Source organism: Halichoerus grypus, chromosome 8, assembly GCF_964656455.1.
Source record: "Halichoerus grypus chromosome 8, mHalGry1.hap1.1, whole genome shotgun sequence".
NCBI lineage: Eukaryota > Metazoa > Chordata > Mammalia > Carnivora > Phocidae > Halichoerus > Halichoerus grypus.
Genome location: NC_135719.1, coordinates 147494494 through 147636942, shown reverse-complemented (window position 1 = coordinate 147636942; position 142449 = coordinate 147494494). Strand labels below are relative to the sequence as shown.

At 40.3% G+C, this 142449-nt stretch overlaps 2 long non-coding RNA genes, 47 other non-coding genes and 6 pseudogenes across 57 annotated transcripts; all 55 read right to left on the bottom strand.

Annotated features, from left to right (window-relative positions):
* Window positions 1-29148: 29148 nt before the first annotated feature.
* On the bottom strand, window positions 29149-35607 carry LOC144382804 (uncharacterized). The gene is made up of 3 exons (XR_013450212.1): window positions 35542-35607; window positions 32109-32181; window positions 29149-29240 (listed from the first exon to the last, which is right to left on the bottom strand). It is a non-coding gene; the product is annotated as an uncharacterized LOC144382804 (long non-coding RNA).
* A 4649-nt stretch (window positions 35608-40256) lies between these two features.
* On the bottom strand, window positions 40257-40330 carry LOC118537276 (small nucleolar RNA SNORD113/SNORD114 family). Its single transcript, XR_004918036.1, has one exon. It is a non-coding gene; the product is annotated as a small nucleolar RNA SNORD113/SNORD114 family (small nucleolar RNA).
* A 1344-nt stretch (window positions 40331-41674) lies between these two features.
* On the bottom strand, window positions 41675-41750 carry LOC118537280 (small nucleolar RNA SNORD113/SNORD114 family; annotated as a pseudogene).
* A 914-nt stretch (window positions 41751-42664) lies between these two features.
* LOC118537326 (small nucleolar RNA SNORD113/SNORD114 family) lies at window positions 42665-42739 on the bottom strand. The gene has a single exon (XR_004918080.1). It is a non-coding gene; the product is annotated as a small nucleolar RNA SNORD113/SNORD114 family (small nucleolar RNA).
* A 901-nt stretch (window positions 42740-43640) lies between these two features.
* On the bottom strand, window positions 43641-43712 carry LOC118537275 (small nucleolar RNA SNORD113/SNORD114 family). Its single transcript, XR_004918035.1, has one exon. It is a non-coding gene; the product is annotated as a small nucleolar RNA SNORD113/SNORD114 family (small nucleolar RNA).
* A 3222-nt stretch (window positions 43713-46934) lies between these two features.
* On the bottom strand, window positions 46935-47009 carry LOC118537307 (small nucleolar RNA SNORD113/SNORD114 family). The gene has a single exon (XR_004918062.1). It is a non-coding gene; the product is annotated as a small nucleolar RNA SNORD113/SNORD114 family (small nucleolar RNA).
* A 2106-nt stretch (window positions 47010-49115) lies between these two features.
* LOC118537304 (small nucleolar RNA SNORD113/SNORD114 family) lies at window positions 49116-49184 on the bottom strand. Its single transcript, XR_004918059.1, has one exon. It is a non-coding gene; the product is annotated as a small nucleolar RNA SNORD113/SNORD114 family (small nucleolar RNA).
* An 890-nt stretch (window positions 49185-50074) lies between these two features.
* LOC118537331 (small nucleolar RNA SNORD113/SNORD114 family) lies at window positions 50075-50148 on the bottom strand. Its single transcript, XR_004918084.1, has one exon. It is a non-coding gene; the product is annotated as a small nucleolar RNA SNORD113/SNORD114 family (small nucleolar RNA).
* A 476-nt stretch (window positions 50149-50624) lies between these two features.
* On the bottom strand, window positions 50625-50696 carry LOC118537315 (small nucleolar RNA SNORD113/SNORD114 family). Its single transcript, XR_004918072.1, has one exon. It is a non-coding gene; the product is annotated as a small nucleolar RNA SNORD113/SNORD114 family (small nucleolar RNA).
* An 892-nt stretch (window positions 50697-51588) lies between these two features.
* On the bottom strand, window positions 51589-51660 carry LOC118537291 (small nucleolar RNA SNORD113/SNORD114 family). The gene has a single exon (XR_004918048.1). It is a non-coding gene; the product is annotated as a small nucleolar RNA SNORD113/SNORD114 family (small nucleolar RNA).
* A 1828-nt stretch (window positions 51661-53488) lies between these two features.
* Window positions 53489-53560, bottom strand: LOC118537300 (small nucleolar RNA SNORD113/SNORD114 family). The gene has a single exon (XR_004918055.1). It is a non-coding gene; the product is annotated as a small nucleolar RNA SNORD113/SNORD114 family (small nucleolar RNA).
* Window positions 53561-55627: 2067 nt separating this feature from the next.
* Window positions 55628-55698, bottom strand: LOC118537295 (small nucleolar RNA SNORD113/SNORD114 family). Its single transcript, XR_004918051.1, has one exon. It is a non-coding gene; the product is annotated as a small nucleolar RNA SNORD113/SNORD114 family (small nucleolar RNA).
* Window positions 55699-56911: 1213 nt separating this feature from the next.
* LOC118537313 (small nucleolar RNA SNORD113/SNORD114 family) lies at window positions 56912-56986 on the bottom strand. Its single transcript, XR_004918070.1, has one exon. It is a non-coding gene; the product is annotated as a small nucleolar RNA SNORD113/SNORD114 family (small nucleolar RNA).
* Window positions 56987-57804: 818 nt separating this feature from the next.
* Window positions 57805-140917, bottom strand: LOC144378889 (uncharacterized). 9 transcript variants are annotated; one of them, XR_013440834.1, is made up of 44 exons: window positions 140771-140917; window positions 138415-138572; window positions 137159-137255; window positions 129975-130040; window positions 129136-129207; window positions 126228-126299; window positions 123004-123104; window positions 118512-118589; window positions 110913-111019; window positions 106471-106557; window positions 104379-104461; window positions 102688-103589; window positions 100653-100739; window positions 98249-98289; window positions 96010-96073; window positions 93870-93911; window positions 92731-92805; window positions 91799-91860; window positions 90827-90897; window positions 90033-90113; window positions 89176-89254; window positions 88015-88103; window positions 87042-87126; window positions 84559-84650; window positions 84039-84107; window positions 83096-83181; window positions 82112-82203; window positions 81141-81224; window positions 78729-78814; window positions 74038-74123; window positions 73235-73319; window positions 72280-72353; window positions 69212-69301; window positions 68280-68351; window positions 67313-67397; window positions 66332-66414; window positions 65704-65786; window positions 64482-64567; window positions 63463-63548; window positions 62567-62645; window positions 61365-61436; window positions 60369-60461; window positions 59409-59486; window positions 57805-58342 (listed from the first exon to the last, which is right to left on the bottom strand). It is a non-coding gene; the product is annotated as an uncharacterized LOC144378889 (long non-coding RNA). The 9 variants fall into 9 exon arrangements; XR_013440832.1 differs by having other exon boundaries at window positions 123014-123104; XR_013440836.1 differs by lacking the exon at window positions 110913-111019 and having other exon boundaries at window positions 102688-102764; window positions 103442-103589; window positions 123014-123104.
* LOC118537309 (small nucleolar RNA SNORD113/SNORD114 family) lies at window positions 57870-57942 on the bottom strand. The gene has a single exon (XR_004918065.1). It is a non-coding gene; the product is annotated as a small nucleolar RNA SNORD113/SNORD114 family (small nucleolar RNA).
* Window positions 58991-59065, bottom strand: LOC118537294 (small nucleolar RNA SNORD113/SNORD114 family). The gene has a single exon (XR_004918050.1). It is a non-coding gene; the product is annotated as a small nucleolar RNA SNORD113/SNORD114 family (small nucleolar RNA).
* On the bottom strand, window positions 59982-60053 carry LOC118537308 (small nucleolar RNA SNORD113/SNORD114 family). Its single transcript, XR_004918064.1, has one exon. It is a non-coding gene; the product is annotated as a small nucleolar RNA SNORD113/SNORD114 family (small nucleolar RNA).
* LOC118537292 (small nucleolar RNA SNORD113/SNORD114 family) lies at window positions 60951-61022 on the bottom strand. The gene has a single exon (XR_004918049.1). It is a non-coding gene; the product is annotated as a small nucleolar RNA SNORD113/SNORD114 family (small nucleolar RNA).
* On the bottom strand, window positions 61945-62019 carry LOC118537311 (small nucleolar RNA SNORD113/SNORD114 family). The gene has a single exon (XR_004918067.1). It is a non-coding gene; the product is annotated as a small nucleolar RNA SNORD113/SNORD114 family (small nucleolar RNA).
* Window positions 63053-63127, bottom strand: LOC118537297 (small nucleolar RNA SNORD113/SNORD114 family). Its single transcript, XR_004918053.1, has one exon. It is a non-coding gene; the product is annotated as a small nucleolar RNA SNORD113/SNORD114 family (small nucleolar RNA).
* Window positions 64087-64154, bottom strand: LOC118537302 (small nucleolar RNA SNORD113/SNORD114 family; annotated as a pseudogene).
* On the bottom strand, window positions 65299-65374 carry LOC118537327 (small nucleolar RNA SNORD113/SNORD114 family; annotated as a pseudogene).
* LOC118537301 (small nucleolar RNA SNORD113/SNORD114 family) lies at window positions 65929-66003 on the bottom strand. The gene has a single exon (XR_004918056.1). It is a non-coding gene; the product is annotated as a small nucleolar RNA SNORD113/SNORD114 family (small nucleolar RNA).
* Window positions 66920-66991, bottom strand: LOC118537279 (small nucleolar RNA SNORD113/SNORD114 family). Its single transcript, XR_004918039.1, has one exon. It is a non-coding gene; the product is annotated as a small nucleolar RNA SNORD113/SNORD114 family (small nucleolar RNA).
* Window positions 67883-67956, bottom strand: LOC118537310 (small nucleolar RNA SNORD113/SNORD114 family). Its single transcript, XR_004918066.1, has one exon. It is a non-coding gene; the product is annotated as a small nucleolar RNA SNORD113/SNORD114 family (small nucleolar RNA).
* LOC118537328 (small nucleolar RNA SNORD113/SNORD114 family) lies at window positions 68801-68872 on the bottom strand. Its single transcript, XR_004918081.1, has one exon. It is a non-coding gene; the product is annotated as a small nucleolar RNA SNORD113/SNORD114 family (small nucleolar RNA).
* Window positions 69815-69886, bottom strand: LOC118537286 (small nucleolar RNA SNORD113/SNORD114 family). Its single transcript, XR_004918043.1, has one exon. It is a non-coding gene; the product is annotated as a small nucleolar RNA SNORD113/SNORD114 family (small nucleolar RNA).
* LOC118537325 (small nucleolar RNA SNORD113/SNORD114 family) lies at window positions 70773-70847 on the bottom strand. Its single transcript, XR_004918079.1, has one exon. It is a non-coding gene; the product is annotated as a small nucleolar RNA SNORD113/SNORD114 family (small nucleolar RNA).
* LOC118537306 (small nucleolar RNA SNORD113/SNORD114 family) lies at window positions 72848-72922 on the bottom strand. The gene has a single exon (XR_004918061.1). It is a non-coding gene; the product is annotated as a small nucleolar RNA SNORD113/SNORD114 family (small nucleolar RNA).
* Window positions 73841-73918, bottom strand: LOC118537293 (small nucleolar RNA SNORD113/SNORD114 family; annotated as a pseudogene).
* On the bottom strand, window positions 79319-79390 carry LOC118537285 (small nucleolar RNA SNORD113/SNORD114 family). The gene has a single exon (XR_004918042.1). It is a non-coding gene; the product is annotated as a small nucleolar RNA SNORD113/SNORD114 family (small nucleolar RNA).
* Window positions 80519-80593, bottom strand: LOC118537299 (small nucleolar RNA SNORD113/SNORD114 family). The gene has a single exon (XR_004918054.1). It is a non-coding gene; the product is annotated as a small nucleolar RNA SNORD113/SNORD114 family (small nucleolar RNA).
* LOC118537287 (small nucleolar RNA SNORD113/SNORD114 family) lies at window positions 81710-81784 on the bottom strand. The gene has a single exon (XR_004918044.1). It is a non-coding gene; the product is annotated as a small nucleolar RNA SNORD113/SNORD114 family (small nucleolar RNA).
* LOC118537289 (small nucleolar RNA SNORD113/SNORD114 family) lies at window positions 82684-82758 on the bottom strand. The gene has a single exon (XR_004918046.1). It is a non-coding gene; the product is annotated as a small nucleolar RNA SNORD113/SNORD114 family (small nucleolar RNA).
* LOC118537322 (small nucleolar RNA SNORD113/SNORD114 family) lies at window positions 83667-83740 on the bottom strand. The gene has a single exon (XR_004918077.1). It is a non-coding gene; the product is annotated as a small nucleolar RNA SNORD113/SNORD114 family (small nucleolar RNA).
* On the bottom strand, window positions 86635-86709 carry LOC118537284 (small nucleolar RNA SNORD113/SNORD114 family). Its single transcript, XR_004918041.1, has one exon. It is a non-coding gene; the product is annotated as a small nucleolar RNA SNORD113/SNORD114 family (small nucleolar RNA).
* LOC118537303 (small nucleolar RNA SNORD113/SNORD114 family) lies at window positions 87602-87676 on the bottom strand. Its single transcript, XR_004918058.1, has one exon. It is a non-coding gene; the product is annotated as a small nucleolar RNA SNORD113/SNORD114 family (small nucleolar RNA).
* LOC118537314 (small nucleolar RNA SNORD113/SNORD114 family) lies at window positions 88753-88827 on the bottom strand. The gene has a single exon (XR_004918071.1). It is a non-coding gene; the product is annotated as a small nucleolar RNA SNORD113/SNORD114 family (small nucleolar RNA).
* Window positions 89649-89718, bottom strand: LOC118537305 (small nucleolar RNA SNORD113/SNORD114 family). Its single transcript, XR_004918060.1, has one exon. It is a non-coding gene; the product is annotated as a small nucleolar RNA SNORD113/SNORD114 family (small nucleolar RNA).
* LOC118537296 (small nucleolar RNA SNORD113/SNORD114 family) lies at window positions 90411-90485 on the bottom strand. Its single transcript, XR_004918052.1, has one exon. It is a non-coding gene; the product is annotated as a small nucleolar RNA SNORD113/SNORD114 family (small nucleolar RNA).
* On the bottom strand, window positions 91400-91474 carry LOC118537290 (small nucleolar RNA SNORD113/SNORD114 family). The gene has a single exon (XR_004918047.1). It is a non-coding gene; the product is annotated as a small nucleolar RNA SNORD113/SNORD114 family (small nucleolar RNA).
* On the bottom strand, window positions 92356-92430 carry LOC118537283 (small nucleolar RNA SNORD113/SNORD114 family). Its single transcript, XR_004918040.1, has one exon. It is a non-coding gene; the product is annotated as a small nucleolar RNA SNORD113/SNORD114 family (small nucleolar RNA).
* Window positions 93277-93351, bottom strand: LOC118537288 (small nucleolar RNA SNORD113/SNORD114 family). Its single transcript, XR_004918045.1, has one exon. It is a non-coding gene; the product is annotated as a small nucleolar RNA SNORD113/SNORD114 family (small nucleolar RNA).
* LOC118537316 (small nucleolar RNA SNORD113/SNORD114 family) lies at window positions 95174-95246 on the bottom strand. The gene has a single exon (XR_004918073.1). It is a non-coding gene; the product is annotated as a small nucleolar RNA SNORD113/SNORD114 family (small nucleolar RNA).
* Window positions 97557-97630, bottom strand: LOC118537312 (small nucleolar RNA SNORD113/SNORD114 family). Its single transcript, XR_004918068.1, has one exon. It is a non-coding gene; the product is annotated as a small nucleolar RNA SNORD113/SNORD114 family (small nucleolar RNA).
* On the bottom strand, window positions 99907-99982 carry LOC118537320 (small nucleolar RNA SNORD113/SNORD114 family; annotated as a pseudogene).
* LOC118537329 (small nucleolar RNA SNORD113/SNORD114 family) lies at window positions 102007-102079 on the bottom strand. The gene has a single exon (XR_004918082.1). It is a non-coding gene; the product is annotated as a small nucleolar RNA SNORD113/SNORD114 family (small nucleolar RNA).
* LOC118537324 (small nucleolar RNA SNORD113/SNORD114 family) lies at window positions 103390-103468 on the bottom strand (annotated as a pseudogene).
* Window positions 105715-105789, bottom strand: LOC118537317 (small nucleolar RNA SNORD113/SNORD114 family). The gene has a single exon (XR_004918074.1). It is a non-coding gene; the product is annotated as a small nucleolar RNA SNORD113/SNORD114 family (small nucleolar RNA).
* Window positions 108490-108561, bottom strand: LOC118537321 (small nucleolar RNA SNORD113/SNORD114 family). The gene has a single exon (XR_004918076.1). It is a non-coding gene; the product is annotated as a small nucleolar RNA SNORD113/SNORD114 family (small nucleolar RNA).
* LOC118537330 (small nucleolar RNA SNORD113/SNORD114 family) lies at window positions 110198-110269 on the bottom strand. The gene has a single exon (XR_004918083.1). It is a non-coding gene; the product is annotated as a small nucleolar RNA SNORD113/SNORD114 family (small nucleolar RNA).
* Window positions 115139-115210, bottom strand: LOC118537277 (small nucleolar RNA SNORD113/SNORD114 family). Its single transcript, XR_004918037.1, has one exon. It is a non-coding gene; the product is annotated as a small nucleolar RNA SNORD113/SNORD114 family (small nucleolar RNA).
* Window positions 117728-117799, bottom strand: LOC118537318 (small nucleolar RNA SNORD113/SNORD114 family). The gene has a single exon (XR_004918075.1). It is a non-coding gene; the product is annotated as a small nucleolar RNA SNORD113/SNORD114 family (small nucleolar RNA).
* Window positions 120085-120156, bottom strand: LOC118537323 (small nucleolar RNA SNORD113/SNORD114 family). Its single transcript, XR_004918078.1, has one exon. It is a non-coding gene; the product is annotated as a small nucleolar RNA SNORD113/SNORD114 family (small nucleolar RNA).
* Window positions 138240-138316, bottom strand: LOC118537278 (small nucleolar RNA SNORD112). The gene has a single exon (XR_004918038.1). It is a non-coding gene; the product is annotated as a small nucleolar RNA SNORD112 (small nucleolar RNA).
* Window positions 140918-142449: the final 1532 nt, after the last annotated feature.

The following is a 142449-nucleotide window of genomic DNA, read 5'->3' as shown; positions in this document are numbered from 1 at the left end:
CCCCTTCCCGAAACCGACAGCCCGAAACCGACAGTACTCTCTAAAGTTCCTGCAGAAGAGGTTGATTCCAGAAAACTTATCATAAACATGGGAAACACACAGAGAACAAAGTTCATTCAAGGTCAGTGAGGCGGTACTGAGAACAGTCTGGAAACAGCACATTAGACGCCGAGGGCGTATCCCATACAAAGCGTGGGGCTACCCTGTGGTCGGCTCCCGTACCCGGCAGGGGTACCCACACCATCTCTTCTTGGATGGCGACTTCTCGTCGTTGGAGATTTCCCAGCAGCATTTGATACTGAAAACGTGGATTTTCCTCTATGATTAATCATAAATAATGTACTCATAGAAGGAGAATCTACCTTTTAAATACCAAAGAAGGATTCTGTCCAGGAGAACGTGAACCTGTGTTTGAGTCATCAAAAATGAAAGTCACGTAGGGTGGACGAGTTTCCACGCAGAACCCGGACAGCAGACCCGCCACATAATAACCTCCCCAAGTTGGCCTCCCAGTGAGAAATGGCTTCTAAGCCTGTAGGATCCTTGGCGTTTGTCCGTAATTACCATACGATGTGCAGCCCACCACGTTTTCACCTGCCCAGGCCCCGGGGGGCTAGGGGTCGGGTCCCGGGGAGGGGCTCTCATCCTACAGTCTCCTCCAGAAATACTCCCAAAGCAGCATTTGATACTGAAAACATGGATTTTCCTCTATGATTATCTATGAATCACGTAAACATAGAAGGAATATCCACCTTTTAAATACCAAAGAAAAACTGAGTTCTGGAACGGACAAACATGTGCACAGTTCATCAAAAGTAGAAGCGAGACAGCAAAGCAAGTCGCCTTCGGTCGCGTGGCCCAGCTGTGACGACACGCCACGGTCTCTCTGCCCAGAGGACTCCTCCGCGAGCGGGGGCTTCTAAAGGTGATGGTCGGCAGACATATGGCTCGAACGAAGCACATGTTCCGCGGTCCACCAGCTTTTCACTTACCCTGGCGGGGGGCGCGGCCCTATCTTGCTCCCCTGACCGCGGCTTCAGGCCAGCCATTTTCCCAAAGCAGCATTTGATACTGAAAACGTGGATTTTCCTCTATGATTAACCATCAAACACGTAATCATAGAAGGAAAATCTACCTTTTAAATACCAAAGAAGATTAATCCTGGAAAGCGTGAACCTACGCACAATCCATCAAAAGTGAGAGGCGCGTTGGCTGCCGCGGAGAAACCGTGACCACAGACCCCAGCCTCTTCCCCGAGGTGGCAGCTCGGCAGAGGGGTCGCGAGACAGGGTGGGGGGGTAGGGGTGGGGCGGGGGGCGCGGGGGGTGGTCCGCAGGCATATGGCGCGAAGAAAGCGCATGGGCTGGGGTCCACCATCTTTCCACTTACCCTGGAGGGGCTCACCCCCCCGGCTCCCCTGACGGTGACATCAGTTCAGCCATGCTTCCCAGCAGCATTTGATACTGAAAACGTGGAATTTCCTCTATGTTTAACCATAAATAACATAAACATAGAAGGAATATCCACCTTTTAAATACCAAAGAAGGATTTAGTCCTGTAAAGCCTGAACCTGAGCACAATCCGTCAGAAACAGAGGTAACGCGGGGCGGGCGCGCTCGGCTTCGGCCTGCTGGGGTGGCAGGGTGGTAGTCAGCTCTGAGGACAGCACCTAACCAGAACCTAAGTTTTGGGCTCTGTCTTCCGTTCACTCCCTCTGTTGGCGGGAGGGGTGGGGGGGCGGTACACATTAACCTTCCTCTGTTTCCCCTGGTGGGGGGGTGGGTTTCGTGTTCAGAAACGTTTTAAAAGCAACTTCAAATATCAAACATGTGGATTTTCCTCTATGATTAACTATAAATCCTGTAAACATAGAAGGAACATCCACCTTCTGAATATCAAACCTGGAAAGCCCTAACCTGAACATAATTCATCACGAATAAAAGCATCCCAGGGCAGTCAAGGACCTTTGACACTCTGTGAAGGAACTGTAACACCAGGCCCTGGCCTTGTCGTGTCCAGATAACAGACCTGGTTACCAGGCACACGATTAGGGGCGGGCCCTGCTCTCCCTCACCCTGGGGAGGATCACCCTAGCATCTCATGGGCATTTCACGGCCATGACTATATCCAAAGCAGGGTCTGGTTCTGAAAAAGGGGACGTACTTCAAAAATTCACCATAAATAAAGCAAGCACAGGAGGGATGACCATTCTTTAAGTTCCAGAAATATCACAGACAAAAGAAAGAAACTCCACAAAGTCCTTAAAGTCAGCCCCAACTCTGAAGCCTGCCTAAGGAACCCAAAGGCAAAGGCCACACAGAAGTGTATGCTGATCGTCGAGCGTCCTTTCACATACCTTAGAGGGATGAGGACACCAAAGAACCTTCCAGAAAAGGAGACTTGTATCCAAAAGGTCCCAGTAGCCAGGATTTGAGAAGTCAATGGGATGGGCTGTTAGGAGTGTATTAGAGAAAGAGATTTCAAATCGCATCTCTTCAAATACAACCAAGGGGCAGCAAAGCATGGTTATTCACCAACCGCTGCCGCCACCCCCTGAAAAACATGGCACAACTTCCAGAAAAATCATCCTTCAGGTGGACTGAACACAGAGACTTACCGAAGTAGGTGCCATCGATCCTCGGTAAAGCACGCATCCAACAGCACCAATGACCCCAGACTCAGTTGTCATCACCGCCAGGAAGTCCTCCTGAAAACAGATTCCAGACTTGGAGACAAGCGGGCCAGGTGGCCTTCTTCGTAAACACAGCACACGCTCTGTGGCCAACCCTCCATTCACAGTCCACAGAGGGGCACCCACACTGATGCTGTTTTCCTAAGGCCGGACTTGTTTCCAGAAATGTCTTGCACGTGAAAACCACTGCCTGTCACAAAGGGTGGGGTTGGGCGTTCCTCCTAAGGACAAATAGATACTGAGGATAACGTGGACCAAGGAACAGCCCTCATTTACAAAGAGCCGGAGTCCCCCCCGTCCAGATGCGGCTTGTTGAAGAAGCCACCCTGATCCCCCCGTCCCAGAGCCCCCAAGCACGATCTGTCATAAATAAAGCAAACACACGGGGCCAGGTGTTCTTCACATACCATCAGAGCAAGGCCACGCTCCCTAGGTGGGTGCTGCCTCCAGGAAGCCCGGCAAGAATAATGAGACACGGCTAGTTAGGGGCTCAGAGGGTCTAAGTCATAAATAAAGTACATACCCTCTGTGGCCAACATCAGGTGTGTACCCAGGGCTGGTTCCTGCAAGCACGGCCATGAACGAGGAAGGCATGCTCTCGAGGAGGAATAACCAACTGGCTGGACAATTTTTTTTTTCACTGAAATGCAGGCAGCCAGACAGGATCTGGGATAGATGTAGCGACCAGCCACCGAGCTCCTCCTCAGGTATCCCACGATGGCATAGCCAACCCACCTGTTGTCGCTTCCAAGAGGTCCGGCATCACTCCCCAGGTGTCCTGATAGGGCTAAAATGTTGGTTAGGGTACCAAATGTCAGGGAGCTGAGAGTCCTGTCTGCTCATGGCATGGCTACCTCCCCTCCCCTGCCACCCTCATTCCCTCCTGGAATGCCCTTCCCTAAAGTGCTTCTTGAATAAACCACTTGCCCCCAAATCCTGAGGAGCCCTCGCCAGGTGTAAGGAAAAAGTATGTGTTAATCATAGCAGTGTGGCCTCCAGGAGGTTGGAAGAAAGATAAGTCAGAGCGTATGTCCAGGGGAGCTGGGGAAACCCCTGACCACTAGCTGAGACCGGAGACAGGGGCATTTGAAGAGTCAAAGACCCCACAGTCTCTCTCTCTCTCACCCATTTGGAAACCTCCCCCGAACAACCTGGTATTTCACACCTCTAAAAAACAGTTATTGTTAAAATAAAATTACATTAAACTAAGTTACATACTAAAACATCAGTACACCTGCCACATATTTGTAAAAATTCCCACGATCATCTCGTATTTGTCATTTCAATTTTTGCAGCCTATGTCTGTCTTATCGCTTCCCCGTAGAGGTTAAGCTTTGGAAACCAAGGGGCTGGAAAGTGTATATTTGGGATTCTTCTCAAACTCTGAAAACCATATTAAACATTTTTTTGTTCACATTTCTTTGTCAATTTTTCAAAGCAACTGGTGTCACAGAACCTAACTTTCCACATTTATAGATTTACCTTCGGCAACAGGATTATATGGTGATTCATTCAATAAATTCTCAGATCTCAAAATAAGTAAATGAAGGAAAACACTTGCCATCTGGTCAACCATCTGTTCTCATACCCTCCGAGTGGGGGAGAGGATCTCACACTCACACCCATTCCTGAACCTGACACCACGTGCCGCGGGTCCTTCAAGAAGGCATTTGATGAGGAAAAGAGATCAACCGTGCAATATCTGCCATAAACAAAGCAAATACATCACGGACAACCTCCTTTCGAACATCTCAGACCAGCTTCTGTGACCTTGCTTCTCCTCCAGCTGCCAGGGAATCCTCCTGCAAAGGAGACAGAGGGTGAGGGCTCGCGCACAGGGAGCACGCACCAGCCAAGATGTGCTGCTCCCTCGGGGCCTCTCTCCGGCCTACCTGGGGTGCTGCAGGGAACAGCGGCCCTCCCTGACATTAGCAGCAGGATTCAGAAGCCCGCCAAGATGGAAAATGAGGATCAATGGAAAGAGTACTGTACCTTTCACGTTTCTCGGACATAAAACAAAGGCATCATGGGACAGCAGTTCTTCCCATTCAACAGGTGCCTCAGAACCAGAATCCCCTCCAGGAGCATCTCCTCTGGGCTGCAGAGACGCTGCAGAGACTCCTCTGGGCTGCAGAGGGTCCACAGGCCAGGTGGTACAAGGCATGCACAGGACGCACACGCAGCCCGCCCGCTACGCTGAGCTCAGAAACCCGGGGGGACGTGCTCCCATGGCTGGCCGTCCCTGAGGCTGGCCCCCCATCATCTAGGATGGGCCTAGAAGATTCAGCAGGTTAACTACGTGTGCCCCATCTTGGAAGGCCTTTCTTCACAGGCTACCGACGAGCCTGACGCAAAGACTGCTGCTTCTCTTCCCAAGGTGTTTTTGCCTCCAGGAGGATCTCTGAAGGGAGGACCGGCCCTGGAGGACGGATGGACCAGGGGCTACGGCCGCGCAGGTATCTGCTTGGGCCGGCGCTGGGGGCTGCCGGCAAGCTCCCTTCCCGGAAATCGGTCGGTGCCGGGCTTCGGTGATGGGATATGATACTCAAACAGAAGTGCACCCGTATTTTTCGTCATAAATAAAGCGAAGAAACACGGATAACCTCTTTTCTAGTACCAAAATGTAGCCCCAAGAGTGACCCCGTGTGGCATCCTGTCCCAGCTGACAGAGCTCCAGGGACTCCTCCTAGGGAAGACAGAAACGGAGGGTGAGCGGCCGACGCGACCATGACCGCCATGCGCACACTCTGGACCATGACCCATTACTTACCCCAGGGAGGTCCTGACACCACCGAGACGCTCTGCTCAAACATCCTTTCCTCCCAGTCAGATCTGGCACTGAAAAGAGGCTGGCCAAGAATGACTCGTCACGAGTACAGTGAATTCATTTGGGGAAACCTCTCTTCAAGTACCACAGAACAGAGCCGTCCGTGGAGCCCCGGGGCCCCCTCCTCCAGGAAGACGGCCTAAGGATGGATTAGCGTGGAGGCTGAGAGACCCGGACAGCAGGATCACTCACGAGGCACATGTCCTGCAGTCACATCCATTCTGTGGTCCTGCCTGGGGGCCGACAGCGACGTCTCTTCTCTGCTGACAGCACCGAGGTGCCCGGGGCTGGGAACCTGGAAAGAGTCAGGCTGGGGGGTGGTTAGTCCTAACATAACGACCACCCTGGGGAACCCCTCTCCCAGAACCACAGGGACAGCCGCCTTCCACCACAGTTGGTGTCCCCAATCAATTCCACTATGCAAGTGTGGGTGACCGTCCGCCAGGTGACACATCACAGTTGAACTACATCCACCTGGCAGCCGTCTGCTCACGTCTCTGGAGGGAGCTGGTGGATGGTTTTCACTGGCTACTTGTCTGTAGGGCTGTAGCAGTGTTTTGGCTGTTGTCACCTGAGCTCCTTTCAAATGTTAGGGGGATTCTTCAGGAGCGAGCCTGGAAGTAGGTCTCCCCAGCCCCCCTGCACTGGGGAGCTGGCATGGGACCGAGGCCTCCCCAGCTGCACCTGTCCTTCGAGGTGGACATTGCCCGTGGTTGGGCTGCAGGTGGCCCGACGCCGCACGTCCCTGACCCTGCCAACACGCGGGCCAAGGGGCAGACCCTCCACGTACATACAGAGATGGGCGGTGACACCACGGTCCCTTCTCCACAGTTCCGCTGGGCCCAGGGAGCTCTTCAAGGTGAGATTTGATACCGAGAAAGAAGTGCACCATGTTTGTTTCGACACATATCAAGCGAAAATAACACGGGCAACTTCTTCCCAGGCACCAGAGGCGGGCGCGTGCACACTCACTCCCTCTGGCCGTCCACCTGCGGGAGAAAGGACACCGAGGGTCAGAGCCGGGTCAGCGCCATCCATCCCACGCGTGCGCGAAAGCAGGGGGGCGCCAGCTCACCTGGGCAGGGGCAGCACATCCGGGACACCCTCGCAGGCGAAGCTGACACCGAGTCAGGTGGGGCGTGCGGTCGTCCCTGTGGATGAAGCAGACCGGTCCCTCGGCTCCACGACCCCAGTTCGTCCTCCCGGGGGGGAATCAACCATCACGGCAGACGGGTTCCAGAGTATTTACTGTGAACTCCACAGATGCTCCTGGAGAGCGGCACTCCGGAGAAAACAGGACAGTCTGCACCCCGAAAGAGAGTTTCTCCCAAGAGTCGGTGGTTCTGGGACGGCCTCCTCTTAAGGGACAGGAGACCGAGGATATTGAATTAGGCAAAACATGCCACCAGCCCAGCATCAGCTCTCCTGTGTGTCCCGTGGTTCTGATGGCATCCCCTCCTCAAAGCAGCTTCTGGTTCCTTCGAGGCACGGCTGGGCCCTAAAACACCAGCAGTCTAGAGTTTAGTATGACTTGTGGTGAATACAGCAAACCCGTCAAGAGAGGGCCAAAGGGCACCAGGTGCGAGGAAAAACGTCTTCCCCAAAGTGCACAGCATGTCCAGGAAAGTCCTCCGAGGAGAGAGGGAGTCTGAGGGTGAATGGGTCAAGGGAGATGCTTTGGGGTCTGCCATCCTTCAGCTGCCCCGGAGAGGGGCCCATGCCAGTGGCCCTGCCCTGGATACAAAACACATTAATCAGGAATTGTCATTCATAAATTAATACATTTAAAGTACAAACATGGTAAGTTCATAAGAAAAAGTCACTTTTTACTAAGAATCTGCCTTAGATAGGATAACAAGGATAGCTGAACCAAGAGACACACATCACTGAAAAAAAAAAATGCACGAGGCTCTCATCTGCTTTTAGCCCAAGTAAGATAAAACCCAACTCAAACTGGCTTAAACAATAAAGAGATTTTTAGGTTCTATATAACTCAAAGGCTTATATAACCCACAAGTGAAGAGGCAGGGCAAGCTTCAGGCAGGGTTTGATCCAGGGGCTCAAATAATGTCACCCAGGTCCTGGTTCCTCTCTAACTCCTCAATCTATGCCTTTTATGGTACACATTTCCCTCTCTGGGGCTGCACAGCTCTGCCATGCCCAGACCCAGGCCCTCTCCTCTTGGTCATTAAATGGCCGTGGGAGCATCAAGGTTCACACTACCATGTCACATGGTGGAAGGGTCCATACAGGGTCTACTCTGGAAGCTCTCACAGGAAATGGAGAAACACTTCCTTTCCCAGAAGCCTCAGGAAACACCTGGCATCTCATTAGCTCAGTGTAAAGAGTTAGGGGCCCATCTTTGGATCAATTGCAACAGCGAACAGAGAGGGATAAAGCAACTCACTTAATCCTGGGGTGGTGTGTGTATGGTGTGAGGAGATGGGGGTGGGAAGGGGGTTCAGTCCAACCCAGGCCACACGGCAGGAAGAGGGGCACTTGCAGGACCAAAATCAGGGGAAACCGAGGAAGGGGGAAAACATGCAGGGTAGCAAAAATCTTGACCCAAGTCCACAACAACAGCCCACGTGCCTTCCCTGAAGTTGGCGCCCAAACCAAGCAGTCCTCGAGGCAGATTTGGATACTGAAAAAGAAGTGCACCGCGAATGTTTCGTCACAAATAAAGCGAAAAAAACACGGGCAACTTCTCATTAAGTACCGCACATCGTGTCAGAGCGGCTGGGCGGCACGGCTTCCGGGCAGGCGGCACGCCGTCATGGGATGCGTGCCACGGAGGTCTAATGTTGGTCAAAAACACACAAAATGGCTCATGGGCAACATGGCCTCGAATGAAATGGAAAGACCCTGGGCCCTGACCGCTATCGCCTCTGCTGATCAGCCCTAGCTCGAGGTGGTGCTCGCGCTGCAAAGAGGACATGGAGGTTACTGAGTTATGAATGAGTAATAAAGGAAACCCAAGTTCTCAGTGGCCCGTGAGGACCACCGGCCCATTGGCTCCATGCACTCACCGTCCCCGCATCTGCACCTCGCCACGACGGCCTCGTAGCTGGTGTGTACGCCCACCCCTTGTCTTTGGGCTTGGCCAAATGATCGGCTTCGGCCAAATACACATGGGCAGAAATGGACCAGTTGTAAGTATCAGTGTTAAGGAGCCACTTACTTTCTTGTGCACCTGCCATCGGTGTGGGAACAACGAGTTGGCCAGCCCCAGGGGACGGGGAGAGATGTCCCCTCCTACCTTCACTGCACAGAGTAGGCCTGTCTCCACAAGTTGTCCTGAGGCGTGGGGGGAAGGGATGCCTTGGATTACAGGGCCAGGAGACATGTGCTAAACAGAACACGTGCTCTCGGGGGAAAACATCCACAGCCATACCTCCGGTGATGAGGTCCCCTCCCTCAAGCTGGTGTCACAGCCAGAATGCCTCTCCGATTGAAGCCAACACTGAAAAGCATCCAGTCCGTTTGGGTCCTCACAAGTCAAGAAAAGCTGGACAACACACACAGAGCTGAGTGATGACAACAAAGCCTCTTTCCCCGAGTTAATGAGCATGGACTTGAAACCCGCCCAGAGAAGGGCTTAATTCGAAGAGGTAATGACCCAGGAGGGGCTCATCAAAACCACACTTGGAGCTCCTCAGGCACCCATCCGCTCACTCACCAGTCATGGTGTGGACACCAATGGCCCTGCCTGGAATCTGGCTTCACATCCAGGAAATCCTCTGGGGTAAAGTTTCCCGCTGAAAAAGAGACGGGCCGTGGAACATTCATCATCGACACAACAGACTTGCTCTGTTCGGATACCACAGAATAGAGCTGACTTCACAGCCACAGACACTCCCCGCCTTAGCACTACGGTGCACACATGCCCTCCCACCGACCATCCCGAGGACAGACTGGACCCATGCGCCAGGTGATACACACATCCGGCCTTCAACGCGCGCGGTGGGGTGGGCCCCCCGCTGGTGGGGGCCCTGATAGCAAGGCCTCTTCCTTGACCTTGTCTGTAGTCAGGTAGACAGTCCTGGGCAGGATCTGAGCCTGAAAGAGAAGATTATTGACTAATGATTGCTGTATTTATTTTAAAAAGATGAGACGGGGATCCCGCTGGACCAAAACGGTGACCCCTGTGTAAACACTGCATTCATATTGGCCCCAAACCCTCCTACATCTTCACCAAAGTCTCCACGTGCACCAAGATGTCATCCCACAGATGAACTGGGTGCTGATGGATAGTCAAACGGGTGACCTACAGCATAAATGAAGTGCACGTCACCGGTCTACCACCCTCTCAGCTACCCTGGAAAGCGGCTGCCATTACAGTCCCTTCAATGACGCGGCTGGTGTGTCCAGAAAGCCATCCGAGCGAGACCCCCCCCCCCGAAGAGCCACCACCCACCGTGAGTCATCAAACAGACGAAAACCACAGGGCGCCACCTCCCTCCACTGCAAACACATGGGCCCTTTCCCAAACATGGCCTCCTTTCCAAGGAGCTGTCCACGGGAGGGCGGGGTCCCGAGGGCCACACGCCGCACCGCCCTCCACCCCGCGACCCATGTCACCCGGTCCGCCTTCCTTGTGCCTACTCAGAGTGAAGCTGGCACTTTCCCTTCCCTGAAGGCCGCATCGGGAACAGGAAGTGCCTCCAGGGTGGGGTTTGATACTAAAAAAGAGGTTTCCCGTGTATGTTTCATCATAAATAAAGAGAAGACAACACGGACGACCTCTCCTTCGAGTATCGAAGATTAGCACTGATAAAAAACAAAAACAGAACAAAAAACAACCACAAAAACGGAAAACACAAAAACAAAACTGCTGAATCTTCACCGACGCTGGTGTGACCTCTGGGGACTTTTCCTGAGTCTACGCTGCAGGAGCCCCGAAGTCACGTGCCCTATTCAAGTGTCCTGCAGTGGTTTCTGGACATCAGCCAAGAAACCCTTTAAAACTGATACTGGAAAGAGGTCACCCATGAAATATTTTCCAGCAATACAGAGAACGTTTAGTGTACAACCTCCCTCCAGTTATTGGAGCTTTCCTGCTGATGGCGCCACGGTCTCCTGGAAGTCCACAGGCCTCCAAGAGTTGGCATCCCAAGTGAGGTCGGTGCATCAGGAGAGAGTTCAGCGATCGAGCCCGCATTTTGTGGTCCCAGGGCAGCGCCGTGGTCTGCAGTGGGCTGACAGCCAGGGCCCTGCGCTGAACGGGCCACGCAGTCTTCCAGGCTAAGGTGTGGTTGTAAAACCAGATGTACAGGACGGGGTTAGTCGTAAGTCAAGTGAGTGCCCACTACAACCTCCCATGGGGTAGGGGAGAGGAGTGGGGAACAGGGCCAGGCCCCTGCCCTCCAGGTGAAACCCCGTTCAGTGCCCTCCACTGCTTTCCACTTAAGTTGGTACCAATGAGGAATGAAAACAAATCGCCTTTCCTGAAGTCAGTTACCCAAATGTTGGCACCAACTCTGGGCTGGCTTTTCTGGTTTGCTGCCAAACACATTTCACCCTAATTTTTTCATCACAGGGGGAATATTGAGATCTCCAGACTCTCTGCGGCCCCAGCAGGGAGGGAGGCCAGCCGAGACCCTGAGAGGCCTGGAGAGAGGAGTCACACCCCCAGGGAAAGCAAGCCTCAGGCCTCCTCTTACGAAGCTGTAGGACTGTGCCCTCTCTTCTCTCCCAGGCCGGCCTGGTGAGCCTCTGCCACATCTCACCTTTCTCTCTCGTGCGTCGGGCTCTTTCCGGGTGGGTGGGATGGCGCGGGTGCATCAGCGGATGTGAAAGATTGGGTTGTGCCTGTCACCGTCACCACCGCATGTGCTCTGGCTCTCAAAAAACAAAGTGGGGTTGAGTGGAAATGACCTGGGCCTTCTTAAGGACCCCATGCCCTCCCCCAAATGCCGCAGAAGAGTCCAGAACCGGGAGTCCTGGCATACTGCCATCAACACCAACACACTGCCGACAGTCTACCTCTGTGCCTTAGTTCTAGGGCCGGCCAAGAGCCACCTCCCCTCCCAAAGGCTGACGTCGCCTCCACAGAGTCCTCCTGGGAAGGACTGGCAAGGAGCACCAGCGTCAGACACGACGTGCAGAGCGAGGGAAGCCTAGGTGTTAGCTCGCTCACCCGGGACTGGGGCCCACCACTTCCATCTTGTGCAGGAAGTCTCGCAAACTGGCATCTGATACTGAAGAGTAGTCAGGCGAATGACTTGTCCTAGAAGAAACAAACACACCAAAGGGAGCCTCTCCTCGAGTACCATGGAGAAGAACCATCCACAGAAACCCAGCTTCTTCCCTGACATCAGCATCGCCTCCTAAGGGTTGATCAGATTCAATGGCCAGTGGACCAGGTGTGTCCTTGGTAAATCCCACGGCCTGTAGTTAACTAGCGGCTCACTTCTCCCAGATCAGGGATGAGGACAAAGCCTTTCCCCTAAACTGGCATAACAGCTGGAATTTCTCCAGATTTAAACTAAATCAACACCAGAATTCTTGTTAGAAATAAACAGGTCCCATCCCAGACCAATGTCAGGGACCCAGTCCCCACTCCCTGACACAAAGGTCTCAGCTTGATCTCAGAATAATCTTTTTTTTCCCCAGAGATGTCATTATGTCCAGAACATCTTTTCAGAATGAACTGGAAGCTGGGGGACAGTGGTCCAGGCCACCTACATGGTCTCTCCAGGGCATGCTCTCTGTGCAGTGGGCATCTACCTAACGTGGGCTGGGCTAACTCCAAGCCCATCACCAAAGGGGACAAAAGCCAGCCAGCCTTCATAGTGGGACTGGATACTGAACGAGGCTGGCTGTGTAGGACTCCTCAAAGCAAGATAAATGCAAGCCCTGATAACCTACCTTCATGTTCTGGGGCATGGAGCTGTCACGGGGACCACTGTCTTCCTCCAGGTTGGCATCACCTTGGGAAGTCCTCCTAAGAATGGATAAGATATTGAAGGTTAGTAGAATAGGGGACAAAAGTCAGAAATCTGGGATAGGCTTTGTGGTCAAGCACGTATTCGTGTCCACAGTGCCCATTCCCTAAAGCTGGGATCTGGACCAGAAGGCCTCCAAGGTGAGACTGATGCTGGAAAAGAGGTTAACCGGGTGTGTTTCGTTCTCATTAAAGAAACAGAAACCCAGAAAACCTCTCTTAAGGGTACCACTGATTATCACTGTCAAGAACACCACTGATCCTTCCCCAGACTTGACATTCAGTTCTGGAAGTCCTGTTGATATGGATTGGACACCACTGGTTAGTGTAACAGGTGACATTAGTCATAAATATAAGGCACAGGCTTTGTGGTCAACCACTTATTTCCGCCCACTGGATGGGAGCTGACAGTAACGCCCTTCCTGAAGCTGGGATCTGGACCAGAAGGCCTCCAAGATGGGATCTGATACTGGAAAAGAGGTTAACCAGGTGTGTTTCATCCTCATTAAAGAAACAGAAACCCAGAAAACCTCTCTTCAGGTACCACTGATTAACACTGACAAGAACACCACTGATCCTTCCCCAGACTTGACATTCAGTTCTGGAAGTCCCGTTAATAGGGAGTTGGACACTGCGCATGAGTCAGTTTGCTGATGTAAGCCATTCGTTCAATGTATGCTGTCCGTCAACCATCTATCCAAGTACCCCAGTGGAGCGGACCCCAATAGCATCCTGAACTTCCTGAAGTTGGCACGCCTCTACAGAGAGGCTGGTCACAAGAGCTGACACATGTATGGTTAACCCCCCAGGGCCAGAGAGAGACACAGATGCCTCAAGCCAAGGCTGGCTCCCCAAAAGGTCTTCCCAAGCCTCCCTGGATCCTGAGGTGGCATGGGCCAAGTGACTTTGGTCGTAAATAAAGTACACATACTCTGGTCAGCGGCTCACTCGAGTACTTTGGGGTGGTGCAGACAGCATGCTCCTTTGCCTGCATTTGGACGGCCTCACATTTAGGAAGCCCTCCAAGGAGAGGCCCTCCTACTAAAAAATAAGTCCAAGTTTTGCCATATCTGGCCCACTGTGTGGTGGACGCCTTGCAGACGCTCTATCTTCCATGTCTAGAGGAGCCCGGCTGGCCCTGGTTTATTGTCTCTTTCCCCAAAGTCGGCACTTCTTCCGGAAGTTCTCCAAGAGGAGATCAGATACTGAGGGTTAGTGGACCAGGTCACAAACGGCACAAATAAAGCGTGTGCTCTCTGGTCAACCATCTCATGTACCCAGACACGTGTCGATGCCACTCTCCTTGTCCGCAAAGTTATCCCTGCCCTTGAAGCCGCCAAGCCAGAGGGGTTTGCTGAGAAAAAGGCTGCCACACATGAGTTATCATCACACACAAGACAAAGGAACGCATCACAAACCCCGCGGAGTTGCAGTGAGCGCAGAACTAGTGTCCCCACCCCACAGTTGATGTTAGCTCCAGGAAAGCTTGCAAGGCGGGATTAGATACTGCAAAGAGGTCGACCGTGTAATGTGCGCCATAAATAAAGCGAACGCGCCACGGACCACCTCTCTCCAAGTACCAAGCAGCAGCAGGACTGACACCAGGACAGTGGCTCTTCCTCAAAGCTGATATCCCCCTCCTGGAAGTCTTCCAAGGCGAGATGTGATATTGAGAAGAAGTAGACCATGTGTCCTACGTCATAAATAAAGCGTACACACCATGGTCAACCGCATCTTCAAATACCATGAAGGGACGCGGAACCCGCCTCTCTTCCCTTAATTTGGTATCACCTCCAGGAACCCCTTGGCAATCAATGAGCGTCATGAGCTATCACCAATCAGCAAATGTGGCATGACCACAAACCCGTGTCCAATGCCACTACCACCTCCAAGACGCCCTGTAAGGCTGGGAATGGGTGCTGAGTATTGGTTAGGGTTAGCACGTGGTCTGCAGCCAACCGCCTGGTGATCTATGCTGGATGGTGCCTACCACACAGGCCCTGCTTTCAAGTCAGCATGGCCCCCGGGAAGGCCCTAAGGCCGACTGATGCTGAGAATTAGCGGACCACATTACATATGCCATAAACAACGCGTAGGCTTTCTGGTCTACCATCTCTCCACGCACTGTGGAATGGTGCTGAAGCCAGACCAGTGTGTCTCCCACGAAGTTGGCTTTGCCTCTGGGAAGCCCTCTGCGACTGAATTTGATATTGAGAAGACGTGGACCATATTACATACGACATAGAGCTAGCGCATGTTCTATGGTCAACCATCTTTTCAGGTACCGTGGAAAGGGCTGCTGTCAGAACCGGCGTCTCTTTCCTCTCGTTAGCACCACCTCCAGGAAGCCCTCTGAGGCTAGATGCAGTATTGAGAAGAAGCCACCATGCAATGTGTGCCACAGATGCAGTGGACGCAGCACAGAGAGACCCCTCAAGGACCCAGAGTGGAAATGACGCCGGAAGGAGCCCGATGCCTGATGCTTAGTTATCACCTACAGGAAGCCCCCCAAGGTGCATTTGCTGTTATGAAAAGGTGGACCAAGTGACATGCGTTGTTAAGTAAAACATATGAAGCATGGTCAACTTCTACTAAGTATCCCAAAGCGGTGCTGGTACCACCACTGGCACCTCACCTCCAGAGCTTGGCGTGTGACCTCCCTGGAGACCTCCAAGGCTGAAGCTGATACTGAAAAGAAGTAGACCATGTTCCATACGCTGTTAATAAAATACATGCAGTGCGGTCGAACCCTTTCCAGGTACCGTGAGGTCGGTGTTGACATCAGAACCAGTGCTCCAACTCGACTCTGAAGCTGGATGGCAGATAGGGAGGAAGTGGGCCGTGGAACGTGCCTCGTCTGTAAGCAGACACAGCAGGGCCAACCAGATCTTCGTGGAGGAGCCGTGTTGAGTCCAGAGCCAGGGCATCTTCCCCAAGACGACTACACTTGATATGGGAAAAAGATAGACTGTACACGTATCGTCAATGACAAAAATGAGTCAGTGTGTCTTCAAGTACCTGGAGTGGCATCATCTCGTGAGCACCCGCACCTGCACTGGGTCTTGAAGCCATCTGAGGACAGCTTGGAGGATGACAAGAGGCAGAACGTGTAATATCCCTCCTTCACGAACATTTGAGGCACTGACCACCATTTCTTCAAGTACTATGGGGGGACGTGCCAACGTGGAAGCAGGACACCTTCCTAGAGGGTATCATTGTCCTAGGGAAGCCCTTGGAGGCTGCGTTTGACACTGAGGAGAAGACTGTGTTGCAAGCATTAACAGATTAAGTACACATCTAACAGTCTACCGTGCCGCCAAGTACCACGGAGCAGACAGGGTGCTGAGGGAGACCAGTGTCGCTTCTCTAACTTCAGGCTCTCTCCAGGATGGTTTGGATGGCTGGGCTAGATACCAAGAAGCGGTTTACCGTCCCACATACATATTCAAAATGTATGTGGGACGGTAAACCATTTCTTCAAGTACCGCACGAGGGCAGTGATGACCGGAGGAAGGCTCACGTCCACAAAGTTGCCTCTGGGGACCTCTTCGGGGCTGCATTTGATGCTGAGAAGCAGCGGGTCATGGTGTACACTAAACAAGAGTTGCGTGGTCAACCATGTCACTGAATGCCAGAGAGCAGCACCGATCCCAGAAAGAATCAAGATCTCCTCCCCAGAGATGGCGAGATTTCCCGAGGCAGAACTTGATATAAGAAGAGCGAGAGTATGTCATTTTGCATCATGCAGAAAAGAACATGCCATACAGAAAACCATGTCTTCGAGCATCACGAAGAGGCCTGGTGTTGGGTCCAGTGGCGCCTCCCCGAAGACAGCGTCGTTTCCAGGAGCCTCGAGGATGGATTTGATACTGAGGGTTAGTGGACCGTGTTACATACGTCACAGATAAAGCGTACGCTATACGGTCTACTATCTCTCCAAGTACCACACAGGGACGCCGAGGACAGAGGTTGAGGACGCGTCCAGAAAGCCTTCCAGAGCTGGGGGAATCAGAGGGCAGGTCGAGCACAACACATGCATCATGCGACAAGCACACACAGGCTAGGAGTCTTGTCTCCACTGTCAGGAGCTGGTGCGGACGCTGGAACTGGTGGCTTATCCCCAAAGCTGGCAACTCCTCCGGGAATCCCTCCAAGGCTGCAAGTCCCACTGAGCAGAAGTGGACGATGTTATGGATTTCATGATTCCAGAAATACTGGTTAAGTGCCTACTATGTGCTAGGCACCGTGCTGGATCTGAGGGAATGGGTACGTGGGCACAGTGGGAGGGTGGCCATGGCATGTGGCTAACGGGACTGGGTGGGGGGAGGGGAACGGGTGACCAAAACGACAACTCTAGGATGGCCTGTGTGCAACCAGAAAGAACACCTGTCTAGTTCTACTGAGCAGGCCAAGCAAGTAGACTCAGGGCATGTGAAGCCCAGGCTGTAAACCCGAGTATTGGGCATTAAAAAAAAAAAAAAAAAAAAAAATATATATATATATATATATATATATATATATATATATGTTATATAAACTTACATATATAACATATATATATATATATTTATATATATGCCACAAGCAAAAGACTAACGGCCATCTCTGCCTGAAAGTCAGGGGCATGTCCCAGAGGTCCTCTTAGGCCGACTGGATCTGAGCAGTAACCACCATGCCATCTTCATAAGCAAAGCAGATGTTTGTTTTGGTCAACTGACTCCCTAAGGTCAGAACCTCCGGTTCATCCCCAATCTTGGCACGGCCTCCAGAAAACCCTCTGCGATTGAATGTAATATCGATCAGAGGGGGACATTAGTACAAACACAGGAACTTCAACATAGGGCAATCTCTCTTCCATGCCACACAGAGTGCTGGAGGCTGGACTGCTGGGTCCCCCTGAAGGCAGGATTGGCTCCATGAAGCCCTCCCCAAGCTGGCTGGGCTTCCGGGGAGTGGTGGGCCATGCCACACAAACGCTTCCTCGCGCATATGCCACAGGGCAAACCATCTCTTCAAGCACCACGGCTGAGGCTGGAACCGGCGTCTTTCCCCCCGAGTTGCATCACCTCCAGAAACCCCCCAGAGGGTGCATTGAATAGGCCTTGCCGCACAATTCGGACATCAAACACAGGCACCGGGAATTACCATGGAGCAGTGCCGGAGCTAAACCCAGTGTTCTCTTCCCTCACGTTGGCAACACCTCCGGGGTGCCCTCCGAGGATGGATTGGATACTGAGAGTTAGTGGACCATGTTACATAGGTCAAAAATCATAAAGCCTACGTTCCATAGTCTACCATCTCTTCAGGAACCATGGAGTGGTGCTGACCCCAGACCAGGGCTTGTCCCTGAAGTTGGTGTCACTTCCAGAAAACTCTCTGAGGCCTGATTTGGCACTGGGAAGCAGACACGTGATGAGCGTAAATGAGCCCCCCTCAAGTGTGCGGGAGCGGTGCAGATGGGGATGAGGCACCTCTACCCTCTCCCAGGAAGTCCGTGCCAACACGGAAAGATTGAGAAGAGGCCAACCATGCAACGTTGGCCATGCTTTGGCCAGGACATGGTCAACTATCTCTTTATCGAGGCAAAGGGCAGTGGTTTGCTCTGTGTGGCAGAATGGGAAGCTCTAAGGGCAGAGCTCAGACGTGAAAGGGGGTCCCTCAACTCCTGGGTAACAACCTCCCCGAGCTATGGCAGTCCTTGCCACACACTACACCACCCTGGTATACTCAAGTCACAGACCTGAGTGAGCAGTGGGTTCTTCTAGCTCCTTCCCAACATCTACACCTCCCCCAAGAGGCTTTCCTTGGGTCTCTCGATCCCTTCTCGTAGTCCAACTGTCAATACCACCACCCCGTAGAAATGGAATGCACAGCCATGACAGTTGGTCTCCAAGGACAGGGCAAGGGCAGGCTCCTGGGCAGCAGGGTGGGAAGACATAGCTATCCTCCAAAGTCTTGGAACCCAGCGCAGAGCATGTCATCCCCCAGCTCACAATCCAGTTGTTGAAGACCAAACTCCTTAGAATGGCATTCAAGGCTTCAGCCTACACCCCCCTCAGCCAACTCAGGCCTTTGCATCCCCTGACCCTCCCAGCACCCTGCCTGTGCCCCTCCTCCACCAGCCCAACCCCACCTCCCATGTGGTCAGGCACAGAAATAAGCTCATGTTTATGAAACACCCATGAGATGCTGGATCTGTGAATAAAACAGGGTCTCTGCCCTCCTGCAGCCTCTAGCTTAGCAGGGGAGCCCCACGTGGAAATAATTACTGCAGAGCATTGACTTCAAAATTAAAAGAGACCAAAGTGTTGTGAAGGAGCGAGGAATGTTTAGTAAGAAGATCTAACCGGCTGGGGGGAGCTTCTCAGAAGAAGTTTATAGTAAAAGATGAAGGATGAGGAGAATAAGCCAGGAAGAGAGGGGACAAGAGTGGACAATGCAGGGTGGAAGTAGAAGACTGGGTAGAGCACAGACTAGGTGGTACACAATCCAGGTGGAGAATGGACCAGGTGGAGCACAATCCAGATGGAGAATGGACCAGGTGGACACAGACCAGGTGGACACGGACCAGGTGGAGCAGGGACCAGGTGGAACACGGACCAGATGGATGGCCCGTGGACCAGACAGGTGAAGCATGGTCTGGGTGGAGCATGGTAAACAAGAGAGCAGACCTGTGAATGGTGCATGGAGAGCCAGAAACATGCCAGAACTAAGGTGCGAGATGGAGACTAGATCATTCAGAGCCTTATAGCAAAATTTAAAGATTCCAGATTTTATCCTCAAGCCACAGGAAAGCCCTTATTAGCTGGTAAAGGACACGAGCTTCGTATTTTTCTAAGACAGGTCTTGCTGATGTGAAAAGACAGTGCTTCTGGGGGCAAGAGTGGGACAGGGAGAGAGTACAAGAGTTCAAAAAAAGAGTGCAGTAGCCCGGGCAGAGGAGGACTCACAGAAGTGGGGAAAGCACAGTTAGGAAGAAGAGCATGAGAGATTTAGTGATGCCCTGAATGCAGGTAAAAAATGGTGAGCACCAAGAGAAGGTCAAGAATCCGTGCAGGTATCTGGCATGGAAAGTAGGAGAGAAGGGCCCCACTTTCTGAGCTGGGGAGCCCCGGAGGAGAAGCAAGTGTTGGTGGGGGAAGAGGAGTTTAGTTTTGAGTTGCACCAAGTGTGAAGCGCCAGCGAGAGGCCCTAGCAATCAGATGGAGGCCACTGGTCATCTTCATGAAAGTTCCTCCAGTGGAGCAGTAGGGTTGGAAGCCAAATAAAAGTGAAATGCAGAGAAAGCACCAAGAAGGTGTTGGCTAGAGGGAGAAGGTGGTTTCCTGGGATTTTTCAGACTAAAGGCACTACAGCATGCTAAGAGCCAACGGGAAGCCTCCGGGAAAGGGGAGAAGCCAGCCATGGCAGTAGAAAGCTCCAGAGGAGCTGGGGGGGATGGAGCCCATGCTCCATGGCAGGTGGCATGTGGTGGCAGTGTGCCATGCACCAGGGGCAGGTGGCTTCCTCCACTGGTCATCAGGGAAAGAGAAGCGAGGGGGCAAGGCTAATGGAGAGAAGCTGGGGAGTGCCTTTGGATGGCTTTTGTTTTCTCTGTATCCATGATGGAGAGGACGCCACTCATGTCTCCTCCTGGAATGGGGACTCCTCTGTGCAGGAAGGGGTCACACTGGCCTCTGTTTTGAATCGCCAGTGGCCAGAACCAGACATTCTGTAAATGAATAGCAAGAATATCAAGGAATGAAAGGACGGACAACTGCGAACTGCTGCGATGAACCCTGAAAATATCTTTGCCCTCCTGGATCTCTAGAGAAGCAGGCAAACTCACCCTCCCCACCCAAATCCCCAACACACGGACACCAGCCTGGATGAGCATCCCCTCAGCTCAGACGGCTGGTGGCCGATGGCCCTTCCCACTCTTCCAGACCCTTGTCGACACCCCACTCACCCCATGTCCATTGGCTCTCTCAATGGTGCATGGATCTTCCCACTCGCATGTGCCCCCCTTGCTCTCCCTCATAGATGCATTTGTCTGCTCCTCAGCGGCTCCCCTTTGCACTGACTGGTCCACACATCCCCTCAGGCTCTCAGCTATGAGCACACCCTTGCTAGCACCACCCTGTGTGGGGGCCGAGGCCACCCTGACTTATTGTTCCTGCATCTCCATAGCTCACAGGCTCGAGGGGATAGAGACAGACACTCGACCCACATGTTGTTAAGAGATCAGGTGAGTGCACAAAATGCTAGGATTTTGGGCTTACAACACCCATAGTCCAGAAACGGCAAGGAGCCTCAGCTCCCACAGAAGAGGCCAGGCCCAGAGAAAGCAAAGAGAGGCAGTTCTCTCCTCCTAAAGACTAGGGCACAGGGTGGGAAGGCCAACAGGAGACAGCAATGAGACGCACCCCCCCCCTTAGACCTCATCATCTGGAAGCTCATAAATAGGAGGAACGGGAAAAAAACAGATACACACTCATCTTAATAATGACGCAAAGTCAGAGAACACGATTTCATTTTTTTTTTTTACCATAGCCAAATACAGATATAAGTATGGTTTTAAAAAAAACCCTGAAATGTAAACACTAAGACACTTAGAAACTGGTTGTATGCTCTCTGAATTACCAGAGAAAATTTTTAAAAAGAAAAATGTGGTCTATATGATAAAAGATATCAGGAAAGAAAGGATGAGACAAATAAAGCAAACGTTAGTACAATTGTTTTAAGTCCAAACAAGACAATCAAAAAACAAAAACGTAAATGGGTTACACACCCTTAAAAAGGAGAGTTTTCAAGTCAAGGTAAAAGCCTCAAATACAAAGTATCTGACGTCTACTTGAGGCACACTTTAAATAATTAACTCAAGAAAAGAATCAAATCCAAGGAATGGGCACAGATAAATAGGAAGGCCTCAATTTTCATGCATCTGGCTTTCAGACAACCCACACTATCATGCAATGACATCTCAAAAACCACAAAATTTATACAACAGCTGACTGCCAGCAATCAACTCCCTATCAACAGCACCCCCAGTTTTGCATATACAGCAATTTGTTCAATTTGTGCAGTTGCCTAAATATCTCCTTGCAGAGGCTTCCAAAGGGTATTCCAAGGGGCACCTGGGGTCCCCCATGCCTCTGATGGGATGATGCCCACAGCTTGAGTTCACCGCCCACCTCCAAATAGGGCAGCACTGATTTGATCTATTTTACTTATTGGGCTTCTGGGTAATATTTGGTCTGAATAAAGAGGTTGGCTGCATTTGAGAACCAGTATTTAATTACAGTTTGCTCTTATTGTTTTGTAAAATAACTGAAAAATGGAAAAATAAAATTGCTGATACCTGTGGTTAAGAGCATAGATCTCATATATACTTAAGAAATTAAGATGAAGATGGAAATTGTTAGGCAGACCCAATGTGGCCAATCTCTAGCCTCAATAATTGAATTTAAGGCAGTCAACTATTTGCTTGAAAAGAATAAAATTAAAGAACATCCGTGGAATGCTAGAAATTGCCTAGAAATGTGCAGAATATTGAGCTCTCAAGGAGCAGAACACTCGGGAACATGCAAGTCTCTCGTTCAACTTCCAAACAACATTTTGCCTTGAATTCAGACTTCCAGAAACAATTACATGGGAGGGTAGGGCTACCTAACTCAGGAACTCAAAAGAAAATAAAACAGAAGTGTCTCTGCAATTTCAAGCACCCAAGAGCAAAATCATTAAACAGGTTGATAAAAACCACCTCTCAGAGGTGGAAGGTAAAATCCACAACAATGATATAACATTCACAAACATTTACATTAGGAATAAAATAGCATCCAAAGGAGATGGAGAAACAGATAGAAACAATTTCCAGGGTCCTCTCAGTCCTCAAGACATCAAATAGTCAAAAAAGTAATGATAAACAAATTCAGAGGCAAGCAACATCATAGTTAACAGAAAATGAGAAATAAAGAAAAGAAGCTTACTTCATCAATATTAAGTTACACTGTCCAAAAATCTCTGACTCATGTAACAAAACAAACAGATAAATGTTATAAACTCTTAGAATGAGATTGTTAAATTTTTAGATTACTTCATTCTTTACGAAGAAAACCCAAAAGAATAGACTGAAAGCCTAGTAAAACAAAATGTCTTTAATCAAAATCTATACCCTATAAATGAGATGTACACCTTACTTTTAAAGGTCCATGGAATGTTTACAGAATTGATTATATAAAGCACAAAGAAGACATCCATAAATTCCCCAAAGTAGAATCTATATATCCACATTCTCTAGCCACAGTGAAATATAACCACAATTGAATAAAACAAGATAAGGAACACACAACCCAAATCAATTAGAAATCAATTTTTAAATAAGCTCTACTTTTTCACATTAAATTCAGATAATCATTTCTTCTAAGAATAAGAAGAAATGAAAAGCATAATTACAAATATTTTAAAATATTTTAAAAACTACATATTAAAACTTATGCAGTCAACATTGCAAGCAGAGGCAAATTCATACCATGAAATGTTTTCATTATTTAAGAAGAATAACATAAGGAATATATGGACAGATCCACAAAACAAGCTTCAGGAAAAGCAGAAGGAAGGAATCAATAAAGATAAAGGCAGATATTGTTGAATTTGAACACACACACACACACACACACACACAAACAGTTGAATTGATAAATTATTCCAAAAACTGATTCTTTGAAAAACCTCTAATAGAGACACTCCTCTAGCTCATCTAATAAAAAAGAGATAAAGTACACATACACAAAATTAAGAATGACAGAGGTGATACAATCATAGAAACAGATTAGAATGTTATAAAAATACTATTTATAACTCTATGCTAACCAGATTTTAAATCTCAGAAAAATCTATTATTTTCTAGGATTAATAATAGGTTTTTAAAAAAATCACTGAGCACTCACTATGTGCCAGACAAGGTGCAAGGTACTTTATCTCTTCAATCCTCACAGTGGCACTCTTAGCTACAGGCTCTCATTTTAATCATTTAACAACTGAGGAAACTAAGAAATAGGAAGGAGACATAGTTTTCCCAAGGTCACATGGGAAATGACAGAACAAGAATTTGAACCCAAGTTGTCTGATTCCAGTACCTGCACATTTAAATGCTGGGCTATATTAGAAAAAGAAGCATATATTCTACAGATGCAAAAAATAGGAAGAATCCAATAAATACAGAAGAAACAGGAAAAGTTGTCAAAGAATTATCCCAGGAGAGTTATATGGGTGAGTTCTTTCAAGCTTTCATTGAATAGATCATTCAATTGATGTATATATGGTACAGAATACAGAAAAAGATGGTATGTTCCCTAATTCATTTTACAAAGCCAGCATAACTTTGATACCAAAACCAACAAAAAATAAATTTGAAAAGTCCAAAGCGAAATCCTAACAAAACAAATCATGTGGTATATTAGAAGAACAATACTCCATAACCAGGTAGAATTTGATCCAAAAAAAATGTTTCAAAGTTATGAAACATTATTATAATTCATGCATCAACAAGTCAACAACACAAATATCACTACATATTAATCAAAAAAGCATTTCAAAAGTTCTAAATCCATTCCTGATTTTTAAAGTCATATATGAACTAAAAATAAATACTTCATTAGCATTATGAAAAACATATACCTAAAAAATTATTTGTTATTGTACTTAACAGTGAACCAGAAACAAGATGAAGATTTCTATTTTCAACAATTTAATGTTTTGGAAGATCTAGCCAATGCTATAAGACAAGAAAGAGAAATAGAAGAGATAAAATATTGAAAAAGAGGCAAAATTAGTATTATATAGAAGTGAATGACTTTTACCTAGAAGTTCCAAAACATTCAACTAAGAACTTGTAGAAAAATGAAAGAATTCAATGAGACAGCCAATAACAATAAAAATGCAATCTCTTCCCTACATGCTACTAGTAACCAGTTAGAAAATATAAGAGAACAAATTCACAATAGAAACGTGTAAACAATATTTAATTCCTTGAAATAAACTTAATGATGAATTGTGAATTTGTCAAATTTGACAAATTGTGAAAATATATATATATATATATATACTATATATATTACTATGAAAGATTATACAAAGCCCAAGTATCAAAAAATATAAATTCTCTTTAATTCACAATTTTATAAAATTCCACAGAAAATCTATAAAGAATGTCTTTAACTTCCTAATATTATTAAAATTCATCTAGAAAAACAAACAAGTGAGACTAATGAAGAAAATATTGATATGAGAATGAAAGACTATTGCTACCAAATAATAACATGTATTATAACAATACTGTATTAAAACAAACCAATACAAGTGTAAGAATAAACAGATTAATTGAATAATAGAAAGCCACAACAAGAAATAAAAACTATTGGGGCGCCTGGGTGGCTCAGTTGGTTGAGCGACTGCCTTCGGCTCAGGTCATGATCCTGGAGTCCCGGGATCGAGTCCCGCATCGGGCTCCCCGCTCAGCGGGGAGTCTGCTTCTCCCTCTGACCCTCCTCCCTCTCATGCTCTCTGTCTCTCATTCTCTCTCAAATAAATAAATAAATAAATCTTTAAAAAAAAAAAAAAGAAAGAAATAAAAACTATTGAAGTATCTAGCATGTGGTACATACGGAAATAGAACATACAGTTATTTCTTACAATAAATAAATGATTAAAGATTCAAATATAAAAGATGAAATCATGAAAGAACTAGAAAAATTGTAAGTGCCTATATAAGCTCAGGGTGGGAAAGGCTTTTCTAAGAAAAAAAGAAAGTATAAGGAAAAATTAGTGATAGATTTTTAGAAAATAAAAATGTTTTAAAGAAAAAAGAAAAAAATGAAAAACCCCATGAGTAAAATGGAATGGCAGATGAAAATGGCAGGGGGTGGTGGGAGTGGGATGAGCATTGGTACTATGGGATAGAAAAAGTTACTATTCTTATTTAAAAAGTCTTATAAGATAAAAATAAAAGAGGAACATGCCAATAGAGAAAAATAGGTAAATGACTTTCAGTTCAATATGGTGAATTAAATACAGATGTTCACCTGCCTTCCCCCTTAAAACTGTGCTAAATGGGGGTGAAGAGATTTTCATTTTGAGATAAGCACACAGGGACAAAGACAAGAAGACAGGAGTGGAAACTGATTCAGAACTGGGAAAACCAAATTTAAACTGGCTGTGAAGAAGGTTGAAATAAAGCCTGGTGTATCCCAAGGAATCCACAGAAGTCTCAGGAATTGACAGCACCAGACGCCTCGATGTCGCAGGAAAATCTGAGCCTAAATAGGATGAAGTGGCTGAAAGTCTGTTTAAGAAGAAGGCAGGTCCCCAAATCCTCAACCCCCCGTGCAGTCTCCCTGATCCTGAGAGAAGACTGAAAATGTACACAGAAAGTAATAGAGAGGTGACTAACACAGAAACAGCAAGCACAACTGAGGGTAAGAGTTCTAAATTAAAAAGAGGAAGAAGGCAAAATTATCAAGCTGGATGTTGAGACCCCCTGTCTTCCTCCTCATACCTCCCAGGGCACTGGCAGCCAGATATACTCTAGGCCAGAAACTAAAAAACCTTTGGAGCATCTGAGCAGTCCAAAAGAAAAATATTTTAACACTAAACATGGGATGCACTAGCTAGCTCATTCTAGAACCCACACCTCACAAGTCCCAACTAGATCATCAGTTTGAATGCTGAGAGCTACCAAAGAGCTCATTAGTGTATTTGTGTGTGTGTATGTATGTGTGTATCTATATCTATACATTGATCTCTATCACCAGAGAGTTGAGGAAAGAATGTTAACATGGAAGTCAGAGACACATATACTTGGAAGGAAAAAAAAAAAAAAAAGCTTGGAGACTCCATGAAGAAGAAAATTTCAGAAAAACTATCATTAATATTATCAGAGATATCAAATATTATCAGGAATATCAAAACAATCACATCCATGAAACAAAATGTTATAAAATAATACTTGGAGTATAATTTAAAAATCTTACAAATAAGAGATTGATTTCTTAGAGAAATCTCTCAGAAAGAGAACAAAGAAATTGAGGGTTGAAAATCAGAGGAAAAAAACATGGGAATATTAAAGAACCAGTCAAAGAGATCCAACATACAAAAAATAAAAGTTCTAGAAAAACGGTTGGAAGGAAATTATCCAAGGATTGTTCAAAAAAAATGTCCACACCAAGTTTCAGATCAAAAGGGCCTAGCAAAATGGATGAACATAGATCCACATCAAGATGCATATGCATGAAACTTAAAACCCTAGAAGACAAGAAGAAAATCTTGCACATTCCAGAAAGGGAGGAAAAAAAGATCACATACAAGGGATGATGAATCACAAAGGTTTCAGACTTCTCATCACGAGCACTGGAAGTTAGAAGACAATTATGTCTGCTTTCAAAATCTGAGGGGAAGAAAGATGACCAACCAGAATTCTATACCCAGCCAAACTATCCATGTCATTGTGAAGTAGACATTCTCCTTTTCAGATGTCAAAAGTCTTCGAAAATTTACCTCCCCTGAACCCTTTCTGAGATAACTGCTAGAGGATGCACTCCAGCAAAACAGGGGAGTAAACAAAGAAAGATAACCCAAGATTTATGAAATCAGGGATCCAACCAAGGAGAGAGGATCAGGGGACTCCCTGGGGAGAGAATGAGGGCAGGAACCCCAAAGATCAAGCAATCTGGCACAGAAGAGGCAAGAAGCCTCCAGGAAGAGATTTCTTTGAAAAGATAAAACACATTTAGAAAACTTGTTTGAATGTATTGAGAGGCTTGAAATAAATCTGATAGGTTCACTTAAAACTAACCAAAAGAAACAAGCAAACAAACACCCAGATAATTATTAATTCCAAAGAAAACAAAAAGTTTTGATGGACAGGTAAATAATCATAATGTTGCTGCTCAGCTGTCAAGAGTGTTTCCATGGTTATAATAATGTAAACACTGAATACTGACCAAACCAAAACTATAAACCAAACATATTAAAAGGATGGGGCATAGAGGTATGCTCATGGATGGTGAGTCCAAGGACATATGCTCTGGGGTTGAAAAATCAAGCTTAAAAAAAAAAAAAGGCAGAAAAATAAGAATGTTACTTAGAAAAATGGATGTAAATGTCAAAAGGATGAGTTAAAAGAATCAAAAGCAGGAGCAGGATTTGGGGTGGGGTTGGGAGAGGAGGGACTGGTGCCTCCACAACAGGCTTATAGGACTATTTGACTCTTAAAATGATGCATATGCCAGACTTCAACAAAAATAAAACTAAGGGAAAGATGAAAAATGCAAGGAACTGGAACTGGCAGGTCAGATACTAAGACCCAGTAAAGACATGTGGGAAATGCTGTGATCACAGGTAATGAAAGAACTGACAATGATGTGTGTTAACAAATTTGCAAATGTTAAAAACTTGATAATTCCCATGGAAACTGGCACTTCTTAAACTAATTCTGAGATTGCAAGTTGGTGCCAAGTTTAGGGAGGGCAAGTTGGCCATAAAATGTTCACACGTCTGACATGGCCATCCCACTTTGAGAATGAACTTCAGGAAACAAATCGGACACATATGTCAGATGAACAAAGATGCTCACCCCAACTTACACAATCCAGCTTTGAAAATTATCTAAAAATCTGATAAGAGAGGAACCTATTAAATCAGTTAGGAGGTAGTAATTTGCTAGCATACTCCATAACCACTAAAACATCACAAGCTAGAAAATTACCTACTGGCATGGGAAGATATTCAGGATATATAGTTAGATGATAAAATAGGATGACAATAATGAGCCCAATTAAAAATATACATACATAATATATGTGTATAAACACGCACATATGTGCCCCCACACACACACACACACACGTACGTACGTGTGCACACACGCACGCACCCACTTATGTAATTTACAGCAGAAAACAAAAGACCAGAGAATGGTCATCAAAATACAGGCAGTGTTCATCTTTGAGTGACTGGGATGAGGGTAATTCCTATTTTTCATTTTGTTCTTTTTAGTATTTTACAAGCTTTTATAATAAACATGTATTTCATTTTTAATGAGAAAAAATACTATTTTTTGGAATTATTATGTGCGATAAGTTTTAGTTATTAGCTTAGTGTCTTTTATGGGGAAAACTCACATGGCTCTATTGTTTATTGCATTTTCCATTATAGTAATGAGTTAACAAAATGCAATTTTATGCATAATTTTTAAAAGAAGACTCATTTCTGCCAGGAGCATGAAGGTAAACCTGAGTCCCAACTCCAGCTGCCAAAAAGGACCCTAGTGTCCAGTCAGCTGTGAAGTGAACATGGTCCCTACCACTTGGATGGGACCAGGAACAAGGGACAGCTCTCTGGGAGCCATGCGCCTACTGACCTCCCCTCTTTGCCTGCACTCCCTCTAGTGCGGCCCTGGGCAACTTCTAACTGGCTTATCTGGCAGACCTGCCCTCTACACAGAGAAGCAGCTTCCAGAAGCGGCCCAGCCTCTGCCTGCCAATGCTCTGGGTGGGCAGTGCAAGCATTCGGGTCCATCTGAGGCCTCCACACATGCTCTAGGCCATCTTGGATCACCTAGAGTCTTTATATTGTCTAGACCGTGTGTGGCCCTTCACCATGGACACATACGCTTTTTAGAGTGCAACCAGGAAAAGCAGAACTCACCCAGTGAAGCAGGTGCTCCCCCCATCAAAGGTGTCCTCGGGGAAAACTCAGGCTCAAGAAATCACTCCTCCGCTGCTCTCCCTGAGGACGACCTTCCAAGACAAGAGGGCCAAGTCACAAGACCAAATCCAACCTGCAGGAGCGTGTCTGACTCACAGGGTCTGGGGAACTGGGAAACACTCCATGGGGGGTACTTTGGGAATGGCGAGGCCAGCGCCAGGGACTTGGAGCTGGATCAGAGCTGGCTGCTGCCTTCCAGATCCTCAGAAGTACATGGGAAATGGACAGCTATGGAATCAAACGTGGGAGTTCCACGCAGGGCCGATCCTGAGCACCTCCAGGTAGGGAGACCCTCCCAGAGTGACAGAGCTGAAAGGAGCGGTGAATGGGCATCACAAGAAACTCAGGATGGAGCAAGGTGGAGGAGGGGAAGGAGAGGGGACGAGATACAGGGAGCCTTCAGATTCCCACCTGTTGCGTTACCACTGTTGTTAGTATTACTACTATTGTCTGTCCCCCAAGGAGTAAATTGATTACAGTCTTAATCCCATGGCACCAGTCACTGATGGTCCATGAATGGTTCTTTTATGATCTCTATTCAGCTTGTGAAGGATTTGGTGCCCATCCATATGCCCTGCATAGCTCCGACCTAGAGCCAGACCTTAACCAACGTGCATCCCCCTGTGCTGGGTGGATGTTCCTATAGCCCCGTGGTCCGGCCGCTTGCCACCAGCCCTGACCTCACAGGCTGAGACCCGCCCCTGCCTATGCCCCGATCCTGGGTTCGGAGCTGTGCTTGGGCTGTTTACCCCCTGGCCCATTTTTGTATGGTGCTAACCACACCATTCCTGGACGCTCTCCCTGCTGGGACAGAAATGGGCTGGTCTCAACGACAGATGGACACCCTCCCAATTGAGGCTCTCCTTGAGGCCACGGCAGGGGGAGTTTTGGGGTAAGCGGGCACCCAGTGGGCTCTGGGGTAGGGAGCAAGCCCAGGTGGGCTGAGGGCGGCCCTGGCCCCGCTCCCCTGATGGGCCAGGCCGGGAGTGAGCTAGCTCCACAGCCTGTGTATTTTGAAACATGCTGTTTGGGGCAACTCTAGAGAGCAGGAAGGGAGTTTTCTAGATGCTTCCCTGCAGGATTTTTTTACAAAAGGTCCTGTAATTGGTAGACTTTGCCATGAAAGTTTGTTAAATTCTTTCGTCCTGATGAGCAAACCATAAACGTGTGATGCCACGCTCTTAGGACCCAAGCCCCTGGCACAAAGGAGGACGGTGCCACCAGTCTCCCGGGGGGGAGCAACAGACTTCTGCGCTCTGTGTTCAGGGCACCCCTCTGCTGCCCCTCTCAGCCCTGTGCATTCGGGGGAGGCAACTAGGATGGGGACTGCTGTGCTAGATTTGGGGACACAGCTGAGCTCACTGCACTCATCTGAGCCTCAGTTTCCTTCTCTGCAATGGGGGGGGCGATGAGGTACCCTCCGCAGCAGCAGGGGTGTGAGTGAAGAGCAAGAAGCACCTACCGACTGGAGCCAGCTCTGCGAGGGGAGGGGCGAGGGTAAGGGAGGGGCACACCCCCTGGGAGCTACACCCTGAAGAGCCTCTCCCTCCCTTCTTTCACCAATACCTGCCCAGTGCTTTCTAGCTCCCCAACCCCTTTCCTTTGTGCCCCACTGCACCCCAGGGAACAGCCATCATGCTGCGAGGCCTCATCTTCCAGCCCGTCCCAGCCCCCATTCTGCCCCTTCCTCCTCCGGGTAGGAACCCGAGGCTGCACACAGCGTAGTCCCTGGGAAGGGGTGGCTGACGAGAAAGAGCCCTGGGAGAAGCAGCCAGGAGACCCACAAAGCGAAGGACTCAAACCAGAGGGTCCCGGGCCACCCCCACCATCTTCTGTGGCTCGAAGGGAATCTTCCATCTTTGGTGACCTCCCCCACATTCCAAGTACGGCCTTCCGGAGGCCGATGAGTGCCCACCAGCGGCACAAACAGCCAAACCAAGGAATGTGGGCGCATGGCTCACCAGGGGACTAAATATTTGGATAGGTGACCTGTGGAGCAGTGGGGTTTTGGCAGGTCGGGGGGGGGGCGAGAGGAGGGTCAATGCCAAGGGTATGCATAGGCACGAGGGGCAGGGGCCCAGAGTTGCAGGGAAGCAGCAGGGGCCCCAGGGGCACAGGGGGTTGGACAAATGCCCCTTTAAAAATGTCTGAACTCTGGCCCGGGGGTTCTGCAGAGAACCCCATGGGGGGCTATTAGTAAATGAGGCCAGAATCCCAGTGGCGGCCGGGGCAGCGGAGGGGAGGGGACAGCTTAGGAAAGAGAGGCCACGGGAGGGACACATGTGCCCAGGCCTGCCCTTGTTCCCTCTGGACAGTCGCCAGCAGCCCCGGATGGCGGGGGCCACCGGTTCCTGCTGATCCCGGCAACATCTGCCGGGGACAGGGTCCAGCCCCTGCCAAGCGAGCAGGACTGTCTCTTATTTGATCACGTTGATCCGAGGGAAAAGAAAATATAACAAACCGGCCCCAAAGTGACCAGTGAAGATCAAGGGCCTGGAGGACAGCGAGGAGGAGGGCTGGGACCAGAGTCCAAGGGAGAGCCATCTTTTTCCCCACCCCACCCCCCAACCGGACAGGCAAAATGGTGATGGCAGAGACTCTTGCCATCATCCTTCTCCTGTGTTTACAGATGGGGACACTGAGGCTGGGCGGCCGTTGGCTCCAACCCAAGTCTCACACAGAGGGAAGAGGGAAACGTCACCCTTTGTGAAGGTCCCAAGTGACGGCTGAGGCCCAGCGAGCATGGCAGGCTGGTGGGGGGGGGGGGAATGGGCAGCACCCTCGGGCTCGGGGGGTACAGCGGGGGCTGGGGGCACCCACTGTGAGGCCCAGCTCAGGTGGGAGCTCCACGGGGCACAGCACACAGCAAGATTTCTGCAGGATAAATGAAGGAAACTTACTTCTCTCTCACACAGCGCAGGAGCACAGAACGTGGAGCGCTCTGGTGACTTCGAGGACACAGACTGCTCTTTCCTGGCAGAAAAAGAAAAAAATGTCAAAAGAGAATGAGAGGCCACGAATCGCCCTGTCCTAGAGGCCAGTCCCCGGCCTGGCTGCACTCACAGCTCAGCAGGGACAGTGGGACAGCCAGTCACAAGGGCTCGAACACCGAGAACCGTCCTCCGGGCCTGTCTATGTGTCCCTGCATCCCTCCGCCTCCACCCGGGGCCTGCCGCACCTATGACCCTGGGGCACCGGCCTCAGCCTCCACTCTGGGAGGCAGGAGTGCACTGGGAGGAGCCCTAGCATGGAGTCATGGAGTCATGCCTGCCCTCCCCATCCCCAATTGATGTCACCTGTCTCTGGAGGAAACGGGGAAACTTTTGGCATACTATAATGCTATTACTCTTTCTCCTCAGTGTCAGGACCCGCAGGCTCTGGTCCTCAGCCCCACCTGGGCCCGCCCCCCAGGGGAAGGGCAAGCCCTAAGCTGAGCCTGCCCCTGAGCATCCCAGTCCCAGCTAGTGCCACATACTTGTCCCATCCATTTCAGGACCAACTCCGTCTCCGCTCCGGCCCCGGGAGGGTTTGAGACCTCCGCCAGAGGCTTGGAGGAAGAGCTGATGGAGCTGAGTGAGCTCACTCCAGTTTCATTAGAGAAGCAAAACCGAACCGCGGAATTCTGTCTTGCAGACCATCAGCCTACTCAGTGACAGCTGAAGGTTTGTTTTCAATCTTCGCTTCCCTTCTTTGCAAGGAGGCCCCAGCGACCCCCGCAAACCAGACTCGGCTCTGGCCAGTGGCCACAGGGTTTCAAATTTTGAAATGAGCCTTTTGCAAAATGTTCAGTTTCAAGCCCTGGTCCAATGGCCCACATCCTGTCCAAACTTCCTGGGGGAGTGAGATTTATTTAAGAAGGAATAAAATCTCCACGTTCACATCCTTGAGTGAAAACACGCCCCATCCCAGGCAATTTCAAGGATTAAGGTTACATATCTCTTAATGAGTCGCAGGCGGAAGGCAAAGTAGAGTTGGCTGGAGAAAAGGACAGGCCTCAGTAATGAGGTGCTATTCCCCAGTGCCAAGGATCCCAGTTCTCTGCCAGGGATAGACTCTGCCTCCAGAACGGCCTCACAATCGTTCTTGTGTGCGTCCATTCACTGTCTCATTCAACCAGCTTCTGATGGATGGACCCACCAGGTTCTGTCCTAGACAGAGGGGGATCCAAAATACCCAAGACCCAGCACCCACCACCGGGCTGGGAAGGCAGACACCGAGCACAGGAGAGGTTTCTGAATGGAGGTCAAATTCATGGCCGTGCAACAGTCCAAATGTGAGGTGACCCAACCGACCAGGGGGAGGCAGGACAAGCCGTCCTGCTATTGCTCCATGGGAGGACAGGGTCAGAGCAGGAACGTGTGCAAAGGCACAGAGACGCAAATGCACAGACTCAGGGAGGGTCTGCAGGGCAACACACAGGGCCAGGAGTGTGTGGTAGGAGCCAGGGCGAGAGGCCAAGTCACAAAGAACCTGAGCGGGAAGGCAAGGAGCTTGGGCTTCCCCATGGGGCTTCTGGAACTCACAAGAGGGCTCTAGGGAGCATGGGACTCTTTCTCATGCATTCTAGAAAATTCTAGATAGACTGTACAGACCACAGTGAGGAGAACAAACTGGAGGAGGGGCAAAAAGACCAATCCAGAGGCTGACGCCAGCCCAAGATGAGGGAAGTCTGGACTGGTGTGGGGGAGGGGATGACAGAGGTAGCCTCGGCATTCCCTGAAGACATGCTGATGGGGCGGGACCGAAGTCGGAGGCAGAGGGAGGGAGGCGTGGGCCAGGGTGGCTGAAACAGGCCACACCAGGTGTGCTCTAGAACATCACAGGGAAGCTAGCGACACAAGGGCCATTTTAAGAAACTCAGAATGAAATGTGGTGGAGGGAGAAGAGGTCAACACATATTCCACCGGACCCTCAGTCTGTCATCTGGCAGCACATGTAAGAGAAAACCTTGAAAATTGACGGGCAGATCAAACCCTGACCCTCAGCAGAGCCGTCCTTAACAAGCACAGGGCTTGCGTGAGACGCGGTGTTTGGCTGGTGGCCACTGCCCAGGTGATAACCACACAGCCGCTACACAAACCCCACAACCCACTCACTCCTCTGTCCTCCAAGGACGTCCAAGGACCCCCACGCCTATGGCCTTGTCCTTTGAGACTGCACCCCCAAACAGAGAAGAGAAGCAGAGAGAGCTTATCGAGAGGGCCAGGCCAGCCCAGCCCAGCCCAGGTGGCAGGTCAACCATGCCCCCAGCACCTCGGCTTCATAAAATTCATCACGAGTGTAATTAAGTAATTTTGCTGTGAGAGTTTGTTTAAAATCTAGCTCCCAAGCCTTGGAGCTCCACAAGGGCAGACAGAGGATATGGCTGGTTTCTTGCTATTTATACGCAGCCTCCGGAGCCACAGAAAGAGCCTAATATTTTTTGAACAAAGGAAAGAATGGATGATTAAGTCACCATTTTTTTCAAGTCTCGACCTTCTAGTGGACTACATAACACAAAGAGAAGACTCTGTCCTCAAGGAGTACATTCCCTTCAGAAGAAACCAGCAGGTCCTAACGAACACTGTAACACAGGTTCTGTCACGGGTGTGAGGATGCACCAGTGAGGAGGACAGGACGAATCTAGACGAAGGGATGTGGGGAGCCAGGAAGGAAGACAAGGGGCTACGCGAGTGTGAGACAGGTTGGGTTGGCGGCGGGGCAGTGAGGCTTAGCACAAAGCTGAGCAACTGGTGGAAGCACAGACAAGAATCTACTGGAAGTTGCTGACCACTGTGAGATCCAGACAGCTGGTTTACCCAGCAATCCTGGGGAATGGGAGCACGTAAGTCCTGTCTCCTACGTCCACACACATGTGCCAGTCACACCTTTGATTCTAGCCAAAAGCCACCAATGTTGATCCTGCTGCCCACCCTCAGAATTCAGGGGGTCCGGAGTGCTCACTGCCCAGAAGACTCAAAATTAGGGTCCCACATGTCCACAACTGAGAATGGTTGGGGGGGGGCCTCTACCTGATTCACTCTGAAGTAGAAAGGCCAGTGATTTGAGCTGAAATCAAATCGTCAGGAAGGAGGAAGCCATATTCCAAGCCAAATGACCAAGTTCCATCACCCAGTCCAAAGGACACAAAATCAGGAGTGAGAGATGGAATCCAGGGTCAGGAGCCAGCAAGACAGGAGAGGAAGAGGAGTGGTCAGTGTCAGCCATAAAGTGGGTATAAAATTACAACATATAATTGCAAGAGGGAGGGAGGATGTAATATTGGGGGCAGAGGGGACGGAGGGTGGGTCTTGGGCAAATACCCCACATAGGGCAAAGGTGTTGCCAACTTACTTTTCTTGTCATCTGTCCCTGGCAGAATGGCATGTTCTGCTGCCTTAAAGGTGCATGGTCTGGGCCAGCCGGTCCCATCCAAACTGGCATTCTTCCAGAACTTCGTTGGACTCGCCATTCTTCTGGGACAGGGAATCTGGGTATTAGTTGGGTATCATTTGGGAGTTTTCAAATAAGTACAGTTGAAACCATTCAATTACAGCTACTTTAGGTGATTTCTGAGGCTTCTATTCCCTCCCAAGTACCATAGTGTGGACATTCTAATAAGCTCCTGCTAGACAAGGTTAATTCCCATAACAACTGTTACCCTTATCGAGCAGATGATGCTGAGACTGGAGGTCCAGAGGCACCTTAAGTCTAACCCAAAGTCCTACAACGACAACCAGAGGAACTCGGCTTGCTTGCACAGGCAAGGAGCTGGCCCACTTGCTGGAGGCATAAAAACAAGACCAGGTTATTTTCGACCTCCAGTCTTGGCAGACGCAAGGGCAGCTTTCGGGAAGACCCAGGACTTTGATTCCCCAATGGCAAGCCAACGTTGCCCAAGGATGGGCCAAGGTCCAGGGTAGTCAGAACTGCCAGTATCCTGTCTCACTGTCTGGCACTGAACCCTAGAAGCCAGACCCAAGGGAGAATCTGGACTTGCGTAGGAGGATGCCACAGACCATCTGACACACAGCACACTTCCCCACAGCACAGTTCCCAGACCATTCTGAGAAGGGCCATCCCGGTTCCACAAAAGCACATGTATTTTTAGTTATTCATTAATTCATTCAGCAATAATTTACTGGGCACCTCCTAGGCTCCAGAGAAGAATGTGACCCGGTTCCTGGCTCTCAGGGCACATCCATCTAGTGATGACATGTACACCAATGCCCATGATGGAGTAGCATGGGTGCTCCCGTGAAGCCGTTTACAACGTGCCGGCATTCCCAGCATGCCGTGAGGTTGGGGTGTGGCGAGCTCTCTCTGGAGCGGTCGGGGAAGGGATCCCAGTGTGAGCTCACTCATGCACTGCCTCACACATGGATCACTGACTCACTCACTCCTTTCTGGACTCCCCCCTTTACTCATTCATTCAGTGAAGTTGTTCTTGGATTACATTCCCATCCACTGACTCATTGACTCACTCACTAATTCATTATTTTATTCACTCACTCTAATATCCACTCCATTCCTCCATCCACTTGCTAATGCATCCACTCATTAATTTCTCTCATTTGTGGACTTATTTATTTACACATTAGTTAAATTATTCAACTTTTTCCTTCTCTCATTGATTAATTAATTTCTTCACCCACTCAGTTTTTGGCTTATTACTAAATTCATTTGGTTACTTATTCACTCATTGATGCATACATTGACCCACGCTTCATTCATTCCCTCATTACTAGTTAATTTTCAATTCTCTAGTAATTCAGGAGCTCATTCGGGGATTCACTTACTCATTCTCGCATCCATTTGTGCACTCATCCTTCACTTACTGGTCCTCCTTGAGCAACTAGTCTTTCACTCATTCACTCACGGACTCATTCATTCATCACTCACTCATTATCCTTTTGACACTTTTACTTACACATGGTCTCATCCACGCATTAATTCATTAATTAATTCATCATGCATTTATGCACATATCCATTTACTCAACTCATTGTCAATTTATTAACACATTTGCATACTCCTTCACATTTTCATCAATAGATTTCCTTTTGTTTCCACAAAAACTCAGTCATTCATTACCTCACTGTGTCATTCAATCATTCTCTATTTCATTCATCATTTATTCCATTTCTCACTCAACAAAGATCTATAATCTTCTTAATCTGAGAGAGAGAGTAGTCTAAATCTATTTTTTGAATGGAGATCTGTTTTGTTTTTTTTTTTCAGTTTTGAAAAATGAATTAAGCACGATCTTGTCAGGATAAATTCTTATCATTTGTCCATGAATGGTCTTCATTGATTTCATTTTATGATTGCATGAAGCCATTTATTCTTTTTAAACAATACAGTCATCATCCATGAATAAAAGGATGAAACCAAGAATAAAAACTTAATCTACTACTTACCCCAATCTATACTGTCCTTGGCTACATCGGTCACAGTCAGGATCTTCATCGTTAAATATAATGACTGAAATGGCCAATGTGTGGCCATTCAGGGGCACAAAGCAGATGTAAAAAAGAATAAAATATACTCATCACTGGTTCATACTTGGCACTTACTCATTTAGTTAACCATTTGTTCAATTTTAATTTTTTCTTTCTTCATAGATCAAACATCTAGGAACCCACTGCAAACAAAGAGCAGAACACTGACCATTAAATACCTATGTCTAGTTGCTTCTTATGCTAAGTGGTAACAACCTTAATCTATATATTTTTTTTCTTAATGGACCAAAATATATCAGAACTGAATTAGTAGTATTTCCTGTTTTGTAACATATCCTTTAAATTGGTCTTTTGCTTTCTTTTTTTAAAGATTTTATTTATTTACTTGAGAGAGAGTGAGTGAGAGAGAGCACACAAGCAGGGGGAGGGGCAGAGGGAGAAGCAGACTCCCCCCACTAAGCAGGGAAACGATGCGGGGTTCAATCCCAGGGCCCTGGGATCATGACCTAAGCTGAAGGCAGACACTTAACTGACTGAGCCACCCAGGTGCCCCTAAATTGGTCTTTTTCTATTTCTATTTCTATTTTTCTTTACCTTTGAATATATTTGTTTATTGATCAATTCCTTTATTCACTAATAATATAAAATCAATATCCATGAACCCTTCTCAACTAGATTCTTAAACTTTCCTGAGATCATCGCCGCAAAGTCATAGAGTAGTTCTCTGTGCAATGGACCTCAGTGGTTCAAAAAAATGATTGATCATAATTTTCATTCAGATGCATTCCATTCACATCATCGGTCCAGGCCTGGCCCTTCTGCATTTAACTTTTAGATGTTACATTGAACCATTTTTTGGTGTTACAGTGACTAACAATGAACCCACCATCCTTTTCAACAACTAGAATACTGACCCCTGAAATGAGTAACAGCTTAGATCTTCATGAAGAGAGGAATGTTTAATCAGCGGGACTAAATAAATAATAAATGGGACAAACATAAAATGAGACTTGAAGTTTTGAAATGAATGAAAAAAGCTAGGTTTTTTACTTGTACTTCATTTGTACCACATTGGATTAATTATAAACTGTGGTTTGTAATATATTTACATTATTGGTCTATGCATGACATTTTAAAAGTTATTTATATTTGTTTTATTTTCTTCCATTTTTTTGTTTACATTTTCCATATATTTTTTTTTATTTGAGTATAGCCAACACACCATGTTACATTAGTTTCAAGTGCATAACACAGTGATTGAACAACTCTTAGAGGGTACGATGCTAAGTAAAACAAGTCTAAGAAAGGCAAATAGCGTATGATTTCACTTATATGTGGAATCTAAAAAGCAAACCAAAAGAATAAACAAAAATCAGAGTCAGACCTATACATAGAGAGAAGATACTGATGGTCACCTAAAGTGCGGGGGTGGGATGGGTATAATGGGTGGAGGGGTGGGAGATACAGACCCCCAGTTATGGAATGAACAAGTCAAAGGAATAAAAGGCAGAGCATTGGGAATATGGTCAGTAGTATTGTAATAGTGTTGCATGGTAACAGATGGGAGCCTTTTTTTTTTAACTGATACAATGAAAACCCACAAACTAACCACCAAACCAAGAACTTGGTTACTTACGTAGCATGATATGCTCCTTCCCACAGGGATAAGGCAAAGATCTTCATGATTGGAGAGTAATTTAATTAGCTACGGTGCATCCATCCTGCTGAATGTAAAGAGGATGTTGACAAACTAGATTTGGGGTTTAAATATTGAACATGAGGGAATCATGACAGAAATTTCTCATAAACAGTGATATATGCCATATTCTTACATCTGGCTCATGAATGGACCTCCATTTTATTAATTAATATATTAAGTTATCCATCCATTTTAATAATATAATGAGCACCATTAAATAAACTACCCAACATAAGAACGAGGACTGCTGCAGACAATTGACTCTGGGTCCCATACCCTCAGAGCTAAAAGGATAGAATTTCTTTTATAAAAGGGTGTGTGTTGTGCTAAATCAGATTTATCATGAACCTTGGTTTGTGACACAATCTCATCATTGGTCCTTATGTGGACTTCTTTGATTATATTCCATACTTTTTAATCATACAGACAACCGTGAATGCCCTCAACAAATAGCCCCAACAAAGGCAAGAATTGGGACTAGTACTCACACTGAACCATAAAGGTCTTGATCATTACAGAATCAGCTCAAGTGTGTCCACTCTGCAGAGTAGAAAGTAGATGGGAAAATAAAGGAGGGGGAATGAATATGAATTCTTTTTTCAAATTTAATTTTTTTAAGTTTTTATTTAAATTCCAATTGGTTAGGGGCACCTGGGTGGCTCAGTTGATTAAGCATCTGCCTTCAGCTCAGGTCATGGGATCGAGCCCCATGTCGGGCTCCCTGCCCAACGGGAAGTCTTCTTCTCCCTCACCCTCTGCCTACCACACCCCCTGCTTGTGCGCTTTCTCTTGCTCACTCTCTCTCTCTCTCAAATAAATGAAATCTTTTAAAAATTAATTAATTAAATTCCAATTGGTTCCATATGGTGTAATATTAGTTTCAGGTGTACAATATAGTGATTTAACACTTGCATACAGATGTCCAGACACATATTATTCATCATTCTTGATTCATACACTACCAGTCACTGTCAATGGTCCAAGTTTGTGAATTCTTTTCATTTAGATTTTGCCTATTGATTTATTCATTAATTTGCTACTTACTCATGAAGAAATATACATAAATCCAAAAAAACCCAGAATAAGCCTCAACATCCCTAATATTTATCTATAAAATCATTTCTCACAGACATTAGATCTGTTTCTTAAATTGGCCTCAGTGTTTCATGTATGGACATAGCAACATAATGTTTCATGTCAGTCCCATGTTTATTACTGGATCATGTTTGGCTCTTTTTGATTATATTTCCTATTTCTTTTTTTTTTATTAAATAAAGATTTATTTATTTATTTTAGAGAGAGAGCATTTGCAGGTGAAGGGAGAGAGGGAGAGAATCTCAAGCAGATTCCCAGCTGAGCACAGAGACCAGTTCGGGGCTCAATCTCATGACCCAGAGATCATGACCTGAGCCAAAACCAAGAGTTGGACGCTTAACCAACTGAGCCCCTCAGGTGCCCCTATTTCCTACTTCTTTTTTAAACTTCTTTTTCTTAAAGATTTTTTATTTATTTGTCAGAGAGAGAGAGCAAGAGAGTGCAAGCACAAGCAGGAGGAATGGCAGGCAGAGGGAGAAGCAGGCTCCCGACTGAGCAAGGAGCCTGATGCAGGACTCGATCCCAGGACCCTGGGATCACGACCTAAGCCTAAGGCAGGCGCTTAACCGACTGAGCCACCCAGGCGTCCCCCTATTTCCTACTTCTTAATAATGCATTCACCGCTCTTAAATTGCCCAAACCAAGATAAGAACTTTGACTATTACTCACACACTCTGGTCTCCATGCTAAGACAGCCATTGAGGCCATGACAGAATGCCAGAATTGGTGAGCCAGTGCCCATTCTGAGGAGTATAAGAGAAAGCAGAAAATAAAGTTTGAGATCTTCTATCCATTGGTCCTTTGTATTCCACCTTCCATTTACTCAGCCATTTAATATTTATTAATTGACTGTGGTATTTGCTTACTTTTCTCTTACTAAAACAAATGTTGAACTTCTAATTCATTGATTCAGAACAAAACACTGATTATTACTTACCAATGGCTATGTAATCCAAGGTAATACCTTTGGTCTACTTACTATGCATTCCAGATTATATTAATAGTATTGTTCTCCTTATCACATCTTTTCACAATTTGGAATATGCCTCACTCCATTCATCTTTAATCATTTAAATATTTTTATTGATCCTTCCATTGATTCTTTGATATTAATATAATCATAATCTATGAGCCATAAAATTAGAAGCAAAAGATTCTTACATATCTCTAACATTTATCTATAGGATTTTGTTTCAACAGAGGAATAGACTAGATTTCTATTGTATTAGTGTTGGACCTCAGAGTTCCAGACATGTAGTAGTCATCATCCATGACTCATACCGCCACCAGTGGTCATCATTGATCCAGACTTGGCCCTCATTTTAATTTGTGTCTACATGAATTTTATTAATTCATCAATAATAATAAAAGAACTACCTGAAGTCCTAAAACATGAGAGTAAGATCCTTAAATATCTCTAACATCTGTCTATAGAACTATTACTCATGGTAATACACCTTTTTCATTACTTTATTTCAATGTTGCATGTAAGGATTAATCAAAACAATGCTTCACATCAACCCCATACTTATGCCGGGGCCACGGTTAACCTTCAAAATTATATTTCATATTTTTAAAATAATACAGTGAATGCCTTTAAAAAAAAAAAAAAAAAAAACAAGCAAACACTGAAACCAAGACAACAACCTTGACTATTACTCACATTGATCTCCATGCTCCTAAAGCAGAGATGTAACCATGGAGCTCACGACCCTGGAGGATCTTACATCAGCTCAAGGGTGTCCGTTCTAAGGCTTACAGAACAGAGGAGGAGATAAAGAAAGGTTGAGACATTATCAGCGTCAGCCCTTGTATTCCACTTTTTATTTAGTCAGTCATCTAGGTAGTTATTTGGGATAACATTTTTACCTTCTCTTAAATAAACAGTGTAGGTCTTGCCACTGACACAGAATCTGAGCACTGACTATTGGTAATGCTGTCTGTAACATCCTTAATCAAAGAATATTCACTTCTTAGTGAATATCAGAGTTTTCAATATATATCAACAGCATTTTTTGTCTTACCATATATTTTTATAATTGGACAATGCTTAACCTTATTCATCTTTACCTATACATTTTCAATGTTCTTTCATTGATCCAATTGTAATAATAGTTTGAATATACATGAACACAAAGACCAAAATGAAATCCTTGTATGTTTCTGACATCTGTTTATAGAATCATTTCAAAAAGAGAAAATGGACTAGAATTTTTTTGGGTTGGACCTCAGAGTTCCAGACACGTAGCATTCATCGTATATGACTCATACGCCACCAGCCGTCATCATTGATCCAAGATTAGTCCACTTTCTCTTCATTCATTTCTATGATATTTATTGATTAATTCATTAATTCACTAATTATACTTTCAAACTCTATGACTCACAAAAACTGAGAAAGAGCCCTAATATCTCTAATCTGTATATAGAACAATTGTCATATCAATATATCTCGTTCATTAATATCTTCAGGTTTTTATATATGCACCCATTGATATAATGCTTCATATCTACCCTGTATTTACTAGTAGGCTACATGTGGCCTTATTTGATTATATTTCAAACCTTGTTACACATTGAATCCTCTAAAAGAACACAAACCAAGATGAGAACGTTATTACTCACTTTGCTCTCCATGCCTCTAACAAATACATGGAACCAGGAGCTCAAGACCATGAAAGATGCTGACATCAGCTCAAGTGTGCCCATTCTGAGGAGTACAGAGCAGAACAGATGATAAAAAAAATTATGCCATCTCTCCATTGATCCTTGCCTTTCATCTTTAATTTAGACAGTCATTTGTGCAATTGTTAATTTCAAGTGTATTTATTTCATTTTCTCTTAAGAAAACAATTTTGAATTTGCCACTGACCCAAAACATAAACACTGTCTATAATTTATACTGTCTATACTCTCCCTAATCTAAGAGGTAACAGTCATATGCTGTTGAACTTCAGTGTTTTGAAAATATATCCACAGCATTTCTTGCCTGATCACGTATTTTTATAATTGGACAATGGTTCACTCCACTTACCTTTCTCTCTTTCTTTTTCTCTTTCTTTCTTTCAATTCACTTATCCAGTTATAATAATGGAATGAAAAACCATGAGCACAAGGCCAAAAAGATCTTTGTGTATTCCTGACCTCTGTATGTAGAATCGCTTTAAAAAAAGGAAATGGACTAGATTTCTCTTCTGTTGGACCTCAGAGTTCCAGACACGTATTCATCATACATAACTCATACGCCACCAGTGGTCATCATTGATCCAGTATTGTCCCTCTTTTTCGTCATTCAATTCCATTTGTTTATTGATCATTAATTCATTAATAATAATCTGTAATCACTATAATTCACAAAAACCCAAGAAGAGTTTTTATGTCCCGAATCTGTATAGTGGACTTTCATTAATTAACCTCAGCTTTACATATATGTAATAATCAATGTAATGCACCATCTCATTCTCACATTTAGAGTGCCTGGGTGGCTCTGTTGGTTAAGCTACTGCCTTCGGCTCAGGTCATAATCCTGGAGTCCCAGGATCAAGTCCCGCATCGGGCTTCCTGCTCTGCAGGGAGTCTGCTTCTCCCTTGGACCCTCTCCCCTTTGTGCTCTCTCTCTCTCTCTCAAATAAATAAAATATTTTAAAAAAATCAATCTCACATTTATCACAACTGTACAATTGGCCATCTTTTTAATAATACATTGAATACTCTTTAAAAAACCACCTAAACCAAGACAAACACTTTGACTACTACTCACATTGGTCTCCATGCTCCTAGCACACATATGCAACCATAGAGCTCGTGACCATGGAAAGTGTTAAATCAGCTCAAGTGGGTCTGCTCTGAAGAATACAGAGCAGAACAAGTGATTACTAAAAAAACAAACAAACAAAAAAATGCAGATCTTATCTCCATTGATCCTTGATTTCTGCATTTCAGTTACTCATTGATATATTTATTAATTTTCCATAAATGTTTTTTTCTCTTAACAAAAGGAATAATCTCAAACTTGGATCTGATATAGAACAGTAAAATTGACTCTTACTAAACAGTGTCTACATGATCGTAAACCAAAGAGATAATATTCTTAATCCATTTATTTCTTAATAAGCATCAGTGTTTTCAATTTTTAGTAATATTTTTTGCCTGATCATCACATAGGTTTATAATTGAAAAACACTTCATCCTCTTCTTTATCTATTTATATTTGTTTAATGGTTCTATCATCGATTCATTAGTAATAGTGAATCTAAATGTATGAATCTAAAATGAGAACATGATATCTATATATTCCTAACATGTGACTACTGGATCATTTTAAACAGGAAATAGACTAGGTATTGTGTTGAACCCCACACGTATTGCTCATCCACAACTCGTACACCACCAATCATCATTACCTGTCCATGCTAGACCCTCACTTTCTTCATGCGTTTTACATTTGTCCTCAATTAAATCATTAGTTCTTAGATACTAATAAAAGACACATTTATTCAAGAAAACATGAGCACAAAATCGCTGAATGTGTTTAATGCTGTTCTATAGAATTCATTCCCATATACTATATATGATGTATTTTCCTTTTTTTTTTTTTTTTGATTCATCAACACAATGTTTCCTATTATATCTATTTTTGTGCCATGGATAACTTTTTTGTTCTGTTTAATACATTTTATCAATGCTGAGAATACTCTTAAACAAATGATTAATAAAGAACGTCTCAAACTCAACACCCAAAAAATAATCCAGTCAAAAAATGGGCAGAAGACATGAACAGACACTTCTCTGAAGAAGACATACAAATGGCTAACAGACACATGAAAAAATGTTCATCATCATTAGCCATCAGGGAAATTCAAATCAAAACCACAGTCAGATACCACCTTATACCAGTTAGAACAGCAAAAATTGACAGGGCAAGAAACAACAAATGTTGTAGAGGTTGTGAAGAAAGGGGAACACTCTTACCCTGTTGGTGGGAAGTGGTACAAGTTGGTACAGCCACTTTGGAAAACAGTGTGGAGGTACCTCAAAAAATTAAAAATAGAGCTACCCTATGACCCAGTAATTGCACTCCTGTGTATTTACCCCAAAAACACAGATGTAGTGAAAAGAAGGGCCATGTGCACCCCAATGTTCATAGCAGCAATGTCCGCAATAGCCAAACTGTGGAAAGAGCCTAGATGTCTTTCAACAGATGAATGGATAAAGAATATATGGTCCATATATACAAAGGAATATTACTCAGCCATCAGAAAGGATGAATACCCAACTTTTACATCAACATGGATGGGACTGGAGGAGATTATGCTAAGTGAAATAAGTCAAGCAGAGAAAGTCAATTATCATACGGTTTCACTTATTTGTGGAACATAAGGAATAGCATGGAGGACATTAGGAGAAGGAAGGGAAAAATGAAGGGGGGGAAATCAGAGAGGGAGACAAACCATGAGAGACTATGGACTCCAGGAAACAAACTGAGGGTTTTAGAGGGGAATGGGGTGGGGGATGGGTTAGATCGGTGATGGGTATTAAGGAGGGCACGTACTGCATGGAACACTGGGTGTTATATGAAAACAATGAATCGCGGATCACCACATCAAAAACTAATGATGTATTGTATGGTGACTAACATAACATAATAAAATAAAATTTAAAAAAAACAAAAACAAAAACAAACAAATGATTAAAGCCAAGCTAAGATCTTTGGCTATTACTCACTTTGTTCTCTTTCCTGACACAGAGACAACATAACCTTAATTATGGCAAAAGCTAAATTCAGCTCAGTGCATCCATTCTGAAGAGTACCAAGAAGACACAATGATAAAAAAAAAAAAAAGAGAGACATTCTCCCCATTGACCCACAGTTTAAATCGTTCACGTACATAGTCATTTAAGTGTTTATTAATGTACAGTGATATTTATTTTCCTCTCAGTACAATAAACATCAAACTCACAACTGACTCAGGGTGATACTGACTACTACCTGTCACCATCCATGTCACCCTTACTCAAAGATGTAATACACTTGGTCCATTTATTATCCATTCCAGTGAATATTTTTTTTTTAAAGATTTTATTTATTTATTTGACAGAGAGAGACACAGCGAGAGAGGGAACACAAGCAAGGGGGAGTGGGAGAGGGAGAAGCAGGCTTCCCGCAGAGCAGAGAGCCCGATATGGGACTCGATCCCAGGACCCTGGGACCATGACCCGAGCCGAAGGCAGTTGCTTAACAACTGAGCCACTCAGGCGCCCTCCAGTGAATATTAATATTCATTTTCCTGGCTATATATTTTAGTAATGAACAATGTTTCACCCTCTTCATCTTTATTCATTTATACATTTGCAAATTTATTCTTGCCATTGATTCTTTTATAATCATATTTTTAAAATTTATGAACACAAAGACCAAGGAAAAGATCATTGTAGAATGCTGAAATCTATCTACAGTCTTAATATATGGTGAATGGATTAGTCTTTCTGTGTTGGACCTCAGGGTTCTAGATATGAGGTATTCATTGCATATGACTCAAAAGCCACCAGTTATCATCATTGGACCATAATTGCCCATCTTCATCCTCATCTACATTTATTTATTAACTAATTAATAAGGAAATGCACGTAAATCACAAAAACACAAGAATAAGGTCCTTGATTATCCCATAACATCCACCTATAGAATCATTCACATAAAGACTAAATCTCTTTCATTTAACTGAACTCAATGTTTCATTTATGGACTAAACATGTAATGCTTCATATCAATCTGATATTAAATATCACTATGGTTGGCCTTCTTTGATTATATTCAATACTGTTTAATAATGCAGTGAATAATTTTCTTAAAAAAACCAATCAAACTAAGTCAAGAACTTTGACTATTACTCACATTGTTCTCCATGCTCCCCACACAAAGATGCAACCATACAGTTCGTGACCTTGGAAGAATCCTTAAATCAGGTCAGGAGTGACCATTCTAAGAAGTATAGAGCATCACAGCAGATGATATCAAGATTGAGAAATTGTCTCCATTCTCCCTTGCTTTTTACCTTCATTTGGTTGGTCATTTATTATCCATTCCAGTGGATAGTAATATTCATTTTCCTGACTATATATTTTAGTAATGAAAAATGCTTCACCCTCTTCATCTTTATTCATTTATACCTGTGCTAACTTATTCTGCTATTGATTCTTTCATAATTATATTTTTATAATTCATGAACACAAAGACCAAGAAAAAAATCACTGTATAATCCTGAAATATGCCTAAAGTATGACTTGAAATATGGGGAATACACTAGATTCCTTTTGTATTGGCCCTCAGAGTCCCACACTCATATTATTCATTCAACTTTGACCATTACTTACTTTGGTCTCTCTCCATACAGTGGCACCATGACTATTTAATGAGGCAGAAGCTGAAATCAGTTCCAGCATCCATTCTGAAGAGTACTAAGCAGAAAATGTAACTAAAATGGTTGAGACTTTTTCTCCATTGATTCATAGTTTCCATTATTCGTTTGCATAGTCATCTGGACATTTAATAGTGGTAATATTTGTTTTTCTCTTAAATTAAATGTCAAAGTTTTAATAGACTCAATCAATACCTATTACTTACCACTATCATTCTCACTCAAGACATATATACTTGATCATTTTATTTTCCATTCCAATTATATTTCCTTATTATATATCTTAACAATAAAGTGTTTTACCCTCTTCAGATTTATCAGTTTACATTCTATTTATCCTACCATTGATTTTGTTTGTTTGTTTGTTTGTTTTTCTTTTTTCTTTTTTTTTTAATTTTTTTATTGTTATGTTAATCCCCATACATTACATCATTAGTTTTAGATATAGTGTTCCATGATTCATTGTTTGTGCATAACACCCAGTGCTCCATGCAGAACGTGCCCTCCTCAATACCCATCACCAGGCTAACCCATCCTCCCACCCCTACCATTGATTTTTTTTTATTGAAGTACAGTTGACAAAAAAATTTCCTACAAAGATTAGTTAACTAATGCTTCATATTAACATCGTATTTTTTTAAGCATGTTTGGCCGATCACTGATGATATTTCACACTTTTTAATAATGCAGAGAAAACCTTTTTGTAAAACCACAAAACCAAGAAAAGAATTTTGACTATTACTCACATTGTGCTCCATGCTCTTCACACATAGATGCAACCACAAAACTCATGGCTATGGTGGATTGCTTCAATCAGCTGAGGGTGACCATTCAAAGGAGTATAGACCGAGCAGATATAAAATGATTGAGATCTTATGTTCATTCATCCCTGTATTCCACCTTTCAATCAGTGAATGAACAATAATGACATCGTCCTTGACAGAAAACATGAATATTGACTATTACTTATGAATAACTATATCATCTTTAGTCAAAGAATAGATGCATATGTATCTTTCAAAATAGGTATTTGTTTTTAATATACAGTAATAGTATTCCTTGCCTAACCACATATTTTAATAATTGGACAAAGTTTCACTACCTTCATCTTTCTCTATATATTTATTATTTCATTGAACTAATTATAATAACAGAAATGCCTGAACGTAAAGGCCAAAAGAAGATCCTTATATATTCCTGACACATGTCTAAAAGATCACTTAAATGGGGGCAATGGACCAGAATCCATCTGTGTTGGACCTCAGAGTTCCAGACACATATTCATCGTGCACAACTCATACGCCACCAGTGGTCATCGATCCAATATTGTACCTGTTTTCCTCATTTCTACAGTGGTTATTGACTAATTTATTGATTCACTAATTATTCTAAAACCCAATCATCAAAAAAAAATAGCAACCCTGAAATCCCTATTCTGTATATAGAATTATTTTCACATCAATATATCTCTCTCTTTAAATATCCTACATTTTTATGTTTCATGTCATTTCAATATTTGTCACTGGGCTACAGGTGACCATCTTTATTAAATATGGCACTTTTAAAAAAATACATTGAATATCATGAAAAAGAAATCATTAAAACCCAGACGAGAACTTTGACTCTTATTACTCACACTGGTCTCTATGCCACCAGGTTGTACTGCTTGAATCAGCTCAAGTGTGTCCATTCTGAGAAGGACAAAGCACAGGTGATGATTTAAAAAAAAAAAAAGTTAAATTCTTATTCGCATTGATCCTTGACTTCCACATTTTTGCCCACTCATTTAGGAATTTATAAATTATTCCTCATGTAAATACTTTTATCTTAACAAAATCAACAGCAGGAGACTTGAAACAGACATTCAACAACAACAACAACAAACTGACTCTTAATTATCTGGGCTAATACGATCCTTAGTCAAACAGATGACACTCTTCTTTTTTTTTTCAAATGACACTCTTGTTCCCTTTATTCCTTAATGAGTTTCAGTGTTTTCAATTGAACTAATAATATCTCATACCTGTCCACAAATGTTCAGAGTTAAACAATGCCTTGCCCTTTCTTCTTCATTATTTGTATTTCTTTAATGGTCCTATAATTAGTCTATTAACAATAATAATCTAAATCTATAAACCCAATACCTACATTGGGTATATTCCTGACACCTTCTATAGGATTAAATAAACAGAATACACTATGTTGGTATTATGTTGCACCTCGTTATCCAGACACATAATATTCATTGTCCATGATTCATCCACCACCATTCATCACCACTGACTCATGATTAGGCCTCTTTCTTTTCACCCTCATAAACAATTGTTTATGGCTTAACAAAATTAATAAATACACAAAATTAAAAATAAATAAATAGAAGATCCCTTAATATCCTTAATATCTCTTCCTACAATCTTTTCCAGAGACTAACTCTGTTTCAAAAACTGACCTCAAGGTTTACATTTATGGATTCATCAACTTAATGTTTCATATCAGTATGATATTTAACACTGGCATATTTTGCCTTCTTTGATTATATTTAATATTTGGAATAATACACTGAATGCCCTTAAACAAACCACCTAAGCTCAAACACTGACATTACTCACACTGGTCTTTCCAATGTTCCTAACAACATAGATGCAACTGGACAGCACATGACCTTGAAAGATGCTTTAATCATCTCAAGTGGGTTCATTCTGAGGAGTATAGATCAGAGCAGATGACAATTAAAAAAAAAACAAACCTCACATTTCCTCTGTGTTGGACCTCAGCGGTCCAGACACATATCATTCATCATGAGTGACTCCTACACCAACAGTTATCATTGATCCAAAGAAGACCACTTTCTCTTCATTCATTTCTGTATTGTTTATCGATTAACTCATTAATTCACTAATTATAATTCTAAACTCTACTATTAAAAATAAAACAAGGGCTTGAGCTCCCTAGTGTGTGACCAGAATCATTTCACAATATCTCTGCCATTAACTATCCTCAGTTTTTCATATATGTATTAATCAAAATAATACTTCATATTAATCCCATAATTGTTACTAGGATACAGTTCACATTCTTTGATTATAGTTCATACTTTTTACTAATACAGTGAATATCCTTAAGCAAAATACCAGAATGAAGGTAAGAACTCTGATTATTACTCACACTGGCCTCCAAACTCCTGCAACAGAACTGCAGCCTTAGAGTTCATGATCAGGTCCAGTGTGTCTCTTCTGAGGAGTGCAAGGCAGAGCAGATGATAAAAAAGTGAGATATTCTCTCCAGTGATTGTTGCTTTTCACTTTTCATTTAGTAAAGCACTTAGGTAATCACTAACTTGGTACAAATATTGTTTTTCTCTTAAGAAAACAAATAACTTTGAAATTTACTACTAACCCAGAATCCGAACATTGTCCATGACTTATCCTATCTATGGCATTCTTAGCCAAACATGCAAGAATCATGTACCATCTACTTCCAATGGAAGCCCAGTGTTGTCACAGGATCTGAACAGTATTTCTTGCATAATCACATATTTTTATAATTGGACAATACTTCACTCATTCATATCAATTTATATATTTATGTATAGATTCTCTCATTGATCCAATTATAATAATAGCATGAAAGTGCATGAACTATAAGACCAAAAACAAGATCTTTGTATATTCCTGGTATGTGTCTAGAGGATACCTTCAAAAAATGGGAATAGACTAGATTTCTTCTGTTGGACCTCAGAGTTCCAGACACGTATTCATCATACATGACTCATACGCCACCAGTGGTCATCATCGATCCAATACCCTCTCTCTTTTCCTTCATTCATTTCTCTTTAATGATTAAATTAATTCACTACTAATAATTTCTAAACACTATGATTCACCAAAACCCAAGAAGAGTTATTGCATTCCTAATCTGTTACATAGATTAATCCCATATCAATGTGTCTCTTTCATTAATTATCCTCAGTTTTCCAAACATGGATTAATTAATGTAATTTTCATATATCCTATATTTATCACTGAGATACATTGCCTTCTTTAAGTACATTTTGTACTTTTAAATACTACAGTGAATTACCTCTAAAAAACACTTAACCTAGAATAGAACATCAACTGTTACTCACCTTAATCTGCATCTTCCAATTACATAGAGGGAACCACAGAGCTCACGCCCATGAAGGTATGAAATCAGACCAAGTGCATCCATTCTGAGGAGGACAGAGCAGAGCAAGTGATTTTAAAAAATGAGATTTAATTGCCATAGAGCCTTGCTTTTTATTTCATAGGCTCAGGATTTAGATATTTATTTTTTATCTTTATTTGTATAATATATATTTTATATATAAATAAAAATGTTATATATTATACATATATAAAATGTATATAAGTATATAATAGAATGTATAACTAAATACATAAAATATGTAAATAAAATATTAAATATTTTAAAATATAGTTACAATATAATACAAATTTATAAAATATAATATAAATAGATAAATATGTAAATAAAATGAAATATATAAATATAAAATAAATAAAATGGATAAATAATGCTTCATATCAACCTAATAAATAACATTGGCAGATTTTATCTTCTTTGATAATATTTTTAATAGTATTTTTGAATACTTTTGAATAATACAGTAAATAGCCTTAAACAAACCACTCAAGCCAAGACAAGAACTTTGACTATTACTTACGTGGTCGTCATGCTCCTAAAACATAGATGCAACCAGAGGGCTTGTGAAGTTGGAAGAATATTACAGTCAGCTGCAGTGTGTCCATTCTGAGGCATACAGAGCAGAGCAGATGATAAAAGAGGAGACATTAGGGGGCGCCTGGGTGGCTCAGTTGGTTAAGCGACTGCCTTCGGCTCAGGTCATGATCCTGGAGTCCCGGGATCGAGTCCCGGGATCGAGTCCCACATCGGGCTCCCTGCTCAGCGGGGAGTCTGCTTCTCCCTCTGACCCTCCCCCCTCTCATGTGCTCTCTCTCTCTCTCAAATAAATAAATAAAATCTTTAAAAAAAAAAAAAAAAGAGGAGACATTATTCCATTTATCCTTGATTTACGTCTTTCATTTAGTCAGGCATTTAGGCAATCATTATTTGAAGTCTATTTCATTTTTCTTTTTTTTTTTTTAGATTTTATTTATTTATTTGACAGAGAGACACAGTGAGAGAACACAAGCAGGGGGAGTGGGAGAGGAAGAAGCAGGCTTCCTGCGGAGCAGGGAGCCCAACGTGGGGCTCGATCCCAGGACCTTGGGATCATGACCTCAGCCGAAGGCAGACACTTAACGACTAAGCCACCCAGGCACCCCTATATCATTTTTGTCTTAAGAAAATGAACCTACTTTGAACTTTGCACTGACCCAGATCATAAACATTGTCTATAATTTGTCCTCCAAAGAGGTTACATTCAGGTACCATTTATTTCTCTTTGGACTTCAGTGTTTTCAAAATATATTAATAGTATTTCTTGTCTCCCACATATTTTTTAAACTGGACATGGCTTCTACAATTCAGCTTTTTGAAAAACTTATTTCCACGGTGATATTTCAATGATCCAATTTTAACAAAGAATATAAATGTATGACGAGAAAGATCACATTTCTTTTGTGTTGGGCCTCAGATTTCCAGACACGTATTCATCACATACGACTCATATGCCACCAGTGGTCATCATCGATCCAATACTGTCCTTTTATTTCATCATTCATTTCTATTTATTGATTAAAACATTAATTCATTAATAATAACTTTCTGAATGCTATGATAAACAAAACCCTAGAAGAGCCTTTGTATCCCTAACCTACACATAGATTATTCTTATATCAATGCATCTCTTTTATTAATTATCCTCAGTTTTCTACACATGGATTAATCAATGTTTCATATATTCCATATTTATCACTGAGATACAGTTGCCTTTTTAAATTATATTTCACACTTTTTAATAATACACTGAACTACCTTTAAAAAAACACATGGAGTGGTGCCTGAGCAGCTCAGTTGGTTAAGCATCTGACTCTTGATCTTGGCTCAGGTCTTGACCTCAGGGTTGTGAGTTCAAGCCCCATGTTGGGCTCCACATTGGGCGTGGAGCCCACTTAAAAAAAAAACACAAAACACATGGAAACCAAGAAAGGAATTTTAACTATTTCTCACATTAACCTCTGTCCTCTTCTTATATAGAGGTAACCAGGAGCTCACGACCATAGAAGATGCTTTAATCAGCTCAAGTGCATCCATCCTGAGGGTGACAGAGCAGAGCAAGTGATAGAAAAAAACTGAGACTTAATTGCCATTGATCCTTGCTCCCCATATTTCATATAGTCAGTATTTATTTTTTTAATATGTATATATTTTTATCTTACAAAAGGAAAAACTCAATTTCACTACCAAAATGGATAAAATTCACTCTTCCTTATCAGAGTATATGTGACCTCAAAGAAGTGAGAACTTTGTCCATTTATCTCTTAATGGGTATCACTGTTTTCAGTGGTTATTACTAATATCTCTTGCTTCACCACAAACTTTAATAGTTAGACAATATTCCGCCCTCTTATTCTTTACATGTTTATTTGTATTTGTTTAATAGTTCCATCATTATTCTATTAATAACAACAAATCTATGTCCATAAAATCACTATGAGGATATGATCATTTTACATTCCAGACATTTCTTCACTGAAACAATTCCAAAAGAGGGAACAGACTAATTAATTTCCATGTTTGCCTCAGAGTTCCAGATTCATACATGAGCAGTCACATTTGGGCCTCATTATAGTCATTAATGTCTACATGATTTTATTGACTAATTCATCAATTAACTAATAACAATAAAATAAATGCTTAGAGACCACAAAAACTTGAAATAAGAGCTTTAAATATCTCCAACATTTGTCTTTAGAATGACTTCCTACTGACATATCTTTCATTAATTAACCAAAATGCTTCCTATATAGATTAATTAATATAACGCTTCATATTAGCCTCAAATTTACTATCTGGCTATGGTTTTGATCCTTAACTTTATATCACATTATTAATCATGCAGCTAAAATCTTTTTTTAAAAGACCGCAAAATCAAGGAAAGAATTTTGACTATTACGCACATTGTTCTCCATGCTCTTAGTACATAGATGCAACCACAGAGCTCGTGACTATGGTGGAATGTCTACCTCAGCCAAGGGTGATCATTCTAAGGAGTACAACACAGAGCAGATGATAAAAAAAAATTGAGACCTTATGATCATTGGTCCCTGCATTCCACCTTTCATCCAGTCCATCCTTAATAAGCAATGAATTGGGATAATGTGTATTTTATTTTTCTTAATAAAATAAACAGTATCAATCTTGTAGCTGAGAAACAGCATGAACACTGACGGTTACTTAAAGAATAACACCATTATATCGTATATTTCCTAATAGATATTTGTTTTCAAAATATACTAACAGTATTTCTTGTCTAACCACATATTTTTGTAACTGGACAATATTTCACCCACTTCGTACTTCTTTCTTTCTTTCTTTCTTTTCTTATTTCATTGATCCAATTAAAAAAAATAGAATGTATCAACATAAAAGACCAAAAACAAGATTATAGATTATAGATTTATTTATAAATCATTTATCCAAATATAATAATAGAATAAAAATGCATGAACACAACACTAAAAACAAGATCCTCACATATTCCTGACATCTATATATAAGATCTCATCAAACGATGGGAATAGGCTACATTTTTTTGTGTGTTGGACCTCAGAGTTGCAGACAGTATTCATCATATACGATTCATACGCCACCAGCGGTCATCACTGATCCAATATTGTCTCTCTTTTCCTTCATTCAGTTCTACATTGTTTATTGACTAACTCATTAATTCACTAACAATAAGTTAAAACCCTATTATTCAGAAAAATGCAAGAGTCATGATACCCCTAAGCTGTGTATAGAATCATTCTTATATCAATATATCTCTTTCATTAATTATCTTAAATTTCATCTGTGATATAATAAGAGTCTCATGCTCTACTGGCTGCTAGCTAGGCTGTGATATAATAAAAAATATAAATAAAATAAAAAATAAAATGTGGAAAAAATTATCTTAAATTTCATGCATGTAATAATCAATATAATGTTTCATAGGAATTCAATAGTTGTCACCAGGCCACAGTTAGCTACATTTGCCTCTATATAGCACTTTTAAAAATATACCAAATATCCTTAAAAAAAAACATAGCTGAAACCAAGACAAGAACTTGACTACTACTCACATCGGTCTCTGTTTCTTTTTTTTTTTTTTTTTTTAAAGATTTTATTTATTTATTTGAGAGAGAGAGAATGAGAGACAGAGAGCATGAGAGGGAGGAGGGTCAGAGGGAGAAGCAGACTCCCCGCCGAGCAGGGAGCCCGATGCGGGACTCGATCCTGGGACTCCAGGATCATGACCTGAGCCGAAGGCAGTCGCTTAACCAACTGAGCCACCCAGGCGCCCCCGGTCTCTGTTTCTAACATACAGACACAATCATGGAGCGCACCACCAAAAACAATGCTTAGTCAGCTTAGTGTGTCTGTTCAGAGAAGTACAGTCAATGAAAAAAAAAAGAAAGTTAAGACCTTATCTCCACTGATCCTTGCTTTTCATATTTCATTTACTCACTAATTTCATGATATTAATATATTTTTCTCTTAACAAAAGGAACAACCTCAAACTTGACACTGAGTCAGAAAGACTAGACTCGCTTACCTGTATAAACTCTTAGCTAAGGAGGTAACACCCTTTCTCCACTTATTTCTTAATGAACATAAATATTTTCAATTATATTATTTGTTGCCTCACCATATGTTCATAGTTGGATAATTCTTCTCCCTCTATTTTTTAACTATTACGTATATTTCTTTAATGGTTCTATCATTGATCCACTAATAATAACAAACCCAAATTTAAAAATTCAAAATAAGAATCTGATCTTTTTATGTTCCTAACATCCATGTACAGGATCAAATAGAACAGAAGGAATAGACTATTTATTATGTTGGACCTCAGATATCCAGACACATATTGCTCATGACCCAAGACTCATCCATCACCTGTCATCATCACTGGTCCATGAGACCCACTTTTTCTTAATTCCTTTCTATACTTGTATTGATTAAATCATTAATTCATTGAAAATATTAAAATGAGTATAATTCACAAAAGCTGAAGAATAAGATGCTTGAATGCCCTTAACTTCTAACTTAGAATCATTGCCAACATAGGTTATATTTCTTTCATTAATCAATCTCAATGCTATGTAATAAATTAATGAATATAATGTTTTATATTTATCAGTTAGCCATAGTGAACCTTTTTATTATACTCTTACTTTTTAATAATTCCATGAACACAAACAAATGACCCAAACCAAAACAAAATTTTTGACCATTACTCTCCTTGTTCCATTTTCCTAACACAAAAGGAATGTCACGTGACAATCCCGATCCCACAGAAGACGAAATCGGCTCAAGCACCTGTTCTGAAGAGGACAAAACAGAGAAGGGGATGGAAAGGCTGAGCCTTTCCGCTGATCCATGGAGCCCACCATTCATTTATATAATCATTTAAGCTTTTATTAACTTAATGTATATATTTATTTTTACCATAAAAATAAACTTCAAACTTGGACCTAAATCAGAAAATAAATGACTACAGAATTTCATTGTTTATATCAACCTTATCAAAGATATAATACACTTGGTCCCTTTATATCCATTCTAATGTATATTAATACTTTTACCTTGGTATACATTTACCAAAAAATAATACTTCCACCTCCTCAACTTTATTCATTTATACATTTTTTATCCTACCATTAATAGTTTTATAAATTAATTACTAAAATTCATTCACCGTAAAGAAACACAAAGATCAACAACAAAATCCTTGTTTATTACTGACATCTTTACATAGGATCCCTAAACACAGGAGAAACAGACTAGATTATCTTTGTATCAGATCTGAGTTCCAGACACATAGCATTCATCATATATGACTCATTCGCCACCAGTTGTCATCATTGGTCCAAGACTGGCCCTCTTTCTTTCCATTCTCATAAACTTTTATTTATTAATTCATTAATCAAAAAATACACATAAATTAAAATATAAGAATAAGATCCTTCAACATTCCTAACATATGTCTCTATAATATTACAGAGACTAAATCTCTTTCATTAACTGACCTCAGTGTTATATTTATGGATAAGTAAACATAATGCTTCATATCAATCCGGTATTAAACACTTATATTTTGCCTTCTTTGATTATATTTAATACTTTTGAATAAATACACTTAACAGCCCTAAATAAACCAAAACAAAAGCTTCGAGTCTTACTCACGGAGTCTCCATGCTCCTCCAACATAGATGCAACCAGAGGGCTCATGACCTTGGAAGAATGTTACAATCAGCTGGAGTGTGTCCATTCTGAGGAGTACGGAGCAGAGCAGATGATAAAAAAAAAAAGAAAAAAGAAAAAAAGAAACATTCTTCCATTGATCCTTGCTTTATCTTTCATTTAGTCCGGCATTTAGGAAATCATTACTGGAGAATATTTATTTCATTATCTTTTACAAAAATGAACTACTTTGAACTTCCCAGTGACCCAGAATATAAAAACTGTGTATAATTTGTCCTATCTATATCATCCGAGCCAAAGAGGGGACAACCATGTACCATTTATTTCTCTTTGGACTTCAGTGTTTTCAAATTATATTAATAGAACTTCTTGCCTCATATATATATATTTTTTAAGATTTTATTTATTTATTTGAGAGAGAGAGAGAATGAGAGACAGAGAGCATGAGAGGGAGGAGGGTCAGAGGGAGAAGCAGACTCCCTGCCAAGCAGGGAGCCCGATGCGGAACTCGATCCCGGGACTCCAGGATCATGACCTGAGCCGAAGGCAGTCGCTTAACCGACTGAGCCACCCAGGCGCCCATTGCCTCATATATTTTTAAAATTGGACATTTCTACAACTCACTTTTTGTAATATATTTCCTTATTGATATTTCACTGATCCGATTATAATCAAGAATGGAAATGCATGAAGAGAAAGTCCACATCTCTTTTGTGTTGGACCTCAGAGTTCCAGACACGTATCATTCATCATCCATGATTCATACGCTGGCAGTTATCATCATTGATCCAGAAAGACCGCCTTCTCTTCATTCATTTCTACATTGTTTATTGATTCATTCATTCATTCACTAATTACCATTTCAAACTATACGATTCACAAAACATGAAGAAGAAACTGTTATCCATAGTTATGTATCTAGAATAGATCTAGAATCATTCACACATCACTATATCTCTCATCAGTTATCCTGTTTTTCATAAATGCTTTAATCAATGTAATGCTTCATTTTAATCCTATATTTGTCACTAGGACACAGCTGACCTTCTTTAATGATAATTCATGTTTTGTATTAATACAATGAATATCCTTAGCAAAATACCAAACAAGACAAGAAGTTTGACTATTACTCACATTTGTCTCCGGTCTCCCCAATACAAAAATACAACCCTAAGGCTCTTGATCAGGGGAGAATCCTTAAAGCAGGTCTAACTTGTCGTCCTGAGGAGTATAAAGCAGAGCATACCATAAAAATAGTCAAGACATTCTCTATTGGTCATTGCTTTTAGCCTTTCATTAAATCCATTACTGGTCAACTATTAATTTGGTGTCAATATTTTTTCTCTTAAGAAAATGAACAACTTTGAATTTACCAATGACCCGGAACGTGAGCATTGTCTATGACTTACACGACCTCTGGCATCCTTAGCAATACATGTAAGTCATGTAGCTCTTACTTCTAATTAAACTTCAGAGTTTTCATAGAATGTTAATAGTATTTCTTGCATAATCGCATATTTCTATAATAGGACACTACTTCATTACAGTACACTTTATTTATGTTTATTGATTATTTAATTGATCCAATTATAAAAATTGAAAGAAAATGCATGAACACTAACACCAAAAACAAGATCCTTGTATATCTGGACATGTGTCCATACAGGATCTCTTCAAACAGTGAGAATAAACCAGATTTCTCTTCTGCTGGACCTCAAGAGTTCCAGACATGATTCATCACATATGACTCATATGCCACCAGCGGTCATCATCGATCCAGTATTCTCCCTCTTTACCCTCATTCATTTCTAATTGTTTATTGAGTAAATCATTACTTCACTAATAATTTTAAATGCTGTAATTCACAAAAACTGAGGAAGAACTTATATAACCCTATTTCTACCTAGATAATTCTCATATCAATATATCTCTTTAATTATCTCAGTCTCCCATGCATAGATTAATCATCATAATAGTTTATATATCCCATATTTATCACTGAAAAACAGTGCCTCTTTTCATTATATAGTGTGGTTTTTAATAATACAGCGAATTACCTTAAAAAAACACATAAACCAAGAAAATAATTTCAACTGTTACTTACATTAATCCCCATCCTCCTATCATAGAGGCAACCATAGAACTCAGGATAATGGAAGATGTTAAATTAGCTCAAGTGTGTCCATTCTGAAAAGTACACAGTAGAGCAAGATAAAAAAAGGATTGAGATATTATGTTCACTGGTCCTTCAATCACATTTTTAATTTAGTCACTTATTAAGCAGTATATTGCAATAATGCATATTTTATTTTCTCATAAGTAAATGAACAATATCAATCTAGCTAATAAAGAATATGAACATTGACTATTACTTATCAATAATTATATCATCCTCAAAGAACAAGTCCTGTACCATATATTCCCTCATAGACATCAGCATGTTAAATATACACTAATACTATTCATTACCTAACCACATATTTTTGTAATTGGACAAGATTTCACTGTTTTCATCTTTATTTATTTATGTTTGTTTATTGATTATTTCATCAATCCAGTTATTAAAATTGAAAGAAAATGCATGAACATAAGGACCAAAACCAAGATCTTTGTATATTCTTGATATCTGTTTATGGAATCACCTCAAACAAGACAATAAACCAGATTCCATTTCTGTTGGACCTCAGAGTTCCAGACACGTATTCATCGTATCCGACTCATACGCCACCAGTGGTCATCATCGATCCATTATTGTCCCTCTTTTCCTTCATTCAATTCTACATTGTCTATTGACTAATTCATTAAATCACTAGTAATAATGTTAAAACCCTATCATTCACAAAAGCCCAAGAAAAGTCATGATATCCTTAATCTGTAAATAGAATCATTCTCACATCAATATATCTCTTTTAAAATTATGCTCTTATTTATTTATGCATTAAACCAATATAATGTTTCACAAAATTCAATATTTATCACTGAGCTATTGTTGGCCTTCTGTGATTCTACTACATGGAACTCTCAAATAATACTGAATACACTGAATAAAATAATCATTGAAACCAAGACAAGAAACTGGATATTACTCACATTGCTCTCTGTGCCTTCAACACAGAAATGCAACCACTTGAGCTCGCCACCACGGAATATTGCTTAAATCAGCTCAAATGTGTCCATTTTGAAACATGAAAAGCACAGTCGATGATAAAAAAATAGAATAAAACTTTTATTTCCATTGATTCTTGCTTTCCACATTTCATTTACTCATTTAGATATCTATGAATATTTCATAACATTGATTTTTTTTCTTTTAACAACAGTAACAAAATTCCTCAAACTTAAGATTGACCCAGAACAATAAAATTGACTCTAATTATTCATGTCTAAATGATCATTGACTAAAGAAGTGACATTCTTGATTCATTTAATTCTTACTGGGTGTCAGTGTTTGCAATTTTTATTAATATTTCTTGCCTAAACACAGGTCTTCACAGTTGGACAATTCTTTATGATTATATTTATCTGATATTCATATTCTTCAATGACTCTATCCTTGATCCATTTGTAATAATCAATCTAAATCTATGAATGCAGTAAAACCATTATCTTTGTGCTTTCCGAACATCTGTCCATAGGATCAAATAAACAGAGAGAAAGACTATGTAGTGAATTAGACCTCAGCATTCTAGATAAATAGTATTCATCATCCATAACTCATCTGCCACCAGTAATTATCATAGGTACATAGAAGACCCACTTTTTTTCATTCATTTCTACATTTGTATCAGTTCAATCATTAAATCATTGATTACAGTAAAATACATGATTAACAAAAACTAAAGAATCAACAACTTCGGGGTGCCTGGGTGGCTTAGTCGGTTAAGCAGCTGCCTTCTGCTCAGGTCATGATCCTGGAGTCCTGGGATGAAGCCCCAGATCAGGCTCCCTGCTCAGCTGGGAGTCTGCTTCTCCCTCTGACCCTCCCCACTCTTGTGTTCTCTTTCTCTCTCTCTCACTTTCTCTCTCTCAAATAAATGAATAAAAGTTTAAAAAAAAAATCAACAACTTGAATACTCCTAACTTCTATCTATAGAATAATTGCCAACATAGATTATATTTCTCTCATTAATCAGACTCAGTGTTACATGTTATCAAGTAGTCAATATGTTTCAAATCATATTTATCATTGGGCCATAAATTACTTTTTGATTATATTTATTAATTTTTGATTATACTGTGAATACCCTTAAACAAATGACCGAAACCAAGACAGAATCTCTATTACTACTCACCTTGCTTTCCTCTCCTAAGACAAAAGCAACATAACAATCTTGATCAGAGCAGAAGATGAAATCAGCTAGAGCATCCATTCTGAAGAGTACCAAGCAGAGAACATGAGAAAAAAAATGAGTCATTCTTCCATTGACCCTTGCTTTACATCTTTCATTTAGTCAGGCATTTAGGAAATCATTACTGGAGAATATTCATTTCATCATCTTTTATAAAAATTAACCACTTCGAACTTCATCAACATTGTCTATAATTTGTCCTATCTATATAATCTGAGCCAAAGAGGGGACAGATGTGTACCATTTATTTCTCTTTGGACTTCAGTGTTTTCAAATTATATTAATAGAACTTCTTGCCTCCTCATGTATTTTTTAAATTGGACGTTTCTACAATTCACTTTTTTTACATGTTTCCTTATTGATATTTTATTGATCCAATTATAATCAAGAATGGAAATGCATGAAGAGAAAGACCACATCTCTTTTGTGTTGGACCTCAGAGTTCCAGACACGTATCATTCATCATCCGTGATTCATACGCTGGCAGTTATCATCATTGATCCAGAAAAGACCCCCTTCTCTTCATTCATTTCTACATTGTTTATTATTTCATTAATTCACTAATTATAATTTTAAAACTGTATGATTCACAAAAACTCAAAAGGGCCTTGATCACCCTAATATATATCTGGAACCATTCCCACATTATTATACTTCTGTCATATTTATTATCAGTTTTTCATAAATGCTTTAATCAATGTAATACTTCATTTTAACCCCATGTTTGTCACTAGGACACAGCTGACCATCTGAATAGATTTCATCTTTTTATTACTGCAGTGAATACCTTTAGACACACCACCACCCAAAGCAAGTCAAGAATTTTGTTTATTACTCACATTGGTCTTCCAACTCCTAAAATAGAGATTAAATCTGGAGTTCATGATCAAGGAAGAATCCTCAACTCAGGTGTGGTGTGTCTGTTCTGAGGAGTATAAGGCAGAGCAAATGATTAGAAAGGTTGAGACATTCTTTCCATTGGTCTTCACCTTTGCCCTCTCATGTAGTCAGTCATTTTGGCCACCATTAATTTCGTGTGTGTATTTTACTCCCTTAAGAAAACAAACTTCAAATTTACCACTGACCCAGACGATGAGCATGGTCTGTAACTTATCCTGTCTATATCATCCTTAGCTGTATAGTAACAGTCATGTACAACTGGCTTCTAATTGAACTTCAGGGTTTCCATGGTATATTAATAGTATTAGTTATTAATCATTAATAATAAATTAATAAATTAGGTCTTAATTATTGCCTAATAATATCTTTTTATAATTAGACAATGCTTCACTCCCATCATCATTTTTATTTCTGTATTTATTTATAGAATCTCTTATTTATCCAATTGTAATGATACATATAAATGCATGAACACTAAGACCAAAAACAAGATCTTACTATATTCCTGACATCTGTCTATTGGATGCCTTCAAATAATGAGAATGTATTAGATTAATTTTCTGTTGGACCTCAGAGTTCCACGTATTCATCGTATCCGACTCATACGCCACCAGTGGTCATCATCGATCCAATATTGTCTCTCTTCTCTACATTATATTCTCTTTGTATATTGATTAAATCATTGGTTCACTAATAATTTAAAACCCTATTATCCACAAAAACTGAAATGAGTCTTTATGTCTTTAAACTGAATATAGACTTATTCTCACATCAGTATCCTTCATTAATTATCCTCAGTTTTCCATACATGCATTAATCAATATAATGTTTTCTGAAATTCAATATTTATCACAGAGCTACAGTTAACCTGTGATTCGATGTGGAATTTTCGAATAATGCAGCAAATGTGCTGAAAAAAATCACTAGAACAAAGATAAGAAATTTGACTTTTACTCACATTGGTCTCTGTGCTTCTGTCCCGCAGGTGCGGTCATAGAGTTCACCACCAGGCAATAATGCTTGGGTAGCTCGAATGTGTCCATTCTGAGAAGTACAAACCATAGTGAAGGACAGAAAAAATGATAAAATTTTATCCCCATAGATTCTTGCCTTCCGCAATGAATTTACTCAATCTTTTAGGAATTCATAAATTTCTCATAACATAGATCTTCTTCTCTTAACAAAAAGGAAAACATCAAACTTGACACTGACCGAGAATAATGAAACTGACTCTTAATTATTCATGTCTATATAATCCTTGACCAAAGAAGGGACACCCTTGAAACATCTATTTCATGAAGGGCATCAGTGTTTGCAAATTTTATTAGTGTTTCTGGCCTCACCATACTATGTTCATAGTTAGATAATAATTCACCTTTTCTTCTTCATCTATTATTTATATTTCCTTTAATAATTCTATCATTGGTCCATTAATAATAACAAATATAAATATATTCATCCAAGGGGCGCCTGGGTGGCTCATTCGGTTAAGTACCCAACTCTTAATTTCAGCTCAGGTCATGATCTCGGTGTCATGGGATCGAGCCCCATGTCAGGCTCTGCACTGGGCATGGAGCCTGCTTAGGATTCTCTCTCTCCCTCTCCCTCTGCCCTTTCCTTCTAAAAATAAGTAAATAAGTAAGTAAGTAAATGAATGAAGGAATGAATGAATAAATAAATAAATAAATTCATCCAAAATAAGAACATAATATTTATACATTCCTAACATCTATCCATAGGATCAAATAAACAGAGAAAATAGAATACTTCTTGTATTGCACCTCAGGCTTCCAGACACATACTGTCCATTGTCCATGACTCATCCCCCCACCAGTCAACACCACTGGTTCCATTAGAGGTTAGTTTATTCACTCGTATATTTGTATCAATTAAATCATACCTTCATTGGTAATAATAAAATCAATACACGATTAACAAAAACTGAAGAATATGATACTTGAATACCCTAAACTCTTCCTATAGAATCATTGCCAAAATACATCATACCTCTTTCATTAATAAATATAAATGTTACATACTATCAATTAATCAACATAATGTTTATATCATATTTATCATTGAGCCATAGTTAATTTTTCCTTATATTTATTACATTTTAATAATACCATGAAAACCCTTAAGCAAATGACCCAAACCAAGAAAAGAACTTTGACCATTACCCACTTTGGTCTCTTTCCTATAAAAGGGAAACACGGTGACCTTGATCACAATAAAGGTGGAAATAACCTCGGGAGCTTCTCTTCTGAAAAGTACCAAACACAAAAAGTGATAAAAAGATTGAGATTTTCTCTCAACTGATCCATATATTTGTCTATTGATTCTTTCATTTTCAATTATATTAAGAAAAGTAAATGCATGAAGAGAAGGAACACATCACTTTTGTGTTGGACCTCAGAGTTTCAGACACGTATTACTCATCATCCGCGATTCATACGCCGGCAGTTATCATCACCGATCCAGAAAAGACAGCTTTCTCTTCATTCATTTTGATATTGTTTATTGACTAATTTACTAATTCACTAATTTTAATATTTAAATTCCATTATTTCAAACCCCAATAAGGCCTTGATATCCCTAATATGCTTGTAGATCTATTTTTACATCATATCTCTGTCATTTATCAGTTTTTCAGACATGCATTAATCAATATCATGCTTCCTATAAATCTCTTATTTATCAATAGGATAAAGATGACCCTCTTTGATTATATTTCAAATATTGGATTGATATAGTAAATACCCTTAAACAAACAAGCCAAACCAAGAGAAGAAATGTGATTATGCTTACACTGGACTCCAGTCTCCTAAAATAAATGCAACCCTAGAGGTCAGGATCAAGGAAAAATCTTTAAATCAGGTCCAGTGTTTCTTCTAAGGAGTACAAAGCAAAGCAGGTGATAAAAATGGTTGAGACAAAAAAAAAAATGGTTGAGACATTCTCTCCATTGATCTCAACTTCAACATTCACATAGCTCTCTAGGCAATCATTAATTGGGTATATATATTTAGTCTGATAAGAAAACAAACAACTTTTATCTTGCCACTGAGTCAGAATATGGATATTGTCTATAACTTACACTGTCTACATCATCCCTACCCTAAGAGGTAACAGTCAAATACCATTCATTTCTAACTGAACTTCAGGGTTTCCAAAATAGATTAATAGTATTTCTTGCCTCACCACATATTTTTAAAATTGGACAATAATTTACTCTATTCATCCTTATTTATTTATATATTTATTTATAGAGTCTCACATTTATCCAATTGTAATAATAAAATAAAAATACATAAACACCAAGACCAACAGCAAACCCTTCCTTTATTCCTGATATCTATCTATAGGATGCCTTCAAAGGACTAGACCAATTTTATGTTGGACCTCAGAGTTCCAGACACGTATTCATCGTACACGACTCATACGCCACCAGTGGTCATCATTGATCCAATATCATCCCTCTTTTACTACATAGATTTCTATTTGTTTATTGATCAAATCATTATTTAACTAATAATTTTTAAGTAGTACAATTTAAAAAAAGAGCCTGTAAGTCTCAAATCTATACACAGAATTAATCTCACATCAATATAACTCTCATTAATATCTCCAGCTTTCATACATGCATTAATCAATGTGTTTCATACATTCCATATTTAACACTGAGATCCAGCTACCTTCTTTAATTATATTTTACACATTTTAAAAACACAGTGAATAACCTTTAAAAAATCCACTTAAACTGAGAAAAGAACTTCAACTGTTACTCACATTAATCTCCATCCTCCTATTATATAGAGGCAACCACAGAACTTGTGCCCATGGAAGGTGCTGAATCATCTCCAGTGAGTTGATTCTGAGGAGTACAGAACAGAGCAGATGATTAAAAAAAACCTGAAACCTAATCCACATTGATCCTTGCTTTCTGCATTTCATTTACCCAGTATTTAGGTATTTATTACTGTTTCTTTATGTATGTATTGTCATCTTATAAAAATCCAATCTTTGGTCTGAAGAAGAACAATTAAGGTGATTCCTACTTAGGCATGCCTATAGAACCATGGTCAAAGAGATGACCCTTTGAACCACTTATTTCTTAATGGGTATCAATCAGTGTTCTCAATTTCAATATTCTGCCTTGCTACTTGGGTTTATATTTGGACAATTCCTCACCCTATTCTTCCTTATGTGTTTATTTATATTTGCTTCATGGTTCTATCACTGATCCATTAATAATAACAAGTCTGTATCTACGAAACAATACAAGAATATGAACTTATTCCTGACAGCTCTCTGTAGAACCAATTTCAACAGAAGGAACAGACCAAATTATGTTCTGTATTGGACCTCAGAGTTTCAGACACATAGTTTCATCGTACATGACTCCTATGCCACTGGTCATCATTACTGGTCCAGGACTGAGTCTCTTCTTAGTTCATTTCTACTTTTGTATCAATTAAATAATTAATACATTGATAATTATAAAAATAATACATGGTTCACAGGAACCCAAAAATAAGATCCTTGAATATCCCTAACATCAGTTTACAGAATCATTATCCAAATGGACTGCATCACCTCCATCTTATACATTACTAATTAATCAGCATAATGTGTCTTATCACATTTATTATGAGGCCACAGTAAATTTCTTATTAATTTAATACTTTTTAACGATACCATGATTACCCTTAAACAAATGTCCCATTCCAAGACAACCATTTTGACCATTATTCACCTTGTCTCTTTCCATACTCAAAGGAAGCATCACAATCTTGGTCATGGCAGAAGCTGACATCAGCTCAAGCATCTGTTCTGAAGAGTAACAAGCAGACAAGATGATAAAAATATTGAGATATTCTCTCCATTGATTCATATATCCCACTATTCACTTGCAGTCATTTCGGCATTTATGAAATTATTGTAATTTTCCCCTTAACAAATCAAATGTCGAACTTGTAACTGACTCAGTAATTACTATTTATTCTCCACATCATTCTTACTCAGACATATACATGTGAATCTTTTATTTTCCATTCTGATTCATATTAATATAATTTTATTTATTATATATTATAGCAATGAACAATGCTTCAGCCTCTTCATATTTATTCATTTATATATTTATGCTACTATTTATTTTTATACATATTTTAAACATTCACGTACACAAAGACCAAGAACATGATCCTCACCTATGCCCGACATCTGTGTATAGGACCACTTCAAATGGGGAGAAAGGACTACATTTCTTTCGTGTTGGACCCCAGAGTTAAAGACCTGTGGTGTTCATCATCCAAGACCCGTATGCGCCTTGTCATCATTTATCCAGGTATGTCCCTCATTATCTTAATCATGTCTACATGTTTTTATTAATTCATCAATTCACTAATAATACTAAAAATAATACCTGGGGGTCCAAAAACTTGAAACAATTCCCTTGAATATCTCTAATATTCATCTACATAATTAATTCCCACTGATAATATATATCATTCATTAATTGACCTCAGTGTTTCCCACATAGGTTAACACAATGCTTCATATTAACCTGATTCTAATTATTTGGCCATGGCTGGCAATCATAAATTATACTTCACAATTTTTTAATAATGCAGTGAAAACCTTTTTGAAAAACCACAAAACCAAGAAAAGAATTTTGACTATTACTCACATTGTGCTCCATGCTCTTCACACATAGATGCAACCACAGAGCTCGTGACTCTGGTGGATTGCTTCAATCAGCTGAGGGTGACCACTCTAAGGAATACAAGACAGAGCAGGGGATAAAAAATTGAGACCTTATGTTCATTCATCCCTGTATTCCACCTTTCATTCAGTCAGTCATTTAGACAGGTAGTGACTGGGGATAATGTATATTTTATTTTCTATTAAGTAAACAAACAATATCCCTCTTGCCCCTGCCAAAGAATATGAACACTATACTTAACACGGTCTATACCATCAACCTTAGCCAAAGAGACAACACCCTTATACCACCTCTTTCCTAATGGATATCAGTCTTTTCAATATAATTAATATATTACTATATTATAGTAATTTTTGCCTAACGACCTATTTTCATAATTGGACAAGGCTTCACCTTCTTCATTTAAATTTGTTTACACATTTGTGTATTAATAATTTCATTGATCCAATTATAAAAATAGGAAGAAAACTCATAACATAATGACCAAAACCACAGTCTTTATATTCCTGACCTTTGCCTCTAGACCACATCAAACAGGGACAATGGAGTAGATTCCCTCTGTGTTGGACCTCAGAGTTCCAGACACGTATTCATCGTACACGACTCATACGCCACCAGTGGTCATCATCGATCCAATATCGTCCCTCTTTTTTACCTTTTGTTTCTACATTATTTATTGATCAATTCATAATTCAGTAATTACAATTTTAAAAATGATTATTCACAGAAACCACAAAAGGCCTAGAAATTCCGAATATCTATTTAGAAGCATTCTCATGTCTATATCACCTTCATTAATTATTCTCCATTTATATTATATGTATTAATCAATATAATGTTTCATATTAAACCCCTTTTACTCAGTGGGCTATTTGGAGTCCACTGATTATACTCCATGGTTCTCAATAATGCACTGAACATTAATCAAAGTACTGAAACTAAGACTAAAACTTCGACTATTATTCACATGGTCTCCATGATCCTAACACGTGAACGCAGCCTGAGATCTCGTGACCAAGGAAGAATCCTTAAATCTGCTTGACAGGTCTATTCTAAGGAGTACAGAGTAGAGCAGACAAGAGAAAATTTCAGATCCTATCTCCATTGATCATTCTTTACTGCATTTCATTTACTCATTTAAGCACGCATTAATTTTTCATAATGTGGTATTTTTTCTTTTATCTAAAGGAAAGCTTAAACTTGAGACTGATCAATAACAATAATAAAGGCTCTTAATTATCAGTGCCTATACAATTCTTAAGCAAAAGGCAAAAATGCTTATTCTATTTGTTTCTTAATGAGCATTTTTGTTCATTTCTTATACATCACAACATATATTATTGGCTGGATAATGCTTCACCCTATTTATCTGTTTTTTTACATTTTTAATGCTTTGATTACTGATTCATTCATAATAATATATCTAAGTATATAAACCCAAAATAAGAATATGAGCTTTGTGTATTTCTACATTGACCCTGAGGTCATTTACAACAGAAAATAGACTAAATCTTGTTTTGCGTGGACTCGGAGTTACAGACGTATAGTACTCAACCAGGTAGGATTCCTATGCCACCAGTTTTCATCATTGGTCTATGTTTGGGCCTCCTTTTCTTCAAATGTTTCTACATTTGTAACAATTAAATTGTTAATTCATTGGTAATAAAAATCAATACATGATTCATAAAATCCCAAAAAAGACCCCTAAATAAGCTTAACTTCTCTTTGTAGAATCATGTACCACATAGATCACATCTTTCATTAGTCGACCTCAATGTTGCACATTATCAATGAATCAACAGTAATATTTCATATCATATTTCTCGTCAGGCCATAGTTAACTTTTTGATTTTATTTATTACTTTTAAATGATACCGTGAATGCTCTTAAATATATCACCCAAAACAAGGTAAGGTCTTTGACCATTATTCAACTTGGTCTCTTTTCTAACACAAAGATAACATAACAATCTAAATCACTGTGGATGATAAAATCAGCTCATTGCATGCACTCTGAAGATATGATAAAATATGATACAAGTAGACAATATGATAAAAGATTGAGTTATTGTCTCTATATTTTCCACCACTCATTTGCACTGTCATTTGAGCATTTATTAATTTTTGGTAATATTTATTTATTTTTCCCTTAATAAAATAAACTTCAAATTGATACCTGACTGAGAGCAATAACTATTACCTATCACTGTGTAAATCACCCTTAGTCAAATACAAAATACACTTGGTCCTTTTTTAATCCATTCCTTTACACTAATATGCATTTTCCTTAGTATATATTTTATTTTGCTTATGAACAAAGCTTCATTCTCTCCATATTTAGTCATTTATACGTTTATTTATTCTTCCATTGATACTTTTATAATAATATTTTAAGGCTTCATGAACTCAAAGGCCAAGAACTAAATCCTTATGTAGTCCTGACATCCATCCGTAGGTTCCCTTCATAAAGTAGAGTGGACCGGATTCCATTTGTGTTGGACCTCAGAGCTCCAGAAAATGTCTCTATCATATAATAACACCCAGTGTTCATCACAAGTGCGCTCCTTAATGCCCACCCCCTGTTTAAGCATCCCCACTCTCCCCCCCAACTCCCCACTAGTAACCATCAGTTTGTTCATTCTCTTGAGTTAAGAGTCTGTTTCTTGGTTTGCCCCTCTCTCTCTTTCCCCTTTGTTTTGTTTCTTAAATTCCACATATGAGTGAAATCATATGGTATTTGTCTTTCTCTGACTTATTTCACTTAGCATAATACTCTCTAGCTCCATCCATGTCATTCCCAATGGCAAAATTTCATTCATTTTTATATGATTATATAATATAAATTTTTAATAATACAATGAAAATGTTTTTCAAAACAACAGCACTGGGTGTTATACTCAACTAGTGAATCATTGAACATTATATCAAAAACTAATGATGTACTGTAACTGGCTAATTGAACTTAAATAAAATAAATAAATAAAAATAAAACAATAGTCTAGCCAAGAAGAACATTGAATATTACTCACACTGGTCTCCATGCTCCTAAATCCATAGAGCTCCTGACCATGGAAGATTTTAAATCAACTGGAACACATCCATTCTGAGGAGTACAGAAGGGCAGAACAACAACAAAAACAAAAGGATTGAGACATTCTCTCCAATGGCCCTTAATTCCATCTTTATTTATTCAGTCAGTAGGCAATTAGTAAGTTGTGATCATGTCTATTTTATTTTCTCTTAAGGGACCAAATCACATCAATATGGCCACTGACAAAGAATATAAACATTGACTACTACTCATTACTGCCTATGTCATACTCAGCAAAAGGGGCAACATGCTTATATCATTTGTTTTCATTAATTGTCAGTGTTTGCAACATATATTAATTGAACTTCGTACCTCACCACATATTTTTATAATTGGACAATGATTTACTCCCATCATTTTTTTGTAACATGTTTATTGCTATTTTGACTGATCTTATTATATTTGTAGAATTAAAATGAATAAAAACCAAGACCCAAAAGAAGACCTTGTATATCCTGACATCTGTATAGGACCATTTCAACAACATGGAATGGATTTGTTTTGTGCTGGATCTCAGAGTTCCAGACACATAGTATTCACTACACATGACTCCTATGCCATCAGTTGCCATCATTGGTCCAGGACTGGCTCTTTTTTCTATTGTCATCTGCATCAGTTTATTGATTAATTGCCTAATATAGAAATAAACATAAGTCACCAAACAAAATCACAAAATCCTTGAATATCCCTTACATCTATTCATACAATCATTTCCACTGAGGACAAACTCTTTCATTAACTGAACTCAGTGTTTCACATATGGATTAACATCATATTTGATATTGGTATGTTTGGGCTTCTTGATTATATCAAACAATTTTTAATAATAGAGTAATTAAAACAAAACAAAACAAAACATTCCATCCAAGATAAGAACATTGACCATTACTCACATTGTTCTCTATGCTCCTAAGACACAGATGCAGCCACAGAGCTCTGCCACGTGAAGGTGCTTTAATGAGCTTGAGAGCGCTCGTTCTGAGGAGTAGAGAGCAGAGAGGATGATAACAAACTGCGACCTCATCTTCATTGATCCTTGCTTCTGCATTTCACTTTTCAGTGATTTAGGCAATCATTAATTAGGAGTATACTCTATTTATTTCATTTTCTCTTAAGAAAATGAACTTAGACCTTTTCCCCAACCCAGAAAATGAACATCGATTATTATTTATTTCGTCTATATCATTCTCAGCCAAAGATTTAAGTCATGTAACCATTTATTCGTCTTTGGACTCCACACTGTTTTCAAATTTATTAATACCATTTCTTGCCTTACCACATATTTTTATAATTAGAGCATGCTTTCCTATATTCCTCATTTTTTCTCTTTATTTATTTATATTTATATATATTTGTTTAGTGACTATTTCAATGCTCCAATTATAATTCCAGATGAAAATCCATGAACAAACACAGAGACCAAAAACAAGATCTCTGTATATTCCTGACTTCTGCCTATAGCATCCTTCCAAACAAAGAGAATGCACCATCGTGTTTCGTTGGACCTCAGAGTTTCAGACACATGTTATCCATCATCATCCATGACTCATACGCCACCAGTCATCATCATCGGTCCAGGATTGGTCCTCTTTCTCTTTGTTCACTTCTAAGTTGTTTATTAATTCACACTAATGATTCGGTGAATATTCTTAAGCAAACCACCCAACCCAACACAAGAACTTTGACTATTACTCACGTTGGTCTCTACGCTCCTAATGCAAAAATGCAGGCACGGAGCTCATGACCATGGAAGATGCTTACATCAGCCCAAGTGCGTCCATTCTGAGAAGTACAGGGCAGAGCAGTGGATAAAGAAAATGAAGACCTTATCTACATTTACCCCTCCTTTCCACATGACATTTACTCAATGTTTTACATGTGTGTTAATTTTTCATTATTTTTCTTTCCTACTAACAAAGGGAAGAAGCTTGAACTTGGAACTGATTCAGAATTTAAAAATAATTGATTTTTAATTACCTGTGTCTACGTAATTTTTAGCCAAAGATGTAACACCCTTGATCCATTTATTTCTTAATGGGCATTGGTGTTTTTAATTTTTATTAATAATATGTCCTGCCTCACAACATATGTTCATAACTGGACAGTGCTTCATTTTCTTTATTTATTTATATTTCTTAAATGGTTCTAACACTGATCCATTGATGATAATAAATTTAAATCTATAAAGCCACAAAGAGAATATGACCTTTATATATTTCTGACATCTGCCCATAAGATCATTTCTAAAAGAGGGATTCGACTAATTATGTATTGTGTTGGATCTCAGAGTTTTAGATACTTATTTTCCATTGTCCATGACTCGTACACCATCTCTCATAACTATGGAGAACAAACCGAGGGTTGCTGGAGGGGAGGTGGGTAGGGGGATGGAGTAATTGGGTGATGGACATTAAGGAGGGCACTTTGATGTAATGAGCACTGGGTGTTATATGTAACAGATGAATCACTAAATTCTACCACAAAATTAATAATACACTATATGTTAACTAACTTGAATTTAAATAAAACCAAAAAAACCAAGCACACATACTATTACATATCACAATCTATATCATCCTTACCCCAAAATGTAACCCCTGATCCATTTATTAATGAATTCTACTTGTTCCAAGTTATATTAATAGTAATTCTTGCCTCACCACATATTTTCATAGCTGAATATGCTACACCCTTTTCTCTTTATGAACTGACCTATTTGTTTCTCTCATTTATTAATTATAATAAAATCAAAATCCATGAAGCACCAAAGGCTAAGGACATGATCCTTGAATATTACTGAAATCTATAGGCTCAGTCCCACAGATATAAACACTTAAATCCCTCTTTGTAATGGACCTCAATAGGTCATAGATATTTTGATCATAAAATATAGTTCAGGATGCATTCCATTCACATCACTGGTCCACAGTTTGCCCTTTTTCAGATAATTTGTATATTCTTTTTATATATAGTCACCACTTGCATCAGAACTAAAACACTGACTACAACTTAACATCTCCTATGTGCTTCTGCCTCATAATAAAGGTAGTTTACATCTTTATCAGTTAAGGAATGTCTAGGGAAAAACTGAAATAGAAATTTACAGAGCTATAAAAATGAGTGACATGGACTTGATCTATTTTTAAAATCATCCCAAGTAGTGGAGGTGGGCAGGAAGATTGGGTAAACAGGTGATGGGGATGAAGGAGCGCACTTGTGATGAGCACTGGGTGTTATATGCAAGTGTTGAATCACTAGGCTGTACACCTGAAACTAATATTACACTGTATGCTAACTAACTGGAATTGAAATAAAAACTTTTTAAAAAGTATTAAATATAATCAAAGAAATGCTGAGGGTGGGACCAGCAATCTACAGTTTAACCAGCCTTCAGGTGATTGTGGTGCTCACTCAAGTTTGAGAACCACTGCTCTATAGTCACCTAACCCAGAGAGGTAACACTTTTAACCTACTGAATTCTTAATACACGGCAAGGTTTCCCAATTGTATATACAAAACTTTCAGCCGCACAACATTTTCTCTTAATTAATCCAGCATTAATTACTTTCTTTATCTACCTACCATCATTTATCTATCTATTTATCCCTCTATCTACTTATCTATCATCTATCTACTTATTTATCATCTACTGATTTTTTAATTTATTCCCTTAGAACAATGTACTAAATTCCCAGGAGCCATTTAACCACATAATTAGATTCTTGCACATTACTCAAGTCTAGCTATCGCCTTATTCCCGCAGATGCAATATACCAAATTTCCTTTTGAAATGAACTTCAGTAATGAAGAAATGAATTAATCACAAGACACATTCAGAATGCATTCCATTCACATCATGGGTCCTTGCTTGGCTCTTTTTTTTCAAGTTTTTATTTAAATTCCAGTTAGTTAACATACAGTGTAATATTAGTTTCAGGAGTAGAATTTACTGATTCACCACTTACATATAACACCCAGTGCTCATCACAAGTGCCTTCCTTAATCCCCATCCCCCATTTAGCCCATCCCCCCCCCACCTCTCCTCTAACAACCCTCAGTTTGTCCTACAGAGTTAAGAGTCTGTTTTATGGTTTGCCTCTCTCCTTTTTTCCCCCATGTTCATCTGTTTCATTTCCTAAATTCCAATATGCGTGAAATCATATGGTATTTGTCTTTCTCTGACTGACTTATCTCACTTTGCATAATACTCTCTAGCTCTATCCATGTCATTGCAAATGGCAAGATTTCATTCTTTTTTATGGCTTTTTTATTCCATTGTGTATATATACCACAACTTCTTTATCCATACATCAGTCAATGGACATTTGTTCTCTTTCCATATTTTGGCTATTGTTGATAATGCTGCTATGAACATCGGGGTGCATGTGCCTCTTTGAATCAGCATTTCTGTAACCTTTGGGTAAATACCTAGTAGAACAATTGCTGGATCATAGGGTAGTTCTATTTTTAATCTTTTGAGGAACCTCCATACTTTTTCATTAACTTGTACATTCTTTAAAGATATAAGTACAACCATGAGCCCACTATCTACTGCCCATCCAAAGACTGTACCTTACAACTTTCTATGAGTTGTTTCATTGATTTAACAACTCAGTTCTTTTCCACAGAAGAATGTTTATAAACTGTGGTGCCAACCTAAGATGGAAAATTAGATACTTAAGAAAGTGAATGTAAAATCCTAAAACCTTTAAAAAAAATTATACTGAAATTGGTTACTTCATAAACCTTGCCACATAGCTCCATCATAGATCCATCTTTGGTTTTCTTTGATTTAATTTATACATGTAAATATTTATCAATAGCTTTAATATTCATTCGTTCACTCTTTAATTCATAAAAAAATTGACAAACTAGTCACTTTTTTAAAAAAATGAAAACGGTTAAATAACATAAAAGATGTCTAACTTCCCAGAAACCCAGAATAGAAATGCTACTATGTATATATCTGTGTGGTTCTCCTGACTCCACCTGGAGAGAGCTGAGATTTTTGTCTTAGGAGGGATAAAACATGAGTAGGACTGCTGGATCATGCATCACCACATTCTAATCCCTGGCCATGGGCTTTGCCCCTTTTATTGTATTCACTTATTAACTTATTTATTAATTTATAATGATAAAATGTGCACTGTTGTATGCAAACTCAAGATTATAATAGTAATTAATAAAAACTGTGTCCAGTTTTTATCACTATCAAAAATGACAAAGGACTATATACTTCTTGTCCAACTTTACTGAGAAATTATTGATAAATATAGTTGTATATATTTAAAGGGTACAACGTGACATTTGATTGACATATACATCGTGGAATGATTACCAATCGAACACAGTGAAGCGAACTGGATTGGTCATAATTTGTTATGGGACTCAATTTTGTCACTGGTTCATGCTTGACCCCCTTTAATATAGTTAGTTGATTATATTATATAAACTTTTTCCCTATTTCTCAACTGAAAAAAACAAAAACAAAAACACCTGCAACCCAGAGACAGCACAGAATATGAATACCAACAACTACATGCATCTGTCCCTATGTCCCTTCTGATGAGGTATAAATGCCTTAATATGTTTTTAATGGACTTCTGATTCTTAGAAATGAATTTGTAATGATGTTAATTTCATTACATATGCTATAGTTATTCCACGTTTGGCCCTATTTCTCCTTCATTTACTCATACATTTTTTTACTTATTATTGCATTGCTTAATTTTTAATAAGCAATCAATATTTGTGAAACTCAAAAGCCCAAGAATAAAATTCTGGGATAGCTCTAACAACTGCTTATAGGACCATTTGTAACAGAATCAATAGACTAGATTTCTTTTTACGTTGGATCACAAAGTTGTAGATAAACCTTATTCATCCTTGCCTCTTATGCTACTGGTCCTCAGGATTGGTCCAGATTTTGCCCTTTTTCTTCATTGAACCATAATTTTGTTTAGAGATTAATTCATTAATTCACTAATAATAAAAAATGCCCACGAGGTTTTGAAAAGTGACTTTAATATCCCTAACATCTGTACCTAAAATCATTTCTACAGGGCAAATAGTCTAGATCTTCTTTGTTAGCTGACCGAGGTGTTGAATGTATGGATTAGCCAACATGCTCATTTTAACCTCTTACTTCATCATTAGTGCCCGGTTGGCGGGACTAATGTGTAACATCTGTCCATAGAATCCTTTCCACAAGCAATTCATTTCTTTCATTAACAGACCTCAGTGCTTGGTATATGGATTAATAAACACGATGCTTCCTATTAGTTGCATTTGGGGGCCATCGTTGGCATTTCACATTTTTTTAACAATACAGTAAATACCCTTAAACAAACCACCCAAACTGAGACAAGAACACTGACTATTACTCACGTTAATCTCCATTCTCCAACACATAGACACAGCCATAGAACTTGTGGTCACGGAAGAATGTTTAAATCACCGTGAGTGCGTCTATTCTGCGGGGTACAGAGCAGAGCAGATGAAAACAAAAAGCTTTAGACCTTATCTCCACTGGTCCTTGCACCCCACCTCTCATCTAGTCAGTCACTTAGACAATTTGCAATTGGGGGAACTGTTTATTTAATGTCTCCTAATAAATGAACAATAATGACCTCGCCACTGACATAGAATATGAACATTGCCTATTACTATTTAACACTGCCTACACAGTCCTTCGCCAAAGAGGCAACACCTTTGTTTGTATCATTTATTTCCTAATGGACAGGAGTGTGTTTTCAATACACATTAATAGTATTTCTTGTCTCGATACATATTTTTATAACTGGACAATGCTTTATGACCTTAATCTTTACTTATATATTGTTTGTTGATCAACTCATTGATCCAATTATAAAAATAGAGAATGCATGAACATGAACCCAAAACAGGATCCTTCTAAATTCATGATATCTGTCTATAGGATCACTTCACACAGGGAAGTGGACTAGAGTGCATTTCTGTTGGACCTCAGAGTTCCAGACACGTATTCATCGTATACGACTCATACGCCACCAGTGGTCATCATCGATCCAATATTGTCTCTCTTTTTCTCTATTCAGTGCTACATTGTTTATTGACTAATTCATTAATTCACTAATAATAATTTTAAGATGCTATTATTCACTAAAATGCAAGAAGAGACTTGATATCCCTAATCTCTCCCTAGGATCATTCTCACATCAGTGTATCACTCTCATTAATTATAATGTCTTACATAAATGCATTAATCAATATAATCAACCCCTATTAATCAATATAATCAAATCCGTATTTGTCACTGGGCTACAGTTGCCCTTACTTGATTATATTTCATACTTCTTAATGATATAGTGAATACCTTTAAAAAAACACACACACAAGAAGAAGACGAAAACTTTGACAACTACTCACATTGGTCTCTATGCTCCAAATTCACAGATGCAACCAGAAAGCACATAATCATGGAAGTATTTACAACTGCTGGAGTGAGGGGCGCCTGGGTGGCTCTGTCGTTAAGCATCTGCCTTCGGCTCAGGTCATGATCTCAGGGTCCTCGGATCAAGCCCTGCATCAGGCTCCCTGCTCGGCGGGAAGCCTGCTTCTCCCTTTCCCACTCCCCCTGCTTATGTTCCCTCTCTTGCTGTCTCTCTCTGTCAAATAAATAAATAAAATCTTTAAAAAAACAAAACAAAAAAAAAACAACTACTGGAGTGAGTCCATTCTGAGGAGTATAGAGCAGAGCAGATGATAACAGGATGGAGAGACACTCTATTGGTGCAATGATTTTACCTTCATATTGTCTGTCACTTAGGAAAATAGCATGGTGGGGTTGTATTTATTAATTTTCTCTGAACAAACAATATCAAACTTGACAGTGACCAAGAATAAGAATTTTGGCTGCTATTTACTGTCTGTATCCTCCTTAGCCAAAGAGATAAAACACTTGAACCATTTACATTTCTTAATAAACTCCAGTATTTTCAATAAATGTTCATAATTTTATTAGGAGTAGACATGCTTCACCCTCTTAATATACTTGCATATTAATTCTTCTTTGAGCCATTTTTTACAGTAGAATCAAAATTCATGAAAATGAACCAAGAATATGGTCCTTTTTCTTTCCCTAACATCTGTCCATAGGATCACTTCAAAGAGAAGCAATAGACTATATTTTTTTTTTATGGGACCTCAGAGTTTCAGACACGTAATATTCATCATCCATAATTCATACGCCACCAACTGTCATCACTCATCCAAATCCAGGCCTCTTTTTCTTCATTCTCTTGTACATTACTTCATTAATTCCTTAATTGACTAATGTAAAATTTTAAAACCCTGTGATTCACAAAAATCCAATAATAAGAGCAATGAATATTCTACCTCTGCCTATAGGATCATCTGCCACATTGTTACATGTCTTACTCTGGTGATCATCCACACCTCACATATGCGTTAACAAATGTTATATCCCATATTTAAAGGTTCACATATTGATGGTTTTAAATTGTATTTCACACATTCAACAATACAGTGGATACCTTTTTTTTTTTTAAAGATTTTATTTATTTATTTGACAGAGGAGAGACACAGCGAGAGAGGGAACACAAGCAGGGGGAGTGGGAGAGGGAGAAGCAGGCTTCCCGCAGAGCAGGGAGCCTGATGCGGGGCTCGATCCCAGGACCCTGGGATCATGACCTTAGCCGAAGGCAGACGCTTAACGACTGAGCCACCCAGGCGCCCCTACAGTGGATACCTTATTTTAAAAACTTTTAAGCAAATACAAGAACTTTAACCTTTACTCACATTCATCTTTATGCTCAGAGCATGCAGGAAATCACAGACCTTTTGACCATGGAAAATGCTTACATCAGCTGGAGTGTGTTGATTCTGAGGAATGTTAACACAGAGCAGATAATTAAAAATTGAAACTTCTTCCATATTAGTCCTTGTTTTCGTCATTTCATTTTCCCAGCTATCTGGTGCTAATTAATTTTTCACAACATATATACATATGAAAATATAAACAGGTATATTACAAAATTAACATCCTCAAATTAAGAATGACCCAGGCTTACAAAATTCGATGTTGCTTATCTGTGTCAGTGTCTACATGATCCTTACAAAAAGAGAATAACACCTTTGGTCCATTAATTTTGCAACCTGCATCAGTTTCTTTAGGTTACATAAAGGATTTCTTGCCTCATCAAATATATTCATAGTTGATAAGGCTTCATCCTTTTTTTATTTATTTATAGATTTTTACTGGTTCTATCATTGATCCATGTATGTTATTAATATAGGAATCCATAAATCAAAAATGACAAGAACATTATCCTTGTATATTCCTCACATCGATCCACAAGATCGTTGTGTTGGACCTCAGACTTCCAGACACGTAGCATTCATCGTATAGGACTCATACGCCACCAGCTGTCATCATTGGTCCAGGATTGGCCCTCTTTCCTTTATCCTCATCCATTAATTCACCAATCTACTAACAGTAATTAAATAAATATTTATGAATCGCAAAAATGCAAGGACAAAAGCCTTCAGTATTTCTATCATTTTTCTTTAGAATCATTGCCTAATTAAACAAAGTTCTTCATTAACCACCCTCCTTGTGGTAAAGGTAGGTTGGTCAACATAATGTTTCATACAGTTCCAACTTAGTCATTGGACAATGATTGGTCCTTTTTCTTATATTAAATACTTTTTAAATAATTACAGTGATACCCTAAACAAACCCTCCAAACCAAGACAAGAACTTTGATTACCACGCACGTTGGGCTTCACGCTCCCACACAGAGAGGCTAGCCTGGAACGCCTGAACATGGGGGATGCTTACACCAGGTCAGGTGTCTTCTTTCTGAGAAGCACAAAGCAAAGGAGATGAGAATAAGACTGAAATGTGAGCTCCCGTGTTCTGCACATTCTACTTTACACGGAGTCAATCATTTGAAAATACATTAACTTGCAATCATGCTTATTAATTTTCTATTTAAAAAATGCATTAATATCATACTTGCTACTGACCCAGAATAAGAACTTCTCTATTACTGAGCACTGAAGAGGTAAGGCACATGAACCATTTATTTTTCTTAATGGAATTCAGTATATTCAATACCTTTGAATGGTTTTTATTGCTTCACCATGTACATTGAGAGTGCATATGCTTCATGCCCTTCATTTTAACTTTTCAGTATTTGTACATTGATTCTTAAATTGATCCATTGATAATAAAAGAATCAAAATTCAAGAAAACAATGTAAGAAAATGGTCCCTTTACAGTTCTAAAATCAGTCTACATAATAATTTGAGACAGTAATAGATTATATTTCCTTTTGCATTGGACCTCAGAGTTCCAGACACGTAGTATTCATCGTCCATGACTCCTACGCCACCAGCCATCATCATTGGTCCATATTTCAGCCCCTTTTTCTTCATTTTCTGTATATTATTTAATTCCTTAATTCACTAATATTAATTTTAAAAACCCAATGATTCACAAAAAAATGAGTAAGAACATTGAATATTCTACATCTGTCCCTAGAATCATTTATCACATTGATATAATCTTTTTCATTAATCATTCTTAATCTATCATAAATGCATTAATAAATGTAACACTTGGTAATACCCCAGTATTTATCACTGGCCATGATCAGCCTTTCGAATTATATTCACACTATTAATAACACAGTAAACACCCCTTTTTTTTTTACAACCTGTCAAATGAAAACATGAGATTTATTACTCACATTGGTCTCTGTACACCTGAAACACAGATGCAACCAGAGAGATTGTGACCAAGAAAGAAATCTTCAACCAGCTTGAGGATGTCCTTCTGGGGGAATAGAAAGCAAAGCATGTTATATAAAAGAAAATCAGAAACCTCATCTGAATTGACCTTTCTTTTCCACATTGCATTCATTCTATCATTTAGGAATTTATTAATTTTCATTCTCTTAACAAAAGGAACCACCTCAAATTTAAGACTGACCTAAAAACTACAGTTGACTCATACTTAGGAGTTTTTATGATCCTTAGTCAAAGAGGTGATGCTCTTGATCCATTTATTTCTTAAGGGGCATCAGTATTTTCAATTTTTAGTAATAATAATTCTTGCCTCACCACATGTATTCACAGCTGGACAACGCTTCACTCTTTTTTTTTATTTTTGTATAGTTCATTAATAGTTCTATCATTGATCCATTTATAATACTAAATCTAAATTGATAAAACCAAGGCAAAAGGATGACCCTTATATATTCCCAGTATCTCTCTAAAATAGCATGTCCACAAGATGGCTCTGGCTAATGCCATCTCGTGTTGGACCTCAGAATCCCAGGCACATATTATTCACCATCCACACACATATGCTACCAGTTGCCACCAAAGGTTCAAGTTTGGGTCTCTTTTTCTTCATTCATTTCTACACTTATCAAATAAATCATTAATCCATTAATAGTAATAAAATAAATACATGATTCACAAAATCCAAGAAGATCCTTTCAGATCTCTAAAATCTCTTTATAGAATCATTTCCCACAGAGACTGATTCTGTTTCAGTAATCGACCTCTATATTGCCATTATTGGTTAATCAACACCATGGCTGATACCATATTTCTCACTGGGACATAGTTAACTTCTTAAAATTATGTTTCATACTATCTAAGATGACAACTTTGACCATTACTCACCTTGGTCTCTTTCCAACACGGAAGCAACAAGACAATCTTGACCACAGCCAATCAGCTTGGAGTTCCATTCTGAAGAGTACCAATTAGAAAAGGTGAGAAAAAGATTAAGACATTCTCTCCATTGATCCAAACTTTCCACCCTTCGTATATGTAGACATTAAGGTATTTACTAATGTATGGTAATATTTATTTGCCCGTCATAAAATAAACATCAAACTTTCAAGTTTCTCAGTTTAATAATTGAGTTTTTAAAATAAAGATCTCTCATTTTTTGAGACAAAATAAGTCGTTTAAAGTTAACAAATTAGTAACATTCAATATTTTCACAGTATTGTAAAACTACTATTTCTATGTAGTTTCAAACTACTTTCATCACTCCAAAATAAAATCCCATTCTCATTAAGCAGTCTTTCCCTACTCCTCCTGCCTCCAGCCCCGGGCAACTACCAATCTTTATTCTCTCTCTGTGGATTTATCTACATTGGATATTTTGTATAAATGGCGTCAGGCATGCTGTGACCTTTTCTGTCTGCCTCCTTTCACTTAGCACAATGTTTTCAAGGCACATCCGCATCGCAGCACAGATGACTACTTCATTCCTTTGCAGCCACTCTGGAAAACAGTATGGAGGTTCCTCAAAAAGTTAAAAATAGAGCTACCCTACAGCCCAGCAATTGCACTACTGGGTATTTATCCAAAGGATACAAACGTAGTGATTCGAAGGGACACCTGCACCCCAGTGGTTATAGCAGCAATGGCCACAATAGCCAAACTATGGAAAGAGCTCAGATGTCCATTGACAGATGAATGGATAAAGATGGGTGTATATATACAATGGAATGATACTCAGCCATCAAAAAAAAGAAATCTCGGCATTTGCAAGGATGTGGATGGAACTAGAGGGTGCTTTGCTAAGCGAAATAGTCAATCAGAGAAAGACAAGTATCATGATTTCACTCATATGTGGAATTTAAGAAACAAAGCAGAGGATCATAGGGGAAAGGAGGGAAAGAATAAAACAAGACAAAATCAGAGAGAGAGACAAACCATAAGAGACTCTTAACTCTAGGAAACAAACTGAGGCTTGCTTGAGGGAAGGGAGTGAGGGGATGGGGTAACTGGGTGATGAACATTAAGAAGGGCACATGATGTAATGAGTACTGGGTATTATATAAGACTGATAGTCCTCTCTCACTGTCTCTTTCTCTGTGTCAAATAAATAAATAAAATCTTATTTAAAAAGGGGGGGGTGCTTGGGTGACTCAGTCGTTAAGCGTCTGCCTTCGGCTGAGGTAGTGATCCTAGGGTCCTGGGATGAAGCCCCGCATGGGGCTCCCTGCTTGGTGGGAAGCCTTCTTCTCCCTCTCCCACTCCCCCTGTTTGTGTTCCTCTCTCACTGTCTCTCTCTCTCTGTCAAATAAATAAATAAAATCTTTAAAAAAAAAAAAAGACTGATGAATCACTGAACTCTACCTCTGAAACTAATTATACACTATATGCTAATTAATTGAATTTAAATTTTAAAAAAATAGAACTACCCTATGACTTAGCAATTGCACTACTCGTATTATTTATGCAAAGGATATATAGTGATTAGAAGGGGCACATGCACCCCAATCTTTATAGCAACAATGTCCACAGTAGCCAAACTATGGAAAGAGCCTAGATGTCCATCCACAGATGAATGGATAAAGAAGATGTGGTATATATATATACACACAATGGAATATCACTCAGCCATCAAAAAGAATGAAATCCTGCCATTTGCAACAATGTGGATGGAACTAGAGGGTATTATGCTAAACAAAATAAGTCAGTCAGAGAAAAACAAGTACCATATGATTTCACTCATATGTGGAATTTAAGAAAAAAACAGATGAACATAGGCAAAGGAAAAAGAAAATAAGATAAAAACAGAGAGGGAAATAAACCATTAAGAGACTCTTAACTACAGGAAACAAGCTGAGGGTTGCTCAAGGGTAGTTGGGTGGGGTGATGGGGTAACTGGGTGATGGGCATTGAGGGCACTTGAAGTAATAAGCACATGTTGTTATGTGCAACTGATGAATCACTAAATTCTACCTCTGAAACTAATAATACACTATACGTTAATTAAATTGAATTTACATTTAAAAATTTTTTCAAAATTTTTGAGTATAGTTGACACACAATGCTACATTAGTTTCAGGTGCACAACACATGATCCAACTTCGCTATACATTATGCTATGCTCAATATGCTATTACAATATCATTGACTATATTCCTTAATTTGTACCCTTTTATTCCCATGACTCAATAATTGACTATTACTGATCACTGTCTATATCATCCTTAGTCAAAAAGGTAAAATGCACTTGATCCACTTATTATCCATTCTAACATATTATTTCTCCTTACTACGTATTTTAATTATGAACAATACTTAACCCTCTTCATCTTTATTCATTTATACATTTATTTTGCCATTGATACTTTTATAATATTTCTAAAAACTCATTATCACAAAGAATAAGAACAAGTTCCTTGTATATTCCTGACCTCTGTCTATAGGAACACTTTGAACAGAGGGACTAGACTAGGTATCTTTGTGTTGGATGGACCTCAGACTTCCAGACACATAGCATTCATTGTATATGACTCATACGCCACCAGCTGTCATCATTGGTCCACACTCAGATCTCCTTTTCTTCATTCTCGTTTACATTTGCTTATTGTCAATTTATCAAGTCATTGATATAATAGAATAAGTATCTGTGAATCACAAAACTCAAGGACAAGATCCTTAAGTATCCCTAACAACTGTCTATAGAATCTTTTGCCTCACTGAATACACTTATTTGCCTAATGATCCTCATTGGGAACATATTGATTAGTTATCATAATGTTTCATGTCAACACCATATTTACCATTGAGCTATGTTTGGAATTCCTTGAATTTCTAATATGATACTGAATATCCTATACAAATCATCTAAACCAGAAGAATCTGACTGTCACTCACATTGTTCTCCATGCTCTTACACACAGGGGCATCCATGGGCACCTGATCACGGCCAAATGACTATGTAAGTTCAAGTTTATCCATTCTGAGGAATACAAAGCAGAACACACAATAACAGGCTGAGAGATTATTGATTCATACATTCCATCTTCAGTTAGTCATTTGGGAATACAGTGAATTGGGATCATATTTATTATTTTTCTCAAAATAAAACAAACAATAGCAAACCTAACACTAACATGAAATAAGAACTTTGGCTGTTATTGTCTATGTATCATTCTCAGCCAAAGAGTAAGACATGTGAACCATTTACATTTCTTAATGAACTGCAGCATTTTCAATATATGTTAATAGCTTTTATCACCTCACCACATAAACTAAAAGCAAACATATTTCACTCTATCTTATTTGTACTTGTACACTGATTATCTCTTTGGGCCATTTTTTACAGTAAAATCAAAACTCATAAACACAAAACAAGAAAATTATTCTTTTATTTTCCTAATATTTGTCTATAATATCATGTCAAACAGAGGCAATAGATTAGCTTTCTTTTTTTGTTGGACCTCAGAGTTTCAGACATGTAATATTCATCATCTATGACTCATACGCCACCAACTGTCATCATTGGTCCAAATCTGGACCTCTTTTCTCTTCATTCTCATCTGTATAAGTTCACTGACCAATACATGAATTCACTAATATTAATTCCTAAAACTCTATGGTTCACAAAAACCCGAATAAGAACCGTGAATATTCTATATCTGCCTATAGGATTATCTGCCACATTGATATATCTCTTTCATTAATTATCATCAAAGTTCCATATATGGATTAATACATACAATGCAGCAGACCAATCCCATATTTATCATTCCTGATGGTTGGCATTTCTTATTATATTTCACACTTTTAATAATATAGTGAATACTGAAAATAAATTCTCCAACGCAGACACGAAACTATTACTCACATTGGTCTCTGTGCTCATTACACCAAGAGGCAACCACAGAGCTCATGACCATGGAAGATGCTTCAACGCACTGAAGTCATGCACCCATTCTGAGGAGTACAGAGCAGAGCAGGAGATTTAAAAAAAAAAAAATTGAGGCCTTCTCTAAAATGGTCCTTGTTTTCCTCATTTCATTTACCCAATCATAAAGGTCCTTATTATTTTTCATAATTTATACACATATATAAGCATAAATATAAATGTAATGTTATGATCCTTAGAAAAATAGGGAACACTCTTGGTCCATTTATCTCTTAACCTGCATTGGTTTCTTTAGTTTATATTAATAGTTCTTGCCTCACCACATATATATTCATAGTTGGCAAGGCTTCTTCCATGGTTTTATTTAGTTATATATTTATTTATTGGCCCTATCAGTGATCCATTCATATATATAAAAAACATAGAAATTCATGAATCCGGGGTGCCTGGGTGGCTCAGTCGTTAAGTGTCTGCCTTCAGCTCAGGTCATGATCCCGGGGTCCTGGGATAGAGCCCCGCATCGGGCTCCCTGCTCTGTGGGAAGCCTGCTTCTCTCTCTCCCACTCCCCCTGCTTGTGTTCCCTCGCTCGCTATGTCTCTGTCTGTCAAATAAATAAATAAAATCTTTAAAAAAAAAAAAGAAAGAAATTCATGAATCCATGATTACTAGAACAATATTCTTGTATAATCCTAACATTGATCCACAGGATCAGTGTGTTGGACCTCAGACTTCCAGACACGTAGCATTCATCGTATATGACTCATACGCCACCAGCTGTCATCATTGGTCCATGCACAGGCCTCCTTTTCTTTATTCTCATATACATTTTTTAAGGATCAATTCATCAACTCACTATGGTAATTAAATAAATACCTATGAATCACAAAAGCCCAAGGACAAGGGCCTTCAGTATCCCTATCATTTTTCTTTAGAATCATTGCCTCATTGAAATACCTCCCATTAATCATCCTCAATGTTGTAAAGGTAGATTAATCAACATCATGTTTCATACATTTCCAATTTCATGACTGGATCATGGTTGGTCTTTTCTGTTTCACTGAATACTTGTTTTTAAATATTAAATAGAATCCCCTAAAGAAATCACCCAAAGTGAGATGAAAACATTGACTATTACTCACGTTGGTTCCATGTTCCTACAGGCAAATGTAGAGATCACGGCCAAGGCATACTACTTAAACCACCTTGGGTGTGTGCATTCTAAAAAGTAAAAAGCAGAATAGATAATAACATTAATGAGACATATTCTCTATTGATCCTTTCACTACATTTCATTACTCAGTAATATTAATTCAGGGTAATATGCATTTTACTTTTTCTTAAGAAAAACAAACATTGAACTTTCCACTAATCCAGAACAAGAATACTGGCCATTGTTTATATTATCTATAACAACATTCTTATGTAGAGGTAATACCCATGAACTATTTCTCTCTCACTCTTGCCTTACTACATTTTTTCTTTTATTAATTCACTTATTGTAATAGAATCAAAATTCATGAACACAAAGACCCCAGAACAAGATCCCTGTGAAATTCTAAATCTGTCTATAGGATCATTTCCAACAGAGGCAATAAACTAGATTTTTTTTATGTTGGACCTCAGAGTTCCAGACCTATTCATCAACCATGATTCATACGACACCAGCCATCATCATTGGTCCACCCTTGGCCTTTTATTCCTCACTCTCATCTACCTTTATTAATTCATCAATTTATCTGATAGTAATAAAATAAATACCTATGAAGCAAAAAAAAAAAACCTAAAATATAGGCCTTGAATGGTCCCACATCTGTCCATAGAATCATTTACTACATCATATATTTCATTGATTAATCACCCTTAAAGTCTCATATAGGGACTAATCAATGTAATGCAATGTAATACCAAATCCATATTTATCAATGGACCATGGGTGGCTTTCTTTTATTATATTTTATACTTTTCAAATACAGAGTGTATACCCATAAAAACTCACTCTTCAATGCACCAAACACATAGACAAGCAGACATCTTGTGACCATGATAGAATCCTGAAATCAGCTCCAGGGCATCCTTTCTGAGAAGTGGAAAATACAGAAGGTGATATTAAAAAAAAAAAAAAATTAGACCTTATCTTCATTGTCTTTGTTTTCCACATTTCATTTACTCATCCACTTAGCTATTTATTAATTTTCATAATTTACAATCCTTAACTTAGTCATATTTATTTATATTTTATTATTGATTCTTTCATTTCTTTATACTAAAAGAATCAAAATCCATGAACACAAAGACCAAGAACTTGATCCTCGTATGTTATTAATATCACTATGGTCATTTCCAACAGAGAAAAAAGACTAGATTTCTTGTTGTGTTGGACCTCAGAGTTCCCGACACATAGTATTCATCATCCATGACTCATACGCCACCAGCCGTCATCATCGGTTCAACACTGGCCCTTTTTCTTCACTCACTTCTACATTTCTTTACTGATTAACTTATCAATAAATCAATGACTATAAAATAAACATCTATGAATCAAAAACACTTGAAAATAAGACCCTTAAGCATCCCTAACATCTGACCATAGATTCATTGCCTCCTTGAAGATGTATTTCATTAATCATCTACAATGTTGCAAATAGTAGTTAATCAATATGATGTTTCATGTCAATTCTATATTTATCATGGGGCCATGGTTGGCCTTTTTTTATTAAATTTAAGTATTTCTTAATATTATACCTAACTCCTAAACAAACCACCAAAATAAGATAAGAAGTTTGTACTCACACTGGTCTCCATCTCCTACATATAGAGCTCATAATCATGGAAGATGCTTTAATCAGCTTGGTGTGGCCACTCTGAGAAGTACAGAGCAGAGAAGATGAAAAAAAAGAAAGAGATATTATCTCTCCATTAATCCTTCCATTTCACCTTTTGTTTAGTCAGTAATTTAGGTATTTATTATTTTGGGGTAATATTTATTAATATTTCCCTTAAGAAAATGAAAATCAAATTTGTCACTGAGCCAGAACAGGAACAATGATCATTATGTGTACTTTCTATATAATCATTAGCCAAAGAAGTCACACTTTTGAACCATGTCTTTCTTAATTGGCTCAATGTTTTTAACATCTATTAATAGATTCTCTTATGTCATGACACATTTGCATGATTGAACAATGTTTTACTTATTCATATTTATTTATATTTTTTATTAATTGTTTATAATTTTAATATATCCAATTATGATAACAGAATCAAAACCCATGAACAAAAAGACCAAGAACATGGTCCTTATATATTCTTAACATCTGTCTATAGGGCCATTTCCAATAGAGGCAGTAAACTAGATTTTCTTTGTTGGACCTCAGAGTTCCAGACACGTATCATTCATTATGCATGATTCATACGCCACCAGCCATCATCATTGATCCAAGCTTGAGCCTCTTATTCTTCACTTTCATCAATATTTGTTTATGAATTAATTTACCAATTCCCTGATAATAATAAAACAAATACCTATGATTAAAAAAAAAACAAGAATAAAGGCTCTAAATATCCCTACATCTGCCTATACAATCATTTACCACTTTAGTATATTTCTTATATTAATTATCCTCAATGTTTCATATAGTAGCATATTTCTCATTGGGCCACAGTTGGCTTTCTTTGCTTATACAAAATACATCTTATTAAAACACTGAATATTCTTTTTAAAAAATAACCATTCAAACTAAGAGCATCATAACTATTACTCACATTCGTGTCTGTGTTCCTAACAATGGAGCCAACCACAGGGAATCAGCTCAAGTGTATCCATTCTGAGGAGTACAAAGCAGAAGAGATTATTTAAAAAATTGAGACATTCTCTCCATTTAGCCTTGCTTTCACATTTCATTGACTCGCCCATTTGATTATTTACTAATTTTTCATAATATTTTTTTAGTTTCCTCTTAACAAAATGAACAAATTCGCCCATGAGACTGGTCTGTGACAACCAAAGTGACTATTATTAATCAGTGCCTGTATGATCCCTGCACAGAGGTAACAGTTGATCCATTTAATTCTTAATGGACTTCTGTGATTTCAATTAATATTAATAGTATTTCTTGCCTCACCACATTTTTTTAGTTTAACAATGCTTCATCTTTTTATATTTACTGATTTATATATTTATTTATGGTTCTATCATTGACCATTTATAGATATGAAATCGAAACCAGGTATATGTAGTAAAATAATAAAATCCTTGTGTATTCCTAATATCTGTCCACAGGACTATTTCCAACAGAAGGAATGCCTAGATTTCTTATTTGTTGGACCTCAGAGTTTCAGACACGTAATATTCATCATCCATGACTCATACGCCACCCTTTGTCATCATTGGTCCAGAACTGGCCCTCTTCTTCTCCACTAATTTCTACATTTGTTTACTGATTAATTCCTCATTTCATTAGTAATTAGGTAATTTTGAATCACAAAAACTTAAGAACAAGATTTTTAAGTATCTCTAATAGCTACCTACAGGATCATTTACTACATTGATTATATCTCTCATTAATCATTCTTAATTTTGCAATCATCAACAATAGTGTTCAGGACAATGCCATATTTATCACTGGGCCATGGTTGGCTTTCATGGATCCTTTAAAAAGGACCAAAACCACGACAAATTCTTAGACCATACTCACATTGATCTCTAGGCTCCTAGGTAACCAGAGAGCTCAAGACCATGGAGATGCTTAAACTGGCTGGGAGCATCCACTCTGAGAGTATAAAAACAAATGATAAAAAAGATTTGAAATATTCTCTCCATTTATCCTTGCATGCCTCCTTTCATTTTATTTGTCATTTAAGTATGTATTAAATTGTTATGTATTTTTCTTGAGGTAACAAACAACGTTGAACAAGGCCCTGGCCAAACAAGAAAATAGGCTATGATTTACACTGTGCATATCAACCTTAGCCAAAGAGATAACACCTTTAGGACATTTATTTCCTAATGGAAGTCAGTGTTTTTAATATATATTAATAACATTTCTGGCCTCACCATATATTTTCAAAATTGGATAATGCTTTATTTTCTTGCTTTATTTGTTTGTTTGATTCTTTTGTTGATCCACTTACAATAATAGAATCAAATTCTGTGAACACAAAAACTAAGATCTTTAAATATTCCTAACATCTCTTCATTGGATCATTTCCAGCAGAAGATATAGACTAGATTTCTTATTGTGCTGGACCTCAGAGTTCCAGTTACATAGTATTCATCATCCATGACTCATACTCCACCAGTCATCATCATTGGTCCAGGACTGGCCCTCATTATCTTCAATCATGTGCACATGTTTTAATGATTAATTCATCAATACCCTAATGATAATAAAATGCATAAAGGTCATGAAAACTTGAGACAAGATCCTTGAATATCTCTAACATTTCTGTACAGAATTACATACCACTGATTATATCTTAATTGTCCATAATATTTCCTATAGAGATTAATACAATACTTCATATTAATACCATTTTACTATTTGAATGTGACCAAATAATGTCTCCATAAATAAAGGGAGGTTTAAATCAACTGTGACTCAAAATTGAAATTGAATAATACATTTTACACTAATTAATTGAATAATTAACTGTGAAAATGAATAAAATGGTCTTGCTTTTTTCTCTTTAATTGACCACGGATGTGCTGAACTGGCTCACATATGACCTTCATTCATTTTATTTGTATATGTAGCAATTTATTCCCTTTCAATAATGGAGTTAACACCCATGACAGACTGCCAAACCAGAAGCAATTACCTTGACTGTTACTTACATAAGTTTCTACACTCCATAATTAATTCATCATGCATCCATTCTGTAGAGTATAAAGCAAATATAAAAGCAAATAGATTCAATGATATAGATGATAGATATAGAACAGCCTAGATTCAGATATTTTGGTCAAGTCAACAATAAATGATTAGAAATAAACCTTAGTGCCTGTTATGTATTAAAACTCAAAACAGCATATTTATTGCTTGATTGATCCACCCATTACATTTAACTGATACAAAGAACCCCTCTGAAACCAGCACCAGATAAAAGAATAAGAACCATGACTACTACTCATATCTGTTTCTATGTCCCCTACTTGGCCAGGTGACGCTCTATCTTCTTTCTAAATGGATCTTGCTTGGAAAGAACTAGGCTAATCTGAATCCTAGAGTCCAGCACATTCTCAACAATTGTGCATCCTTATCCCACCTCTACATGTGTATGTAGGAACACAGTTACATATGGAGTCATTTATCTTCTGCTTTTTTAAAGAAACTTCACCAAACCAGAAAAAGAAATCCTATCTAAATATATTCACCATTCCCAAAATTTAAGAGCATAAGACTTATTTTCTTTATCTGGAGAGCAATTGTGTAGAACTGGATTAATCACTGTCCTTGCTTCATAACACATGCTTCTCATGATCCAAATAATTGATTAAAACGTTAACTTATTCTTTTATATATATACAATAATATCACTAATATTTGTGACTCCACAGAAACAGGACAATATTAATGCCTGTCCATAGTTTCTTAGGCACAGAAAAAAAGATCAGATTATTTTTTTCCTGTTTTCTTTTTTTTTTATTAAAACATAGCGAAGATCATTGGATTAGTAGTAACTGGTCATATGACACATTCTCAACATAAGTCCATGTGCAAGCCCTCTCTCAATTATGCAGTTATTTAATCAATAATTAATTTTAAGTAAATGTTTTGCTCTTCTCTTAGTAAAACAAAAAACCAACAACCCAAAAAAACAACGTGGGTTCTTATATCCATTTATCTAAATTCTCTTTACCCAAAAGGGTCAGCTTTAATCAATTTACTTTACTGGAACTCAGTGCTTCAGAAATTTATTAACAATGATTTTTATATTACATATATTACATTACATACTCTCCTACTTGGATCAGGAATAACCCGTTTTGTCTTTATTCATTTATTTGTTTCTTGATTTATTCATGCATTGATTTACTGAAAATACAGTACCCAAAAGCCCAAGAACAAACTGCTGAGTATTTTTAACTCCTAGAATAAGCTCATTTCCCATAGAGACAACAGAGAGGAATCTTTTGTAACGGACCTCAGAGTTACAGGGTTTAATCAAAATCCTTGATTTCAGACACCCCAGGGTACTCATCATTGATCCAGGTTAAGAAATCTTTTTCTTCATTTATACCTTTGTTTATTGATCCATTCATTGATCCACCAACAGTAATAAAATCAATATCCACAAATTTTTAAAAAGCCAAGAACCAGATCCTTGGGTATGACCAAGGTCTATTTATAGGCTCTTTTTCCATAACTAGACCTTTTCCCAAAAGTGTTTTCTTTGCAGTGGCCCTCAGCAAGGAATGATCAATTAACATCCCAGCTTCATGTGCATCCTATTCCAACTATCTTCCATCTTTCTATGTACTCCTTCAGTGAGGAGCTATCCAGTAGCACTTTGCATCATAACATGAATGTGCCATAACTGGGTTCTCACATGGTCACCATTAGCCACATGTAACTACTAAGTACTTGAAATGTGGCTAGTGCACACTAAAGAACTAAAGTTAAAATTCACTGAACTTTAATTATTTTAGACTTAAATAGCCACGTGTGGCTAGGGGCAACCACACTGAACAGTGCAGCCTTAGATTTTATCACTGGATAAATGTTTAAGTCAAATGCACTGCAAAAATAAGTTGGATTATTCATCTACTTTGAAAATGAATAAAATGTCTTCCATCTTACTTTCAACTACAATTGTACTGAATTGGATTAACAATAATATTTATTTCATGGCACATTCATATCATTGATCTGTGTATGGTTTAATTTAAATAATTCAGCGAACACTAATGAAAAATTCACCCCAATTGACAAGATCTTTTGACTATTATCTACTTTAGTCATTAGGTTCCTTACCCACAAAGATAACAGCCAAGATCTTCATCAGTAGAGACTAATTAAATCAACCATTGTCTTCATTCTGTGGAGTCAAGTGCCAATATTCAAAAGAATGAACAGTCTAGATTTAGAATGATTTAAAGGACAATAGTTGTGTGGTACAAGATTAATCAGGAAGTTGGTTCATTTCTCATTTTCATCACTGACCCAAGAACATCATTCCTTATTTATTTCTTGATTTAACTATAAATTTTAAATAATACAATGAATACTGTTGAGTTCATCGTGCAAAAATAAAAACTCTGCCTATTGCACTTATCTGTCTAGAGACCCCCTACCCACATAGGCAAGAGCCTAGACAATTTTTTTTCTGAAGGACTCAATTTGTATAGAAATAGATGAGCTTAAATTTGTGATTCATGGCATATTCTCACCAAGATCTATGCTTGACCCTCCTCATATATTAATTCAATCGTTCATTGTTTTATTTACTTATTTATGGAGTGACTCAGGGAATATTTGATCATACATTAAAATATACTAAAACACACACACAGGTAAACCCATGAACAACCCAGAATAGAAACGCTCTTCATGTGCAAGTGTCCACATGCCCATACCCAAGCTACGAAGAGACGATCAGTAGTATAAACAAAGATTAATCATTATTCTTGCTTCTTACTGGGCCATGTTTTGCCCCCTTTTTTTAAAAAACCATGGTTAGGACTTAATCTACTCAAATATAACAATTCATCAATATCTGGGAATTAACTAATATTAGATAGGAAACTTGAAAAACATTATTTTGTCTCCATGTCTATTATAGTACCCACAGAGCTTTAAAAATGAGCTGTTCCTCCTTTTTAATAAAGTTCGGCGAACAGAGGTAGATTAATAATAACTCTGTGGGGCGCCTGGGTGGCTCAGTCGTTAAGCGTCTGCCTTCGGCTCAGGTCATGATCCCAGGGTCCTGGGATCGAGCCCCGCGCCGGGCTCTCTGTTCAGCGGGGAGCCTGCTTCTCCCTCTCCCACTCTGCCTGCCTGTTCCCTCTCACACTGTCTCTCTCTGTCAAATAAATAAATAAAATCTTTTAAAAAATACATAAATAACTCTGTTCATGAGGCACATTCTAATATGAACTATGCTCATTCTTTTTCCAATTAAGTATTTAATGAATTATTTATGTATGTAATTTTTCCTTTTCTAAATAAAAACAACCAACCAGCAAACAACCACCTACATGAGTCTTACATACATCTGCCTACCCACTCCTTCCAAAAAGGGGCAACAGCCGTTAGAAATAGATTTAACTGGAATTCAGGGCCACAGAAATGTATAATAACAATCCCTGTTTCATTATATACTCTCATAATTGGTCTATGCCCAGATTTCTTTATATTTACTCATTATTATATTTCTTCAATTTATTCATGCATGATTTACTTACAAGAATTCAATCTATACCCATAAAGTGTGTATGCCCATAATCAAGATACTTGAACATTCTGAACTTCCGCTCTAAGCTCATTTCCATAGAGGAAAAAAATGAGGCCACTTTTTAATTATGGACCTCAGAGTCACAGATGGCTTTAATCAAAATTTTTGATTCAGACACCCTCCAATCTCATCATTGGTCCACACTTGGCACTCTTTTTCTTCATTCATTTCTACCTTCATTTTCCTATGAATCACCAACTCCCAGAACAAGATACTCAATAGAACTATAATCTGTCTCTAGACTGATTTCTCACAGAGCTTTCAGACTAGATCTCCGTGTGAACCTTGCTTCGTATCAATACCATCATTAAAAATGTCCCATGATTGGGCCATGTTCATTTAATGTCCAGTTTTAAGCATGGTGTAATAAAAAACCCATAATCGTATCCCACATTTAGAACACAGACAGTATGCTCTACCTTCTGAGAGCTCCTTCCTCTAAACAGTTAATAGCCTGGATCTCTATCAAAATGAAAATGCTTCAATCCACTGTGGTTTAGAAATAATATGGAATAGCAAACAGTTCCAAAAATTAATTAAATGCCTTCCATTAAAAAAAAATGCATCTCAGTTGTGCTGAAATGGGTTAATTCTACTCCTTGGCCCCAGAACACATTCCCACTATTGGTCCATACTTAGTGTTCTTAAATTATTATTTTTGTGTATATAGCCTTTTGTTCTATTTAACTACCTTAGTGACCACATATGGACAAACCATACGAACAAGAACAAACTTTGACTGTTACATTTACTTCTTACCCACAGAAGTAACAGTCAAGATCTTCTTCATTGGACAATGGCTGAATCCAATGTGGAGTATTCATCCAGGAAGATAAGGTAGATTTTTAAAAAAGTGAAAAGTATAATTTTAGATTTTTAAGTAGAAGTCAGTTCTGCATTAGTAGATTAATCATAAATATTGGTTCATGTCACATTTTCATCAATACAACAGTGGTATCCTTTTCATTTACTGAATTACTCAATTTTTAGTGTGAAATAACATAAAGAAGATCTTTTATAATCTACCACCGAACACAAAAAGAACTAGCACTATTATTGATATCTGTCTCTATAACCTACCAAATAGTAAAAAGTTCAGATAATCTTTCAGTGGGAAAACTTGGGATGAATTTAAATTCTTATTTCATGAAACAATCTGAACAATGAGCCCCATACTATACTTTAATTCTTGTGTTTATCAATTAATTTATTTACTCACTTTTTAAATAACTCTAAGGTAATTTAATTATCTACTCTTTTTTTTTTCTACAGAAAACACAAAATGGTAGAGCCATCAACCACCCAAAACTAAATACTATTACATGCAACTTTCTATCTCAGCACTGTTTGCACTGATGGAACTTTCTGAAGTGATGGAAGTATTCTCTATTAGCACTATTCAATATGGTAACTACTGGCCACATATCTTTTGAAATGTGGCTAGTGTTACGAAGGGTGTGAATTTTTATTTTTAATTAATTCGAATTTAAATGTTAACAGCAAGATGTATTTAGAGAATGGGGGTTATATGATCTTTCCCCGAAGGAGGGGCCTGGATCTTTTTTACTTAAGTGGACTTCAAGAGGATAGAACAGGGTTAATCATGCTCCTTCATACATTATATGTGCTCCTCACTGACCCATGGTTTACATTCTTTTAAATAATGGATTGAGATATACAATTATTCTTTTACTCACTACTAATAATGGCACCAATAATGATGAACCCTAAGGATACTTCATAAGAAGGCTAAGTGATACTAAATGTATCCATTGGCTTTTCATTTGCAGAAATCAACAAAATACATTTACATTTTTCTTTCATTTTTAGTTATTTATTTTTCCATTTTTCTTTTGATAAAGTCTATGAACACAATTACTATACTCACCTTTCCAATGTTCATGCTTAGACCTTTTCTACGTTTCAATAATTATTTAATAATGTATTTTATTTTTTATCATTGATTATGTTCAATCTTGTTTATTAAAATCATCTCATACTAATGGGCTTATCATAATTTGCTAGATTATAATTGAATATACATATTCAATTAAATATTGTTGATTACTATGCAATATGTAATTTTCTTGTCTCTTTTTAAAATAAGACATGCCACTGACTCACCACCACCTCAGAACATTTTAAAACACTGAGGTGCACATATATCCATCTATATGCTCCCAAAGGAGGAGCAGCCTTAGTCTGCTTTATTTTAGCTCAAAATTCCAGAAAAATATTAATAATAATCCTTGATTCATTAGCTCCTTTCATGATTGGATAAGGTGCAGCCCTTATCTTTACTTACACTTTACTTATAATAATACAATTCATAGTTGTGAACAATAAAACACCACCACAAAACAAGACCACCTCAAATATTTCTAATTTCATCTATAAGCACATTTCCCATAGATGCAATGGACCTCAGAGTTACAGACTGGGTTTAATCAAAAATTTTATTCAGATGCCCCACGCACACTCATCATTGATCCAGACTTGGTATTCTGTGCCTTCATTTAATATAGTGTTCTGATTTATTCATCGATTCATTAATAATACATTCAGTGTGCATGAATTAGGAAAATAAAATGAAGGTCCTTGAAGATAGGAATATGTCCATGAAAGTTGACTTCCTACAGAGCTACAGAACTAGCTCTCTCTGTGCAATCCACCTCAGCATTGCAAAAATGAATTAATCCATTTCCTTGCATCATCTCAATTCTATTAGTCATTGGTCCCCGCTTGGGCTCTTTCATTTAACATCCATGTTTTAAAGATGGTACAGTGAACTACCATTTTGTACCATGAGTAAGAAAAAGGCAAAATTTCCCATTTTCTTATGTTCTCCCCTCAGTGGGTTCATAGTCTATAATAGTATCAACCAACGGAGAACTATTTAAATCAACTGTGGAACAAAAGTAAAATGGAGTATAAAAGTGTTTTGAAAATTATTGAAATGCCTTTCATCCTTCATCTCAGTAAATTTACTAATGCTGAAATGGATTAATCATAATTCTAAATTCATAACATATTTTAATCATTGGTCAACGTATGACCACCTTTGAATTTGCTCATGTATGCAGCCATTTATTCTTTCCAAACATCTCAGTGAATACCCATGATCAAGCCCCCAAGCAATACATGAACATTGATTATTGCTTACATTGATCTCTTCTCTCTTTACCCAAAGAGATAAAAGGCAAGATCTTCACCATGAGATAATAATCAAATCTAGTAGATTGTGCTCATTCTGAGGAGTAAAAGGCAAACTTTAAAAAGAATCAGTCTATATTTAACTATTTTAAATGATCAAAAGTCAACCATAAACCTAAATTTCCATAATTTTCTAAACATTTGGAAGAGAGAGTTCTACTTCATATTTACTAATTTGTGTGATTTTTTTATTTTAAATAATAGAATGAACACACTGAACCTAGGACTAAACAGAAGAAAAATAATTATAATTATTAGGAATATCTGTCTGGACCTGCTACCCATGTAGGTAAAAGCCAGGATCATCTTTTTAGTTGAACTTTATTTGTGCAGAATTAGATACCTGGGAGATTCAATTCAAGGCACAATCTCACCAGGGATCCAAGCCTGACCCTACTTAATATATTTATTAATTCACTCACTAATTGTTCTATTTAATTACTCCTGGGATAATACGGCCATCCCTTCATTTTTCTAAAAGAATTCCAAAAATTAAACAACCATCAAAAGAGAAGCAAAATACTTATTATTTATAAATGTCTATGTGCACCATTAGAAAGGCCTAGAGCTCTTTGAATTCCTATGGATATCAACTGTATAAAACATGATACATCATGATCTTTACATCCAACTGCATGCTTTCCTTTTGTGCATTGTTGGCTGACTTTTTAAAAAACTGATATAAATGCAAATACATTTGCTCACTTACAATTATACTTCAATATATGTCAGCCCACTCACACTGGATAAGTACCTTGAATAATATTTACATTTGTCCTTATGTCATTACCCAGAAGAATAGCAAACTGATTCTTTAATATTTGTTTGCTTACATAAAACTGCATAAAAAGATTGCATTAATCATGAGTGTGGTTGTATAAAACATCATCATTGCTCCATGCTCTCCCTCTCAATTACATAGTTTATTCAATCAACTACTTATGTAAATATATTTCCCTTTCCTTAATAAAATGATCAATTGGCAATGTGCCTCAACACAAAGCAAAACACTGACTCTTATGCTCAGCTGACCATATGCCCCTTACCAAAGTGATAAAAACCTTGACTACTAATTTATTGGGACTAAATATCCCAAAATTGTTTTAATAACTACCCACGTTTCATTATATGCCTTAAAAGTAATGCATGTATATCTCTCTTATTCTTTATTCATTGATATATTTCTTTATTCATGGGCTAATTATATTATAATAATGCAATTCATACCCCAAACCACAAAAGCCCACGAATAAGATGCTGTAGGCTCATTTCCCACAAAGAGAATAATGAGGTGTTTCTTTGTAATGGACCTCAGTTGCAGATGGGTTTAATCAAAATTCTTGTTTCAGAAACCCCATGACATTCATCATTGGTCCATACTAGGAAATTTTTTTTTGTTTATTGATTAATATTCCAATTCACAAATAATAATACAATCACAAAATTCCAAAAACGAGATCCTTGAATTTTAGGCTTTTCTCCCAAAGAGCTAATAAATTCATCTTTTTTGTAATGGTGTTCAAAGCTGCACATGCAGATGGATCAAACTCCCTGCTTTGTATCAAACCCACATTTAGCACTGCTTCCTGTGTGGCCCTTTCTTATTTAATTTGTCCATATGTCAAAGATGGTTCAATGAAAAATAATGAAACCACCATCTTCAATCACCTCTGGGCTGCCCCGAAAGAGCTATCAGCTAGCTCTACCCATATGGGAATGCTTAAATCAACCATGGTAAAAAATAAAGAATATTAAACTGCTCTGAAAATAAATTAAATAACTTCTATCTTCTTTTAAAATTACCTCTATTGTACTGATTTAGATTAAACATAATTTTTGGTTTATAACACATTCCCATCATCGGTCCACACTTGAAGTGTTTTATTTATTTTGTGTGTGTAGTACACAATTATTCACTTTGAAATTCTTCAGATAAGACCCATGAACAAGCCATCCAAACAAAGAATGTGAACTAAGGGACTTACTTATATTAGTCTTCATGCTCCTGGCTGACTATAATAACTCTTACTAAATGATTGAGTCAGCAGTGCTATTGTTCACTCTAGGTAGGAAAAAGCAGATATAGACTACATTTAGAATTTTTTAATGGCTGTTAATCAGACAGAGCTAGATACCAATAAGAACTTTGGCTCAAACATGCAGTTCTTTATTAATCCAGTATGGAATTCTTAGTGATAAAAAATATAATAAATACTATTAAGTCCACCACCTTAGCCCAAGATTAAGATCTATAATGTTTACAAATATCTACCTGTATCAACACCTATTAAGGGGATGCTTATCTAACAGATTATTGACTGAGGCAAACACTTTCCTTTTTCTTAGTTTAAAAAACCCCCCAGCAAACTACAAAAACTCCAAACACTGCCTCTTAGCTGCAGACACTAATATGTTCCATATAAAAGGGGATTACACAGTAAGCCTTTCCATTTTCCTTCAGGATTGTATTGATATTAATAGTGTTTACTGCACTCTGCTAATTGTCCCATGAGGAGGCTTTTAGTGTTTCATGTATTCATTTCTTTCTTTATTCACGCATTGATTGACTTGAAATAATACAATCCATATCCATGAACCACAAAAGCCTGGGGCAAGTTTATTGAATTTTCCTAACTTCTACTATTAGCTAATTTCTACAGAGAATATTGACTGGTTTCTTCTCCGTAATGGACCTCAGAGTTACACAGAGGGCTTCATCAAAGGTGTTGATTCAGATACCTCCACCAAATACTCATCATTGATCCAGGCACAGCTTGCTAGGTCTTCATTCACTTACGCCTTTTGAATGGATTCATTCATTCACAGATTCATGGTTAACAGTTCTACAATCAATCACCTTTAATGACACAAAACTGAGAACAAAAGCCTGAAAGACAAACAAGATCTGCTCATTGCCCCCATTCATGGGGAGCAAATAGTCCCTCACTTTTCACAATGAAGCTCTGTTTTACTCATAGGGATTAATCAGCAAGCTTGCTTCATATCAGTCCCTTACTTATGAGTGGTGTCCACCTGCTCATTTTCACTGGACTTGCCCATACGTGAAAGCTGGTGTCATCGACAACCACAGACCTCTCATCTTAACCCACAAGGGACAAAACTGACATCTGCCATCTTCCGAGGTCTTCCAGCCTCAAAGCGTTAATAATTGAGATCTTTGGGAGCCTGGGTGGCTCAGTTGGTTAAGCGACTGCCTTTGGCTCAGGTCATGATCCTGGAGTCCCTGGATCGAGTCCCGCATCGGGCTCCCTGCTCGGCAGGGAGTCTGCTTCTCCCTCTGACCCTAACCCCTCTCATGTGCTCTCTCTCATTCTCTCTCTCTCAAATAAATAAATAAAATCTTTAAAAAAAAAATAATTAAGATCTTTATCAGTGAAGGAATGTACTAAGCAAATGTGGCAAGAATATTAAATGGGAAGATAGACTGCTTTGAGAATATGTGAAATGCCCTCCATCACGTTAGTAATGGTCCTTAGCTGAGAGGAGTCAAAGTAAATATAAATTTTAATTCGTGACACATTCCAATCATGGGGCTCAGGATTGGCATTCCTTAATTTCATATATTATTTAACTACTTATTTTATTGAACTAATTTAGTGGGCTCCCATAAATAACCCCCATCTAAGCCTTGAACACAAACATTGATATTACTTACATCAGTTTTTACACTTCTCAGTCCCAGAATTAACATCCAGGTCTTGAGGATTACAGAATGATTAAATCTGCTTTGTGTTCATTCTACAAACAAAGGGAAAAGGGGGGAGGGAAGACAATTTGCAAACACAGTGAAAGCAGAACTCTCTTTTTTAAACTTACGAAATTTGTGAAGAGGACTAGTTAACCAGAAGCTCTATTTCATATCACATTCTCATCATCTTCCCAAGGATGGTATCTCTTACTTAGTTAAATTTCTACTAAATAATAGGAATACTATTGAATTCCTTGCTCAACACAAAATAAAATAAAAATTACCAATTAGAGACATCTGACTTTATTTGCTACCTATGTAGGGGGAGCCATGATCACCTTTTTATTGGACTTATTTGTGTGGAATTTAACATATTTTATTTGTTTCCTGGTACAATCTCCCAATCCTCCACTACACGTATTTATGGATTTATGGATTCACTCACTTACTGGTTGATTTTATTATTCAGGGAATAATAATACCATCTTTCTAAAGAAAACTCAAAATGGTTAAACACCAACCCAGAACCAATCACAATAATTGGGAAAAGTGCAGATGCACCTTTCAAAAAATGGAAGAGCCTAAAATTTTTCTTAGAATACTTGTCATTGGAAAACTACGATGAATCAAAATCCTCATATTTAAACATGTGTTGCTAATTGGTCCATGGTTTGCTGACTTTTTAAAAATAGATTAATATATAAAATTATACTTTCTTTCTCTTATACAAATACACTAATATCTGTGATCTTAACCACTGGACAAAAACACTGAACAAAATTTATGTGTGGCCGTAGTCATTACCATCAATAAAAGGCTTGCTTCTTTTTTATTGTTTTAATAAAAGTTAGTTTTAAAAAAGATTGGATTAATGATGAGTGTTGTCATATAAATCATTCTCATCATTGGTCTCTGCTTGGCTCTCAATTATGTGATCATTTAACCAACTATTATAGAGTAAATGTGTTGCCATTTCCTTAATAAAAGAATCAGTCAGCAACCCACCACCAACAAACACTCCTGAGTATTATGTACAAATAACCATATACCCCTTTCATTTACTACTCATTTATTAGAAGTCAGAGTTTCAGCCAAATTTTAATAATACTACACCATGTTGCATTACATTCCTTAATAATAATTGTAAAATTGTCCTCCTTTTTTCATTCACTGACACATTTTTTTTTATTTGTGGGTCAATTTTATAATAAAATACAGTCCATCACTAAGAACCACGATAGCCCAAGCACAAGGTACCACGTGCTCCTTTCCCACAGAGGGAATAACTACGTGTCTCTTTGTAATGGACCTCAGAGTTGCATATGGGTTTAATCAAAACTCCTGTTTCAGATACCCCATGGTACTCATCATTGGTCCAGGCACGTTTTTCTTCCTTAATATCTTCATTTATTTATTTATTCATTGATCCATAAATAACAATACAATCATAAAATTCCAGGACAAGATCCTCCCAAAGAGGATCTTTGGCTCTTTTCCCAAAGAGCAAATAGACTAGATCTCCTTTTACAATGGACCTCAGAGAACACATGTTCTTTTTATATATTATGTATATATATTATGTGTATATGTATGTATATATATATTTTATATATCTATGCCTCATACCAAATCCACATTCACCATTGGTCCTTCTGTGGCTTTATTTTATTTAATTGCCCATGTTTTAAAGATGTTTCAATGAAAAGTGATGAAACCACCATCTTTAATCACATCTCAAAACAAAGTCTTCCATTTGCTTATAGGCTGCCACACAAAACAGCTGTCAGTCAGTACTACCCCAATAGGGAAATGTTTGAGTCCTCTGTGGAGGTAAATAAAATGAAATATTAAGTAGTTCTGAAAATGAATGAAATGACTATCTTTTTAAATCACCTCAATTGTGACAATTAGAAGTAATTTTTGATTGATAACATATTCCCATCACTGGTCCATATTTGGAGATTTTTATTCCTTTTATGGACATTTATTCTTTCAATATACCACTAAACACTCATGAACAAAGTATCCCAACCAAGGATGGAAACTCAGTCTTACTTACATTTGTCTCTATGTTCTTTACACACAGAGCTAACTGCCAAGATGTTGTTTCTTAGAAAATGAATAAGTCTGCTGTCTTATGCTCATTCTGTGAAGGAAAAAGTAGAATTAACCTAGGTTTTTAATGTATGTTAATTACGTGGAATTAGATAGTAGTAAACTTTGGTACTTCTTAATTAGTCTAGTATTTTACTTTCACATTTAAATACTGTACTAGCCACTGTTGAATACACCACATAGGGATAAAAACAATATCTATCAAAAATATCTTTATATTTTAGGGGCACCTGGGTGGCTCAGTCATTAAGCGTCTGCCTTCGGCTAAGGTCATGATCCCAGGGTCCTGGGATCGAGCCCCGCATCGGGCTCCCTGCTCCGCGGGAAGCTTGCTTCTCCCTCTCCCACTCCCCCTGCTTGTGTTCCCTCTCTCGCTGTGTCTCTCTCTGTCAAATAAATAAATAAAATCTTTAAAAATATATATCTTTATATTTTAATAGTCCTAACAGAATAAAAGGTAATTTCAACAGATGTTTCTTTTGCAGGATTGAGTACATTTAAATCCTTATTTTACATTCTCTGTGATGACTCATGCCATGACAAATCGAAACCAAAATGAGATGCCACCTCACACCAGTCAGAATGGTTAAAATTAACAAGTCAGGAAAGAACAGATGTTGGTGAGGATGCAGAGAAAGGGGAACCCTCTTACACTGTTGGTGGGAATGCAAACTGGTACAGCCACTCTGGAAAATAGTATGGAGGTTCATCAAAAAATTAAAAATAGAGCTACCCTACGACCCAGGAAAGAGCCCTGATGTCCATCCACAGATGAATGGATAAAGAAGAGGTGGTATATATATTTACAATGGAATATTACTCAGCCATCAAAAAGAAAGAAATCTTGCTATTTGCAATAACGTGGATTGAACTAGAGGGTATTATGCTAAGCAAAACTAGTCAGTCAGAGAAAGACAAATGCCATAGGACTCACTCATATGTGGAATTTAAGAAACAAAACACATGAACATAGGTAAAGGGAAGGAAAAATAAAATAAGATGAAAACAGAGAGGGAGACAAACCATAACAGGCTCTTAACTCTAGGTAACAAAACTGAGGGTTGCAAAAGGGGAGGTGTGGGGGGAAGGAGTAACTGGGTGACGGGCATTTAGGAGGGCACTTGATGGAATGAGCACTGGGTGTTATACTCAACTGATGAATCACTAAATTCTACCTCTGAAATGAATAATACAGTGTATGTCAACTAAATTGAATTTAAATAAAGAATTTTTTTACAAAGACTAAAACTAAAACAAAAAATCTGCTACCAGAGGACATTTACCAATGCCTGGAGATTTTTTTGACTGTCACAACTGGGGGTGGGGGGTCAATACTGGCATCTAGGAGATGCCATGAAATTACTAAACATTCTACAAAGTACAGGCAGCCTTCCGGGCAATGAATTATCCAGCCCAAAATGTCAGTAATGAGGGGTTGAGAAAATCCTGCTGCACCCTCTTCAAAATAATTGGTTGAGACGTAAATGTATTTATACATTCACTCACAATATCATCAATATCTACAAACATACAAACCAGATTAGAAATTTAAATAGAATTAACAGCTGTTCATATGCTCATTACTCCCAGATATAACCAAACAGATCATATTTTCTTGTTTTCAACAAGCAACCAGCACCTTGAAGACGACAACACAGAACAAAACAACATTGCTTTCCTGGTACTCATCTGGATATGTTCCTGTCCTGAACAGGTATCAGATTTAATCAATATATTATGGAACTGGGTGCTTCAGAAAATATTAATAATAATAAACATATTACACATTCCCATAATTGGGCCACATATGGCACTTTGTCTTTTATTATGTATTTATTTATTCATTTATTAATTCACTTATAGTGCTACAATCCAGACCTATGAACCTTCATAGCTTAAGAACAAAATCCTGAATATTACTAACCTCTGCTGTAAGCTGATTTACTATATAGTTAACTAGGTCTCTGACCTCAGAGTTATAGGGTTTAATCAAAATCATTGATTCAGACACCCCAGGATACTCATCATTGGTCCAAACTTGCCCCCTGACATTTGAAGAGTAAATGACCTAGATCTTTATCACTGAAAAAATGTTTAAATTAACCATGATACAAACTATAACATTAAAAGCCCTAAAAGTGAATAAAAGTCCTCCATGATTTTTAATAAACCCAGTTGCACTGAGTTGGATTAATTGTACACTTTGGTTGGTTTCCATTATTAGTCCCTGTGTAGCATCTTTTGATTTTATTTAGGTATTAAGTATTTATTCTTTGACATGATGCCATAATGAACAAACCACCTAAACCAAGGACATAAATTCTGACTATAATCTACTACAGTCTCTAGGCTCCTTACCCACAAAGGTAAAAACTAAAATCTTTATTACTATTGAATAATTAAATCAGCTATAGTGTTTTTGTTCCATGAATTAAAATACACTTTTTATAAAGAATAGAACAGCATAGACTTAACTTTTTTTAATGGACTGGAGTCATGAAGTACTAGACGAATAAACCTTAGTTGCTACCACATTCTCATTATTGACTCAAGAATGACTCTATTTTTTATTGACTTATTTACCATTTAATTTTTAATTTATGTAGTGAACACTGTTAAACCCACCACCCACTAGTTGCTAAATAACTAAATGTAACTAGTACTACTATCCATCTATATACTCCCTAACTACATGGTTCACAGCCTCACTGATCTTTTTTAAGGGTCCATACTCATGCATTGCAGAGAGTGCACCATGAGCATTGGTCGAAGATTTACCCTAATTTATACCCTATTTATTGATTCACTCATGTTTCTCTCTTAATTAATCAAAGAATAATTTGATTATTTATTCATTGTTTAAAGAGAAATAGTAAAACCCGCCAGTACTCCAAAACTGAAATACCAGTTCATGCAATTGCTGATATCCACTTTGTCCAAAGTGGGGTAAGTCTAGATTTCTTCCTCTTCGTCTAAAATGGTTTAATCATTATATTTGTTTCAAGACACCTACTCCTCTGCCTTCTTTTAAATAATTAACCAATATATGAACTCATTTGTTCATTAACTTTTAACAATACATTCAAAGTGAAGGCAAACTAAGGCACTGGACAAGAACATTGACTAATACTAGTATCTGTCCATATGTTCATTGTCCACAGATATAACCTATTAGACTCTTTTTGTTTTTTTCAAATAATAGTCAGCAAACAGGATTTGTTTGATCATAGCTACGATCATATTCTCAATATTAGTCCATGCTGGGCTTTCTTTCAATTAGGCACTTACTTAAACAATTGTTTTTAGTGTGAAGGATTTGTTCTTTTTCTAAACAGAACCAACAATAGCTACCTACCAGAAATCTGAAACAACATGGATTCTCATGGAATAGGATCCATATTCTTTATGGAAAAAAGTAAGATAGACTTGATCTATTTAGATGAAGAAACTCAGAGTTTCAGGAACTAATATAATAATAATTCTTGTTTCATTGCAGACTCACATAATTAGTCATCATTCATTTACTCATCTTTGTTCTTGCATTGCTTTACTTAGGATATGTTTCACAGACATTAAGAACTAAAGCTCAGGAACAGATCATTGACTCCTCCTAACTTTTGCTGTTTAAGTCCCTCTCTCACAGAAGAAATAAACTAGATTTCTTTTTTCTAATGGACCTCAAAGTTATAGAGTTTAATTAAAATCTTCGATTCATACATCTCAGAATACTCATCATTAATCTATACTGAACGTTGTTTTATTCCTTTATTTATGAATTCCTTATTCCTTTATTCATTGATTCACTAATAACAATATAATCCATTCTCATGAATCAAAAAGCCCAAGAACAACACCCTTGAATATCACTAAGAACTGGCTCTATGCCCATTTCCCGCAGACAAGGACATTTTTTGCAATATATATGTATGCTCTTTGCAAATACAAATTAGCTAACATCCTTGCTTCGTATCAATTTCATTGGTCCATGCTTGGCTCTTTTACATTTAAAGATGATTCAAGAAATAACCATGGGAACTTTAATCTTTCTCCACATCTAGAACATCAACTATTTTGTCCATCTTCTTGTGTGTTCCTTCCTCAAGGAATTCACAGCTTAAATCTTTATCAACGGAGAAGTACTTAAATGTATTGCAATGCAAAAATAAAACACAATGTGGACGAACCCTGAAAACAAATGAAATACCTTGTATCTTTTTTTCTGAATTTCAGTAGTACTGAATCAGATTAATCATAAATCTCAATTTGGGTCTGTGCTGGTGTTACTTGGCTTTTTATTCATTAATATATCCATTCATTACTTCGGAAAATTCAAGCAATAGCCATAAACCAACCTCCCAACCAAAGAATATAAACTCTGCTACTTACATCAATTTCTTCTTTCCTTACCCACACGGTTTGTGAAAGCCAAGATCTTTAGCATTAGAGAATGATTAAATCATCTGTGGTGTGTTCACTTGGTGAAAATGCAGACTCTCAAAAGAGAAAGAGCCTACAGTTAGATTTTTTTAAAGTGAAGGTTAGTCTTGCAGTATCAGATCAATCACGAACGTGGGTCATTTTAGAAATGTCATCATTGTCCATGAATCGCACTCTTATTTATTGACTTACTTAATTTTTCTTTTTAAACAACACAATTAACACCAACATGAGAATATGAACCATTATCTACCATAAATATCTGTCTACCTACCCCCTATCCATAAATTTAACAACTCAGTGGTTGCTTTTAATGGACCTCACTTGTACAAAATTGGATAAATGTAAATCTTTATTTTATTGCATATTCTCACCAATGAAGCACAAATTTTTCTGATTGATACTGATTCATTTATTTATTCATGTATATAATTAGGCATAAAATAAATCAATTACTTACCCATTTTTCTAAAGAATTTCCCCATGCAAATTTCCATGTACAACTGAACCTAATAATACACTGTATGTTAACCAACTGGAATGTAAATTAAAACTTAAAAAAAAATTCTATGTGTACTTTACCCAAAGTGGAATGAATTGCGAGTTCTATTTTTTTATCTGGACAACATTTGGGTATAAAAGGAGCAATCATTATCTCTGGTTCATAACACATATTCCTCATTGGCCTTTGCTCAGCCTTCTTTTGAATAATTAACCTATATAGAAATGCACTCCTTCATTCCCTTATGACAATATGTCAGTACCAATGAAAACCAAGGCACGGAACGGGAATATTAAATATCCAGTCTACATGCTCATGGCCCAGAGACATAACTCATTACTAAACCCTCTTTTGATTTTTTTAAAAAAATTACACTAGTGAATACAGTTATATTAACTGTTAACTCTGGTCATATGACACATCCTCAATATGGATTCACATTTGGCCCTCTCTCAATAAGACAATATTTAAACAATTATTTATTTATGTAAACCCCTTTCTTTTTTTTTTTTTGGTCCTTCTTAACTAAAACCACCAAACAAAGAATGAAAGCAGCAACATGAACTCTTGGGTATTATCTGTCCATACTTGTCCTTATGGAAGAGTTCAGAGCTTTGATTTATCCATGGAACCCAGTGTTTTAAATATACACTAATAATAATCTTTGTTTTATTACATAACTTCATAGTTGGTCCACATGTGGCCGTCCATATCTTTGTTCATTTACACATTTCCTTATCCATTCATGAGTTCATTTCCCAAAGAGTCTACCTTTTCTCTTTTTCGCAGTAGTCCACAGATTTCCAGACAAGGATTAATATAATTTTGTTTGTTTGTTCTATTTTTATTTTTTATTTTTATCTTTTTAAGTTTTTATTTAAATTCCAGTATAGTTAACCTACAGTGTAATATTAGTTTCAGGTGTACAATTTAGTGATTCCAACACTTCCGTACAACACCTGGTGCTCATCACAAGTGCCCTCCTTCATCCCCATCACCTGTTCCCCCACCCCACCCCCACCTCCCCTCTGGTGACCATCAGTTTGTCCTCTGTAGTTAAGAGTCTGTTTCTCAGTTTGCCTCTCTTTTTTCCCTATGCTCATTTTTTGTTTCTTAAATTCCAAATAGGAGTGAAATCATATGGTATTTCTTTTTCTCTGACTGACTTATTTTGCTTAGCATAATACTCTCTAGCTCCAACCAAGTAATATTCATATATATATATATATACACCTCTTCTTTATGCATTCATCCATCAGTGGACACTTGGGCTGCTTCCATATCTTGGCTACTGTACATAATGCTGCTACAAAAATAGGAGTGCCTGTATCCCTTTAAATTAGTATTTTTTTATTCTTTGGGTAAATACCTAGTGGTGCAATTGCTGGATTATAGCTCAGTTCTATTTTTAACCTTTTGAGGAGTCTCCATACTGTTTTCCAGAGTGGCTATACTAGTTTGCATTCCCACCAACAGTCCAAGAGGGTTCCCCTTTCCCCACATCCTACACAAGTTTAGATTCAGACTCAATCCCCACTCCAGGATTCATCATTGTCCCCAGCTTTGCATTCTTTTTCTTCAGTCCTTTATCCTTTTGTTTATTGTTTCATTCACTGTTCCAATAATAATATAGTCAATACATATAAATCATAAAAGCTCAAAAATAGTATCTTGAATATTACTAGGATCTATTCATATGTTCATTTCCCATAAGGCTAACACATTAGATCTCTTCTTGCAATGACCTTCAGAGGAGCACACATGTGCTCCCTGAATCATTTGAAGGGATGAATATTAAAATCCACTGTCATGTAAATATAATGTGTGAACATGTATGAAACATCTTCCATCTTTTCTTAAGGAGTCATTAATTGTACAGAATTGAATTAATCATCATTATCTAAGGTCCATAATCTATTCTGGTCATAGGTAATATACAGCATTCTTTAATGTTATACTTCTATGTACCTCTTTATTACCTGAAATACTTCAGTGAACACCCTTGAGCAAGTTCCCCTAACCAAGCACATACATTTTGAAAATGTATCTTCATCATTAGATATGATTAAATCAACTATGGTGTCTCAATTCTGAGATAAACATCAGGCTTTTTAAAAATAATGAAAAAAAACAAAAAATAATAATAATGATGAAAAAACAATAAATTTAGGTATGTTTGTAGAGTTCTAGATTAAACATAAAACTTGCTTCTTTTCATTGGCTCAAGAATATCACTACTGCTTCTTTACTTAATCATTTAATTTTAATTTTAAATAATATAATGAACACCACTGAATCTACCATTCAACCCACAAGTAACGACTATGACTATTATAAACATGCCCATGTACTTTACATAGGTAACCTCTACATTGTCCTTTCAATGGATCTTTCTTGTACTGATTGGATAAATTTAAATCCTTGTTTCATGGCGTATTTTTAATAACAACTTGGTTGTTATTAACCATGTCATGTCCATGGTTGACTCTACTTAGTATATTCATTCATTCAATTACTCATGGAATAATTTTACCTGTTGTTCATTATATAAAGAAAAGGCAGGGGCACCTGGGTGACTCAGTTGGTCAAACATCCGACTCTTAATTTCAGCTCAAGTCATGACCTCAGGGTTCTGGGATCGAACCCCACTTCAGGCTCCACACTCAGAGAATTTGTTTTAGGATTTCTCTCTCTCCCTCTCCCTCTTCCCCTCCCCCCACTCACTCTCTCTCTCTCTAAAATAAATGAATAATTTTTTTTAAAAGAAAGAAAAGGCAAAGATGGTAGCTTCAATTATGGTGAGCACCACATAACATAGAGTTGTCAAAACACTATGATGTACACCTGAAACTAACGCAACATTGCATGTTAACTGTACTTCGATTTAAAAACAAAAAACAAGAAAAAAGAAAAGAAAAAGCGAAATGGTAAAATACGTAGCCCCTCAGAAAGGAAATAACTACTCTATGCATCTGTCTGTGTGTATTATACAAAGCAGGAAAAGCCTAGCTTTTTTAAAATATGCAAACAGTAGTGTAAAACAGGATAATCATTATCCTTATTCCATAATAAGGGTCCTCACTGGTGTATGATTTTCACCTTTTAAATAAAATATGAATCTATTCATATGCTTACAATAACATATAATATGTCATTATTATAATTATAACTCACTGGACAAAACTTTGAATAATATTAACATGTGATCATATGCTCACAGTAAACCATCTTGTTATAGGACCTATTCTCATCACTGGTCCATAACCTTTTTTTTCAATTAGAGCCTTATTATTTACTTATGCAAACATCTTTCCCTTTTCTTAATAAAATGAACCATCAGCAACCCACCATCAATTCATAATCACAACATCCAATCTTGGGCATACCTTTCCATTTGTTCCCTGCTGAATAGAGTAAAACCTTGACCTACTTATTTTCCTAGACCTCACTGCTTCAGAAAGGTTTCAAAACACACTCTCATAATTGAATGATGTGTGCCTTTCCTTGTCATCATTCATCCCTTCATTTCTTTCCTTAATCAGGTGTTATTTCATTTGTGATTAAAAACATCCCACACCCAAGGAACACAAAGCCTAAGAACAGGATCCTGAATATTCCTTTCTTGCCTCATAAGTACCTTCACCACAGAGGGAATAACTAGACCTCTTCTTGGAATGACCTCAGAGCTACCGAGCTTCATCAAAATTTTTAATTCAGACACCCCAGGGTACTCATCACTGATCCAAACTTGGCAATTTTTTTTAAAGGTTTTATTTATTTATGAGGGAGAGAGAGAGAGCAGGAGCAGGGGGAGGGGCAGAAGCAGGCTCCCCACTGAGCCTAACCAGTGGGGTGGGGGTGGGGGAGGCTTGATCCCAGGACTCTGAGATCATGACCTTAGCCAAAGGCAGACACTTAACTGACTAAGCCACCCAGGTGCCCGTAAACTTGGCATTTTTTGGTCTTCTTCATTCATATCGTCCTTTCTGCCTCATTTTTACATGCATACATTATACTACCGTCAATAGCCAGGAGTCACAAATGCCAAGAATGAGAGGAATGATTCTTACTAAGGTTAGTCTATCAGCACCTGTCCCATAAAGCTAATACATTTGATGTCTTTTTTCAGTGCAGCTCTGGTTGCTCATGGGGATTGGTCGACAGCTGTGCTTCCTATCAACCTCACATTGATAACAGGTTTTTGCTTGTCTCTTAACTTTACGTGTCCACATTTTAAAGATGGTAAAATGAACGACTGTGAACCATCCTCTTCCCTCACAACTAGAATAATGTTATTTTCTCCCATCGTCCTATGTTTTCTCCTCCTTCAACAAGTAAATAACCTTGATCTCTATCAAGGAAGGGATGTTCTTCTAAATATACTTTGGTGCGAAACTAAAATGACATACTATTATGTGGCCTTGAAAATGACTAATCTATGAACCTCGGTTCATAACATATTCATATCCTTGGTCAATGCTTGGTGTTCTTTGATTTTATATATATGTATATATATACATATATATAAAGCCAGTTTTTAAAAATGATTCCTTGGAAATTCATGAACAATCTCCCCAGAGAACAGGGACTTTGGTAGTTATTTATATTGGTCTCTGTGCTTTTTACCCACAGAGGCGACAATGGAGACCTTCACCATTAGAGAATTATTAAGTTGGCTGTGGTGTGTTCATGCTGTAAATGAAAAAGCCAATTCTAAATAGTCTCTATTAGATGTGTCTAAGTGGACGTGAGTTTTACATTGCCAGGTTAATAATAAAGCTGGATCATATCACATTCTCATTATTGGTGCAAAAACTGCACTCCTTTTTATTTATCAGTTCATTTTATTTTTAATTTTTGGCAATGTAAACATCATGGAATCTAAGACTTGACTCGGGAATAAGGCTTGTAACTATTATACTCCCTACTCTTAATTAACAGCCTAATAATTATTGTCATGAATTTTATTTATGCAGAATTGTATAGATTTAGAACCTGGCCTCATGGCACATTCTCAACAGTCCTAGCTTTATCACTTACCTATCTAATTGCCCATGGAATAATTTGATCGTCTATTTATTTTTTTAAAAATAGACATAATATATGATAAAAACACATTTCAGAACATAACATTATAAGTAATGCATTATATATAACATAAATATAAAATATGATAAAATTATATATATACTTACATATAATAGTAAACTTTCCAGCAGAAACCCAGAACTGAAATACCATCATTACATGAACCTGTCTCTATGTCCTTAACCCAAGTAGGAAGGAACTAGATCCCATTTTCTTTATATGTGGACATCACATATTGTCCACAGTTGCCTTCTTTTAAGTAATCATTTGAAAATGATCATATTGTGGTGCCTGGGTGGCTTCGTCAGTTAAATGTCTGACTCAATTTCGGCTCAGGTCATAATCTCAGGGTCGTGAGACTGAACCCTGCATGGGGCTCCGCCCTGGGGGTGGAGCCTGCTTAAGATTCTCTCTCTCCCTCTCCCTCTGCCTTTCCCTCTAAAAAAATAAAATAAAATGATCATATTCATTCAATAACTTACCACAATATATAACTACTTGAGATTCTACAGACCCTATACTTGAACACCTAAACATACTAACAGCTGCCCACACCCACACACTCATTACCCATAGAAATAAATATGTCCCTTTTCATTTTGTGTTTTTAAATAAAATTCAGTGAACACAATTAAATTAATCATGACTGATGCTACATAGCACATCCTCAACACTGGCCCATTCTTGCTTCTTTTCAATGAGAGAGTTACATAATCATCGGTTTATGTAAACATTTTTTCCTTCTTCTAAACAAAACCAACAACCAGCAAACTCCCACCAATCCAGCCTGCAGACATGCGCATATAGATACATCTGTGTGTGCTCCTACGTGTCTGGCCTTCCTATGTGCTATAAAGGGGGCAACAGCTTTTACCTATGTATTATATTGAAACTTGGTATTAAATAAATATATTACTAATAATGCTTGTTTCAGGATACACTCTCGTAAATGATTCACATGTGACCTTCTTTGTCTTCATTCACTTACACATTCATTTATTCATGCATTCACTGATTCACTTACATCAATACAATCCATACGCAACAATCACTTAAGACCTAAGAACCAGATCCCCAAGGGGCTTGAACTCTATTCCCTTAGAGAAAATGACTAGGTTTCTTTATTTTCTTTCTTTTAAATTTCAATTTCTTTGTGGTTAACGTACAGTATTATATGGACCTCAGAGTTTAGGGTTTAATCAAAATTCTTGATTCATATACCCCAGAACTACTCATCATTGATCCAAGCTCAACATTCTTTTACTTCATTTATTTATACATTGTGTATTGATTGTTTATGCATTATTTATTGATTACTTCATTCATGGCCTAGCTGATTTAAAAAAAGCACTTCCTATGAATCACAAAAACCCAGGAACAAGATCTTTGAATATTGCAGAGAGCTGTTTACAGGCTTATTTCCCACAGAGCTAGTAAATGAGATCTCTTTTTAATTGGACCTCAGTGTTGCACATATGTGTTAATCAATAAATTTGCTTCATACCCATCCCATGTGTTTGACTGAGCTCTGCTTGCTCATCTTTCACTTAATTTCTTCATATTTTAAAAATAGTACACTGAACCTACCATTTGACTCTCTCCCTAACTAGGACACTGGCAACACTTTCTATCTTCCCAGGTGCTCCTTCCTCAAAGATTTAACAACCTAGATAGTTATCAATAGAGAATGTTCTTAGAATGTGGTGTAGAAATAAAATGCAATATTAAGGAACTCTGAAAATGGATGCAAACCCCTCAAACTTTGTTTCTAATGGATCTCAATTAAACTAAAATGGACTTGTCTTAATATGTGGTTCATTACACATTCCCAGCTGTGGTCCAAGCCTGGTGTGTCTGATTTCACTTATGTTTACAGTGGCCATTCTTCCTTTGAAACAATCCCACAAAAAACCCACATGAATTACCTCCACACCAAGAACACAAACTCTGTCACTTACATGAGTCACTTTGCTCCTTATCCACAGAAGGGACAGCCAAGAGCTTCCTCATGGGAGAATGAAGAAATCAGATTGAATCTGTGGAGTAAAAAGCAGATTTTAGAAAACTGAAGAAGCAGTATAGATTTAAAATTATTTTAAAGACACCTTAGTCTTACTGTACTAGATTTATCATAAATCCCTTTTTTATCACATTTCCATTATTAGCCCAAAAACGGCCACCTTTTTATTTACTGACTTCTGTAATTTTTAATGTATGTAATATAATGACAACTGCTAAATCTACATCTTAGTAGAAGAATTAAGAACTATTCCTGTTCCAAATCCTGTGTATTAAACCCTAACCACACAGGTCTGAGCCTAGACTGTCTTTTTTATGGATCTTCCTTGATTAGAATTTGACAAATTTACATTTTCATTTCTTGACATATTCTCATCAATGATCTATGCTTGACCGTACTTTATAAACTTATTCCTTTGTTTGTTTGGTTTTGGCTTATTTGCTCATGGAATGACTTGTCGTATTTTCTCTTTAAAAAAAAAAAATGCAAAATACTATTACAAGTAATTGCCTCTACGCCCTTTACCCAAAGCGGGCAGAGCCCCAAACCAACCGCTTTTACTTATATGGACATCTGAAGGGTAGAGCAAGATTAATAATGAACTTCCTCTAACGATATATTATCCTCATGGATACATAAATGCCCTTTTTTAAATAATCTCTTCCTGGGGCGCCTGGGTGGCTCAGTCGTTAATCGTCTGCCTTCGGCTCAGGTCATGGTCCTGGGATCCTGGGATCCTGGGATCCTGGGATCCAGCCCTGCATCTGACTCCCTGCTCGGCGGGAAGCCTGCTTCTCCCTCTCCCACTCCCCCTGCTTGTGTTCCTGCTCTCGCTATCTCTCTATCAAATAAATAAATAAATAAATAAAAATAGAATGAAAAATAATCTCTTCCTTCATTCACTTATAATAATATCATCAAAATTTGTGAAACTATATACCTAGACATACCTAAATAATACTAATATTTTCCCATAAACTCAAATACCCACAGAAAAACAGATGTGTTTTTCAAAAATGATACTGATTGAGAATAACTGATCTAATCATAACTCCTCTCACGTAACACATTAACACTGGCCCATGCTTCCTTAATTAAGTATTCTGTAATCAATATTTATTATGTTTCCCTTTTTTCCCCCTTTTCTTAATAAAATTCTTAATAAAATTAACAACCACCAACCCAGAAGCAACACTGACGCTTACAGACATCTGCCTACATGTTTCTGATAAAATATGGTAAAAGCCTTGAACTCTTCACTTCCTGGAACTCAGCTCCTCAGAAACGTTTTAATAATAATTTATTTCTCATTAGATACTCTCATAATTGGCAAATACCTAGCCCTCATTGTCATTATTCAGGGATATGTTTCTTTATGTACTCACACAGGGATTCACTAATAAAAGGACCCATACCTAAGATGTACCAAAGCCACAAGCAAGACGCCTGTATTCCTAACTTCTGTGACAATTCATGTCCCGCCAAGACAAGAAATGAGATTTGTTTTTATGATGGACCTCAGAGTTACAGGGTTTAATCAAAATCCTCGGTTCAGACACCCCAGGGTACTCATCATTGGTCTAGGCTTGGGACTGTTTATTTATCCATTTATACATTTGTTCATTCATTCATTCATTGACTAAAAATTATTTGATCATATTCATGAATCACAACAAAGCAGGAGAAAGGTAAAAGAATATCACTAACTTCTGTCTTTTGTTTAATTTCTCCCAGAACTAATACACTAGATCTCTTTCTACAATGTACTCACTGTTGCGCATACGGATCCATCATTCTTCATGCAAACCCACACCCTTCATAACCATGCGTGGCCCTCTTATTTTAGTCTTTCTTTAATTTGGTCAAATTTCAAATACATAACAAAGACAATCCAGGAACATCTTATTTTACCTCACCAACCTTTCACCAACAATCTTTACTTGTGTTTCTCTATCAACCTGTTAGTCACCCAAATCTTTATCAATGGTGGAATGTGTAAATCGAGAGTGATGGAATATAAAATGAAATATTAAACAAATGTAAAATGAATGAAGAGTCCTCTTTCACCTTTTTTTAAAAAAGACCTTGCTTAATAGGGCCTAATGAAAGGGATGCTTCCTCCCCTCCATTAGGATAAAGTTTTATGGACTGCAGTTGTGGTGACGTATGAATTACAAACTTCAGTCCATGTTACATTATTATCCTTGTACCATGCATGGACTATTATTTATTTTTCATTTTTAAAGTAAATAATATAATAATGTAATGAATATTGACAAAACCACTATTCAGCCCTCCACCTATGACTTGGACAGTACATTTTTTATCTTCTCCCACCAAGATACAGAGATCTTCAATGTTAGAGAAATGTTCACATAAACTGTGGAACACCCAGACAAGGTAATATAAACAATTGATAAAATAAATTAATAAGCCTATGTCTTTCCTCCATGAACCTAAGACTTTTTTGCTCGTGAATCTCAGTTGTACAGAACTGAATTAATTATAATCTTTGTTTCATGAGACACTCTCATCTCTAGCCTATAACTAATCTTCTGTTATTAATTTGTGTATTATTGATTTATATAATTATTTATTCATATTTAATATTCAAAAGACTCCCATTACCCAACTACCCAACACAACTGACTAAGAGAGGAGCCATTAGTCACATATGACTATTTAAATTTCAAATTTAATAAACATCAATTAAAAATTCAGTTCCTCATACACACTAGCCACATTTCATGTGCTCAAGAGTCACACGTAGCTAGTGGCTACCATACTGGACAGAACAAATTATATAAAACACATCCATCACTGCAGAAAACCCTATTGGGCAACACTAATGAATACTCTTTATCTCTACGGAATAGTCTAGAACTTTTTCTAACGAAGCTAAATAGGATTAATTATAGTTCTTGATCACTGGTCCATGCTGATTCTTGTTTGATTTGGTCATTTCTAAAGAAGTTTTAATGAGCACCCATAAATTCAATCTCTTACTCTTACAGGAAGAACACTGACATTATCTTTCTTCCTTTGTGCTCCTTGCTCAGCATTAGCATCTTAGATCTTTATCCATGGAGAATTGTTTAAATAAACTATGTATATATACACAGTGAAACACAAAGTAGCTGGTAAAAGGAATGAAACAGACTAGATTATTTTGATAGAGGTCAAAAGCGCAGAACTGAATTAACTGTAATCATTGGGCCCTTCTCATCACCAGTCCATGTTTTGGCCTTTCCTGTATTTTATGCATTTATGTAATTATTTATTTGTTTTTAGTACTAAAATCAACATCCAACACACCATCATGCAAAAACAACAGTATTGACTACTCCTTAACCAATACATTTTTTTAAATGGAAGTTAGATGTACAGAATTAGAATAATCTTAATCCTGGGACCATGAGATATTATCATCATAGGACCATGTTTGCCATCTCTTGTTTTATTCCTTAATTTGTTCACTCATGTATTTACTTAGTTATGAACACCCTTGAACAACTTCCCAGCAAAGATTTAAGAACATGAACTATTACTTACATTTTCTTTACGTACCTTATCCGTCCAAATAAGATTCAACATCCTCATAAATATTGCATGATTAAATGAACTATGGTGTGTCCATTTTGTGCAACAGAAGGCAACTGTTTAAAAACTGAACACCCTGGATCATTTTCAATGGCTTTCACTTGTGTAGAACTAAAATAATGGGCCTTAGTTTATGAATCATTACTCTCATTGGTCTACACTTGGCCCTTTTTAATTTTATCTATTCCTTTCAAAAAATTGTAAAAGAATACCTATGAATCTTACCCAACAAACAGAAAACTACCATTATCTGTCTCTCTGAGCATCACTTTTGCCAAGTTAACACCCAAATTTATCAATGCAGAAGTGCCTATATAAACCATAGTGTATAAATTAATAGTAAAATGCTTTTAAAATAAAATAGCTTAGATTTTTTTAATGTCCTTCAAATTTGCAGGATTATGTAATCATAAATCATAAATCTTGTCTTCATTAGTCCATGCTTAATCTTTTTTTATTTTATGTACACATTCATTTATTTTTAATAAATCAATAAACAGGAACTCACCACTCAACCCAAGAGTAAGAAAAAGTAACAATTATATTTATATAAAGAGATATACATGTTATATACATGTATACAATTAATATATATGAATGTAATTGTTTTTATTTGCTCATCTCCTACACAGAGAGCAACCTAGTTATATTATTTTTTAACTTGGTGACAGTTATGCCAGATGAGATTCATCACCTTGGTTCATGACGCAGTCTCCTCATTGGTCTATGCTTGACCATCTTTGATTTTATTTGTGCCTGTTCATGTTTAATAATGCATACACACACACACCCATCAGCCAACCAGCCAACCTTAGAACAGTAACACTAACCATCACTCACGTTGGTTGGTCCATGGCTCATTTTCCACAGAGTTCACAGCCAAGATCTTCATCAACAAGAGTGTCATTAGACCCACCCTGGGGCCTCCATTCTGTGGAACACAAGGCACGTATTAAAAAGGATGAAACAACCAGGTATTCTTTAATGGCTGTTGGATGAGCAGCTCAAGATGAATCACAATTTGGTTCATGACACACTCTCACCATTGGCCTAAGTGTAGTTCTCATTGTACATATTTTTTCACTTGATAATCTTATTATAATAAACATGCATGACCTAATCAAAAACAAGAGTAACAGCCATTTTAAGCATCTGTCTCTATGCTTCTTACCCACGAAGGAACCAGCCCAGATCTTCTTCCTAATGGACTCAGGTATGCAGAGTTGTAATAACAATCTTTGATTCCAGGTATAATCACATCATTGTTTCCTACATGTCCCTTTTACTGTTTTTACTTATTTTTTTAAATATAATAAACACATAAGATCAGCACTAACACAGAACAAAAATATCAATCAGCACTTATATTATGCTTCTTATCCACAGAGATAAGAGCTTTGTTTTGTTTTATGGTTTTAAATGGTCCACAATTGTACATAAGTGTATTAATCTTAATCCATAATTCATAAAACATTATCTTTGGTGCTTCATTATCAGCCCTCTTTCATTCTTTCGTTTATTTTATTTACTCATCTAATTCATTTTTTTAAATTTTTCATTTAAATTCAATTAGCCAACATACAGTACATCATTAGTTTCACATGTAGTGTTCAATAATTTATCAGTTGCAAAAAAAAAAAAGAAAAGAATGAGGAGACACAGAAAAAAAAATAAATAATTTATCAGTTGCGTATTACACCCAATGATCATCACATGCCATCCTTAATGCCCATCACCCAATTACCCTGTCCCCACAGCCCCGCCTCCCCCTAGCAACCCTCAGTTTGTTACTCATCTAATTCATATTTAACTATACAGCAAATACACTCAAAGCCACCATCCAGCCCCAGACCAATGACCATCTGTGTAACTGTTGATATGCTTCCTACTCACCATCCCAACACCTTGAATTCATTGGGCTTTGTTTCTGTTTGTTTTGTTTTGTTTTTAATAACTACAGTTGGATACAACAGATTACTCATAACCCTTGTTTAAAAACACATCCTCATCACTGGTCCATACTTGGACCTCTTTAATTTTATCTATGCATTCATTCATTTTTAACTATTCAGTAAAACCCATTAAGCCCCACCTACACCCATCTAGAGTTGCCTTCCCCACAAAGATCTTACATCTCCTGTGAAAAACCCCCATGTGCCCATTCTATGGAACATAAAGCCCCATGAAAAGGAAGAAAATAGCCTAGACCTTGTTTGTTTGTTAATGTCAGGTTAGCAGACCTGGATTAATCATAATCTTTTGTCCAGAACACATTCTCACAATGACTGTATTCAAGGCCTTTATTACATTATTTCTTGACTCTTTATTCTTTTTAATAATAAAATTAATAACCACAAACCACTCCGATCTCTTTATAGCCCTTGGTTGTGGAGAATTAATCACGATCCTTGGTTCAGGTCACTTCTGGCCGTTGCCCCAGGGTTGCCCCTCTCTTAGTTTACGGATTCTTAAAGCCTATACAACAACCATGCGTGGCCCCCACCTCCACTCCCCCCGCTCTTAGCCCCTTGCTGCCCTCTGCCTTCAATGGTCGCTCCCAAATCTCCCGAATACCCTCCTCTCCTTCCCCTTTTATATATATATATAAATCACGTATGTGATTTATATATTACATATATACAAAAGTCACACGTGTGGATTCTTTACAAATATCTTCCAAGGGCCACTGGCTTGCGGCGCCTCTGCAGGGCTCTGTCAGGGGGAGCATGAATCCATGTGACTCACTGAAGAGCACACCCGCCAGGGGACGGTACAGGGACTCAAACGGAGATCCTAGAACTGTGTGCCATCTTCACTTTGCCTGCCTACGTGCTCACAGCCATAAGACACCGCTCCCAATGGTTAGAGCACATGGGCCCAACACCACACTGCCTGCCCCCAGAGCCAGCCTCGAGCCCTGACAAGCTGGGCAGCCTCAGGAAAGTTAGCGAACCTCTATGTGCCTGTTTCCCCCTCTGTAAGATGGTCGCAGCCCTAGTCCCTAAGCAGAATTAGCCACTATTTTCCCACCAACGGCAAGCAGGTAAAGTCTCCCACCCCCACCCTGTCTCTGAGCCCTCACCCAAATCTTTCTTCCCTCTGCGGCAGCGCCCGAGCTGTGGTGCTAGACAGACAGACAGACCAGGTTCCACCCCAGCAGGCACTCCTGAGCTGTGTAACTGCAGAGACGTGACCTGGCCTCTCTGTCTTGTGCCCCGACTTGTGCGATTTGTAGACTGAGGACAGCAGCACCCTCGTGGGTCCAGCGTGAGGGTGCAGTGAACTACCGACAGTTCCTCAAGCAGCTCCCACCCTGCACACCACCCCCTCCCCGGCCCACCCGCCCACCCCGCTGGCCAAACAGCCCCCAGTCTGATCAGAGAAACGAATTATCTCGATGCTCAGGCCAAGCCGAGGGTTTCGGGAAGGATGGGCCTCGGGCAGGAAATTGTTGGGATCTGTTCTTTTTTGGACACGGCATCAAAGCTTAAACAAGTGCCCTGGAAAATAGAAATCCAACTAAGGGATGCGCTTTAGAAAACTAAAATTCATTTCATGAAATGGGGCTGCCCTCGGGGGAGTCTATGCCAGGAGATTCTTGATGATCAAATCGTTTCCCAGAAACGACAAATGCCTCTACTCTGACCCTTACTGACAATATAGCCAGTTTCCTCCCTACCCTCCCAGACTGTCCTGGTAGGTGCCCAGCACACTGACCACGGTACAACTCTTGAGACATGAAACATTAAAAATAGATTAAGTTTTAAAAGATACATACGTCATGATTCTGTGTGTATAATGTAATATATACATACATATATCCACTTGGGGAGACTTTCCTAAGGGAGTCACGGGAAGACCACCAGGCTGGGAACCTAGGCTCCTGCCTTTGCCTTCATTACACTGCATGGCCTGGGCAAGGCCCGTCCCCTCTCTGAGACTCAGGTGCCAATAATCCACCAGTCTGCCCTCCCTCCCAGGTGGTGTGGAAGTGAAAAGCATCAAGTTTAAGTGCAAGTGCCCTCCAAGCATCAGAGGATCATTAATGTTGTACCTCCTGCACCCAGCACGTAGTGGTCACGGCATGCTTTAGCATACATTATCTTGTTTGATCCTCACAGCAGCCCTGCGAATTAGACATAATAATCATAATTAGCCAGTATTGATTGAATGCATACACTGCCCCAGGCACCATGCTGCCTGCTCGGCATATGCACTGACAGTCCTCTGGGGTGGGTACAGTTCAACAGTATCTCTGTTTTTCTCCCCCCCCCAAAAGTTCTGAGCCCACATTTTGTGCCAGGCACTGGTCTAGGTCCTGGGATACAGCAACGACCAGAACAGACAAAATCTGAGAGCTAACATCCCTTGGGTGGAGACAGAACAGACAATATTGAAAGTATGTACAATATGCGGGATAGGACACAGTGATAAGAGCTCTGAAGAAAAATAAAGCAGAAGGGAGAGCAATAGCCAACAACCACGAGAAAGCCTCCCTGAGAAGGTGATACTGGAGCAGACATTCTTAGTCCCATTTTACACGCGGGGAAACTGAGCTTCAGAAAGGTGAAGTGACTTATAAGTGGTCACACAGCAAGAAGGATGCTAAGCTCCAGAGTCTGTTTTACCCACTTACCCCCACTGCCTCATTTTTGTGGCAGTTCTTGCTCTCTGACACCCCACTGTCAGCCTCCAAGGTGAGTGTGGGAACGAGCGTGTGGGTGAGTGGGAGGGCTTGTGTGACCTCCCACACAGGCAGTCCCAGGAGCACAGAGCATCTCCGGGATATACTAATAGCCCTGGGTGAGTAAATACACTGCCTTTCTTAAAGAAGATGCAGTGGATATAGTTGCACAGAGCCGGTGTCAGGTCATGCTGAAATCGGAGCATGCACAAAACACAGCCCAGCAAGTCAGCACAGATGCTAGGCCCATATCCTGTCTGGGGTAGGAGGGCATCCAAATGTACTTCCCCCACCCAGTACTCCCCTCTCCCCCCAGGCAGCTACACTCTGCCGAGGCTTTAGTTGCAAATACCCTGCCCAGAAATGGGAGGAGGTCACCCAGTCCTCATGCCCTACATGAGCTAAGACTCCTTGGAACAATTCTTCGTTCCAACTGGCCACACTCAAAAGAGCAAACAAAGAAATATTTATAAAGTGATTATTTTCTCCTCCCCCCCCCACACATAAAAAATAGACAGAGAAAGAAATTTGGTAAGAACATATATGAGAATACTGGGGGAACTTGCCCACTGCTTCTAGAAGCCATGAAGTTGAACCAGACAACTTAATTGTTCATCTTGCCCTTCATCTACTCAGCTTCTTTTCAGCTCCCATTCAACCTCTCTGTAATTCTCAATACGCCAGGAAATTCCTATTCCAAGACTTAATATTTCATTAGATTGATCCTGTCCATTTAGTGTGTATAATTCTCATTTCCCTAACTAGAGCTAAAATCTTCTAGTCTTAAATTTATATGTGTTTCTATTTCATGGGCTCCCTCTCCAAAAGCAAACTCATACACCTCTCTGAGCACCTGTTCAGCTATCTATAAAATGTGGATAATGATTCTTAGCAATCAGAGATATTAAATACCATCTCAATAAAAATAGTTATGACAATTACAATTTTAACTATAATGGAGTATTTATTGAATGCTAACCATATGAGAAACATTGTTTTAAACTCTTTAAATGTTTGACTCATTTAATTTTCAAGTACCCATTACTAAGGTGCTGTTGGTGTCCCCATATTACAACTGAGGAAACTGAGGCACAGAGGTTAAATACTCACAAAACTAGTAAATGGCAGACCTGGGAATTAAACCTGAGCATCTGGGATGTGTGTAACAGGACTTAGCCCATACGCAGGTTATCAAAACATAGCTGCTGAAAGCCAGGTCTTCAGGGAGGCTTGCTGATTTGCCCTTCAGCCCTCTGTCTGATTCCCTCTCTCCTTGCCTTGTACTCCTTCAGGCTCCTGAGTCATTTTTTACATCTGCTTCCCTTAGTATTCAGTTATCATAGGAACCACCAGAAATTTGACTTGATTAATTACACTACAAGATGTCAGTGGTATAGTTGACCCTTATATGTGTGATAGTCACAAATAGGACAAACTAGAGAAGGTGTTACTTGAGAAATAAATTTAGAGTCTGGGGGATAAGAGGTCCAGCTCCCTGATAGACCAGGAGGGTGGGTCTAACATGGGTTAACCCCAAGGGTTTAATTTTTTTTCAGACACAGTCTTAGAGAAAAAGAAATGGGAAGCGGGTATGAGTTTGGAAGAAAAAAGCAGACCCGGGTTCAAATCCTGATTCCGTACTTATCCTTGCATGATTTGGGGCCAGTCACTTAGCATTCCTAAACCTCAATTTTCTTGTATCTTAATTGAGGGTGGTAATTGCTATCACTGAGGGTCATTGTGATGATTTAAAGAAGATAAAATTATGCCAAGTGGCTACAAAAGGACTGAGCATGCGGTTGGGCTCAGGGCTTAGTCATCCAGGAGAGCCAGGGGAAGGAGGCTGCCTGCTGTTTCTCAGTGCAGTGTGAAAACTGCTGGGGCTGAGAGTTGCTGCTGAGAAGCTCCAGCACCACAGCTGGGGCTTGGTCCCTGTGAGCTGGCAGCCCACCTGTTGTCCCAGAGCCACCTGAGCCAGTCAGTTTGCTCAGAGGCAGAACAAAAGGCAGGAGCTTCTCCAGCAAGCTCCACTCACAGGAAACATCTCTTCAGAGACCAAGTAAGCCTTTGATGTTGGTGAGAAACTGACTCTTCTCTCTCACTCATCCATCTATCCACCCTCTGCCCTTGAATTCATTCACCCATCTCACCAGCATGCATCAGCCAGCACACCATCCCTCCATCTGCTCGTGCCTCACTGAGGCAAGCATCCATTCATCCAGCTGACTGAACATCCATCCTTCCACCTCTCCATATTATGCACAGGAATCAGACAAACCTGGATTGCAATCCTGGGTCCTGCTTCCTAGCTGATCTTGGACAAGTCACTAACTTCTCAGGGTCCTCTCATCTGTAAAATAAAGGGAAATGAGTCATAGCTGGGGTGAGGATTTAAAGAGAGTGGACATACCAATGCATGGAATGAGCAAATTATCATTAAATGTTCACTCCCTCTGCTTCTGCAATTGGGCCAGGATTTATACAGGGAGAAAACCAGTACATCTTGCATGACATATTGAGAAATGCTTTTTAGAAATTATCTGCAGTGTTTTAGTAGTGTGCATCCCCATGTGGTCCCAGGGGCTGGGTGGTGGCCAGAGTGGTTTGGGGTAGTGGTCCCTCCTAGACTCACAGCAGAGAGTGCCATCTAGTGGATCGGCAACCAGCAGGGTCCCTGGTAGGTCCTGGGCTGTTGTTCCGCTGTGGGGTCACAGTTCTGAGCCAGCCAGAGGTCCCAGTCCCCAGACTGCAGACCGCCCTCATTCAGATGTAGTTCATGTACTGTCTTAATCAGTCAGGGGGCCTGGACTGCCAGGAGCCTTTTGTTTTGTGGATGATAGCCAGTTCTGTTTTGCCTACCCCAGCCCAACTCCCCTTTAAATGTTTCCAGAAAAAAAAGAATATTCTAGCACCTCCTGTTTGCTGCATGTCTATTATGTATTAGAAACAGGGCTGGGGGCTTCCCGTGCACTGTCTCTGAGCCTCTAAGTGACCCTGGGAGAGACTCAGCAGTTGCCCCATTTTCAGTAAGAAAACTGAGGTTTACTGAGGGAGGATGGGTTACTCACTTAAGGTGAGGGTATATAGTCAGACCCCTGAATCTGCATCTGTACTTACCTGCTGTCATCCCAGTGTCCCTTGAAAGTGCAGGAAAGAATTTGGACACTGATTTGAACAAGCCAACTGTAAAAGAAATTTATGAGTCAATTGGGGATATTCGAATGCTGAATAGATGTTGGATGACATTAAGGAAAGACTGTTAATTTTTTAACTGTGCAAGTGGCATTGTGGTTATGTTTTTAAAACAGAAAAGAGTCCTTCTTTTTTAGAGATAGGCCTTGAAATATGCTCCGAGGAAACAATATGGTGTCTGGAATTTGCTTGATTCCAGTACAAGGCTCAGACAGAACAAGAGGGGCTGAGAGCTGTGGCACCTGGGTGGCTGCAATGTGGAAACCGTGTCAATTGTGATTGAAAATATGTATTATTTTCTCTACTTTTGTGTTATTTCAAATTTTACATAATTGCAGGTTTTAAAGATCAACAGGTAAAAAATAAAGTGCAGGAGGTGAGGGGGTAGGAGAGGGGAAGCCATTGAAAAAAGCAAAGGAGCCCAGCATCCAAACAAAGTGTTGGGGGGTATTAGGGAGCTGATTAATAGGAATGAATGCCTCCAAGTGGAGAGGGTACAAGAAAGGGGCCAGGGCTGGTAGGAGCAAGCCATTCTAAGTTGGGTGGATTAAGGAGAAAGGGCAAAGGTACAGGGTGCTGCAGAACGAGATGCCCACCAGCCACCCCGAGGCCCTCCTGCCTCCCTCAGACCCCCCATGTTCCCTCCAGGCCCTCCAGCCCCTTCCCTGGCCCTCCTGCCTCTCTCAGATCCCCCGTGTTCCTCCCTGGCCCTCCTGCCCCCTCCCTGGCCCCTTTCCTCCTCCCGAAGATGTCCTGGCCCTTGCAACCTTTTCACTGGCTCTAAAAGGACCTGCTGGCACCTCCCTTCTCCAAGGCAGAGCTGCCCACCTGATGAGTCCTTCCTGAGACCAGCTTGGCTGGTAAGGCTTGAGCTGTCTAGCTTTCAAATGCCTTTTTTATTTTTTTAATTTTTTGCTATTTTCTTAATTGCCTTTTGGGGAGGAAAAGAATTAGTGCTTTTGCCCTAAAACCGTGCACCAAGCTGCTCTCAGCGTTCTCAGCCCCTTTCTCCCCTGCCTCACCCACCCCCTACCCCCCCCACACACACTCAGCCCCCTCCTCTGCATCAGTCTTATCACCACGGCAAACTGACTAACACTCCACCCCAGGTCCAGCCAATTTCCCCAGACCCCGTGGACCACAACCACCCACCTCCTCCTCTCCCCGATCCCTGGCCCTTCTACAGCTGCCAGACTCTCTGTGCGGTGGGCTTCCCAGGCACCTCGCCACTCTGGAAAAGCTCCCTCCCTCCCTCCTCCTTTGCTTCCCATTCTGGAAAGCAGGCCCCAGGACAGTTCCCCGGGACCCTCCCGCAGCCTGGTGCATTGCAGCAGGGCCCTCAGTGAGGGAGGGGCACAGCCGGCAGCCACCCCAAGCCAGAGCCTGCCACCCCTCCCGGCTGTCCCCAGCGGGGCACAGGGCCCGGCCCCCCTCTCGATGCTGCAATTAAAAGCGCCACTACAAAAACAACAGAACCGGTCCCTACTGACGGTGTCCCCCTCCTCACTTTCTGGGCTCAGAAATGCGGCCCAGGCGGCCCCCTTGTGGCACTTGGGGGCGCCACAGACCCTTGGCTGGTGTCTGAAGAATTCAGACTGTCTGATTCCACTGCACCGTGAGTTGGCACAAATCTTAAGTGGCCCAAGTCCTACCCGCTGCAGACCTGGCTCAGCCGCCTCTCTGAGTCGGGGGCCGGTTCTCCTCCCTCCCTCCCCCGTTCCACATCGCGCCCTCCTCGCTCCCTCCCTCCCGGAACCAGCGCTCTCCTGTTGAATACTGCTCCAACACGCAGACAGGTGTCTGGAGATTGTAACAGCCGTGGCAGCAGGAGGGAAGGTGTGGGGACAGGGGTTTTTCTTACAGTGACATTTGGGGAAACTGAGGAGCAGGGAGGCTCACAGTCCCTGTGCCAGTCAGAAAAGGGGCCGGAGACCCTCCCTCCCAGAGCGGGTTCCAGCTTAGAGCGTCTCCCTGAGGTGAGGGGCTGCCCTGAAGACTATCTCCTGTTCCCCTTTCTCAGTCATCAAGCCCTCATCCCCTCCAAAGCCAGTCCTCCCCACGAAGAAGCCCTGGCGGGCCCCCCCCCAATGTGCTCCATCCTCTCTCACGCACTGTCCACATAAACAAGCCCCAGCCCCCTCCGTCTCTATCTGCAATCTGCTTGGAGGTGGGCAGGGCCCTCTCCACGTCAGGTTAATAATGCCATTTTCATAAGCCTCTGCCCATAGGTGCTACCACCTAATTTTGAATCTGCCCTTCAAACGGATTGGGCCACAGAGGAGCTGGGATCTCAAGCACCGCTGGGAGGTGCTTATAACTAATCAATCCATCCCCTGCCCACCCACGCCCCCCCAGCACTCGGCTCTGCCTTCCTGAGCAGTCTTCAGCAGCAGGGTGTGGTGGGGAGCTTCAGACGGCCTGGGGTTCCATCCCAGCCTGGCCTCACAGCAGCTGAGAGACGGTGAGTCTGCGACTTCACAATCCCCTGCCTCAGTTTCCTTATCAACCCAATGGGGATTATGAGGCTGGTGCTCAGAGTTTTTCCTGGGGTGAGTCCTATGCAGGCAGCCCAGCTCAGGGCTTGGCCCCGAGACAGGCCTCCATAAATCTCACCTGCCATCATCCCCGTCCCCCACCCGGATCACTTGATGTGCAGTGACTGACTTACTCCCTGTCTCTCTCCCCCACCAGACTGAGCTTCCAGGACAGGAAGCCGACTGCCACTGCTCGGGGTCCAGCCTCCCACTCGGGTCTGGGCCTGACAAGGTAGGTGCACTGCAGTGGTTTGCAGAATGAGTGCATGGGAGGATGCCCGGATCCCACAGTCTGTGGGATGCCCAGAGCCCACTGGGTTTCTCTTTCCCAGACGCACCCCCCCACCTCCTGCCTGAGCCAGCCCTTCCAGGCGGCGGCAGAGCTAAGTGTTTCTCATGCCTTACCCCGGGGCCCCGCGTGCTGTTACATACAAGGCAAATTCTTGCTGTATTAAATGCAGATGTGGGCTCGCATGCGTTTCTACCGCCTGCTGCATCTACTGTGAGCTCACAGGCCAGGGGCTGCCTCTGGCTGACTTGATTTGTACGATTAAGCCGGCAGAGGGGTCTCTGGCAGGCAAGGTTCCCGTTTGTATTCGGGGCAGGGTCGCGAAAGGCCAGACTGTCTTCTTTCTTGCGCGCCACTTGTTACATGTGCACCTCCCTCCCTGGGTCCCACTGTCTACTCCATAAGCATTCATGAAGTGTCTGATGTGTGCTAGGCGACTCTTATCTCATTTCATCTCACGGGGAGGGAGCCCCTCTCGTATCTATCGCACAGGGAAAAACAGAGGCTCTGAAAAGTAAAGGGAATTGCGTGGTCTCACAGCTAGGAAGCGGGGAGTCCAGCCCGGTCTGGTGTTGTCTGTCTCGGGAGCCCCCCAGCCCCACCACGGCCGCCTACCGCCGTTGCCACTGCCGCTGCTGCAGGCTTGACCAGGGCCGGCCAGCCGCCAGCCAGCGGCTCCTGCAGAAAAGGCAGGGGGTTGCATAGAGAGCGTTCTCCCTGGCAACTAGCAGAGGGGCCATAAAAAACGGAGGGCTCAGACGCCGCTTAACAGAGAGATCTGAGCAGCTGGATCTGGGAGGGGAGACCCGCGCCCTCCCCTGGGCTCTCTGCAGAACAGCAGGGCAAAGGGCTCAGTCCCAGACCCCACCGAGCAGGGGCAGAGGCGCCCCGGGACAGGTGTAGACGGCTGTGATCGGGACGGTGACAGGAACCCCAAATCTGATCCCTTGGTGGGTGGGGGGCTCGCTCCTCAGCACGGAAAGGAGAGGACTGAAGTGAGCTTGCTGTCTGTGAAGAGCCGAGGGCAGAGGGGGCGAGGGGGCTGCAGCAGAGCCGCGGAGGCAGATGCAGAAAGCAGGGGAGGGCTCGGCAAAGCAGCTCTGTGTGCGAGCCCTGAGCGGGCTGCTCGGGGAGAGAGGGAGCTCCCTGTTACAGGAGGCATCCGAGCAGAGAGAGGCAGGCCGGTACTTGGCCGGGAGGCTGCAGCACGGCTCCCTGCCCGGGCTGGCAGCCCGCACGTCTAGGCCTTTGAGAAGCTCCTACAGAGCTAAGTCCCAAGCGGGGCTGGCTGCGGAGGAGGCAGTCTGGGGTCAGAGCAAGGATGCGCAGACTTTTCCCATGTACCTTGCCCTGAGCTGCATGGCAAAGGCACGGAGATGGCTGGTGGAGCGCTTCTGTCACAATGAGGCAGTGAGGGAGAGGAGCAGAGAATGGGGGTGAGTGCTCGGGGCCAGCGCGGGGGAGGTGGGGGGCTGTCCTGCAGCCAACTCCCCATCTCAAGGGCCGGGCCACCTGGAGTGGCTAAGTGCCCGCCCCAGCTCCCAGGCCCAGAAAAGCTGGCCTGGGTCCTCTCTGGGGCAACAGGCTGGTGCAGCGGGTGGGGGGGAGCCTTCCTGCGGGGGGGGAAGTCGGTGGGGGGGTCTGGTGAGTTGAGAGGCCGCCCGGTCATGGGAAAAGCAGGGCCCTTTGCTGGAGGCTGGGCCGCAGCCACAGATTCAGCGGGCTGCTGGACCGTGACTTGGATGCTCTGGGGACTCGTGAAAGCCCCTCACCCGGCGATGGGGCCCAGGGGCCTGCATGTTGATGAATGCGGCCCACGCTGCACTGGGCGCTGGATCTCCAGGCCCATTCATGGGGGCTCAGTTCCCAGGAACTCTGGGTGGACGGGGCCTTTATCAGGGGACCCCCGCTAGACGAGGCTCTGTTCTGCAGTTTCTAAAGGAGTTTTCTTGTCTTTGTTCCCAGTGCAGGCGCTCAGGGAGTGCGCGCACACGTGTGTGTGTGTGTGTGTGTGTGTGTGTGAGAGAGAGAGAGAGAGAGAGAGAGAGAGACAGCCTGGCTGAGGGGCCAGCCCGAGTTTCCTTGTCTGTGAAATGACCAGGCTGCCCTAGCTCACCCTCTCGAGGCAGTGACGCACTTTCATGGGGCAGTAGGATTGTAAGATTCAGGGAGGGCAGAAGCACCTGGGGACCTGGGGATGGAGCCCCTTGTCACTGCAAGCCTAATTGTCCTGCTCCTGACAGTCCATTCCGCCAGGGCACTGTCGGGGTCCCGACAGCTGCTCTGACCCGCCGTGGGGGGGCAGCATCGTGTTGCTGGTGGAGAGTGCAGGCTGGCTCCCCACAGACAGACAGACAGACAGACTGCCCCCGCTGCCCCGCTTGGGAGCTGCTGGGAGACCTCAGGGAAACTGCTTTTCGGAGCCTGGGGATTCTGTTGTTATTAAGTCACTGCTCTTTTTTAATCTATTAAAGGATTGCTTTGAAAGTGTCGATTTGCAAATGTTTGGTAAAGTGGTATTTGCATATGCCTTCCTGCCTCTGCAGCATTATGTGGGGGGGCAATGCGGGGGTGCGGAACAGAAGCCACGCACATAAGAAATTTTGCAAAGAGAGGTTTCTGGTCAGGGGTAGCTGGTGGTGCAGGAAAGAGCTCAGGTCAGCGCTGGTGTGGATTTGAAAAGTCACCTACCCAAAATCCCTAACCAGCCAAAGGCCACAGGGCAGCAAACCCTTTAGCCCCTGATGGGCAAGCTGGCTGGGGAGGGGACTCCTGCTGAGGAGGAGGCGCTATCCCCCTCCCCAGGATACTTCCTCTGCTCCAGACACAAACAGAGCCCAGCTCCCTGGCCCCTGCCACCCCCCCCACCCCCGTCCCTGCGTGAGGAAGTGGGGAGTGGGGTTTCGGCATGAAGCGCGGGGCCACAAGGTAGGGGCGCGGGCAGCTCCACACACAGAGGCAGAAAACCAGCCCCAGGGCGAGCCGCTCCAGAGTAAATAAACCCAACCTTGCGGAGAGAGGAGTCTTTGTGCCCCGCGGCGGCCGGGGAAGTTCACTTTTGTGTAAAAGGCAACAGCCGAGCCATGCTTGCACTAGGTAAGGCTGCCTCGGCTCACAAAAACCTCCTTCAGGCTGGGCCCGGCCCAGGGAGCGTTTTCTGTGAAATTCAGGAGAAGTCAGGTTTAGCCAGAAGTTTTTCCAGGAATTATTAACCCCTGGAGACTGTACCACTGTTCCTTCCGAGCCGTCCTTGCCAAAGTCCATAAAATACACGCCTAAAAAATCTGCCTGAAGAGCAGTCTGACATTTTATATATATTTATAAAAAAATAAAATAAACTATTGCCAAACTTTTCAGGAGAACCCAATTAAACCCGGCGGGGGCAGCCCCCTTCCCTGCCAGGGCGCTGACAGAAAGGCCAGGGTCTCCCTTGGGGGCGTCTGCACTGGGGCGAGGGGAGAGGGGGTCTTCATTCCTGCTCACACTCTCGGGCTTTTTTTTTCCTCTGTGGGTCTCCCTGAAGGCTCCTGTTTTCCACTGGCTACTGTGTGGGGTGATTTATTTGTGCTCTTGTCTCACTCTCACTCTCACTCGGTGTGTGCAGATGCTTTTCTGATCAGGAAACTGAGGCACGGGAATTCTCAGGGCCTGGCTTGCCAAAGACGTATACTTCATGTCCGCTCTGTAGCCAGGTTTGTGCTCTCAAGATGGCCAACTTCTCGGGGTGCCCCCCACCCCCCCACCCTGGAGAGAAAAAAAAAAAGACCAAAACCGTGAGCAGGTCAGGTGACTTCTGTCCCTCCCACAAGCAGGTGAGGCCCTCTGCCCCCAGGGTGATTGTGGACCTGGCATGGTCGTCCCTCTGCCCCGGAGCCTGTGCTCCTTCTAGAACATGACACTGTCCCAAAGGTAGCATCCACTGTCAGCCTGTCTTCTCCCCAGAGCCCTTGCCATCACCACAGCTGGTGGCTCTGCTGTCACATGCTAAGACTTACCTCCTTCTTATGTTCTGGGACCAGGCCCATTTCCCTCTGGCAAGGAGAAGGCCATAAAAGATGCAATCAACCATTTCCAAGCCGTAATTATGCCCCCCAAACCCATCACCAGCACGCTTGACCCTGAGATGCTACCACCCCCTCCCTACTCATGGATTCTGGGGTCCTGCCAGCAGGCATGGAGGGAACCTGGTGTTGCACCCCAGAAGCGGCAGAGCTGTTGGGGGCGGTGGGGGAAGGCCCCCCCACTCCAGGCGTGTGTTTGTGGTCTGACGCATTCTGAGTACTCACCCAGTGCGCAGGGCAGACGGTTCAGTCCTCAGGAGCAGAATAGGAGGCTTTTTCATTGAGGGGAAGGCAGATCCGGGTGACCCAGGAGCCCAGGGCACTAGAAAGGGACAAAGGAAAGGGGGTGATTAACATGTGGCTGGTTTCATGAATTCTAGAAAAATGCAAAACATTCTCCCGAACTAGGAAAACATGTCAATGAGGCATTGCACTTATGGGGACTGTGCTTTGTTGGACTTTTGAACGAGGTGTTGGGGGGAGTTCAGCGTGACATACATTTCAAAGCCTGGTCTAAAAGGCTCAGGAGAAGCTGGTTGGGAAGGCAGGCCGAAGCCCCCAAGTGTAAAAGGCAGGGCACACACTGACAGGACCAGGTAGCTCGCGGGGCGCCTAGAGAGGTCAAGGGGTCGGTGGGGTTGGGGGGGACGGGAATGAGGCTGGGAAGCTTCCAGCCAGACCCTGAAGGGTCTTACATGCCAGGCTAAGGCTCTTGGACCTCATCCCAGAAGCTCCAGGAAGTCAGGAGGAGGATTTAAAGCAAGACAGTGACAAGGTCAAAATGGCATTTTAGAAAGATCAATGAAAATAAACTTTGCAAACCATTTAACCCAGCTACCCCACCTCCAAGAAGCTGGGATAAAGGAACAGCCAGGGACATGCTTACAGATTAAGCTATAAAAATGCTCGTTGCGGGACCATTAGCAATAACAAAACACGGAACGGCTTAGGTCCTTTTTAGCAGGCATCAGTGGAACAAAATCGTAGGAATTAAAACCTCAGTTCGTGACATGCTCATTTATCTGGGCGAGGTCCACTTTTATCTTATGTATTTATTTTTATTTATTTTCTTAAATAATATGACAAGCAGCCATGAACCTGTGACCCCCCTCCACCCCACCCAGATAACCAGGACTTTGACCAGAGCTCCTATCTGGACCCATTCTCCAACCGCCGCCCCCCCCAGCACACTTACAGCTGGGATTTTCAACAATAGAAGAGGGTCTAATCAACAAGGGTGCATACATACCCCGGAATATTAAACAGCTCTTAAAAAGAATGAAGCAGCCGAGACCTATTGTCTTTTAATGGACCTCAGTATTTTGCGCAGAACTGGATTAATCATGATCCTTTGTTCATAAACACTTTGTCATCATTGGTCCAGGCATGTCCCTCTTTTATTTTGCTAATTGATGCATCCATATATTCATTTGTGATAATGTCATAAACACTTGTGAGCCCGCTCCTGAGAAATTACTTACACCTGCCCCACGCTCCGTGTCCGTCCCCACGGGGTAAGGACCTGGGGCTCTCGCGACAGCGGTGAGGGGGTTAAATCAGCCCCAGTGCGCTCAGATTACAGGGTACTAAGGTGTGTTATAAGGCACGGTGTCGATCTTGATTATCTCCAGGCAGATTCCTGAGGGAAGAAAAATAAGCAGAAGAAAATGTACACTGTGATGTAGCTTATGTAAAAAATAAACAAAATCATATATTTTAGAGGTCTATTTATATACATACATAAATGCACAGAGAAATATCTGGAACTGCACACCTGAAACTGGTAACAGCAGTGAATGTGCTGGGGGTGGGGGGAGCTGGGAGTGAGGGAGGGCTTGCAGATGGCTTTAGCTTTTATCTGCAGTGTTTGATTTTTAGTAATGAGTGTATTAATTATCAGCGCATTCCTTGCATAATTAAAATAAACACTTTGTGTGTGGTTTTTTTTTTTTTTCTTTTTTTGGTTTTTCTCATTTGTTTGTTTGTGGGGTGGGTGGCGGGGTTTGTTTTCCTTTTTTACAAAAACAAAAGGAAGAGCATTTTGGCTGATGGCCCAGAATGGGGCACACATCCCCAAAACAAGTTCTGCAGACACGGGGGATTTATTTTATCCCAAAGATCATTCCTCTTTTCATTTTATATGTTCTAAAGCCGGAGCCCCCGGCCTCCCAGCGGCGTGTCAGTGACAGGAGGCCAGCAGGTGCGGGCCTGCCGGCTGCGATGTTACCGCCCCCAGGCCCCAAATCCCTCCAGAGCCCCCCGGCGGGGGTGTCTGCAATGCACCCTCTTCGGTCTTTAAGAAGCCCCAAAAGCGAATGTCCTGGCCCGTGTTCTCGGGGATTAGCTAGCTGGAATGAGAACTCCGGGAGAGCGTCACAGGATCTGGGCCCAGAGAAGGGGACGCGCGGGCCTCCGGGAGCAGTGGCCCCGCAGCTCCCATGCATAGTCAACAGGCACGCGGCTGGCTGGCCAACAGCCGGGGCCTCGCCGCATCCCCGGACAGCAGCTTTCTGGGCAGAACCCACAGTGCCATCTTCCCACCCCCATGTCTCATCAAGAGGGAGTGTGGCTCAAGGGCATGGGTATTTCTGACCTGTCAGTTCCAGGACAAAGGGGAGCAACCCCACAGGTCTTTGCTTGCCCCCCTGTGTCCCTCTCCCCAAGACACCTCAACTCCTGCTTGCTCACTGAGCTTCAGACTCAACTCCCCAGGCCCCCTCCCAGCTGTCTAGGCTGTCAGAATCCCTGAGCAGGCACGGGGCTAAACGCGCAGCGAAACCATCTCAGTCTCACCTAAAGATGGAGACGCTGAAGCTCTGAGACCCCCAGAATACCAAACTAAGCCAACGTTCAACCCAAATCAGTGTGAGCCCTCGTCCGGTTTCACCCTGGCCGCCATCTGCACAGATCAACTAACTCCTCTCGATAGCACAGACGGGGACCTTCTAGAACTTTCCTCCCCTCTGCCAGGCAGGGATCTATTTTTGACCATGACTTTGTGCGGAAGAAATGTGAGCACAGGTTAACCAGCCCTCTGCGAGTGTGACCAGCTCTTAATCGCCTTTCCCGCACACGAGGCTCTGCTGTTTATTACATAGCATTTTATTTTGGCCTGGGTTTGGTCCTGGTGAATACTTTAAAGTATTTGTCATAGTTTTTCAGATATGAAATATGGTAGGATAAAGAAAAATAAAGTGCAGTATCCGGGCTGACATCACCTGCGTCCACCTCCGGGCCAGGGTCATTCAACATGAAGACGTTCACTCCTACGGAAGGCCTCATAAATCCAGGCAGCGCCAGTCCAAGTTATATAGTTGACTCAAGGAAAGGCTCTCTGGATCCCAACACTGACCCCCGACTGTCTCTGCTCCCCTCGTCCTCCCTCTGGGTTCTAGAAAAATGAGAAGGGCTTTCAAACAGGGAGGGGACAGATCCGCCTCAAATAAGAATTGTTTTTATCTGTGTTGAATACCTACCATGTGCCAGGCATTTTCTATTTCATTTCATTTAAGGCATCAAGGCAACGCCTAAAGAGGACGGTCTCCATCCTACAGAAGGGGAGGGGGACTGGCCGTCATCTGACCAAAAGTCACCCAGGGGAGTCTGTGTTCTCTGCCCCCCCTCCAGCAGGCCCCTTGGGCCCCCTTTGAGCCCCCACCAGAGAGGTCCCACTTGTTGTACCCCTGTGTACATGATCAGAGACTTAAACACCTCCCTTGATTACATATAACAGAGTAACAGCATTATTCTGGATTTTTAATAATATTACCATATTAATGCAGTGTAAGGTCTCTACCTCCCCAGAACCTGTGTGGCGTAAAGACAGGGCGTACACACCTGGTCTGCTGTGAGGTCAGCCTAGGAGGGCCGCATCCACCCCCCTCTGGGTAAGGGTGCCATCCCGGGGGCCGGGGAGGCGGGGGCTGGGTCCGCACCCTGGCCTCTGGAACCCACGACTCACTGCCCATCCAGGGGGCAGTGAGCCTCAGCTGCAAAATAAAGAGGGCAGGTTAGTTCCATCCTGAGGGGGCTACACACTTACAAGCTGTCCAAATTTACAACTCAGAAAAAATAAATTCAAGTCGCAGACCTTTCGATTCGATCCTGGGCCAGGCACCTGCTCCCTTCTGGGGGTGGGGGGCGGGGCGGGAAGCACAGTCTCACCTCCAGCCACCTGGGAGGGCAGAAAGGAAACCGCTCAGAGTTCTATCCACCTCTGAGAACCCACCTCTCAGGCCTCACCTGCTGCCCGCAGCCCTACTGTGTGCCAACAGAGGGTGGGACCAAGGAGTAGCACATGCACACGGACACCAGGGGGTGGGACAAAACAGCACGGGGGTCCCCCTGGACGGGGCCCCGGGTGAGGGAAGGACCACCAGCCTGGGAAGATTTACTTAGAATTGCCTGTGAAGTTGAAGCTCAGGGAGCTAAAAGATTTACTCGGGGTCAAGCAAGGGGCCCAGACCCCAGACTCACACAGACTCTTGCTCTTGCTGAGAGCGAAATGGGGGACTGGCAAGAACTGGGGTCTTCCCGAAAGCTCCGGAGTCCGTGGGGAGAGCTGAACGGGAGTGCCACTGCGGACCTCGGTGGGTCGTGCACCGTCCCCGAGGCCAGCAGGAGGCACGCCTTCGTCCGAGCCAGGGGGAGAATGAGGTCAGGCCTGCTAAGGATTAGAGGTTCGCCCCTGAGCCTCAGATTCCTCTTCTGAAAAATGGGGACAATAACAGCAAGAGCTTCATGGTTGCCATAAGGATTCAAAGATTTAGAACAGCGTCTGGCAGTCAGTCCTCAAACTGGAGGGACCCAAAGGGGGCAAAGTGACTCAGCCCTGGGACAGAAACAGGGAAGGAGGTGTGGGGTGTGCCGTGGGGGACAGGGGAATGTGCACCCATGACCCAAAGCCTGGACTCTCCTAATTACAGAAATAAACGTATCCAATCACTTTGTAGGAAGAAGCGAGATTCCAGCCGACAGCGGGACAGGAGCGGAACCACTGAACGCTTGCATCAGAGGTAAGACTGGGGTGGAGGTCCCACGCTGACGTCCGCCCGGGGAGGCGGCTCTCTGGGGGACGTGGGCTGCCTGGGTGATACATGGGGCGGGTAGGCTGGCCGGCACTCAGGAACAAAGGTGAAAGGGTTAGTTTGTCTGCAGGAAAACACCATGACATGGGGGACGCAGTACCTCGTTCAAATACTTGAGCAGCTATAATTAGCAGGTCCGGGGCCAGTTGTTCTGTCCCTCTGCCGACAACCAAATTAGCCAAAATGAGTTGGCAATGACCACATGAGCTTTTCAGGGAGAGGGAGGCCCGTTCCTAGGGAGGGCCTGGCCTCCCACTGGGTCACGAGGCTGAGCACACGGATGCCACGGAACAAAAGTGGCCTCTCTGGCCAAGGGGCCCTCGGGGTCCCCAAATCCCCAGATGGCCACTGTCCTCCCCCCCCCCCCCCCGCCCCGGGCATCCATTCCTGCCCTCTCCAGCCACTGGAGGAAGGAAACAGGGAAACCTG